This window comes from Xenopus laevis, chromosome 7S, assembly GCF_017654675.1.
Source record: "Xenopus laevis strain J_2021 chromosome 7S, Xenopus_laevis_v10.1, whole genome shotgun sequence".
NCBI lineage: Eukaryota > Metazoa > Chordata > Amphibia > Anura > Pipidae > Xenopus > Xenopus laevis.
Window position 1 is genome coordinate 3,434,415 of NC_054384.1, and position 113,086 is coordinate 3,547,500.

Below are 113,086 nucleotides of genomic sequence, written 5' to 3' on the forward strand. Positions count from 1 at the left end.
TGCTTTAACAATGTCGCCCAGCTGTTCATAGGCTGGAAAGACACAAGAAGACTTCTTTTGCCTCTTGAAAATGTTATTGGTTTGCTAAAGGTGGGGTGTGCCTGAATCAGGCTCTCGACCTCTCATTGTGATCTAGGGGTATCCTGATCCTATTCATCTGCGGATAGGATCTGTCCCTCTTCCCAATGCCTCTTCCTGTTCATCAGGCAAAACAGGTGGGGAAAGGGGAGGTCGCTTTGTGACCGACTGCTGAGTGACCGGTCTGTGAGGCTCTGTAGATAGGTGCTGTAGGACGGTATCTAGAGTCTCTGGAATTCTGGCTAGGTTTTGTAGACCCGCTAGAGATAGAGCGCACACCATTCAGAATCCAAGCTCGTTTGATTAGCTGTAGCTGTCGCAGAGCTGGCTGGTAGGGCTGTGTGGGATTGTAATTGTGCAGTGACTGCTGCAGTCTTACAGGCTTCACATATTGGCTCAGCCAAAACACTAGCAAATTTAGGTCTGCAAGTAGCCCATGCCAAATACTAAATTGCATTGGTGGTACATGCAGTTGCCTGCTTGGGAAGGGACTGGTCATCTGCCCTGCCCGTCATGGCTATACTATGTAGTGCAACCCAGTAAGTAAGATATTGGGGAATATTAGGAGAGTCCAGAGGAGTGAACCACTTCTCCCTTAGAGTGCAATCTGTGGAGACAGAGGGAAGTAGTGAAAAATCCCACAGTAGGTCCCATAGAGAGAGGGAAGTGTTAATCCCCTAGAGAAAGAGTAAGGGAAGTGTAACTACCTATTCACCAAGGTAGGAAGGAATGGTACCTTGTTCTTCTCTGTGAGAGACAGTGAGGCTGGAAACGCTCAGTACTGGAGAGAGAGATGCGGATCCAAAATGGCTGCCAGAGAGGTTTCCCGGGCTTTGGTATGGTACCTTAGTAAGATGGCGCCCGTGAGGCGCGTGTGCAGCGACTCGTGCACAATGAAATAGACGCATCGCCAGATGGTGGCGCGAAAGATCGCTGGGAATGGCACTGAGTTACCAATGCGGGGACTACTTTTAGTGCTGTTGTCCCATTATGATCTACATATATAAAAGCATTGTTAGAATTCTGTTCCATGGAAAATATGACTTAATATTGATTCATGAGAAAATGTATATTGTAACCTTAACATAAATATCAAATAAAAAGCATGAAACAGGAGGGTGATTTAGACAAACTGTGTGTTGACAGTGTCTTTATATCTACTGATGACCAGCTAAAGGTCTACTGGTAGATCCCATCTACCTTTTGGACATCCCTGGCCTAGGGAAATCTTTGTCAGAGAATAGCAGTGAAAGTGAAACTTAAATGCCTAGGAAATCTGTGTGAGAGAATAGCAGTGAAAGTGAAACTAAATGCCTAGGAAAATCTGTGTGAGAGAATAGCAGTGAAAGTGAAAGTAAATGGCTTTCTGCAGAGCTGACAGGCAGCATGTAATGGGGGGAGGGAGGAGGGAATTGACTTACCTCCTTGTGCCAGCCAGGAATGCTCAATAAAAGATATACCCTCCGTCGTGGCTACTGGTGCAGCCTCCGGAGAGCGGGAACCAATGCCCAGGGTAGTGTGGGGGGGGAGCTCCCCAGCCTGCAGCCTCCGTAGAGCGGGAAGGCTATAGAGCATCTTCAGATCAGAAGTCCTTGGCTGGAGGGGTTCTGGAAGAGAAACACTGACCCCTAGTAGTGGCATGATACTGAATAAATCTGTACCATTGCTCCCAGCCACGAAGTGTCCATCCTCCTTCTGAGGACACTAAAAGAAAACTGAGGATTGAGGAGGTAGGCGGGGATGAAGCCCAGAGCAGGAGGAGGAGGAGCCACTTTAACCTTTTAGTGTCCTTTCTCCAAGCAACAGGATCTTCATCCCCATGGTGCCTGTGTCCCCCAATCTAGGCAAGAGAAATATATATATATATATCAGTATTTATATGTTATATTTATTCATTGGTCTTGTACAAACGATGTAGAATTGTAAATACAACTTGATGTCACTTTACATCTATTAATCACATCATGTAACGCTGAGAGACAAAAAAACATTCTAAACCAACTAGAATGGAAATCTGTGTATTTCTATATCTCCCAGTGACATTTCTATTTGCTGTTACCGATGTCCTTCTATCGACCATGTTCTGAATCTCTGGCCAGGAGCCCCTCGTTGCTTCATGTTTCTCTTTTTCGCTAAACAAGTATCAACGTGTAGTTTCCTTTGTGGGTCGGGGCCTTGTGTGTTTTTCCAACGCACAGTTATGTATCTACGACTTTGTCTAATAGTGATCACTTGAGACTTCTTATATGGAGAGCTTTCCCCTATGTTTAGCAATGGCAGTTCTGGAGTTGGCTGTATATTTAGTGCAGCTGAGATGGTTGTGAATACCTTGCGCCAATAGTGACTGGGACATCCCCACATGATGTGCCTAAAGGAGCCGTCGCTGCATTGCACTGGGTGCAGCTTAATGGATATTGTGGATTCATTCTGTTCAGCCGCTCTGTGGATAATATACCTCTGAATTACTTTGTGATCAGCATTTGGTGAAACAAAACGGGGCGACTCCGGGAGGGATTCTGCCAGTTCTGCAGTGAGAGTGAGGAAAGCATTTTGGCAGGTTTTAAGCAAGAAGTTTACACTGAGTTTATTGTGCTTACAGAATCTCAATATCTGGTATAGATTAGAAATGAGATGTTGGTTGTCTTATAGCAGCTCCAGTCCTCCAGTTAAACCTGCTCATACAGTAGCCAAGAAGATTCTGGGATTCCAAACTCCTGGTTTAAGTTTATGGTCTGTTAGTATGTGGTTGATTACTTTAATGCCCTTATTAGACCATGGCCCGGTGGACTCTTTACTTTGGAAATCCCTAAGCGATCGTTTGCCCCAAATAGAGGTATCAGGGTATTTAGCCTGGGAGAGGCATAGTTTGTGCTCGCATTCAAAAATTCCTTTATCCAAAGATAACTGTCCCAAGGCTTTTCTCAGTAAAAAATATTTTTCTTTATTTAAATTAGCATTAAAAATTCAGATACAAACTCAAATGCTAATTTAAATAAAGAAAAATATTTTTTACTGAGAAAAGCCTTGGGACAGTTATCTTTGGATAAAGGAATTTTTGAATGCGATTGCCTGAGAACTGGGGCGAGTCCCTTGGGCTGAATTAGATAGAGATCAGATGTGGACTCCCAATTGATGTATAACATAGTTTGTGCTCGCAACCACATTTTTTGACCTAAAAGTATCAGGGGATGCTCAGAGTTAGTATTTCTACCCTTCCGAGTCTTCAGCATCCTTTGTAGAATTGGCATCTCTGCTTCCCCAAATACCTCCAAAAGAGCTGTGGAGAAACAACGAGGGTCTGTACTGATCCATGGTTTTATTTGGGCTATATGTGTGGCCAAAAAGTAGAGCTGAAAGTCCGGCAAGGCTGCCGATCTCTTTAGAATTCCAAGCCTTAGCCTGGGTCTACCTTCCCCCCATATAAAGGGTCCCATTAGTTTGTCCAGTGACTGAAAAAAGCTTGAAGGAATAGCCACGGGAGAGTGCGATAACATATACAAGATTTTTGGGAGTATGGTCATTTTAATCAGACTGATTCTGCATTGTGGGTTAAGGGGAAGAGAAGGCCACTGTTTGAATTTGGATTCTACCATCCCCAATACCGGAAAAACATTCAGATCTCAATAAGACGATGTTGGCAGCGACACCTCCACCCCCAGATATTTGAATTTCACAGACCACTGCCAGCCCTTGAGTATTGAGACAATTGGCATCAGAGACCCCAATTCTAACAGGTAAGTAAAGTGCGGCCCCTCCATCTCCTGCAGTGAAAAAGCCGAGCCATGTGTTTGTATAAGTACTTTATTTTCCATACAATAAGCAGCAACAAGTCCTGTGTTGGCCTAAATACGTTGCCATACAGCACAACCGGGTGTTCCTTTAACCTGACAGAGTAACGCAGCTTTTTATGAGGAGAGAAAAGAGAGAGAAATTCCTTCTACTACAAATTGCTTTATTTAAATACGACATTTCAGTAGAGACTAGGGGAGAAAAAAAAAAAAAAGTCGGTATTGAGGCAGTCATAGCAAAATGTCACCGTTAACATGCAGCTCCCTTCCCCCCAGCTATGGTTGAACATCCAACTCCCAGCAGCCAGTGTTAAAATGGTGGGATGATGGGAGTTGTAGTTCTACAGCTGCGGGCTGCACATTTTGCATGCATGGGGCAAAGCACAGTTTATCTGTAAAGGGTCAGTTATTACAAACTCATAAAAAAACCAAAATGTAAAACAGGCTTTGCGTTATGGGCAGCGATATGGAGGGTCTGCGTTCAGAATCAGGTTATGGTTATCAGACATCAGCCTTCAACCTGGTACATTTTATTATACAGGTATCATTCAAAGTCCATGCACCTGAAAGAGAAAACCCTTCATTCATTTTGATTGGTTGAGACTGTTGCCTTGCTAATGATGCTCTAGTGTTTCATTGGCGAGGGCAGTTGTGGGCCTGGTTCATCCATTATATTATCGGAAGGTTAGAATACAGTGCAGCAGGGCTGTCCAATCGGAAGCAGTGGCCTCTAACAGACCAAAATGGCCTCAGATATCCCAATATTCTCTTGGGTCACTTCAGAAAACAGTGATTTGGGTTTCAGGGAATGGGAGGGGTATGGGCTTCGTCATTAAACTTATTAACCAATAGGATTATCTGACCCATTGTAGGCCACAAAAAGAGCTGAGTGTATTTATTGGGTCCTGGTTAAGTCAAAGACACTACTAACCAATGACAGAGCCTAATGCCGCTGTCCAATGGCTTTTCGTATCCTACACATTTAGAGACAGGGTAAGGGCAGCACCAATCAGATAAAAGGATTGAGATAAATAGGAGCTGCAGTGCTCAGAATTGCTTTATTGAACAGAATATATGGAGTAGGGGGGACCATAGTAGAAAAATACTCCTGCAATGTGGTTTTAAAGGGCCACACGAGCCTCTACAAGTTCTCCAGGTCCAGGTCCCAGACACCTCTAGGTCCCCTGCGCTTGCTGAATAATGAGAATAAAGGGCAGATCTTACTGCTGCTTCCTCTAGAGAAGTCATATAAAATGCACCAGACAAGTTGAAGGCATGGGGTCAGTGACCCTCAGGTATAGAAGCAGAGAGAGATGCAGAGAATCACATTAGGGCACACACAATGTTGGGAATATTTGAATGGAAGAACAACGCTAACCCACAATACCAAGCCTAACCAATCAGATTAGAGCTACCTAACGCCGCACTGTTGTCCACCCATCCTCATCTTCTTCAAGTTTGGGGCGTCGAGGGGCGTCTTTTTCCTCCTTCTTTTCTGTGCGCCAAGAGGGTTTTTCCCTGTCTGCCGCAGCAACTCGTCGGGGGGTGCCGCGCTCTTCTTGCTGGCTGTCTTTTTGTTCGCCCTGTCGCCATTGGCTCGCTATAAAAGAAAATGGTCAATTAAGGCACAATATGCAAGGAGTGGAGCGCTACATTGGGTCGGATACACGCAAAGTGGTCGCGTTTTGGGCAAAGAGTCCCCGATTCCTTGGCCATGCGGGTATCCCGGCTGAATACCCAACAAAGGTGCCGCCTTCATCCCTCCCACGTGGTTCCTTCAGTTTTTTTTTGCAAATCTTTATCAATTAAAGTTTAAATTAAATGGAAGGATCTGTAGAACGACTTCTTTAGAGGGAACTGTAAGATTACACCACGTATTAATATAAAAAATTGTTGTATTTTTCAAGTCAAGACGTTGCCTCCATAAACAGTGGTAACTTAAACCCATTATATAAAATGCTAGTGCTAGTTAAATTCCTCTCATAAAACATAAAGTGCTATTGTGCTCTGCTGATAAGTGGCTGGTTGCTGAATTTGTAAATCAAGAAAAAATTGATTATATAAAACCTTAGTAAATAATTACATAGGTTTCCATAGGGGAATGAAAATGACTGCGCTTTACTTTAAGAGTCCAATTTCTATATAAAGGCAACATTGATTCACTGCACTTACGTTCATCTGTTTTAGGTGCTGCTCGTCTCACATCACTGGGTTCTTTTCTGTCTTCTGTGCTCTTGTCGCCCGGTGAGACCTTTCTCGGCGTTACGTTATCATCTCCCCCCCGTCGCCATGCAGATTCCTCTCTGGAAGCAATGCAGCAATTTAGTCAACGTTTCTACTTCTGGTGTTACATTTAAAGGGAATCCAAAGGACTGTGCTAGCCATTGGCCCTATCTGAAGTGAAAGTGGCACACAAACAGCGAGGGGAGGAGGGGAAGTGGTCCAGCACCTTATTACAAATGAAATAGTTGAAGTTTGGTTGGGCCTTGGCTAAAGACACAGAATGCACAGAACAATGCTACAGTTATATCGCATTCCAGAGCAATATTAGGAGCGCCCACCTGACTGGGCGCCTGTCTCGCTCAGAATCCTTTTCGCCATCTTCTCCTCTCTTAGACCAATCACGCTCTTCAGGCGGCTTAGAATCATGGGATGGGCCCCAGCTGTCTTCCCGGGCTTTTTCTCGCTCTCGCCAACCCCCTGAAGCAGAAGTGGGGGAAAAAAAAAAAAAAGGGTAAAGTCATTTACATTTGGTAATTTTCTTCCTAGAACTGCAAAAAAAAAAAAAATCAATAAACCTGGGCGACTTGTTACAACGGGTTTCCATGGTGTCTGGCCTCTGTCCTCTTCGGCTCCACGTCTTGGACCTCTGTCCTCTTCAGCTCCACGTCTTGGACCTCGGTCCTCTTCAGCTCCACGTCTTGGTCCTCGCTCCTCTTCGGCTCCACCCCGCCAAGATACACGTTCTTCATCCATGCCACGTCTTGGTCCACGATCATCCTCAAAACCACGACGAGGCGTTCGGTCCTCATCAAAGCCCCGTCGAGGACCACGGTCATCCTCAAAGCCCCTCCTTGGGCCACGGTCATCCTCAAAACCACGTCTGGGCCCTCTGTCATCCTCAAAACCACGTCTGGGCCCTCTATCATCATCAAAACCTCTCCTTGGCCCACGGTCATCATCAAAGCCACGTCTAGGACCCCTGTCTTCATCAAAGCCACGTCTAGGGCCCCTGTCTTCATCAAAGCCACGTCTAGGACCCCTGTCTTCATCAAAGCCACGTCTAGGACCCCTGTCTTCATCAAAGTCACGTCTAGGGCCCCTGTCTTCATCAAAGCCTCTCCTTGGGCCCCTGTCTTCATCAAAGCCTCTCCTTGGACCTCTGTCCTCATCCAAGCCACGGCGTGGCCCTCGGTCCTCATCCAAGCCACGGCGTGGCCCTCGGTCCTCATCCAAGCCACGGCGTGGCCCTCGGTCCTCATCCAAGCCACGGCGTGGCCCTCGGTCCTCATCCAAGCCACGGCGTGGCCCTCGGTCCTCATCCAAACCACGGCGTGGCCCTCGGTCCTCATCCAAGCCACGGCGTGGCCCTTGGTCATCTTCAAATCCTCTCCTAGGGCCTGGCTCATCATTAAAACCACGTCTGGGTCCTCCATCTTCTTCAACACTACGTTTTGGACCACGATCATCTGTACCACGCCAAGAAGCTGCCCGTTCTTCATCACCATCACCCCGTGCCACCTGTTCTTCATCCTTTCTCAAAACGGAATCTTCATCTCCTTCACGGTCTTCATCTTTCACTGGCTTTGAATCCTGTCCACCGCTACGCCAATCCCTAAAATTAAATGGAAGAGTGTGAGGTCTTCACAAACGCATTAGTCAAGTTAGTGTTTTATCTTAATTGCCCAGATATCTGGCATAACCTTTCACACCTCTTACTTATAACGAATGCCATATTACTGTGAATAGTCACATATTACTACCTTTCAGGAGGAGCTTGCTTGCGTTCATCTGGGTCTGCACCTCTTCTCCATCCACTTTCCTCTCTATCTCCCCAGCGAGAAGGAGTATCCTGCTGCAAGACAAAATGTGCAACAAGACATGGGGAAGGCAGCAAAGACATAGCAGAAGACAATTTTGTTGAGCTTCAAATACAATACAGGATAAACCTTTAAATTAACTTAGTATGATGTACTTTTTATTTGTGGTTTGAGTTTTGATTGGTATTCAGCAGTTTTCAAGTTTGCAATACCAGCCATCTGGTTGCTAAGGTCCAAATTACCCTAGCAACCATGCCAGAGACTGGAATATGAATAGGAGAGGCCTGAATAGAAAGATGAGTAACAAAAAGTAGCAATATCAATAAATGTGTAGCCTTACAGAGCATGTTATTTAGATGGGGTCTGTGACCCAATTTGAAAGCTGGAGAGTCCCAGAAGGCGGCAAATTTAAAAACTTTAAATATAGAAAAAACAAAGGCCAATTAAAGAGTCAATTGAGAAGCCTTTCTATAACAGGACTAGGGTGTCGTTGGGCCCTGATGAAGGTTTGTGGAAGACTGGAATTCAGCAGCATACAGTTTTTACATGCAGAGAATAACCCTAGGAACAAATACTTGGGGCAAGGTTCTGTCCTTTCATTTGGCTTTTGACACTTTTCGGATCTCCATTCTACCCCCAACCCAACTCTGAACCTTTAGTGGAGACCTCACCTTCCTGAAAGAATCATCGGGGCCCCGCCTCTCCTCATCTCGCTTCTTTTCCCGCTCTTCTATTTCGAGCTCTCGCAGGCGCTTCTTGCGTTCTTGTTCTTCCAGCTTCTTCAGCCGCTCTTGGTATTCTCTCTGTTCAGCTTCACGCTTCTCATTCTCTATTTTCTCTCGGTCTTCGCGCTCTGCAACAGAGATAAAAAGGACCTTAATTCCAGTGAACAGATTCGTGGACCTGGAATATAAAACAACTGAAGCTGTTCAGGAGAGGAACATGCAAGAAGATTAGAGAAGAATGTTTCCAAGTCAAACACAGACTAAATAATTAGCCTTAACTGTTCTCCTTGGAGTTAATATAGCACCGGAATGGAACCCACTGCCAAATAGAGTGGCAGCAAGTTACGAACAGTGCACACCAAACATATTCTACCTTTGTGCAAATAGTGGCCTGGGCTCCTCGCAGACACCAGATCCTATTTTGCATTGACACCCCCCCAATATATTACAGGGCAATTCTTCCCTCTTGAAAGGAAGACAAAATCCAGCCCAAGGAGGCATTTTCATTTGCTCATTTAACTCCGAGCAACCCATCACTTACCCTGTTTAAGTTGCTCCTCTATCAGTCTCTGCTCCTCCTCCTCCTTATCTCTGTAATAAGAGATTCTTCTTTCTTCTTTGCGCTGTCTCTTTCTCTCCTCCAGACGCACTCTCTTTTCCTCTGCTAATCGCTCCTGAAACTGCTTCAGTTTTGCCTGCACATGGGTAAAGTCAGTTTTAGGCTTCCTAAAATCGATATTCTGCAGAAAGCTGAGGGACTTCAAGTACCACAATAGTGGATAATCAGTCCTGTAGCATCAGTTTCAAACCTCATTTCTGCCTGATGACTTCAAACAGTTCCTAAGCTTGCCCAGAGCACACCGAGCGCAAGCAGTGACATGGACAAGGATTGCAAGCTCACATGTAAAAATGCAATCGCCTATATCCTTTATAAGGCTGCAGGACCTTTCTTGAAGTACAGTAAGTTCAGTATATAAAACACAGGTATAAGTTCTCCCAAACAAGGAACTAAAACATACACAGGCTGCAATAAATGATCTAACCAGCAGATGGTGTGCACCTGTGTTCAAATGTTGTTGGCCTGTGCCGTGTTCCTGCATGAGGAGAAATACTTACATCGTACACTGACTGACGGGAGGCTTTGAGATTAGAAACAAACGAGTCTCTGTCCTCCAGCATCCTCGACATCCTGTTCTTGTGTTCTACTGCCTTCTCTCGCTCCACCAGTAAGGTGCTGATCTGTAAGCACACGTGGTTTAAAGAACAAGTTCTACGGGACTCATTAGTAACGCCAACACAAGGAATGTACTACTGAGATCTGTACATATTCCTTCTGAAAATGTGGGAAAAGGAACAAATTCTTTATGAACGTACATCCTAAACTACACAGTAGCCTGTAGGCACTGATCTGTATCCTAGCCAGAATATCCTAGTCCAGAATTTCCCTCTGGCAAATCTGGTGCTTATGGGCCAAGACCACCCCTATTGTCACTTTGGGAATGGCAACATTTTTTTAACATTGCACTTTAACTCATGGAGAGCTGCAAGGTAGCAGGTGCAAAATAAACCAGCTTCTGTTTTGTGACAAAGCGGATAGATACAAGTGACCTGATTATTTGGTTAACCAGTCATTTTTCTCTTAACATTCTTGGCTGATAAAGAGACAAAGTTACTCACAATAAAAGAATTTTGAGTTGTAGCCACAGCCTCAAGGCTAAAGCTCATTCTTAAGATGTTCCCCAAAAAGAATATCAGCCCAACAGGCGTGGGACTGTGTTGTCCTTAGTGGGATTTCTGTAGCACTGGAATGGAACCAAATGCCAACAAGTAATGGCAACTGATTACGAACAGTGCAAGGAATGTGACTTATACAGCGGACTTACCCTTTCCTCCTCTTGCAGCTCCCACAGCTCCATGTCACTGATCCTCTGCTCATCATAGGCTTTCTTTAGCAGTGGGATTTCCTCCAAGCGTTTTGCTCTTTCGAAGTAGTCGATCTACAACAGAAATAGAAGAGTCCAACATGAGTGCTTTTAATTGGACAGCAGGGGTCTCATGGCTTACGTCTTATGCTGGGTGCTAACATAGAAGGGGTGGAAGAGCCTGGGTGCTAGGAAACTTTTGCAAGACTTTTGTGAGCTTTAACCTTCACAACAGATCTATGTCATTTGAACCTTGAGATGCTCTTTTTACCCATGGACACATTATTGGTCACAATAAAAGTAGGAATATTGACCGCCAATATATCTGCTGGAAGAGCATCAGCTCAGCAAACTGCTAACCCAAAATTCTAACATCCATATTTTGAGTGTAGACATATCCACATGCGCGAAGATAAAATGGAACCCACCTTCTTCTCCTGATTCTTCAGACGGTCTTGGAGCTCTCTCTTTTCCTTCTCCAACTGCTCCACCTGTTTAGCCATAATGAAGTCTGGATCCAGTTCTTCAAGATTCTGTAAATAAATAAGGAGAGAAGAGTATTTTAGAGGGGGGAGAATGGAAGGTTCCTACAGCAATAACAGGGATATATTGAATAGTGATGGGGCCCCAGACTTTATGAATACCCATTAATGCAACAGGATTATCAGACAATATGACCCTTCAGCACCAGGGGAGATGACTTCAATAACGGACATGCTGCCTGATATATCATGTTACAGCCCAATTATACTAATTCTCCCTAATAAGCCTACCTACAACTGGTGCTCTGTATGGAGTGAGACTCCCTAACAAAGCAAATGCAGAGGGTGTCCCACATGTGCTTACTTCTATGTCAATGTCCTTAAAAGCTTTGGCTCCAAACTCAGTCTTCTTGATCTGCTCCAGCCGCTCCCGCACAGTTTTCTTCTTGATTTGTTCATGCTCCTGTAAAATGCGCTCCTTCTCCCTCTCCTTAGCCTCCTGCCGCAGCCTTTCCTCCTCTGCTTTGCGTACTTTCTGGAGCTCTGCTTCCCTCTGCTCATGCTCTTCCTTTTCTCTCTGGATGTTCAGGTTCTCAAGGCGTTCCTTGCGTTCTTCTATAGTCTGGCGACGGGTCAGTATACGCTGGTGTTCCTTTCGGGAATTCTTCTGGTAGGCAGAGATCGCTATCTGGTGCTGTTCCTCCTTCTCTTGCTAAAAGAGAACATTCAGGGTGTATATTAAGTGGGGCTCTTCAGTTTAGAATATAACATTTATACTTCCATTTGTACAGATAGGCATCAGCAGCAGATTAGCCGTGTAAGAAGGAGACTGGCAGTGGTAACAAATCCGTTACACTGCTAATTAGCCTTCCATTTGATTTAGCACATAAGAAATAACATGTCTCAACACAATACTGGGAGCATGTCAATGAAATGTGCAGCTTTTACAATTACAGGAATAAATCTATGCAGCACTCAAGCTGGTGTTTTAAGATTCACATTCAAGCCTGTCTCAGCCCCAAATACTCACCAGCACATGAGCCGGTTTAATGGTGGCTACAGCCTTGGAGAGGACAGTGGACATTGCAGTAAGCTGGTTCCGTATATGCTCAGAGGGCATGTTTTGCAGGAAAGGTCCAACAGGTGCATCCTCCCGTGTGGAATAATTCAAATCAGACCCAAAGCTTAGAGTACGAGAAGTGTGATCTATACGGACCTAGAAACAAAAGAAAATCACTGAATCTGTATGGCACAATGAATGGCATGTACAGTGCCCGCACTACAAGGTAAATTATACTGCTCAAATACAGCTTTAGCAATCACAAGCTTGATATTGTCTTGTCACTGAAGTGTAAAACCTACTGAATAAGATGCACCAAGCCTTTAAATACATAGCGTCCTACACAAGGAAACAGTAAAGAGCTACACAATGGCCAACGTTTCAGAGGAAAAGCCAAAGCGTATGTATGAAGGGGACTGGCAGCAGTAACGATCTGCATGTAGTTACACTGCTAATTAGCCTTCATTTTACTTTAGCACATAAGAAATAACTTCACTCTGCACAATACAGGGAGCAAGTCAATGAAATGTGCGGGTAAATATAAATGTACAGGACACAGCCTCTCCCTATACAATAAAACCACCATGCTACTACAGCAGAATTCTGCACTGAAATCCGTTTTTTCAAAAGAGCAAACAGATTTTTCTACATTTAAATCTGACATGGGGCTAGACATATTGTCAGTTTCCCAGCAGCCCCCAGTCATGTGACTTGTGCTCTGATAAACTTCAGTCACTATTTACTGCAAGTTGGAGTGATATCACCCCCTCCCTTTCCCCCCAGCAGCCTAACAACAGAACAATGGGAAGGTAACCAGATAGCAGCTCCCTAACACAAGATAACAGCTGCCTGGTAGATCTAAGAACAGCACTCAATAGTAAAATCCAGGTCCCACTAAGACACATTCAGTTACATTGAGTAGGAGAAACAACAGCCTGCCAGAAAGCAGTTCCATCCTAAAGTGCTGGCTCTTTCTGAAATCACATGACCAGGCAAAATGAGCTGAGATGCACCTACACACCAATATTACAACTAAATACACTTGCTGCTTCAGGAATGACATTTTATATTGTACAGTGAATTATTTGCAGTGTAAACAGTGTCATTTAGAAATAAAAACGACATCATAAATATCACGACAGAATCCCTTGTAAGTGGTCACTTTCCAAGCTGTAAGAATTTTACCCACACCCACTGCCTAAGTGCCCAATGAGCTTCCCAAGGAATTTTAGAAATGGCTTCAGGTGATGTATTTTTTCTAACCTCATTTACTAGGTTGCTTCACTTATTACTGTTGTAAGAATTAGTAATCTGTAGCTCCCCAGGTCATGTTGAATTCATATTCCAGACATCCTTTGGAATGTACCTGCCACGGATCACTTACTTGCAAGTTGCAGTGCCTTGCAGCATCGACAATGGCACGCTCCAGCAAAAAGGCATCGACAAAGGGCAAAAGGGAGGAGAGCCTGGAGAACTCAATGGTCTGATAGATCTGTGCAACCTAAAGGTAAATAAGAACCGTAAACTTGTCTGCAGAACAGAATATATGTGCACATTGCAGTGTCGTGTATTTAATGCACAGCATCTATTATTATATAATGTTGTGCTTAAATGAGAACTAGACCCTGAATATGGCTAAAAATTCAGCTTGTCAATAGCAGCAATGATCCAGGACTTCAAACTTGTCACAGGGGGTCACCATCTTGGAAAGTGTCTGTGACACTCACATGCTCAGTGGGCTCTGATTGGCTGTTGAGAAGCTAAGCTTAGGGCTCGTCACTAATTATCCAGCAGAAAATGAGCTTCCCTGGCTGTAATATAAGCTGATGCTACAGGTTTGCTGATTATTCAATTCTGATGCTAATTGCACTGGTTTCTGTGCTGCCATGTAGTAATTATGTGTATTAATTACTAATCAGCCTTATATTGTGACATTTCTATTCTATGTGTACTGTATATTGTGAGTGGCTCCCTAAGCTCAGTAAGTGACAGCAGAACAGAGCATGTGAATCAGCAGAAAAGAAGATGGGGAGCTACTGGGGCATCTTTGGAGACACAGATCTTTACTGCTAAAGGGCTGTGGTTGCCTTGGGCTGGTACAGAAGCACAAAACATCATGTACAACATTTCTAGCTACTTCTTTAGTTAAGCTTTAGTTCTCCTTTAAATGCAGCAAAGAACAAGCATATAAAGGGTTACCTGCTGCAGAAGGCGCAGAACGGTGTTGCTCTGTAGCTGAGGAACATACTGCTGCAGCTCGGGCTCTTTCTCGGCTTGTTCTTTTATCCAGTCCAACACCTTTAAACAAGATCAATCATTTAACAGACAGGAAATGTTAGCTGCCAATTACTACAGACTAAATTCCTGGGATCAAAAGTACAGATTGTAAATATTAAAGGAGAGGTAAAAATCTGACTTTTAACAAAAAAAATCGGACTCCCATGTTCACTCAAAGGGATTTGCATCCTAGGAAACGAGCGCTTGTTAAAATATGGTTCCAAATGTGATATGGAATGTCCACCACTAGGGGGTGCTTGTGCAGGCCCAACTGTCGTGATAAACAGAGCTCAGCAAATGCCTCTGAAATAGATCTAACTGCACAGGGGACGGGGTTCAGCACCACTGGGTCCCTTTTGTCCCAAGATTTTCTGTAAGTACTAAAGCAATTACGCTAAACAGAAATGTTCTCTCTGCTGCTGATGTTTATGTCAGACCAGGATGATATTTCGGGAAAAGGCCTCCCCACCTTGGTGACGCGGGTGCAGAGTTTGAGCGGGTGGAAATCCACTTCCAACCAGTTGTACAACTCCTTCACCTCAGGAACAACGTGTTGCAGGGCATTAAACCGCACCTGAAAAAGGGAAAGCGAACACAAGTGAGACGTATGTTAAAAGAACATAATTGACTTAAGTGTTCCCTGTAGCTTTTCACTTTGAGTTCTTGGATTGATGGAAACGGATACTATTATAGAGTCCCAAGGGCTGAAACTTGCCATATCTTTAATAAGTCCAACACGGTTGGGGGGTGATTGTAGTCCCAGCAATGTAGCCAAGCGTCGCTGTTTTTCTACAATGATGCCATCCATATCCAGGAGACGGGCGATGTCTGTGCGCTCTGGAGTTATGGGGATGGAGAGTGTAGCAAGCAAAACCCTCGTAGACATCCTATTGATGAAGAAAAATCACAATAAGCAGCAAGTCAGCAGCAACAGCCAGTTCCCCTTATGATAAGGACCACCGTGTAAGTGATCAAACTGGGTAACCTGCCCTAATGAACAGGTAGCCACATATACCGGCAACTTGAGTGTCTGAAGGCGACTGACAGCAATGACCACAAAAATGTCAAGCTGCTAATTTTCCTTCTGTTTTCCTATAGCACATAATAAATATCTCTACTCCCACCACAAAGGGAACAGAGACATTGAAAAAGTGCCCTATGGAACGCTGCCCTGACAAGCACAAAGAGCCTCCCAACTGCCGTTCCTCTTCATTTAGTTATGCGCTCAGTGTCCGACTGGGCCGACGGGACACCATGAAAAAACCCGGTGGGCCCCGCTGAACCTGCTTCCTCCCTCCCTGGCCCCCAGCGCAACAGAAAGAAAAGGAAGGAAGGTAGCCACGGGGCCAGAGGGGGGCTGGGTTGCGGCTTCAGTCCGACGCTGTATGCTCTGCACTATATACACCTGCTACATATTCACCCATTTATCACTCATGTGTTTCCACCCACTCAAAAACTGGCAGTTAAAGTTTGAACTTGATGGACTTGTGTCTTTTTTTCAACCTAACTTACTATGTTACTCCCAGCCATACCCCTGAGGATAAACTATGGCAAACACAGTTTAACAATATAACAGAAGTCACTTCCACTCTAGGCCATCTAATCAGGTGGCTTCAGCTACATTGCTTCAAGAGCCAGAACAAGCAGTGCAGAGAATATAAACAGCGAGAAACACACTGTTGACTTTATTGAAAATAACGCTTAAATCCATGAAAATTGTTAAATGAATATTGGGAAAAAGATTAGAACTACATCTTATTTTATAATGTCAGAACAGTTTTTGGAAGGAGTTCACTTTCCTCAAACATTGAGATTTAGTTTTTTATTAACACATGGGAAATAGTCATGTTTCCATGAACTCTGATAGCAAGAGTCTGTATATATCAATGGGCAACAGTCTTGCAAGCATGAATGAATGAATGAATGAATGAAGGGAAAACTTGCAAACTCATGCAGGAGGCTAATCGGAGAGCACCATCTGCCGCCAAAAAGGGAGGTACAACTCAGGGAAGGGCAGGTCGGTATAAAGGAGAGCTAAACTCAAAGAAATTCCAGCATATATTTATGTATGTATGTAGAATTTGTGTATATCTAAATGCAGAAAAACGTGAAATGCAAGAACATAAAACTGGAAAGTACAATTATTACCTTTATTCAGTAATCACTAGGGGGATATATATATATATATATTCGTCCATTATAACATATCTAGGCGTTTCGATCTACAGGAGATTATCATCAGGATATAGATATATATATGAATGGTGTTTAGCTTCCATTATAGCATTACTAATTAGAGTACAGTTACCCACCTCTGCATTTCCTCTGGGGACAGATTCTTTCTCATTTCCCGGGAGAGGTGATACAGTCTGTGTAAGGTGGAGGCGTGAAACAGTGCGTTTCCAGATTTCCAGAACACCGTTGAGACTTTATTGTAATAATTTGCCATCAGCTGGGGCTTCGGTGGCTTCTTAGATAAGGCGAAAAGGCCGTGTATATCCTCAACAGCTTTGAAGGCTTCCTAAATACGATTGTTAAGCAGAGTTATTTATTTGGTATAAAAAAAAAAGGGGGAAAAAAAAAGCAAGGGGCTCATGGAAATGAGAAATTAAAACTTGGTTTGAAAAGTTTATTATGCCTCTCGTGTTCAACAAAAGGTACATTCAAGGTCAAATAATTTAGCATGTTGCAGGCAGTTGCATTTTATGTGACTCCGCTCCTTGGTAGAAGTAGTTTAGACTCATCAGATTTGCTGGGGTCACAGAGGAACCCTTAAGTAGAGAGAACTGCAAAAAGGACACGGTAAGGATAAATGTATAATAAAAATAAAAGGCAACAGAGAATGGATAGAGCCCTTTAAGTAACCCAAGAAATGTACACAAAGAATTCAAATGGGGGAGGCCTTGCTTAATGATTTAAACAAGGGTTAACTGTACCCCCACATAAAACATGTATTCTGGGAATCGATAAGCGAATCTCCAAGTCCGTACCTGCCAGAGCTCCATGCTAATGGCACTGTCCAGCTGAACCAGCCTGGTTTCTAAGTGCATCGACTGGCTCTCGGGATTGTTCAGGTTAATGGCAGTGCTCTGATTATGGTGCCGCTGGATCTGACTCAAATGCATCCGGAGGTTGTCGCACAGCTTGCGGAACTCTGCTTTCCGGGTGTAGAGCAGGCAGAACTTGAAGGCTGCAGAGAAAAGCTTTAACAATAAGGGGGTTGTTTACAAAAATCCGATTTTTTAAGTAAAAAAAAGTCAGACCAAACTAGAATCCATCATTTGACCTTATTTATCATTGAAAAAAACTTGATAAAATCGGTTCACGGAAAAAAAAAACCAAATTTTTCCGGTTTTATGCCTGAAATTTTTGTGAAATTGCTCGAAACCCCAGCGCAGACCATGATATCTTTGAATTTGAAATGGGACCTTTGCCGTTGGCTTTCACAGGACCCCGACAGCTTGGAGATGGAGAATTTTTGGATCCGGACTTTTAACAGCCTCAAGGTCAAATAAATAAAAAAAAAACATTTTCACTAAAAATTCAGATTTTATAGTAAAAGAAACTTGAATTTTTGGAGTTTTTGGCACTCGGACTTAAATAAATAACCCCCTAGGTGTATTTTGCACATTCTAAAGTGGGGGATGGAGGTCCAAGAATGTAACGGTTCTGGTTACCTTGCTGAGCGATGTCATGATAAAGACGCTCGACTTTGGAGTTGTTTCTGAGCAGGTCCAAGCACTGTCTGTACGACTCCCAAAGGAACTTCACCCAAGGAGTCAGAAGCAGCCGATCCGTCCGGTCCTGGGTGTCCTCACCGCTAACAGCGCTCAGCAGAACACTAGAAGGAACACAATTACGGGCCACTCAATCAAACCGTTTTCAACGACTGCAATGATTTTATGCTGGGTATGAGATTCAAGGAAAAGTTCCAGTGATGACTTTTGTTCTACAGTCTAAAAAGATAATTTTAGGTAGATGGGCGTGTCCTGACTCCAAGTGGGAGGGATCATTGAGCTCCCCTATTCCTGAGTAATGGATTCAAAGGTTCAATTACCTTTCCGGAGTCTGAATATTATCAAGATCTTCAATGTCCAACACCATCTGCTGAGAAGACTCTTTGGCCGACTCCGTCCTCTCCTCGGCCAATTTCAAGTAAGCGCGGACAACATCTTCTAATGACTTGATGTTAACCTACGTTAAGGACAGAAAGGAGCTTTGGTTCAATTCACATATACAGGGTCCTGTTCATGGGCAGAAAGGCTGCATGGGTGGAATCCCTTACCTGCTGGCAAATGTTCTTGTACTGGTACAAGCCTTCCTTGGCCAGGTGACTCTTGCGCAGGTCCACGCACAGCTCCAGGTACTTGAGCATAATCGGCTCGTGAATTTTCTGCCATGTTCGGTGCTTTTTGCTCTTTATCACGTCGTATAAAACGTCGAGAGCTGGTTGCTTCTTACCAACCTCAAGGAATTCTGGGGTGGGGACAAAAAGACAAATTTCAAGTCTAAAAAAAAAACCTAAAAACTTGGATTGTCGAGTTTTCTGGATGACGACAGGCCAGAAGTTAAACACGGGGTGTGCCTTTGGGCTCTGCAAATGGAGCCTTAGGGTCAGGGCACAAAGGCAGATTAGTCGCCGGCTACAAATCTCCTTTTCTTTGGGGTCACTAATTTCCACCAAACTGCCTCCCCGCCGGCAAAAATGTAAATCACCGGCGGGATAGCACTCAGATCGATTTGTTTTCTGAAGTCATCCGAAGTTGAAAGCGGAAGTGCTCAGAGTGCCATCCCGCCGGCGATTTACATTCTAGCCGGCGGGAAGGCATTTAGGGGAGATTAGTCGCCAGAAGAATAGATTTGTCGCTGGGCGACTAATCTTCCTGAATCTGCCTGTGTGTCCTGACCCTTAGATATGTCTAATCGGAATCTAAATCTCACTGTCTGTTAGATATCGGCATTGCAAGGGCTGTGCTGCACTCTGTGAATTAAAGGTGCCAACTTAGGTCCAAACTCTTTATTAGGGACCCTCTGTGAGGGGTCTATGGGGAGTGAGTGAAAATTATAAGGGTAAGTAGCCCTTTCCAAAGGAAAGAAGACAAAAACAGGGCCCAATAGAGGGGGAAGTGCAATATATAAACACACAAGCTGAGCACAGAGAAATGAAAACCATGGGACTAGTGAATGTTACACAGTCAGCAACATATAAATGCCGGGGAATGAAGAGTCACAGGCAAAGCAGAACCTCTGGGGACAATGTTGTGGCTCCTGAATGAATTAACGACATTAAACGGGTTGTTCACCTTCAAACTATTTTTTCAGGTCTGATGATTTTAGTCAGTTCAGCAGAAATAGACTTTTTCCCCCTATTACTTTTTTCTATTTGTGACCATTTTTCTATTACTGAAGTGTAAAATTTTTATTTTCACCTTCTTAGGGTCTGGCCACACAGGCAGATTCGGGGAGATTAGTCGCCAGGCGACAAATCTCTTCTTCGCGGCGACTAATCTCCCCAATGTCTTCCCCCGGCTAAAATGTCACCTGGGGGCAGACACACAGAGCGATTCATTTTCCAAATTCGTCTGAAGTTTGTTCGTGAGGCAATTACAGGCGACTTTGGAAAATGAATTACTCTGTGTGCCTGCCCCCAGGCGATTTACATTTTAGCCGGTCAGAAGGCAGATTCGTTTTCTCAAGTCGCCCATAATTGCCTCATGAACAAACTTCGGGCGAATTTGGAAAACAAAGCGCTCCGTGTGCCTGCCCCCAGGTGACATTTTAGCTGGGTGTAGGCAGATCGGGGATTTTATTTGCCGCGAAGAAGAAGAGATTTGTCACCTCGCAACTAAACTCCCCAAATCTACCTGTGTGGCCAGACCCTAAAGCAGCTCTGGGAAGGGGGGGGGGGTCGCCGACTCTAATTGTTCTAAATTGAGTTGATCCATTTCTTATCTTTGTCCCTGCTGAGCAGAATCTCTGGGTTTCATTACAGGCAGCTGTTAGACTTGATACAATAGTTACTGATACTCCAGAGATGCTGCTGAGAAATGTATCAACTAAATGTATCAACTAAATGTATCAACTAAACGTATCAACTAAACGTAACAACTAAACGTAACAACTAAACGTAACAACTAAACGTAACAACTAAACGTAACAACTAAACGTAACAACTAAACGTAACAACTAAACGTAACAACTAAACGTATCAACTAAACGTATCAACTGAACGTATCAACTAAACGTAACAACTAAACGTAACAACTAAACGTGGCAAATTGTACCAGTTCAGATGCTCCTGGATCACTGATCTGCCAGACTGAGACACTAGAGACACAAACATTAAACTTACATTTTGGGAAACCGGTAACAAAATAAATAATGGAAAGTAATTGAAAAAAGTCTGTTTATGGGGAACAATCTGAAAGCAACTGAAAAAAGTGTTTGGAAGGTGAACAACTCCTTTAATAGCGTTATTTAAAATCATGATTAGACTTCCCTGCACAGTAGAGGTTCTGTTTGGACCAGACTGATTGGATCAGGAAATCTTTATGGATAGTCTAATATTACACTGTATCCAATGTACTAAAGTTCTCCAGTAATCGTCAGCTCACGAGCCTCACACAAGGGACGATTAAAGGTACAAGAGCATCACAGTCAGCAGGAAAACCAATTCAGTTGAGCTTTTTGAGTTTAAGACCCTCTTTTCGGATGAACATTTGACTGGGCCCTCCAATTAATCCTCAGAACATTAGGGGTATGGAAAGTATTTTTGAGAATAGTGAACCTATTCAGAGACACGCCAAATAGCAAACCCCCATGTTCCCTAAATCTGACCCCAAGGCTGAGGAGCACATTCATGTTTAAGTACCCCATGGGGTGGGACATAAAGTTCGGCAACATCTAGTCTGAATTAAAGAGACAGATACGGTGGGACAGGACGGGTGACACCCACAGGCTCCCTACAACAACCAACAGCGATTCCGGGTGTTATTAGTAGCAGGAAAGTAAAAATCCCTCAAAAACTACTTCCAAGAGAAACCCAAATACACTGATCTTATTAACTTGGGCAACATACTGGCCCAATCTCCCCGAGAGAAGCCGTAATATTTACAGTTCCAAAGTCCAATCATCTTACACCAGATGTCACTGTCTCAGTACTGATGTAACTCAGTGTGTGTGTGTATATATATATGTAATCGAACAACAATGTCCGCACTCAGGTATTAAAAAGGTTATTTATTTAAAAGAACAGACATTTTGGCTATTATTCCAGCCTTTATCAAAGTGAAAAACATTTACTGCTGTGTGTCTAATAAACACCAAACAGCTGTGAGTGTGCGTGTGTATATATATATATATGTATAAGTGTGTTTGTATATGTGTATGTGAGTGTGTGTATAAGCTGGGGATCATTTGGAATTGGTTGAAATTGATAAAGTATATTTTTTCAACCCAAATGAACAACGTAAGTGTGTGTTGTGGCTACAGGCTCAATGTATGAAGCCTAAAGGTGGATTTATTTGGGGTTAATAAACATTACGGATGCACCGAATACAATATTTTGGATTCAGCTGAACACACGAATCATTTGCAAAAGATTCAGCCCGAATACTGAAACCAAATTGGAATCCTAATTTGCATATGCAAATTAGGGGTGGGAAGGGCTACTTTTTTTTTTACTTCCTTGTTTTGTGAGAAAAAGTCACTCGATTTTCCCTGCTCCTAATTTGTATATGCAAATTAGGATTCGGCTTCAGTTTGGCCAGGCAGAAAGATTCAGCGAAATCCAGATCCTGCTGAAAAAGGCCGAATCCTGGATTCAGTGCATCCCTAGTAAACATTTCATGGATCATCCCACTTCATTTTCCTTTAGTGCCGGTTATTAAATATTATACTGGTCTCATATAAACTCACACCTTGCTCTACACATAGTAACACAAGTGTCACCTGCTAAATGAACGGACACAGTGGGGACACAGGGCTTGGAAATAAACAATTCCCAGATGCACAAGGACAAATAATCGCAATGGAAACTTTACATTATGAAATAAAAGGCCCATTTTGAAATGACTCTCTTGCAAAAGGCAAAGATGACAAAACAGCTCATTCGCCCTGATGATTTCATGACTTGTGTCCCCAGTGAATGTGTAACACTAGGAAACAGGAGTCTCACACAGTTGTTTTATAAATGTTATTGACAAGGGATTGGTGTTTTCTCTGAGAATTCCAATAAACAGACACTGGCTTTGTTGTAGGGAGAGACATAGAATACAAGTGTATAATAAGAATACAAGTCTATAATAACCTGGGGGAGGGGGGACAGTGATCACGTGACAGACTCAGCATTAAAGGACGTGACTTTTGGGATTGAGAAGTTAAATAAAGTGACAGGAGCAGGTAGTGGAGAGACCGACTGTACAACTATTCGCATATAGTGGAGGGCAGTGCAGGGGCAGTAGGACAGCCAATAGCAGGAGGAGGGAAGGAGGGCAGCCAATAGCAGGAGGGCCGCCAGTTCCACAGAGAAGGAGGGGGGACTGGGCTTTATTAGGGCGGATAGTGAAGAGGCCCGGGAGCCGCTGAGGGAATAAAGAGACCGCGGGAGAAGCGGAAGGTGAGGAAGAAGGCCCGAGGCCTGTCCATATGTCGGACAGTGACAACCCTATCGCCTCACACGCCGCATCCACAGACTCTTCCCGCCCCGAAACCGACATACTCCGAGCGCAGAGACACCGTGTCCTTCTACTCACCGTTGGCCCGTTTGAGGGCGTTCTCGGGGCGCTGGAAGTAGACCGGCATTGCGGCAGATAATGGCGGGCCCGGTTAGTGCAGCTGCAGCATGTCCGCCACGCCAGAGAAAGAGACTGAGGGGGAGGGAGACGCGACGCACTGCCACTTCCGGTGTGCGTACGTCCTACGTCACTCTCTGCGGACCGGACGGGCTTTCTTTGCCGGAAGGAGTTGCTCGTGTCTTTACTGAGACTTTTCATTTGTATCCCGCGCCCATTCCTTCAACCTCTGTCTACTGTGTCTGTCCCTAATGGCTCGTCCCTTCCCTCTCACACACTCAGCCCCAGACTCAGACTCTTCCCTCCTACTTTATAGTAGTACTTATCTGTTATCTACTGTGTATCCTGTGCTTGAATGGCTGCCCCCATGGCTACACAGCAGCTTGTTTATATAAACTATAGTAGTACTTATCTGTTATCTACTGTGTATCCTGTGCTTGAATGGCTGCCCCCATGGCTACACAGCAGCTTGTTTATATAAACTATAGTAGTACTTATCTGTTATCTACTGTGTGTCCTGTGCTTGAATGGCTTCCCCCATGGCTACACAGCAGCTTGTTTATATAAACTATAGTAGTACTTATCTGTTATCTACTGTGTATCCTGTACTTGAATGGCTGTCCCCATGGCTACACAGCAGCTTGTTTATATAAACTATAGTAGTACTTATCTGTTATCTACTGTGTATCCTGTGCTTGAATGGCTGCCCCCATGGCTACACAGCAGCTTGTTTAAATAAACTATAGTAGTACTTATCTGTTATCTACTGTGTATCCTGTGCTTGAATGGCTGCCCCCATGGCTACACAGCAGCTTGTTTATATAAACTATAGTAGTACTTATCTGTTATCTACTGTGTATCCTGTGCTTGAATGGCTGCCCCCATGGCTACACAGCAGCTTGTTTATATAAACTATAGTAGTACTTATCTGTTATCTACTGTGTATCCTGTGCTTGAATGGCTGCCCCCATGGCTACACAGAAACTTATTTATATAAACTATAGTAGTACTTATCTGTTATCTACTGTGTATCCTGTGCTTGAATGGCTGCCCCCATGGCTACACAGCAGCTTGTTTATATCAACTATAGTAGTACTTATCTGTTATCTACTGTGTATCCTGTGCTTGAATGGCTGCCCCCATGGCTACACAGCAGCTTGTTTATATAAACTATAGTAGTACTTATCTGTTATCTACTGTGTATCCTGTGCTTGAATGGCTGCCCCCATGGCTACACAGCAGCTTGTTTATATAAACTATAGTAGTACTTATCTGTTATCTACTGTGTATCCTGTGCTTGAATGGCTGCCCCCATGGTTACACAGCAGCTTGTTTATATAAACTATAGTAGTACTTATCTGTTATCTACTGTGTATCCTGTGCTTGAATGGCTGCCCCCATGGCTACACAGCAGCTTGTTTATATCAACTATAGTAGTACTTATCTGTTATCTACTGTGTATCCTGTGCTTGAATGGCTGCCCCCATGGCTACACAGCAGCTTGTTTATATCAACTATAATAGTACTTATCTGTTATCTACTGTGTATCCTGTGCTTGAATGGCTGCCTCCATGGCTACACAGTAGCTTGTTTATATAAACTATAGTAGTACTTATCTGTTATCTACTGTGTATCCTGTGCTTGAATGGCTGCCCCCATGGCTACACAGCAGCTTGTTTATATAAACTATAGTAGTACTTATCTGTTATCTACTGTGTATCCTGTGCTTGAATGGCTGCCCCATGTCTACACAGCAGCTTGTTTATATAAACTATAGTAGTGTTGACAACTTTTTCTGCTGAATTTAAATTGCTTTTTTTTATTATAACAATATAACAGACTGAGTGAAAACATCTTGTAAATGATTGTTCAAAGGGGAAGTAATGCCTGCCCAGCAAACTTAGTTTTAATACCTGTGCAAAGGCCTCCACCCCCACCTGTTCACCGACACCCCAACCTATCTGGCCCCCCATTGTGTCCCCTGAACTGCAAAGCTGCTCAGTAGAATTGGCCTGCGCCTGTAGTTGTGTCTGTTCTGGGCCCTGCAATAGTGACAGACAAGCAGACTTGATGCAGAAGTGAGATCATTGGCCGCGTAACGTCTGTTCCCTGCACGGGTTTTACAAGGAACACAGTATGGCTATTTAGTTACAGACATAATATAGGGGCGCAAGTAAATATTAATATGTTTATTAAGGCTGGGGCGGAGCATCTCTTCTTTGCTGCTGAAACCAAGAGGTTTTACCTCCCCTTTAACTAGAGAAAAATCCTAGTGGAAATATTTCCTAAGGAGCAGTGAGGAACTTAGAGATGAGAAATCTAATGTAGGTAATAGCGACTGCTTTATCAAATATAGCGTTTACTTTTGTGAATTGTCCCCCAAGCATACGGTTACCTTAAAGTATGTTCTAAATTCTAATTCTAAACAGTTTTTCAGTTCTTCTTCATTATTTGTTTTTTTTTATAGTATTTGAAAAACTTTCTTCTTCTGACTCTTTCCAGCTTTCAAATGGGGGGTCACTGACCCTATCTAAAAAACAAATGCTCTGTAAGGCTACAAATGTATTGTTATTTTATTACTCATCTTTCTATTCAGGCTTCTCCTATTCATATTCCAGTCTCTTATTCAAATTAGTGCATGGTTGCTAGGGGAATTTGGACCCTAGTTACCAGATTGGCGAGCTGCCGAATAAAATAACTCAAAAACCACAAGTAATAAAAAGTGAAAACCTCTCTCTGCAGCATACTAACAGTTAATTTAAAGGTGAACAACTCCTCCCTCCCACGCTGCTGCAACAAATGGTATAACCAGGGCCGCCATTAGAAATCACGGGCCCTGTACAACAACATTTTCAGGGTCCCCTGGGCCCCGTCCACAAGTTATAAAAAGCTATTGATGGTCAGGGCCCCCTTATAACTGTGGTGCCAGGGCCCCCTTAAAAGTAAAAAAAAAAAACTAAAACGATGGCCCCAGAGAATATTTTTTAAAAAAACAGGGGCCTATAGAGTATTAGTGTAACCGGCCCCTGTTCTTTAGTATTTGACCCCAATGTGAGGACCCTCTGTGGTATATAATACACATGAAAAAGCTGGAACCTCTACTAGAACTAAACTGAGCATGCCATCCCATTGGCCTACCAGTATTAGCACTATCACAATTCAGGGCTGGATTGGTCCCTATTATGACCCACCCACCTGGGATGCCATGTGATTGGCCCTTCTAGAAGCTGCCTTTGTGCTTGGCAGAAAGAACCAAACCCTCTTCTGCATTTATGACATGGGCTGTTCCCTTTCTGGCTTACACATGTGGCTACCCAGAATTCCACATTGTTAGTCTTTTTATACAAATGGAATATCACAGAGACTGTAACCATCACAGTTGTGACCCACTAAGCGCCAGCTGGCTGCCATTGAAACTGTCAGAAACCTGTAACAATAGATTTACAATAAAGGGGCTCATTCCCTAAAGGAGTTGTGTGTGTCCTGCCCTATTCCCATGTCTTCTCGTGTTACTCTTGGCACCCCAGGGTTATGTTGTGTTGCTCCCCCACTCTTTTCTACATTTCAATGTGGCTCACCAGGAAAAAAAGGTCGGGGACCCCTGGCCTACAGGAAGGCTGTTTCCACTTATAGACACTCAGACCCCCACGGATACATTTAAAACATTAAAACACTTTAATTCAACAGAATTCTTTCAAAAATTAAATTACTGAAAACCTCAATGGAGCAAAAACCTGGTAAACCGTCTTTTTTCTGCAGCTGTAATCTTTATCGTTTTTTTTTCTAACCGTCTTTTTATCTGGGAATGTAAAATCCAAAGCCGCACTGGTGACTTGTAGTGGGGGGGCAGAAATCACTGTCATTATTTCATATGGGGGCAATCTGACCTCCGACACCCCATAATAAACAATGAAACCTGGTTGTTCGCTTGCTATTAATCAGAGATGCTAAAAGGATGGCGATTCCCTATCCACAAGCCGATTGGGCTCAGACCTCAGCAAAGAAAATTCATTTTACAAATAGAGAAGTTCCAAATAAAGGGTTAAACTCGGCAAGCGGAGTCACAGCACCGATAAAATCCACTCGATGTCTCCGAGGGTCGGATCAATAGATATAGGAGGCTTCATATAAAATTACTTCTCACATTGCGATGGTTGGATTCCAGCGGCTCATCCTTCTGTGCAAAGGCCACTGGGTTTTTTCATTGTCTCAATCAATGTCTTTTGGCTACAGGTTGCCCTCCGGGCTCAAGGGACCTGCATAGAAGAACAAGTTGTGAAACGTATGAAACAAAGGGCATAATGGTCTAGTAACCCATAGTAACCTGGTGAGGCTCATGGGAAGCCTCGGCGCAGTTATTGAATGAAAAGATATACAACATCCAATCAGGACATTATCAGCGGTGATTGGATTGTATATAAGATTTCTATTTACAGTAGAGGAGCCCAGTTCCTGCGTGCGACTTACACACTGACCTTGTATGAAGAGGAGAGCAGGTTCACTAGTGGAGCGGCTGCTCAGGGGTCACATTCACACACGTGTAGATTTCTTTCAGGATTAGCAGAGCCGTGTCCTCGGACTCCCTGTAATAAAGCAAATCCCACATCAGAAATCCATAACACTGGGTGCCCAGCTGATAAAGGTGCCAACAAGCCGTCTTTTAAGGGAGACTGTACAGAAGGAGCTTCTGATACCTTCCCTTTAAATGGGCGGATGAACAAAGTCGCTAAAGTTAGTGGTGGGCGGCAGTTGGGTATAAAAGGTGGCGCTTGGTTCGTACCAGTAACACAGGTGACTCTGTAGAGCAAACAGATACTCATTAAAGCTCTCAATGGGCTTCTCTTGCAGAACGTAGTCGATCCGACGGCCTCCATTCAGCCTCCCGATTTTCACCGTCACCTCCTCCTCCCGGGAGCCTTCTGGACTCTCCATCTTTTCAGCTTGAAGAAAGAAAAACTACAATTCTAAAACAAATCTGTAACAAGTCACTCAGATTCTAAATGACACCTTTCTAAGATACATGTTCCCCTTCTCATATCTACAGTCGGATGAAATCTCAGAATAATAGCAGTCTGACATCACTAACCTGATCTATCACCATGTTTGGTAGAAATGACATTTCTATATAATATAATAATTTACTAGTAGGTGTAATAGAGGAATAAAAACCCACAGACCCAACAGTCGTTATGTCTGCGGATTCATTGACTCAAAATAATAGCTTGTTCCAAATAATAAACATAAAAGGGGCGCACTCCCATCGTGCAAAATGGTATCAGCACCTGGAATCATAGAACGTTATATTGTACTTACAATTTAAGCAGAAAATCATTGTTCATCGATAAAGTCTGTTAAATCTGCTTCCCAACACGTTTCGCCATGTCCCGACTTTTTCAAGGGTGACAGTGAGCTGTACAGTCGGACACCAGGAAACAGATTTAACCGACTTTATGGATATTGAAAGCAGTAAGGAGACAATTCGGGCCCTTATTTAAGAAGCAAATGTTTTCTGCTGCTGGTTATAGTAAATTTCTCTCACTCAAATGGCTCCACACATTGTTCAGAAGAACAGACGACTTTGATTCAAAAGTTGACTGGAAAGGGGAAAACATATAAAGAAGTGCAGAAAATCCGACGCTGCTCAGTTAAAATCAACTCAAATGTTTTCAAATGGCACCAAAACCTGAAAGCTGTGGAAGAAAACAGAAAACGCCCATTGGAATGGACAGAAGAATATCCAAAATGGCAAAGACTCCGCCAATGATCAGCTCTGGGAAGAGGAGTAAAGAAGGAGTAAAGTTACCTGTGATTCTGTTACAATTAGAAGTGACTGTGTGATGCAAAGTTATCAGCAAGAAGAGCTTACAATCTGCCAAAGAACACATTGACTGGACCAAAAAGTTGTGCGTTTTTCTTCAAAAATAATAACCAAAAATATAGTTAAAAGTTTATTCATGCTGGATTTCGAATAAAAACAAATATATATTAAAAAAAATAATAATATATAGCTAAAAGTTCAAAACATTTATTAGGACACACAGGTGAAGGCCTGAGTTAGTGCCCCAATAGGCACAAAATGTGTCAGGATTTCACCTGTGTGTCCTAATAAATGTTTTGAACTTTTAACTATATATTATTATTTTTTTAATATATATTTGTTTTTATTCGAAATCCACCATGAATAAACTTTTAACTATATTTTTTGTTATTATTTTTGAAGAAAAACGCACAACTTTTTGGTTTTGTGACATGTTTATGCCCCCATGGACTACTAGGGTGAGATGTGAGTGTATTTCTTCTCATTAACTTCATTGCCCTTAATATTGGACATTTACTCAGTGGTGCTGCTAGGGGTCATTTGCATCAATCTTGTCATTTTGTTTTATACAGTGACTGGTCTAAAGAGAAATGGCTCAACATTTTGTGGACTTATGAAACAAATTGTTCTTTTTGGGTGTAGGGGCCACAGACGGTTTGTCAGACGCCCCCCAAACACAGAATTGAAGCCCCAGTAGAGAGTGAAGCACAAGCATCATGATATGGGGGTGTTTCTCATACTCTGGTGTTGGGACTATTTATCCCTTTATACCAGGGATCATGGATCAGTTTCAATCCAAATACTTGTCATGTTGCCTTATGTCCAAGAGCAAATGCCCTTGTAATGGGGGGACAACGAGCCCAAACACACCAGTAACTGAGCGACATCTCGGTTCCACCCCAACAACATTGACGTTATGGCCCCCCAATCCAATAGAGAAGTGACATGGGGTGTGAGGCAAAAGCAAGAAATGCATTAGGAATTGTGGAAGAGGTTGTTGGGAGTTGGTGGAGTCCAAACAACACAGATGTGCAGCACAAACACTGTTACACAACTCAATATTAGTTCCCTCATTCAACACAAACATCTTTCACTTGATCCAGTCACTGAGTTGGGAAAGAACAATGAGGGGCCGTTGCCTAATATTCCCTTTTCTTTACTTTCTCTAAAGGAATAACTAATTGAATAACATGTTTTGATTAGGAATAGAATGTGCAGTGTTCCCAACGCATTTGCCTGGATGGAAATAAAACGTATTATAAGGATTCTTATCCTGCTATTATTCTGAGCACAACTGTATATGGAGAAACCAATGAGTATATAGTTATACGTTTTTTGGAAATATATAGGATGAAACTGGTAGGACAGAAAGAAAAGAAACGGCTGCTTCTCACCTTCCACCTGCTGCTGTTTCTCCTCTTCCTCAATCTGCTCCGCGACTCTCTTTAGCTCTAACTGCAGTTGTGCCGAGGACGTGTGGGCGCGGGCAAAGTCGTTCAGGGTCTGCCAGGCGCTGCGTAGGGAACTGATGAAGCCGTGTTTCAGGTCAGAGCCCATGCGGGTCAGACTCTCCTTCAGTTCTAAGGAGACAGGACAAGGACGGGATGAGACGGGGCAGCCAGATGATAGGGATAATCACACTGCCAGTGTTAAAGTGTTATTATGTTTATCACATACAGACTGTAATTTCTGTTCTGTAGTTTGTTGGGGGTGGGATTCCTGATAACCAGTGAGGACGCAACTCCCCCAAAGCCCAGCACCCCAACATACTGTACATCTAAGTGCACACATACAGATATTATCAGATCACTCTTACATACCCAGATGCAATCTCTTTCTGCCTTTGTGGTGAGGAATCAGCACTGGTTTCAGGTCAATGTCAGGAATGATCATAGGTTCTAATCTGTAGGCCACAGGGTCCAGCTGGAAGGAAGAGACTGAACCGTTAGGTATTTGCAGTCCTATAACTAACTGCCACATATGTGACCTTGGAGTAAATGAAAAGGACACAGTACAACAATTCTAGAACAGTGGGAGCAAAGGGTTCAATTTCGTGAACCACGTGGAGCTTACCGGGTGGTAGATATTGAAGAAGCCTTTGCACGTAGGCAGCCTGTAGGTTTCCTCAATCTTCTCCAAGCCCCGTACAGTCAGGAACATGCCAATGGGAGAACCCAGGGCAAAGAAATTGACTGGCTCAAAGTCCAATGAGTTGTACTTCACACAGACCTAACGACAGGACAGATTTGCTCAGTACTGCAGCCAATATAGAAAATAACACAGAGGCCACATTGCGGCTCTCTCAGTCAGACAATCATTACCTGTCCTGTGCCAGTTTCAAAGTATTCATAATCCACAGGCAAAGAGGAGACGGACACCCCAACAGGCAACTTTCTCTTGTTGGACTCCAGGGCGGCGCAATCTTCAGAGAGGGGAGGTTTTGCAGTGGCCTCTTGTTGGGCAGCAGCCAATTCTTCTTTGGCTTTGATTTGTGCAGCCTTCTCTTCTTCTGCTGCTTTTCTCTTTGTCTAGTAAAGAAGAGGAGACCTTCAACATGTGACATCAAACTGGTTAAACATCTCCAAATTTCACCCACAGTGGTGTGCCTATAAACTAGGGGGTAACCGAGGTTACTGGCCAGTACTTCTGTAATAAGTTCTAACGGGAAACCTTTATTACTCAGAAATGTATCCAGAAATGTTATTAAAACCAAAAAAACGACTGAGCCGTGTTTTAACGTTGTACAGAGAGTGGGTTGGCTTCAAACACTAACCTGTCCTATTGGATAAAACACACGTGTACATATGTTCTATGTTTCTGTTATTTACAGGCACAAACAGGAAGGTAAAATGTGCAGCCATTAACAATGGGAATAGTATAATGGCAGAGTAAAAGTCACCACTAGTGGGTGCCAGATCAGGGACTATTAATGGATGAACTGAACAAGCCGCTCTGGTGAGTGGAGAAATGTTACCAAGTTTAGAATTATCACTAGACATTGTATATCATGAGATGGATAAAAACGTTCATAGATATACGGGATTATGACTGTTTTGGCTATAGAACAAGACTTTCCACCTTGAGGTCTACAATGAGGGAGGCCTCCAAAGAGATGTGGTCCTTCAGGATATTTCTGATCCACAGATTCTTTGTAGGACTGTTTTCCTACAATCTCCTGGCTCACTGATGTGATACACAAGATAATCAGCCTCATTACAGGTAAGCTGTGCACAGACCACCACTAGGGTTCATTGTACTACCTTGTACATTAAATATTTATTCCAAGTAGTAGAGCAAAGGAATCAAGTCTCTACTGACCTCGGTAACTGCTTTTACCTGAACAAACTTGGCAATCTTCTTCCTAGGACCCAGAGGGATTCCCATCTCTTTCAGGTCATCCACCGTACACATGAGCTGAAAAATAAGACTAATCTTATACAGTAGTCTCCATATCATATCCATATTTACAGGAAAGGTAAGTAGAAACATAAGTACCCTCGGTTATTGGGGGATACTAGGGAGGTAATGGTCCCATTGGGAAGGAACAGCCCCCATTGGGATGCAATGAGTATGGAGGCAGGACCCTCAATGTGAAGGATAAGGAAGGAAGGCTCTCAGTGGGAATGGAATCAAGTGGAGGCAGGACCTTCAGTGTGAAGGATAAGGAAGGCTCTCAGTGGGTATGGAATCAAGTGGAGAGAGGAGCCTCAATGTGAAGGATAAGGAAGGAAGACTCTCAGTGGGAATGGAATCAAGTGGAGGAAGGACCTTCAGTGTGAAGGATAAGGAAGGCTCTCAGTGGGAATGGAATCAAGTGGAGGCAGGATCCTCAGTGGCCAGGACTGGATTGGGAGGTAGGACCCTCAGCAGGAAAAAGACAAACATACCAGGGACTCCATGTCAATCTGTTCTTTCTCAAACACACTGCTGTATTCTGCCAGGCTGAGCGATTCAAGGGCTTCCCGCAGGCTCGGCAATGGTTTCTGCTGCTCCGAATCACTGGGCTCCTCCACGGCTTGTAGTGGGACCGGGGCCCCTGCTCCGCTGACCTAAAGAGAAAGAAAGAAGCGTGAGATTTAGTAAGTAGGAAGCAGCAATTAAACACAGGACTGAGTGCAAGGAATTGTGAGAACAAAGCACTTGGGACTGGAACCTTTATATTGTCAGTTTAACATATTTGGTAAAAACAAGAGAAAACACTTTCAGCTGGATACCTTAACTCGCAGATATGGTTAAAGTCACTGCCCCGGTGGAGCTTACTTCATATGGGGGCGTGGCCATACAGTGGAGTGGAGGAATGCTGAATAACATCAGGAATATTATATATTAATATTATATTAGTATAACAGCAACAACTCACTGTTTTCTCATCCGTTGCTTTACTTTTTAAAGGTCCGTTGGCTTTAGAGGGCTGTACTGGCACAAGAGGGGCAGCGGTTGGATCAGTCTGGTTAGAAAGAATGTCGAACAGAACCAATGACCCTGCGGAGAGACATGGAGCAACATTCAGTGATACAACATAATCTGCTACAGAACAAGCCCCAATCTGCCCCTTCATGCAAACTCCAGTATCTGATAATAAGGGGAGACCGTTCCTTGCCAATCCCGTCAGAATCCTAATAACTGTCTGTGCTTTATCTCCACTAGGGGAGCTGTTGTCTTATTTTAAAGCTAAAGCCAACAAAGCAAATATAAAGGTTTGGTCTATTGCAGACAGCAGAACTGACACTTAGGGGTGCCAGTGGCTAAAGAGAAATAATGATTAAAGGCAAATGTCTCTTTAATTAATATTGAATTCTGGCTGCCGCTCCCTTGTGCCAAGATCTATATATTAGGGTATTTGTATCAGTGCAATACCAATGTCAATGAATGGCGGATATTTCCATTTAGTGCATCCATTGCTGTCTCCATTCACTTCCCATCATGCTCAGCGACACCCACACACTGCATTGACATTACCTAGGCTGTGACCAGCCACAGACACTCCGCCAGTGAAATGTGGATTGCGACTCATGAACAGAGCAAAGAGGCGGTTCATCTCCATATTGACTTTGTCCACGATGGTCTGGCAGTAGGTGGGGCTGTTATAGAAGAGAATATCCAGTAGGGTCTCATTGGTAAAGTGACGCAGGCGGCCAATGCTGGGCAAGGTGATCGTCTTTATCCGCCTGCCACAAAAAAGGGGAGTTCTTACATTACACCCCAAAGAATTTATTTTCTATCAAGATAAGACGGGTCTGGACTAATGATCTGGGAAAGGTGTATTGTGGGGGGGAAAAAAGCAGTACACTGACCTATCCACACCTGTAGCATCTCCATGGAGAGAGCTGTGCCAATGGACTGGCAGGAACTCCACCCGACCCACTCTGCCCTCTTCCAGGGACTTTCTGTAGTGAGTCTGCAGCAGTTTGAGGGACACAGTCCTGAAGTCATCCACTGATGGGAAAAGGGAGAGATGGTTTAGTAACCTTGTTCTCATTAGTGGTGTGTGGGTTGTGAAATGTCGACCAGCACCGACCCAAACCTGGCCCTTCAGCAACTCCACCTGACCTGAACTCGACCCTTCAGCAACTCCACCCGGCCTCAACCTGACCCTTCAGCAACACAACCCGACACGACCCCAGCCCTTCAGCAACTACACCTGACCCGAACCTGGCCCTTCAGCAACTCTACCCCAACCAAACCCGGCCCTTCAGCAACTCCACCCGAACCCGGATCTTCAGCAACTCCACCCAGCCCTTTAGCAACTCCACCTGATCCAAACTTGGCCCTTCAGCAACTCCACTCGGCCTCAACCTGGCCCTTCAACAACTCCACCCAGCCTCAACCTGGCCCTTCAGTAACTCCACTTGACCCAAACCCCCCCTTCAGCAACTCCACCCAACCCGAGCCCGGCCCTTCAGCAACTCCACTCAACCCTGACGGGCCCTTCAGCACCTCCCCCTGACCCTAACCTGGTTTGTTTTCCTGTTGATAGACCTGCCCCGCTCTGACATCAGAGAAGGGGTGGTGCATGGAGGTGCAAGCGACTGGAGCAGTGGGACTTGTTTGCTTCAGGTCAGCCCTCACATCACTAATCCTCAGAGCCAGGGCTATAGAGAGAAATATCCACTCACCGCACTCCACGATGCTCCTGAAGCGCAAGTCACACACTGGCCCAATGCCGTGAACCATAAAGACCAGATGATCTGCCTGCGGCACTTCACCTGCAAGAACAAGGGATCTGTGATGCAAAGTGAAACCACTCACTGAGGAAATGGATTCTCACATAAGGCCGAGTTCTTTTCTGGGGCAGAACACCAAATGGCGGAGACTTACCATGAGGAATTTCATCCAGTTCAGCATCAATGCCTCGCTTTACGACTCGAGGTCTTGACTGCCCGTCTTGCGGGGACCCCCATTCATCTGGGATCAGAGATTGCTGGAACTGGACAATCACCTGCAAAGTAATGATGGAGCTCCTGTATGAATGTCAATGATGATCCGGGTGCAGGGTGCAGAGCCAGTACTTACTTTGGGGTTGTGCATAACAATTGTTTCCCCTCCGGGAAATTCCAGTCTCCGATGCCACTGGTTGGTGGTCACCGCTTTCTTGTATTCTGCCTGCAAGCAATCAGATTGGACTTGTTGGACAGGGTGGGGATTAACTGGGCAGTAAGTGGCAGCTGCTTCTTTTATATAGACAGGCAGGGTGGCAGTTAGCTGGGCACTAAGTGGCAGTTTTTGGTTTGGTATAGTGGGTCACACTCAGTTTTGTAGTTAATAGATGCTGTTGAGCTACAGAGCTTTGGGACCATAACAGTTTGTACATTGGTCCTGCAGTCTATAGAAGGCTCATACCTCTCCCCCAGACCAGCAGGATTAACAGAACCAATATTTAGAAGGGTTTGTTAAAATCAATTAAAGTGACTCACCTCCAGGAGCTCGCTGAAATCCTCACTGTAAGGAACAAACTTGCTGTCTGAGTCTCCTTTGTAAAACCAAGAGCAGCGCCGGACTTCTGACTCCTCCTCCTCCCAAAATACCGCCTTCCTCTCCCGATTGTACAGATAGACATCATAGCGCCCCCCATCTGTGTTCACCACCACACTCTCGGGGTCCGGCTGCACTGCAGAACACATGGTACCCAAAGTAAAGGAGAGTTCCAGAACTATAGAAATCGAGCAACTTTCTCCAACCCAAAACTTTAATGACTAATAAAAACATGGTCTGACCGATGAACGGACCCGAGTAGAACAGCAAAAGCCTTACCAGAGTTATAGACGTCCTCTAATGTAAGGGAATCGCGAGTGCTGAATGGCAGCCAGACCTCCTTGCCCTCCACTTGCTTGCAGTAAAACCAGTGAGGCTGAACGGGCTCGTACAGGTTCGGCAGGTAGGGTGGGGGTACTGGTACTGATGGTCCTGCAGGTCTGACATTCGGAAAGGTCTGTGATGGAGGAGGGGGAGGGACGTTGGGTGCAGATCTAGGGGGCTGGAGAGAGAGAAAGTAAGTGAAGTTCATATAAACCAATGTTTATAAATGTACATTAAGCCAAAGCTACAGATATACCGTGTGGTGCAATTATAGGGGAGCAGACCCTGCAACTGTGGGGGGGGGGGGAGAGTGGGCCTGGAAAGGTTCTGCAATGCTTTAGGGCCCACAGGGGTTGTGACTCACAATGAATGTATGTCCCTTCCCTATAGCCAACACGGCATATAAACATTTACACAAAGAGCCAATTATCCCAGAGAGCTGGGAATGAATATTCCATTGACACATCACATGGGCCCTGAGCACAGGTTACACCACATTGTATGTACTGAGCTCCACTTACTCACTCCTCTTGCCAAATGCTGACATTCTATGAAAAGTCAACTTTTTGGACAGGGCCCTTCACCTCTTATATCGGTTATTTATTGCTTTGTATCCGATTCTGTATGTTCATGTACAGTCATATGAAAAAGTTTGGGAACCCCTCTGAGCCTGCATAATAATTGACTCCACTTTCAACAAAAAAGATAACAGTGGTATTATGTCTTTCATTTCCCAGGAACATCGGAGCACTGGGGAGTTTTCTGAACCAAGATTTTCAGTGAAGCAGTATTCAGTTGTATGAAATTAAATCAAATATGAAAAACTGGCTGTGCAAAAATTTGGGTACCTTTTCATTTTGCTAATTTGAATGAATGTAACTGCTTAAGGGCTCTTACACATGAGCGTTCAGACCTGCGCTCCCCTGCGTTCCGTTTTTTGGCGTTCAGCCGCAGGGGAGCACAGGAATAGACGCAAGTCATTATTTGAAATGGGGCTGTACTCACTCAGGCGCGTGTAGGCGCCGAACGCAGGAAAAATGCAGCATGTTGCGTCTGAACCTGCGTTCGGCGCCTACACGCGCCTGAGTGAGTACAGCCCCATTTCAAATAATGACTTACGTCTATTCCTGCGCTCCCCTGCGGCTGAACGCCAAAAAACGGAACGCAGGGGAGCGCAGGTCGGAACGCTCATGTGTAAGAGCCCCAATAGTGATTACTGGCAACACCAAATTGGCTGGATTAGCTCGTTAAGCCTTGAACTTCATAGGCAGGTGTGTCCAATCATGAGAAAAGGTATTTAAGGTGACCAATTGCAAGTTGTGCTTCTGTTTGACTCTCCTCTGAAGAGTGACAGCATGGGATCCTCAAAGCAACTCTCAAAAGATCTGAAAACAAAGATTGTTCAGTATCAGGGTTTAGGGGAAGGCTACAAAAAGCATCTCAGAGGTTTATTAAACTGTCAGTTCCAACTGTAAGGAATGGAATGAGGAAATGGAAGGCCACAGGCACAGTTGCTGTAAAACCCAGGTCTGGCAGGCCAAGAAAAATCCAGGAGCGACATATGCGGAGGATTGTGAGAATGTTACAGACAAGCCAAAGATCACCTCCAAAGACCTGTTACATTTGCAAAAGGAGCTCAACCAAGTATTGGTGGAATATCTCTGTTGGGGTGCCCAAATTTATGCATCTGTCTAATTTTGTTATCTGTTAATCCAATAAACTTTGTCACTGCTGAAATACTACTGTTTCCATAAGGCAAGTTATATATTGAAAGGAAGTTGCTACTGTGAAAGCTCAGCCAATGATAAACAAAACGCAGAATACAGTGGTGCTTAATAAATACGTTGTTAATAATAAAAATAGTAATAATAATAATGACGACACATGGCAGCCCTGTGCCCCCCCCCCTATCATTGCGGAATTAATTAATTGAGTTCATGCTGCTGTTTTGGGTAGAGAGGTTCTGCAGGCAGCAGTTATGTCAATGAATTAGACATTGGCACAAACTGATGACTTTTCTCCATTAGACAACGATTGTGTTGGCGTCTTGATCCAGTCCTCATCCGACATGACTATAGGCCCCTCTGTTGGCCCAGCCTGTGGGTGGCTAAATCAGGCCCAGATGTGTTTGTCCTTTATTATTAAAGATTTAGACTGAGACAGATCAGCAGTGACAGCCCGAGCCTTCAGCAAGTCAAAGTTCTATGCTGGAATCACCATCTGGAAAGCAAAAGATCATCAAAAATGATCTTATCCTTCTGACTGGAGGAGCAAGAAGCAAATGCTTTCAAATGGCACCAAAATCTGAAAGCTGTGGAAAAAAACAGAAAACACCCATTGGAATGGACAGAAGAATATCCAAAATGGCAAAGACTCGGCCAATGATCAGCTCTGGGAAGAGGAGTAAAGAAGGAGTAAAGTTACCTGTGATACTGTTACAATTAGAAGTGACTATCGGCAGGAGGCCCCCTTGTTCAAAAAAAGACGTGTGCTGAAGAGCTTACGATTTTCCAAAGAACAGTAAAGAGAAATGGCACAATATTTTGTGGACTGATGAAACAAGATTGTTCTTTTTGGGTGTAGGGGCCACAGACAGTTTGTCAGACGCCCCCCAAACACAGAACTGAAGCCCCAGTAGAGAGTGAAGCACAAGTATCATGATATGGGGGTGTTTCTCATACTCTGGTGTTGGGCCTATTTATCCCTTTATACCAGGGATCATGGATCCGTTTCACTCCAAATACTTGTCATCTTGCCTTATGTCCAAGAGCAAATGCCCTTGTAATGGGGGGACACCAACCCAAACACACCAGTAACTGAGCGACATCTTGGTTCCACCCCAACAACATTGACGTTATGTTCCCCCCAATCCAATAGAGAAGTGACATGGGGTGTGAGGCAAAAGCAAGAAATGCATTAGGAATTGTGGAAGAGGTTGTTGGGAGTTGCTGGAGTCCAAACAACACAGATGTGCAGCACAAACACTGTTACACAACTCAATATTAGTTCCCTCATTCAACACAAACATCTTTCACTTGATCCAGTCACTGAGTTGGGAAAGAACAATGAGGGGCCGTTGCCTAATATTCCCTTTTCTAACACTTATTTCAGCCATTTTTCTTCATTAATGATTAGGAATAGAATGTGCAGTGTTCCCAATGAATTTGCCTGGATGGAATTAAACGTATTCTAAGGATTTGGAGCTTTATACACTTTTTTAAACGCACTGCTATTATTCTGAACACAACTGTACCAGTGATGAGCTCACTTATGTCATAGTCTGTTTAGATTAAAGGAGAAATAAACCCTTAATAAAAAAAACAACTACCCCCCTACCCTACATAGACCCCCTCCCCCCAGCCTAGCTGTTATCCCGGGCAAATGCCCCTAAGTCTTTACTTACCCCTCGGCACAGATTTAGGCATCAGAGTTCACGGCCGCCATCTTCTTCTTTTCGGAAATCTTTGGAATGAGACCGGTGTGGCGGTGAATACACAGTTGGAACAATTTCGCCACAACTGCGAATGCGCCGAAGCTCTCGAAAATTGCCGAATCTCCAGTCTCATTCCGAAGATTACCAAAGCGGCGGAAGATGGCGCCTGTGAACTCTGATGCCTCAATCTGCACCGAGGGGTAAGTAAAACGCTAGGGGAATTTGCCCGGGGCAACACTTAGGCTGGGGGAGAAGGGTCTATGTATAGTAGGGGGGTAGGGGTTTTTTAACTTTAGAGTTTAGTTCTCCTTTAAGATTACTAGATCAGGTCTAATAAATCCATGTTGCAGGGCTGTAATTGGAATCAATATGGCAGTTCTAGCTGGAACGTTCTGGTAACCCTATTTAGGTGCCCTCTGCATCAAAGTTGTCCAAAATAAGAAAAATGCTGGATACGTTGATGACTGCCCTGGGGATGACCTGCACCCTAAATGCCATCACAATGAGCTCCACTAATGATTAATAAACACAAAGGCAATGGCAGCACCCAAGTCCTTACCGGTGGAGGTTGAGGTGGGAATGGAGAATTTTGGATAGAGAGGCCCAATCGTTGCTCCTGCTGAAATTGTGAAGGAGCCAAATAAGGATTAACCCGACTGCTTTGAATATTTTGACGGTAGGGGTTGTATCCCGCCTGGGAGGAGCTAGTGGGCGGAGCAGCGTAGGCGCCAGGAGGAGGTCCTTGCTGTGACGTTGCTAGAAACCCACCAGTAGTAACCTGGGATACCGGAGCATTGCTTGTGACCGGGGGTTTCGCAGTCTTCGGTGGGATCAGATTTTGTCCAAACTCATGTGTGAATGTCGGCAGCACAGAGGAGGGAGGATTGAAGGAAACTGAAGAACCAGATGGCGATGCTGCTGCGGTTAAAGATGGCTGCACAATAGCGGCAAATGGATCGTGGCTACTGCCCGACCCCTGGGAAAAATAACGAAATGTTTGGGGTGGATTTGTAGCAGCGGACGTCTGTCCTAGAAAACTGTCATCTTCTCCCACCTCCGAGACATCATCTGAAACCACAGAACAACATCATGTGACACTGCTCCAACTTGTAACCAGTACGTTTATATACGACATGGAGTATATATCGTACTATAGGCTATATACCTCTATCCCACAGTGCCTATATAGGTCACACTCCTTCCATGTTTACTATACACCCATCTCTCCCTACTATACCTGCTATCCCACAGTCACACTCCCTTCCAGAGACTATATCCACTGTTACTATAGGCCACCATCTCTCCCTACTATACCGCTGCTATCCCACAGTCAGCACTCCCTTCCCAGCAGACTATAGTCCCACTGTATACTATACGGCACACATACTCTCCCCTACTATACCTGCTTATCCCACTAGGTCACACTCCCTTCCCAGAGCTATTTATCCACTGTTACTATAGGCACTCATCGTCCTCCCTACTTCCATACCTGCCCTATCCACAGTCACACTCCCTTCCCAGAGGACTATTATCCAACTGTTACTATAGACACCAGTTCCTCCCCTGACCCTATACCTGGGCGTATCCCCACATGTCACACTCCCTTCCAGAGGACTATTTATGCCACTGTTACTATAGACACTCATCTCTCTCGCTCTACTATACCTTCCTATCCCACATGGCACACTCCTCCCAGAGATCTATCTATCCCCACTGTTAGCTATAGACACCATCTCATCCCTACTAATACCTGCCTATCCCACAGTACACCTCCCTTTCCCAGAGACTATTATCCCCACTTGTTACTATAGTACTCCTCTCTCCTACTATACCTGCTATCCCACAGTCACACTCCCTTCCAGAGACTATTATCCACTGTTACATATAGACACCATCTCTCCCTACTATACCTGCTATCCCACAGTCACACTCCCTTCCCAGAGACTATTATCCACTGTTACTATAGCACCATCTCTCCCTACTATACCTGCTATCCCACAGTCATACTCCCTTCCAGAGACTATTATCCACTGTTACTATAGACACATCTCTCCCTACTATACCTGCTATCCCACAGTCACACTCCCTTCCCAGAGACTATTATCCACTGTTACTATAGACACATCTCTCCCTACTATTACTGCTATCCCACAGTCACACTCCCTTCCCAGAGACTATTATCCACTGTTACTTATAGACACATCTCTCCCTACTATACCTGCTATCCCACAGTCACACTCCCTTCCAGAGACTATTTATCCACTGTTACTATAGACACATCTCTCCCTAATACCTGCTATCCACAGTCACACTCCCTTCCCAGAGACTATTATCCCACTGTTACTATAGACACATCTCTCCCCCTACTATACCTGCTATCCCACAGTCACACTCCCTTCCCAGAGACTATTATCCACTGTTTACTATAGACACATCTCTCCCTACTATACCTGCTATCCCACAGTCACACTCCCTTCCAGAGACTATTATCCACTGTTACTATAGGCACCATCTCTCCCTACTATACCTGCTATCCCACAGTCACACTCCCTTCCCAGAGACTATATCCCACTGTTACTATAGAACACATCTCTCCCTAACTATACCTGCTATCCCACAGTCACACTCCCTTCCCAGAGACTATTATCCACTGTTACTATAGACACATCTCTCCCTACTATACCTGCTATCCCACAGTCACACTCCCTTCCCAGAGACTATTATCCACTGTTACTATAGGCACATCTCTCCCTACTATACCTGCTATGCCACAGTCATACTCCCTTCCCAGAGACTATTATCCCACTGTTACTATAGACACATCTCTCCCTACTATACCTGCTATCCCACAGTCACACTCCCTTCCCAGAGACTATTATCCCACTGTTACTATAGACACATCTCTCCCTACTATACCTGCTATCCCACAGTCACACTCCCTTCCCAGAGACTATTATTACATGTATGATCAGAATGAAATACAAGTGACAAGTAATATGGTGTCAGAAAAGAAGGGAATAAAATAAAGAAGAAATAACATCAGATCTGTACTATAAGTGAAGGTGAGCAGAGACTATTCTCAGCTTATGATACAACAGGATCACGGAAGTAATTGTAAAAAACAAACACTTTATTAGCAGAAAACAAGGATGTGAGTTAATTAAAGTGGAAGAGGAGTCGCAGTTGCCAGAGAGAAATGGTCTATAGAAGGGATTATGTTTAGGGGAGTCACATGCAGATACAACACACTGAACTCATTTAAATACATCATTTCCAGTGCAATAAACTGCCTATTCCATAACGGCCTCCATGATGAATATTCTTTGGGCACATTTGGTTCAGTACAGAAAGTCACATGTGGCCCCTCCCAGAGAACACTGGGGGTTCTCTAATAAATAAATAGTTTCATTGGTCAGAACACAGTGGTGACTGCGGCACAGACAGACCAGAGGAACAAGAGCTTGAGTAGAGAACACAGGGAAACACTAGCACAATTAATAAGACTTGTGCTGAATTGCCTTCTACCAAACAGGATGCAGTGCAGGAAATGCAGGGGTTTGTTTATACAGATACTTATTCTTATTGGGTCTGTTCTTATTATGCTCTTTGGAACATTACAGGCAGCTGTTAGAATTGATACAATAGTTATTGATACTCCAGAGATGCTGCTGAGAAATGTAACAACTAAATGTTGTAAAATTGTAACAGTTCAGAATCTGCACCTGAATTACTGAGCGTCAGACTCAAACACCAGAGACAGGGACATTCAACTTTAAACTTCGATTTTGGAAAAACTGTAAAAAATAAATAATGGAAAGTGATTGAAAAAAGTCTTTATTTCTGGGGAACAATCTGAAAACAAATGAACGGAAAAAGTGTTTGGAAGGTGAACAACCTGTTTAGGGCAAAGACACACGGTCAGATTGGGAAAGATTAGTCGCCCGCGAAAAACTTTGTTCAACTTCGGAAAGCGAAGAGCTCTGAGTGCCATCTTGCTGGCAATTTACATTGTAGCCTGTGGGAGGCAGTTGGGGAGATTAGTCGCCCTGAAGAAGATGAGATTTGTCACCAGGCGACTAATCTCCCCAACTGCCTCCCTTGCTTTTCCGCCGGCTAGATGGCACTCGGATCGCTTCATTTTCCAAAGTTGCCTCACAAGGAAACTTCGGGCGACTTTGGAAAACAAAGCGCTCTGAGTGCCACCCCTGCGATTTACATTCTAGCCGCCCAGAGGCAGTTTAGGGAGATTAGTCGCCCAAAGAAGAGGAGATTTGTCTAATCTCCCCGTGCACCCTGATCCTTACAGGGTCGACGACCCCCCCCCCCCCCAGAGCTGCTTCAGAAGGTGAAAAATTAAACTTTACACTTCAATATTAGATGAACGGTCACAAATGGAAAGTGGTTGAGAAAAAGTCATTATTCCTGGTGATCTGTCTGAAACCAACTGAACAAAATGTTTGAAGGTGAACGACCCCTTTAAAATGAAGAGGGAACTGGGGAGCCAATAGGATAGGCAATATAACATGGGGGAGGGGCAGATGGGCGGGGCATACATACATACAGGGGCGGGGCATATATAGATATACATACACACAGGGGCGGGGCTGATACTAACAGGGGGCGGGGCATGAGACTCAGCAGAGCTAATGTGAGTGCAGGTAAATAAGTTCTCTGAGGAAATAGCGGGACGCGTCACTCACCAGTCGTTAGAGCAGGGCCGTGTTGTTGTTGTTGTTGTTGCTGCTGCTGCTGACTGACAGGCATAAAGGGAAGAGAGAAACTGATTTCAGAGGCGGAGAAGAGAAGGTTGTTACCGGGCTGCCCGGACTGAGCCCCGTTCGGTACCTTCCCCGCCATGTCCTTTCCACAAACAACTTCCACGTCTCCACCCGGGACTCCACAAACCGGACCCGTCACCAAATCACTACGTCCAATCAGTGTCTGCAAGCGGCGCGCATCAGCCAATGAGAGCTCGCCGAGCACAGGCGGTCCCAACCAGTGGCTGAAGACCAGTGTTCATACACATGACGTCTCACAGCAGCCACGTCACTCAATAGAGCGTTTACCAACCAAAATATGGCTGCCAGTCGCTTCGCGCACGCCAGCCAAAACATGGGTCCGCTCTCCGCCAACCAGCGCGCGTTTGCGTAATGACGTATTATCACTGAGTGGTTTGCACGAGTCTTTCGGTATATTTACATTGAGCGGAGTAGGAGACTGGGTTTGGCGCTCCGCTGGCTGTCGCGCGTGTGTGGGAGAGTCTGGCCCCCGGGCCAACAGCGAAATCAAATGTCACGTGTTCTGCTTGAGACTTGAGCGCATGTGGGGCGTGGCCTGAATGTCACAGGGCGGCTCCTCCTTCCAGTGAACTTGTATTATGTTCTAGACTGGCTAATTCTCAGCAACTCTTCTATTGGTCTAATTTGTTTTTTTTTTTATATAGTTTCTGCATTATTTGCCTTTTTTTTCTTCTGACCCTTTCCAGCTTTCAAATGGGGGTCACCGACCCCATCTAAATAACAAAGGCTCCATCTCCGGGTCAGCCTGTCATTCCCATGTGACTCTCCATAGAGATGAATAAAGCTCATAATCCAACAACTACACACAGTCCTCTGCACTCAGCCCATTATCAATATATATATATATATATATATGTCAGAGGCATTTTGTGAATACTGCTACTGAATAATGACTTACCCTTTAAACAGAACAGGGATTGTTGGTCCATATATTGCAGTTTCCTGTACTTCACATGACAGTGGGTACTAATGGGTTAACCCCTGGTCACGTGACACACAGGAAATAGAATAAATTTGAATCCCAGCCCCAGCAATTCATCCTTATTTTCCTGCGCGTGAACTGATCCCAATACCAGAGGGTCTCAGGCTTCTGAAATCTATCCTGCGAGGGTCTTATCCAGACCATGGAAAATTCAGCTTCTTGGGAGGAACCTGCATTACGTGAATCTCATTGTCTGGTAATTTCAGAAAAAGAACAACTAAAGGTGGCCATACACGGGCCGATAAAAGCTTATTGGCCTGTGTATGGGGCCCCCCGACGGGCTTCACCGATTGAGATGGCCAGATCTCGATTGGATGGGACAAAAAATCCCGCCAGATCGCGGCCGCATCTATTCGTTCATGTGGTCCTGCGATCCGACCACCCATTGGTATTCGTAAGTATCCGATCGTTGGGCCCTAGTGCCCACAATCGGATCAGCCCGATATTGGGCATATCGGGGAGAGATCCGCTCGTTTGGCGACATCGCCAAACGAGCGGATCTCTCAGTGTATGGGCACCTTTAAATGAAGATACAACTGTATTGTTTCAGCTTATTGGACTTCCTTGCAGTCTGCAGGGTCATTTGCATATAGGATCTGGCTGCAGTATGAAAGATAAGTCGCATCACGTTAGAAAACAAAAATGACGTCTATTCCTGATTCCCTTCAGTTTATTGGATTTAGCTGCGCGGTGCAGGGTAATTTACATCTTGTTAGACAAGCCCCTAACTAAAGAGCAGGTCTCTATTGCTTCTATTGTATTGGATTTGCCTGCAGCGTGTAAGATAATTTGCATCAACTTCAGAAAACCCCTAACTGAGGAATAGGTCCATGTTACCTGATTAACTTCCAGCTGATTTAGCTTAATAGATTTACAGAGGGAGAGAGCTCTCTTGTTACAGCAAAATAAGGATGAATTGGTGGGGCTGGGATTCAAATTTATTCTATTTCCTGTGTGTCACGTGACCAGGGGTTAACCCATTAGTACCCACTGCCATGTGAAGTACAGGAAATGAAAATCTCGGTAAGAAGGATTTGATTTTCCTTTATCTTCTGATTTCAGATTTGCATGTAATTGCTTGGGAAGGGCTTTTTGGCTACGTTTAGTTCTTCTCAACCTAATCAGGTTCTGTTTCCCATTGTAGCAACGCAGGACTGGCCAGAAGTGATCCAGATCTGCCCTCTTGTGGCAAGTATTACGCACTGCATGGCTATCAGATCAAGAATATACTGTATAAATATCAGTAATATTGAAGTGTCTCACAAATGACACTTGTTCATTTATATTACACAAGGAAATGTGTGCTCCCAAAATTTGCTCATAGCCTGAGATTAGATGGACTGCTCCAGCTTTTTCTTTTCCCCTCTGGCGCTCTCCCTTCCCTCTGGCGCTCTCCCCTCTGGCGATCTCCCTTCCCTCCGGCGCGCTCTCCCCTCCGGCTTTTTCCTCACCCCTCCGGCTCTTTCCTCTCCCCTCCCTCTCCACCCCCCTCCGCTACTCTCCCCTCTGGCTTTTTCTCTTCCCTCTGGCGATCTCCCTTCCCTCCAGCTTTTTCATCTCCCTTCCCTCCGGTGCTCTCCCCTCCAGCTTTTTCCTCTCCCCTCTGGCGATCTCCCTTCCCTCCGGCGCGCTCTCCCCTCCGGCTCTTTCCTCACCCCTCCGGCTCTTTCCTCTCCCCTCCCTCTCCACTACTCTCCCCTCTGGCTTTTTTTCTTCCCTCTGGCGATCTCCCTCCCCCACCGGCTCGTTCCCCTCTGGCTTTTTCCCCTCCCTCTCCCCTCCGGCGCTTTGCGCATGTGTGAGCACACTGCATTTGGGATGGGAGGATGCGAGCACAGAGGGGAGCGTGGTAGACATGGTCCTGCACTGTCCAGGCATAAAAAGCTGTACAGGTAAGGGACCTGTTATCCAGAATGCTTGGCACCTGGGGTATTCTGGATAATGGATCTTTCTGTTATTTGGATCTTCATGTGTTAAGTCTACTAGAAAATCATGTAAACATTAAATAAACCCAATAGGCTGGTTTTGCTTCCAATAAGGATTAATTATATCTTAGTTGGGATCAAGTACAAGCTACTGTTTTATTATTACACAGAAAACTGAAAAATATTTGGATAAAATGGTGACAGCCTTTCTGTAATTTGGAGCTTTCTTGATAACAGGTTTCCGGATAACAGATCCAGGGTTGAACTGGAGCAAATTAGGAGTGGGAGGGAAATTGCATGACTTTTTGTCAACAAAACCAGGAAGTAAAAAATGTTTTCCCCACCCCTAATTTGCATATGCAATCAGGATTTGAATTTGGTTCGGCTGGGCAGAAGGATTCTGCCAATCTGTCGAATCCTGTAATGAATCCTGGATACGGTGCATATGCAAATTAGGATTCGGTTCGATATTCAGCCGAATCTTTCGCAAAGGATTTATTGTCCTATAGTACAGCCCTGCAGTAGAAGTTGTGCTATATCAATACAAATATACCTACAAATACCCGTAGTGTAGGGTTAATGCCATACATGGCAGAAAAAATGCCAAGACTGCCTGTTACTGCACATTAAGGCACGTGTAGCCACTAATTACCAAGGAACAGTAACACCAACAACATTTTTTTTTTTTTAGAAAATAATGTGCTATTGCCATGTACTGATAAAATGGGTCTGTTTGCTTAAAAAACACTATTCTTTTTTTTTTATATAAAAAAGCTGCTGTGTAGCCATGGGGGCAGCCATTCAAGCACAGGATACACAGTAGATAACAGATAAGTACTACTATAGTTTATATAAACAAGCTGATGTGTAGCCATGGGGGCAGCCATTCAAGCACAGGATACACAGTAGATAACAGATAAGTACTACTATAGTTTATATAAACAAGCTGCTGTGTAGCCATGGGGGCAGCCATTTAAGCACAAGATACACAGTAGATAAGTACTACTATAGTTTATATAAACAAGCTGCTGTGTAGCCATGGGGGCAGCCATTCAAGCACAGGATACACAGTAGATAACAGATAAGTACTACTATAGTTTATATAAACAAGCTGCTGTGTAGCCATGGGGGCAGCCATTCAAGCACAGGATACTCAGTAGATAACAGATAAGTACTACTATAGTTTATATAAACAAGCTGCTGTGTAGCCATGGGGGCAGCCATTCAGAGGATTCCAGTGACATAGCTGATAAAATAAAAGTACTGGCCTACTCCCCAGCTGTGTCTTATGATGCACAAATAATATATGAGGGTACGGTATTCCTTTAAGGCTCTGAAGTATTTAAAGCATGAGGCTTGTGTGTGTGACGCAGACTTTCTAAATCCACAGTGTGAGATTCCGGGAAGCAGTGAGAGTCTCATCAGTGAGGGAAGGATCATTGGGCTGTGAGTCTGTGGAAATGCCAAAAAGCCGTCAGCTTGATCAGCAAACCGATCTCCTTTGTTCTCCCCTAAAATCAATATATTTGCTGCTGCCTTGGCCACTGTCTATACAGCTTTTATCCTGACCGAGCAGATATCAGGTTACCTGCAACTTCCAGCACATGTTTGTTGCCCAGCAGAGGGCAAGGCAGACGGGGAGTCTCAATTATACAATTGGAGAGGCATTTTCAGGAGATTTGTCACCCACAGTTGCTCATAAATAGTTGTGGGCAACTAATCTCCCTGTCTGCCACTGCCCTCCATGGCTGCACAGATCCTATCTGATCCCCATTGTAAGCAGCAGTCCTGTCCTGCTTTATGGCAGCTGAGATTCTAGCTATCTGTATAACAGAACATTCTGTCCCAGTGGCTGCACAGATCCTATCTGATCCCCATTGTAAGCAACAGTCCTGTCCTGCTTTATGGCAGCTGAGATTCTAGCTATCTGTATAACAGAACATTCTGTCCCAGTGGCTGCACAGATCCTATCTGATCCCCATTGTAAGCAGCAGTCCTGTCCTGCTTTATGGCAGCTGAGATTCTAGCTATCTGTATAACAGAACATTCTGTCCCAGTGGCTGCACAGATCCTATCTGATCCCCATTGTAAGCAGCAGTCCTGTCGTGCTTTATGGCAGCTGAGATTCTAGCTATCTGTATAACAGAACATTCTGTCCCAGTGGCTGCACAGATCCTATCTGATCCCCATTGTAAGCAGCAGTCCTGTCCTGCTTTATGGCAGCTGAGATTCTAGCTATCTGTATAACAGAACATTCTGTCCCAGTGGCTGCACAGATCCTATCTGATCCCCATTGTAAGCAGCAGTCCTGTCGTGCTTTATGGCAGCTGAGATTCTAGCTATCTGTATAACAGAACATTCTGTCCCAGTGGCTGCACAGATCCTATCTGATCCCCATTGTAAGCAGCAGTCCTGCCCTGCTTTATGGCAGCTGAGATTCTAGCTATCTGTATAACAGAACATTCTGTCCCAGTGGCTGCACAGATCCTATCTGATCCCCATTGTAAGCAGCAGTCCTGTCCTGCTTTATGGGAGCTGAGATTCTAGCTATCTGTATAACAGAACATTCTGTCCCAGTGGCTGCACAGATCCTATCTGATCCCCATTGTAAGCAACAGTCCTGTCCTGCTTTATGGCAGCTGAGATTCTAGCTATCTGTATAACAGAACATTCTGTCCCAGTGGCTGCACAGATCTTATCTGATCCCCATTGTAAGCAGCAGTCCTGTCCTGCTTTATGATTTCTCATTCTGTCACAGTGGTCAGAGATCTTTGGACTTGTTTTTGACGGCAGAACAAGGTTTAAAATGCACTTTTTTTTGCAGTTTGTACCTGCTTCTAGCACACTGAGAAACAAGTGTTTGGGCTCCTAGAATGTATGGCAGCTCCAACACACAATAACAAATACAGAGATAAATACATTTGTGTTTCCAGTATCAATGAGTAGCAGTCAGTCCTGCAAGGAGTAAATCTAATGCATTATATCCATGCGACTGCTCCCAAGAAGCCACTTTGCCAGTATAAAGGTTGAGTATTTGGGAAATGCCTGAGCTGCAGGGACTGTGCCGCCCCCACCCCGGCCTCCCATTTTGGCTCCAACAGGGCACTAAAAATAGAAGTGAATATTCACCATTATCCTGTTACATTGGTGTCTCTGGTTACAGACAGGGACAAAGCTCTCCCGTCATCCCAAGGGCACCCAGGAATAATACTGCAGCCCCAATTCCGCCTGCAGTGATAGAAACACTTACTGTCAGTGCTGTTGCTAAACCATATTGGGACCCACTGTCAAATCCTTTTAGGGCCCCCTAAAAGGATTTTAGACATTTTTTTTTCATAAAACTATCCCAGATCGGTTCCATATTCTGCTCCCCCCAAAAGCCAGGGATATCCTGAAAATATCCTTAGAAACGGTGATGTCATCAGTTATAAACGGTGACTAGTGATGTCATCAGTTATAAACGGTGACTAGTGATGTCATCAGTTATAAACGGTGACTAGTGATGTCATCAGTTATAAACGGTGACTAGTGATGTCATCAGTTATAAACAGTGAGTAGTGATTTTTGTCACATGACTCACTAAAACTAGTCTATTATAATAAATAAAGTGCCCCCTGTTGGAAAATATAAGGATATTAGAAGTCATAGAGGAGTTCCATGACCTGTATAACTCGGCCTTCAGTCTCATGTTTTTATATGGTCATGAAACTTCTCGGTGACTTATAATATCCTTATATTTTACAATAGGGGGCACTTTATTTATTATAATAGACTAGTTTTAGTGAGTCATGTGACAAAAATCACTACTCACTGTTTATAACTGATGACATCACTAGTCACCGTTTATAACTGATGACATCACTAGTCACTGTTACTTTATTCACTATATATATATATATATATCAGCATTGACACTATATTATCATAACTACATGCCTTTAGAACACTATAAAGTGAGACCTTTTCTTCAGAGATCTATTTCTATAGAAGTTGAGGCTGAAAAAAGACACATCTATTCATTTCACTGCAAGCTGTATAATACAATGGTTCATTCTCTCGCCTGTATATAGTAACACACTGGGGGTTATTTATAAACAGTGGCCAAATTTGCACCTGGCCAGACCTTTGGCAACTTACAGCTGTCTGGAAAAAAAAGCTAATCACTGATTGGTTGCTATGGGTTACTGCCCAGGGCAAATTTGGCCACTGTTTATAAATAAGGCCAGTAAGTTAGGCTGAAAAAGACACATCCATCATGTTTAACCTTTTAACTCTATTTTAACCGCCTAACTGCCAGTTGATCCAGAGGTAGGCAAGAAAAAAAATTCTCTGAAGCCTCTCCAATTTGCCTCAGAGGGGGAAAAATTCCTTCCTGACTCCAAGATGTAATGGGACCAGTCCCTGGATCAACTTGTACTATGAGCTATCTCCCATATCCCTGTATTCCCTCACTTGCTAAACACCATCCAACCCCTTCTTGTACCTATCTAATGTATCAGCCTGTACCCCTGATTCACTTCCCAGCTCTCCCTGTAACACCCCTTTCCCTCCTCTAATCTCATTGGCTCCCTCCTGTCTGCTGGGAGGAGCTACTGGTGAATAAAGCATCCGACCCTTCCTTGTACCTATCTAATGTATCAGCCTGTACCACTGATTCACTTCCCAGCTCTCCCTGTCACACCCCTTTCCCTCCTCTAATCTCATTGGCTCCCTCCTGTCTGCTGGGAGGAGCTACTGGTGAATAAAGCATCCGACCCTTCCTTGTACCTATCTAATGTATCAGCCTGTACCCCTGATTCACTTCCCAGCTCTCCCTGTAACACCCCTTTCCCTCCTCTAATCTCATTGGCTCCCTCCTGTCTGCTGGGAGGAGCTACTGGTGAATAAAGCATCCGACCCTTCCTTGTACCTATCTAATGTATCAGCCTGTACCCCTGATTCACTTCCCAGCTCTCCCTGTAACACCCCTTTCCCTCCTCTAATCTCATTGGCTCCCTCCTTTCTGATGGGAGGAGCTACTGGTGAATAAAGCATCCAACCCTTCTTTGTACGTATCTAATGTATCAGCCTGTACCACTGATTCACTTCCCAGCTCTCCCTGTAACACCCCTTTCCCTCCTCTAATCTCATTGGCTCCCTCCTGTCTGCTGGGAGGAGCTACTGGTGAATAAAGCATCCGACCCTTCCTTGTACCTATCTAATGTATCAGCCTGTACAACTGATTCAGGGAGACAATTCCACATCTTCACAGCTCTCACTGTAACAAACCCCTTCCCAATATTTAGCTGGAACCTCTTTTCTTCTAATCAGAATGGGTGACCTTCGGTACATTCCCCCCATATCATTCCCTTAAGGGTCCCCTTATACTTGCAGTTACCGATCAGTTACGAGCGAACTCTTTGCATCGCTCAAACGGGAACCCCCGTAGCAGCGCTGCTGAAAATGCATTGGGAAATAAGGTTGCAGGTTTCAAGGGGTTTCCATTACAATGAGTTTCCTATACACACAACCGAAGGAAATGCCAGCAGCCCCATAAATACCCATATATTACATAGAAATAGAATGCGTGACCTTGGGAGGGACACAGACAGGGATACGACTGCTTCTGATAAACACAAAGCTGACGGCTCCTTGCTGAGCCCTGGGGTTTAGCCGCACACATTATTGCACCCTATTTGCAGGGGCTACATTAGGGATCCCACAACTCCCAGAACCCTAAGGCGCAGCGTCTGATCTAAAGGCAACTGAAGAATGGCAAACAGAATACTTTCCAAAGTGCCAGAGAGTAAAGTTGGCCATAGACCTGCAGATTTCAGCCTTGTATCTGATGAACAATGTACTTTAGGGACTTACATGTGAGCGGCTCTGCAGTCACCTTCGTGTTGGCTTCCCACCCACTGGATTCCGCTCCAGACAAAATCTACAATGTCGAATGAAATGGTGAATAGGCGGGAGCCTCAACAACCACAGTAGTGATGTGTGTGTTAGGGTTTCCCTGACCCACAGCCGTCCCTAACCCGCTAAGACCCGCGTCCGCCCGCCCGCACCTGCTTCCGGGGGTCCTTTTATAGACCCGTCCTGCCGAAGACGTCACAATGATGTCACAAAAGGGGCGGGGCGAGCAGACGCGAGACTATAACACGGGAAGTCGGATGCCGGTATTTGAAGGTGGCGGGCGAGGAGAGCAGGAAAAGAGCTCAACCCGCACCCGCCCGCGAAGAGCACTGCGAGGTTGACCCGAACCCACCTGGGTATCGGGTCGGCCCGCACATCACTAAACCACGGGTGGAACTCAGTAAAAAAATCTGTATTGCCAAGTATCTTTAAAAAAATGAACAGGTATTTTCCTAGAGGCCTTTAACTAAACCATGACATGTCTCATCACCTGACGCATTTCATGCCTCACTATGGCACTTCATAAGGTGGAGTCACAGCTCTCTGCCTTATATAGTGGGTATAATTAAAAGCATTTATCAATTAAAATTCTAGTTGATCACAGGCTGTTATTTACCATTTTAATTAGAGGGAATTATATATATATATATATATATATATATATATATATATATATATATATATATATATATATATTAAAGCACTGCGTATCTTGACAGCGCTATATAAATAAATGATGATGATATATTGTCTTTCAAATGCGGATTTAACCTCTAGGGGTATTTTCCTTATTGAAATGTATCTACACGTATTCAATTTAGAGGAAACAGGAAACCTCCCAATCACTGTTTAACCCTTGTGGATGGCGGGTTTTCAGTGTGAATATCCAATATCCCTCTCTCTGATCGATTATTCTCTGCAAATCCCCTCCTCTCTAATTTGATCTGACGAACGTTCGGATGTCACAATCATCCGACCTGCCACTAACAATTCAGATGAAATAAAGTAATGAAAAAACAATGTTCTGGCCAATGTGACAACAATTGTAGGAAAGTTATATCTGACAAATAGAAGTGACAGTCACCCATTGATATAGTCAGATATAGGCAATAAATGCAGATAAATTATCATTGGCCGACAAATCTTCTAACCTGTCCCATCAACTAAACTAAACTGATCACCATGGTACGAAAAATGTTGGGACGATCCACACACGGTCCAACGATCTTTATCTTTGCGTCTATGGCCAGTTTAAGACACGGACAGGTATGGGACCTGTTATCCAGAATGCTTGGGACATGGGGCTTTCCAGATAATGGATCTTTCCGTAATGAGGACCTTAAGTCTACTAGAAAATCATATAAACATGAAATAAAGCCAATAGGCTGGTTTTGCCTCCAATAAGGATTAATTATATCTTAGTTGGGATTAAGTACAAGCGACTGTTTTATTGTTACACAGAAAAAGAAAATCAGTTTTAAAAATTCGGATTGTTTGGATAAAATGAAATCTATGGGAGCTTTCCGTAACTTGGATCTTTCTGGATAGTGGGTTTCCGGATAACTGATCCTATACCTGTACTACCTGTGTGCAGAGAATAGTATCAGTAACCATAATGCGCTGTGCAAATCCGAGACGCAAATTGCCCCGTTTATTAACAAAAAACAATCGCTAAGCACAGAATATCGACAATACCTACATTTTATTTCCCAGTCGAATGAAAAAGCGCCACTCGGAAACTGTGGTTCAATTTTGTTTTATTTTAAAATAAACTGTTAAAGTCGTATTCACACATATAAATATTCCTATATCACGCTTTACAGGGTCACTAAAGTGCCCGCTTGTGATTACTAGTAACGCTTGAAACTCCGGATTCTGTACGGTTTCTCCACTTGCCCATAATAACACCAATTCTAAGGGCTGATTTACAGACATGTACGCAGTGCGGTTGCTAACAGCAACCAATCAGGTCTTGGCTTTCATTTTTTTTCCAGCTTGAGTTCCAGCCCACTTGAGTTTTGGATTTGGGTCTGTAAGGAGATTGTATTTCTAGGGAGATATGGGCAGAGCAAAGCTGCCCCCTCAGTACTGCTCTTAAGATACATCAGGCATTTCAGTGTCTACCTATGGCCTCCGCTTTAATAAAGGCAATTTAAGCAGGGCTGGACTGAGAATTACAATAGGCCTTGGCATTTCAGGTACACAGAGGCCCAAACAGCCCCAACCAGCCCACTAAATACTGACTTTCAATGGGACCTTATAGCAGCCCCTCTGGCATTTGCCAGAACCCACAGATTGCCAGTCCGGGCCTGAATTTAAGGACCCATATCTGGCAGTTGCGGTACTGATATTTGTCAGCTTGATTACAACTGAGAAAAGAGAAAACCCCTTGGGTACTTTGCAGTGGTATAGTATCTATTCTTGCTTACCCTTGGCCAACAATCTCAGAAGGTGAGATGGGTGCTCCATACCCAAATCAGCACCCCTTAAGGCCTAGGCACCCTAAAAGTAAATCCAAAGCTGCACCAACCCTTTGGAGTTGGGGACAAGAGAGAAATATAGCAATAGTCACACATTCTATCTCTTTTGCCCAACCTGTGACTCTATAGCTGTTACAACAAACAAGTATTCTGCTAATACAACGTATTCAGTTTCAGTCAATGTAAAATATACCCTATATGGAAAATTTACTACCTTCTCTTTAGTGCCCCTTGGCCAGAGCAGTATAGTGGGGGATTCAATCTGCTTTATATGGAAAATGTCACAAGTTAAGAATACAGCAGTTTTTTACCCTTTAGCTCCCTAGTTTCCACGTGCAATATTAGCCGTTAATCAGAATTAGCAGTAGTGAAAGCACCGTCCTAGCAGTAGTGAAAAGTGTTAAAGGAGAACTAATGCTTAATAAAATTAGGCTGCTTTAATAGGCCAAGGCTACTGCAGCCCTTTAAGAGTAAAGATCTGTTCTTCCAAAGATATTCCAATTAGCTCCCCATACTAAGCTTAGCTTCTCAACAGCAGCCCAGAGTCTACTGAGCACGTGCAGTGCCAATGACACACAAAATATGGCCGAACAGGATCCAAGATGGGGAGCTGCTGGGGCCAATGAAGGCCTGGATTGTTAAAGGGATGCTGAACCCCTGGGCTGGTACAGTATATAAAATACAGCATTTATAGTGTTTTTAGGCTTTAGTTCTTCTTTAAAATGTCAAACATCAAAGATGATAAATGTGTTCTAAAACGCTATACATGAAATACCAAACGTGTCTCTATTAAGCTGTAAATCTCCCACCAGACACCCAGGCAGTAGTAGTTTGGCATATGATCTCAGTTCAAAGTCTATTCAAGCATTGAGTATGTCGTTGCTTATCCACAGCGGTGCTCGTGCTTCTTATAGTGTGAGAAAAAGCAAGAGCTTTTCGAAATGCTGAAAACGCATGCAGCTAAACTCAATTCCTACCCACTTCATCAAGTTCGTGAATTTTATTTCTCCCCAAAAGCAGGTGGCTAGTGTCCCACCAAACTTGAGGTTGTGCACGCAGGTTCCGTTTGCGAGTTTTCCGTTGTTCCACTACTTCTGTACACTGTGTTATCAACATCCATGGAATCTTGTGAGTCCAAAGCCTGGGTACACTGGGAGTTTTTGGATGTTTTCTCTTCCAGTGTTTCCAGAATTTTCTGGACTTTTCTGACACCATCCCTTCTTGCCTGGCGCACGTCTACTCGGCCTTCGGGATCTACAGAATCCAGAGCCAGCAGCACTTTTGTGAGATCTTCCTCTAGTATCAAATAAGTCTTTTCATTTTTCCTGCCCTGAAAACCATTAACGGCTTGCTCCATGGCCTTTACTCGCTCCAAGATCCGCTCTATCTGAAGGACACCGGGGTGCTTGTGTTGGGGTTCTGGCACTTCTGATGCCTTCTCACCAACTGGTTCTTGTGGGACAGCTGTAAATTCTGGAGGGGGCATTGGAACATGGGTGGTAAAGACAGGTGTTACTTTTGGAGGGGTCATTGGAACAGGGGTGGGAAGTTTCTCCTCTTCTCTTGTCTGTGGAGGGGACTTACACGCTCTCTCCTGTAGGAGTACTTGTATAGGGATTTGCCCTTGAAGCTGTTCCCTGGTTGGGGAAGTTGGTTTGTTCTCTGATGGAGGCTTTGGTGGAGACTCCCGGGGTTGAGGTATCTGATGGACCTGAATTTATAATACATAAAGTAACAGCATGTCAGTATTTGTTTAAGATTGGACTTCATATAAAATAACTGCTAGAATAATAATCTGGTTTATTATCCTAGAGATTTAGTCAACCCACAGATAACCATTTGTATATTTCTAATGCCACTCAAGTTCAACATCTGGTTTGATACAGGTCTCCGTCTACTTCCCTATGTTCTTTATTATTAAATATATTTAACCACCACAACTAGAAAGGAGCAAAACACCACAACATTTTTCAAGTTATGGACACCATACATACAATCTTTACCACAACACCTCACAGTACACACATTTAGATGATACAACATGGTATGATCCAGCATTACTGACACAACTGCCATTGGTCATGGAGTTGTCCCAACACCACAGAGACCAGCCACAAGAACAGACAACCAAGCCACGAACCCCCCAGGAGCCACCGAACTAACGGGTTATTAACCTCCTATCTACAAACTCCTCAATAGGGTCCTCTCTGCCGTTTGTCATTCAAGCTGATAGTTTATATTGTAATTTAGTTAATATTGTTATTATGACATAAGAAACTAGATACATAATGTAAACGTAACAATTGAATTTGAATGTCTAGTCATGACAGCACAAATGTTATGTACCGTATAAACTCTACCTCGGCTTATACTCGGGTCAAGCGCAAAAACGGTCGCCGGCGTCTAAGAATAGTCGCCGGCGTCCGAGAATAGTCTCCAAGAATATTCGCCGGCACCTCCAATGGGAACAGAAACCCTCCATTTTTTGATTGAAACTTACCAGAAGCTGCTGCATTTCTCACCCTCAGCTTATACTCGAGTCAATTAGCTTTCCCAGTTTTTGGAGGTAAAATTAGGTACCTTGGCTTATACTTGGGACGGCTTATACTCGAGTATATACGGTACAATTCTTTGAATAAAAACAAGTTTTAAAAAAAATATATATTTAACCACCAACAAACCCTGAGACAGGCCTAAATAATTAATATAGCAATGGTTGCAGGGTTGCAGTTGAAAGGACATATTCTGGGATGTACCTGAGGCTTCTCCATGGCATGCTGCACTATGATAGGTGAACCTTCTCTACTTGATGTTGGCTTTGTGGTGGCTCTGGTGGACTGGACCGGTGGTGGCCTTGAGTCCCTCTCATCTTGAATTTTGTGAAACACCGGATAGTGCGGCTGGTAATCACCCGTTCCTTGTGGGTAATGGGTCTTGGGCTTCTGCTGGAAACCGTGTGATGGAAGCCGTGGTGATGCATTGCCCCCCTGGTGGATCACAGGGATAGAAATATAGCCACGTGGCAGTGAGTAGCCAGTGCTCTGTCTACCAGGAGACTGAGAGAGGACACTCTGCCTGCTGGGGGACTGAGAGAGGTGAGACTCTGCAATGGATGGAGGAGGCTGCAAAGAGAATACAGTGCATTATGATATAAAGCAGCATAGTAAACATAGTAAATATAAAGTGTTGATTGTCAACTACATGATCCCACTGGGTTCATTAAGCCCCTCATTAAAGCTGTAACAACTCTGTATAGCCCAGCAAACCTTGCCTGCTCTTCTGCCTAACCGTACTGCTACCAGCGACAAATGTTACTTCTCCAGAACTCTAAGCTTCTGTGCATTTCTTCTTCAACCTACTAATTCTTTGGGTAGAGAATATAGCGCCCGCTCAATGCAGCTCTCAGGAGAGTATGAATGACTTGCCAAGCAATAAATCAAAGGAGCGCCGGAGGTAGAAAGCCCTGTGCTGAGGCAGGAATCCACCCCCGGGTCACGGGTTAAGAAACTGCTTACAGTTCAAAAAGGAGTATTTACTTTAAGTGTGATTTTGGCTGGGATATCTGTATTTATTGTAACTATATAAAAACATATGTAATGTGCAAGGGATGAAAACATAATTGTGTCTCTTTATAGTTCCCTGGTGAGGCCTCATCTGGAGTATGGGGGCAGTTTTGGACTCCAGTCCTTAAGAGGGATATAAATGAGCTGGAGAGAGTGCAGAGACTAAGTGCAACTAAACTGGTTAGAGGGAGTTAAGACAACAACAAGGTTGGGGTTGTTTTCTCTGGAAAAAAGGTGCTTGTGAGGGGACATGATTAGACTTTACAAGTACATTAGAGGACATTATAGGCCGGTAGTGGGAGATCTATTTTTCCATAAAATGCATCATCGGACCAGAGGCCTCCCCTTCAGACTAGAGGAAAAGAACTTTCAGTAGAATCAGAGTAGGGGGTTCTTCATGGTGAGGACAGTGAGGTTGGGGAATGCACTGCCCGATGTTGTGATGCTGATTCAGTTAATGACTATAAGAGGGACTTGGATGATTTCTTGGATGAGCAGAATATCCAAGGCTATTGTGATAATAAAATCTACAACTAAGATAGATATTGGTATATATAGTTTTAGCGGGTGTGTGTAGATACTGTATGTGCACTGGGTTACATTTGGAGGGGTTGAATTTGATGGACTTTGGTCATTTTGAAGAAAAAATATGTAAATATATATATATATAATGGCACCATCTTTACTTTGATCTCTGATGGCCACTTGAGCTGGGAGCATGTTCCAAAGACTACTATACAGGGCATGACCCAGCACCTCAAGGGGCTTTGAGGAGACCATAAAATATGATTTTGCCCTGCATCAAAGTACCCCAGGCTGGTTCTTACTTTTCTTCTTCTTCTTGAACACTTCCTACTTAAAGGGCTCTTATCAAACCAAAATTGCTTTCCCCATCAGTTGGTGCACACAATATTTCTTATCAAAAAAAGCCCCTAGCAAGTGCTATGCCAGGGAGAAGGATTCTGGTTTGGGAGCCATGACGGGGGACACAAGCATGTGCATAAAGAGAAGTGTCCCAGCTCATTTATTCTATATATAAGTACTTTTTCCTGCTGCCAACAACACACTCCTGCTGTGAGGCCCAAACTCATTTTCTGGTCCAGAGCTGGGCATACGCTGTAAAATAAGCAACTTTACTAAAAAAAAATGTTTTTCAAAAGAAGCTGTTCAGCTACAAAACTTGGTAGCCTAAAACTGAGCTACCCAGACATATGAGACAATATTCGGGCATTACCGAAGGTCCTTGAGGGGATCCGCTCTGTGAAGGTGACGCCATTCCTTGCCTGTCGGCCTGCGGTGTTTCCGTTGAGCTCCATGCGGGGGACTGAGGCCTATTAAAATTCCTCAGGGGAGACTGGGGTCGGTTTTGCGTAGATATAGGATCACAGCGCACTCGTTGCATTCCCGGCTGATGGAGCGCATAGAAGGGGTGCTGCTGTCTGTTTTCCACACCTTCATGCATGATGGGGATAGGGATATAACCAGGCCGGAGCTGAGGGTAATAAACATTTCCTTCTCTCAAAGGAAGGGGCTTTTGACTCTCTTGCGAGGGGCCATTGGCCAACGTTTGTCCGACCTGCGCACAAAGAAATACATTGTTACAGGGAGAAAGCACAAGTGTAACCATTCATTTTAGGGATGTAACAAATCCACTATTTTGGATTTGGCCGAAACCCCGAATCTTTTGCGACAAGATTCGGCTGAATACCGAATACCACTCCTTCAATGACTGACATTCTATCTCTTCTAAACCAACTTAGTTGGCAAGAAGCAATAAGGATAAAATCAGCAGAACCTTAAAAGATCATTTACTGAAATGTGCTCAATATTCTGGGATCAAATTGACACAAGCTCCACCATCACATACTTTGGACTTTAATTAATCCATAAAGGTTCAATGAAAATGTCTTTGTATTCTTTGTTTTTATCCATTTTATTACAAGTGAACTATTTTAGCATTTTGTAATATTCGCTGAGTGTTACTTTAAGGTTAGGTAGTTTAGTAGTTTGGTTGTGTGATTGGTGTAACCCATGTGTCTTAATCTCTTGAACTATCAAGATGGCTCCATCTACTGTTTTATAACTGAACGAGCTTCACTGTTCAGCCTTCATCTTTTGTCAAAGTTTCTGCTTGTTTAACTTGGAAAAACAATAAAAATCATTTAAAACAAAAAAAAAAAAGGCACGTGATTTCCCTCCCCGGCCCTAATTTACATATGCAAATTAGGATTTGGTTCGGCCGAATCCTGCTGAAAAAGTCCGAATCCCGAATTGAATCCTGGATTCAGTGTACACCTAGGGGCAAATTTACTTATGGTCGAATATCGAGGGTTAATTAACCCTCGATATTCAACTGCCGAATTGAAATCCTTCGACTTCGAATATCGAAGTCGAAGGATTTACCGAAATTAAAACGATTAAATCCTTCGAATTGTTTGATTCGAAGGATTTTAATCCATCGATCAGACGATTTTTTTTCGACCTAAAAAAGCTAGCAAAGCCTATGGGGGACTTCCCCATAGGCTAACATTGACTTTGGTAGGTTTTAGGTGGCGAACTAGGGGGTCGAAGTTTTTTTTTAAAGAGACAGTACTTCGACTTTTGAATGGTCAAATAGTCGAACGATTTTTAGTTCGATTCGAAGTCGAAGGTCGAAGTAGCCCATTCGATGATCGAAGTAGCCAAAAAAAACATTCGAAATTCGACTCGAGCTAAGTAAATGGGCGCCCTCGTTTACAATATAATGTCGTCATATACAGTACCCTCTTAATACCTATAAGAAGTCTGGTTTCCATACAAGTCTAATATACAGTGCCCTCTGAATCCCTATGTGAGTTCTGGTTTCCTTACAAGTTGAATATATTTTCTAAATCCCTATATAAATCTAGGATCTGGTGCATCACTGATATACTCTCTACATTTCTATACAAATGCTGATTTGATGATGTATGGCTAATATAGTCTCTACCAAAATGACTCCTGGATTCCATGTATGGCTAATATACACTCTCCCTATATCAACACTGTATTTTATGTATCCCTGTTACTCTCTGAATCCTTATGTGAATTCCAAATTCCATGCATGCCTAATATACTCTGTAACTGAGCATACCATTCCTGGATTCAGTGCAACCCATATATATATACAGTATATAGTGAATAAAGTACCCCCTCTTGTAAATTATAAGGATATTATAAGTTACCGAGGAGTTTCATGACCATATAGGACGAGTGTTTTTATACAGGTCATGGAACTCCGAGGTAACTTCTAATATCCTTATATTTTGCAACTGGGGGTAATTTATTTATTATAATACACACGTTTCAGTGAGTCGTGATAGAAATGACATCAGAACTCACTGTTTATAACTGATGACATCAGAACTCACCGTTTATAACGGATGACATCAGAACTCACCGTTTATAAGGATATAATTTACAGGATATTCATGGCTTTTGTGTATTATATATATATATAACGACTGTACACACACACACACACAACAGCTGAAGCAGTGAGAGGAGGATGACAAGTACAAATAGTCTCGCAGTGAGACAGCTGAGTGAGACAGACGAGAGGCCAAGCAGCCAAACGTGAGAGCCAAAGCGGCACCACAGGGTCCCATGAGCAGCTTTCTATCTCTCTGCAGCTTTACGGGAGCTGGAGATTTTCCTCCGTACAACTGGCAGGTACAAAAGGTCACCCTATAACGTCAGCCTGTAATGCTGAGCCCCACGGATCGACATGCCTTAAAGGGGAACTCCAACCAAACGCTATTTTGTTTAAAGAAAATCTCATACTTAACAACCTCCCAATATACTTTCATTATGAATTTTACTGGTTCTAAATATGTTATTAAGAGGCACATTTATCAACGGTCGAATTTCAAACTTGCGTGAGTTTCAAAACTCCCATAAAGTCGAAATTCGACCAATCAAAATGTATTAATAAAATCGAATTTTCTTAGCTTGGACGAATTGAATCGAACCAAAAACTCAAATCGAATTTGATTCTTATTACAAAAACTCGAATTAAAAAAAAACTTGATTTGGGAAGGCTGCAAACATCACCAAATTGATATCTGGACGCCTCCCATTTTATTTTTTGTGTTTTTTGATTTATTTAGCTTTTTATTCAGCAGCTCTCCAGTTTGCAATTTCTCCAATCTTGTTGCTAGGGTCCAAATTCCCCTAGCAACCACGCACTGATTTGAAAAAGAGACTGGAATATGAATAGGAGAGGCCTGAATAGAAAGATGAATAATAAAAAGTAGCAATAACAATAGTATTGTAGCCTTACAGAGAATTTGTTTTTAGATGGGGTCAGTGATCCCTATTTGAAAACTGGAAAGAATCAGAAGAAAATGGCAAATCATTCAAAAACTATGAAAAATAAATAATGAAGACCAACTGAAAAGTTGCCTAGAATTGACCATTCTATAACATACTAAAAATGTACATAAAGGTGAACCACCCCTTTAAGAGACTGTTAGAGAGATTGGGGACAGTGGGATAGAATGTGGAAGGGAATTCCAGAGAAGAGCTGCGGCCCTAGAGATGCCTTGAGTGAGTAAAGAGGTAATGAGTGAGAAGTAGAAGAAGAGATCGTTCGTGCTTAACGAGTGGCTTGCTGAGTGTTTGGAGACAGAGATACAGGGTGAGAGAGAGATAAAGGGCGAGACAGAGATACAGGGTGAGACAGAGATACAGGGTGAGACAGAGATACAGGGTGAGACAGAGATACAGGGTGAGACAGAGATACAGGGTGAGGCAGATACAGGGTGAGACAGCGATACAGGGTGAGACAGAGAGACAGGGTGAGACAGAGATAAATAGTGGGACAGAAATACAGGGTGAGGCAGAGATACAGGGTGAGGCAGAGATACAGGGTGGGACAGAGATACAGGGTGAGGCAGAGATACAGGGTGAGGCAGAGATACAGGGTGAGACAGATACAGGGTGAGACAGAGATACAGGGTGAGGCAGATACAGGGTGAGACAGATACAGGGTGAGACAGAGATACAGGGTGAGGCAGATACAGGGTGAGACAGATACAGGGTGAGACAGAGATACAGGGTGAGGCAGATACAGGGTGAGGCAGATACAGGGTGAGACAGATACAGGGTGAGACAGAGATACAGGGTGAGACAGAGATACAGGGTGAGACAGAGATACAGGGTGAGACAGATACAGGGTGAGACAGATACAGGGTGAGACAGAGATACAGGGTGAGACAGAGATACAGGGTGAGACAGATACAGGGTGAGACAGATACAGGGTGAGACAGAGATACAGGGTGAGACAGATACAGGGTGAGACAGAGATACAGGGTGAGGCAGATACAGGGCGAGACCGATACAGGGCGAGGCAGAGATACAGGGTGAGGCAGATACAGGGTGAGGCAGATACAGGGTGAGACAGAGATACAGGGTGAGGCAGATACAGGGTGAGGCAGAGATACAGGGTGAGACAGAGATACAGGGTGAGACAGAGATAAATAGTGGGACAGAAATACAGGGTGAGGCAGAGATACAGGGTGAGGCAGAGATACAGGGTGGGACAGAGATACAGGGTGAGGCAGAGATACAGGGTGAGGCAGAGATACAGGGTGAGGCAGAGATACAGGGTGAGACAGATACAGGGTGAGACAGATACAGGGTGAGACAGAGATACAGGGTGAGACAGATACAGGGTGAGACAGAGATACAGGGTGAGGCAGATACAGGGTGAGGCAGAGATACAGGGTGAGACAGAGATACAGGGTGAGGCAGATACAGGGTGAGGCAGAGATACAGGGTGAGACAGAGATACAGGGTGAGGCAGATACAGGGTGAGGCAGAGATACAGGGTGAGACAGAGATACAGGGTGAGACAGATACAGGGTGAGGCAGAGATACAGGGTGAGGCAGATACAGGGTGAGACAGAGATACAGGGTGAGGCAGATACAGGGTGAGGCAGAGATACAGGGTGAGGCAGATACAGGGTGAGACAGATACAGGGTGAGGCAGAGATACAGGGTGAGGCAGATACAGGGTGAGACAGAGATACAGGGTGAGGCAGATACAGGGTGAGGCAGAGATACAGGGTGAGACAGAGATACAGGGTGAGACAGATACAGGGTGAGGCAGAGATACAGGGTGAGGCAGATACAGGGTGAGGCAGAGATACAGGGTGAGGCAGATACAGGGTGAGGCAGAGATACAGGGTGAGGCAGATACAGGGTGAGACAGATACAGGGTGAGGCAGAGATACAGGGTGAGACAGAGATACAGGGTGAGGCAGATACAGGGTGAGGCAGAGATACAGGGTGAGACAGATACAGGGTGAGGCAGAGATACAGGGTGAGGCAGATACAGGGTGAGGCAGATACAGGGTGAGACAGGCAGATGTTGATTGGGCGGGGCTAAAAATCCCATTGGATCGCGGATCGCATCTGTTGTTGATGTGGTCCCGTGATCCGACCACCTGTATACTTCTCATTATGATCCGATCATTGGGCCATAGGGTCCACGATTGGTTCAGCCTGATATTGCCCACCTCAAATGCATATCGGGGAGAGATCCACTTGTTTGGCGACATTTCTCTGTGTATGGCCACCTTTATGGTGCAAATGGGGCAGTACTTTAATACTAGGGTTGCCACCTGGCCAGTATTTTAATGGCCTGGCCCGTAAAAATGATCCATGATGCCAATGCTATTAATAGGGAAAAACTGCAAGAATATTGGAAGGCTGGTATTTTATTCCAGAAAGGTGGCAACCCTATTTACTACTGGTGTGTGTGGCTACAGCCTTGTGGAAAGACTTGCAGAAGTGTGTCATTAGTTTTACACGCCTGGTCCATTTAATCTTTCTGCCAAGGGCTTTACCCAAACAACTATTGTGTTTCAACAAAAGCCCCAGCCACACGTGTGACCTCTCCTACCTCCCCAGCACAACATCATTAGCGGGACATGGGGTGTAACTATAGAGGAAGCAGACCCTGCGGCTGCAGAGGGGCCCAGGAGCTATAGGGGCCCCATGTGACTCTAATTCATATACAATTTCAATAAATATTGGTAAAATGGGTCAACCTCTAGACATTTTTGGGGCCTGAAATATAATTTGCTGTGGGGCCCAGTAATATCTGGTTACACCACTGAGGGGGACATACACATATACACACACACACACATATATACACACAAGTGACGCATATACACACACACACACATACACAAACACATATATATACACACACACACATATACACACACACACACACATATACACACAGACTCACAACACATTTAACTCTCTGAGCAGCTAAAGTATCTCCCCCTAAGTGCTGCCCTCGACTCCCCTTGTCTCCTCCTTGACCCTCTACCAGGGTGGTCGGTGGAAAGGAAATGGGTGAGAATGTGGGGTCACTAAATTTGGCTTCAGCAAATTGTTACATGGAAGAGAATTCCAAAAATTCTGCCAAGTAAAGTCCAGATATTCTTAGCCCTGGTGGGCCAGACCCACTCAATAAACATTGTATGTAAGTGTGAGTGCACTTGTGCTAATCCTGAGCTCTTCTGAGAGTATTGAGGCTGCAAAGCGAAATACTTGTTCGTCTGTGAAGCCTGTAGGCCGGATTATAGAAAGTAAAAGGCAAATATACCCTGTATAAACTCCTTGTATCACTGAAACGCTCCTAGAACATCTTCTAGATTTAGAAACGACTTATACCAGCCGGCTTGTTGAGTAACAAGGTAAAAGCAATGAGTAAAGGCAAAGCAAACCCATATAGTAAATCTCATATAAAGAATGAAGCAGTGGCACCGACCATATCATTAGTGAGAGGTACTGGCGCGTGGGACGAGGACTCCGGCTGAGCTCACTGAGGTTCAAACCCCCCCCCCCCAGGACCAGATATAAATCACAGAGCTCTGCACGTGTCCCAGGAACAGACTGCGGCCATAATCCACTTTAAAATAAACATTACGAGAGCTCTGGATGCTTTTGGGATTGGCTCAGGGTGCAGAGCTGCAGAGTGGAAGGAACTAGAAACCTTATTACAGCCACATGGGGGGGGCACTGAACAGAGTGTACCCTAATCCTCTAGGGACACGCAAGAGTTAAAAAGCGGATACCAACAATAACCCCCCTGGCAATGAGTGTTTGTTTTAACCGTGTGACAACCATTTGTCTAAAACACAAGATTTTGTAGTCATTTGGGGGAATCTCTAATAAGATGGCAGCACCCTAGTGTTTCTCCTTTAATAAGTGTTATTGTGTTGGCTGTACAGGTAAAGCTCCACTTATTTGTGAGCGAATCTAATGTGCCCACCTGAGTACGAGGCCAAACCAAGCGCATCCAAGTGATGGGCCTACAATCAGTGCCAGGGCAGTCCTGTGCCAACTTGATGGCCAAACCTGCTGGATAGATGGATGATTTTCAGCCTGATATGGGCCTGGCAGGCAGACATGAGCGTCCCATATATGAGCTGATAAACTGTCAATTTAAGCCGCCATAGATGCAAAGATACAGTCGTCGGAAAAGAAGAATCATCTGATTTGTGGATCACGTGTGCAGCGCCCCAACATTCTTTGTACCACCGCAATCAGTCATTTAGTCAATTACACACGGCCCGTTATTTCCTGCGCATGAGTAGACCGTAGACGCAGTCAATTGTTTTGAAGGGACTGTACTCATGTACACAGACGCATGGAAGCGGCAAATGCAGGTTGGGACGCAGCATGTTGCATTTCACCAGCGTTCGGCGCATACATGCAGCACAGCCATTAGAAATCACGCGGCTCCGTACAACAAAATTTTCAGGTACTTCAATTTCGGCTGTTTTTGTGACTTCGGGTCTTTTCGTCGCTTCAGGACTTCAATTTCGGCTGTTTCTGTGACTTCGTCGCTTCAGGACTTCAATTTTGGATGTTTTTGTGACTTTGGGTCATTTTATCACTTTAGGACTTCAATTTTGTCTGTTTTCTTGACTTCGGGCCTTTTGTCGCTTCAGGACTTCAATTTCGGATGTTTTCATGACTCTGGGTATTTTCGCTGCTTCAGAGCTTCAATTTCGGCTATTTTCGTGACTTTGGTTTATTTTGCCGCTTCAGGACTTCAATTTCGGCTGTTTTCGTGACTTTGGGTCTTTTCGCCGCTTCAGGACTTCAATTTCGGCTGTTTTCGTGACTTTGGGTCTTTTCGCCGCTTCAGGACTTCAACCTCGGCTGTTTTCGTGACTTCAGGTTATTTCGCCGCTTCAGGACTTCAATTTCGGCTGTTTTCGTGACTTCGGGCCTTTTGCCGCTTCAGGACTTCGACTTTGGCTATTTTCGCGGCTTCAGCTATTTTCCACATTTCAGCAGCACAGCTTCGGCCCTATCAAGGGGGGCCCAGCTCTTTCGAAAAGTTCAGCACTGCTGGGCCCCCCTTAAGGCCTGGGCCCGGTACACTTGTACCCCCTGTGCCCCCCTAATGGCGGCCCTACATACATGCGTCTGTGTGAGTACAGCCCCCTTGACAAAAACTAAGTGTGTCTACTCCTGCGCTCCCCTGCGGCTGAACGGAAGAAAGCGCAACGCGGGGGAGCGCAGGTAAAACCACCCGTGTGTAACGGCCCTTAGACTGTTGCCTGTTAATTCATGATAAATAAATTCATTGTCTGATTTGTTCTTTTTTCCTACTTATGTTAATCTGAATGCTAATGGTAGATCGTTAAGACTGAAACGAGCGTTCGATGCACAAGGAGTAAAATCTATGTATCTATGACCAGCATTAGTCTGGAGTGGCCAATCAGCAACCTGTGTATGTTTGCTTAAACTCCAACCCCGTGGCAAAGCAAATTCATTTTAGACCCTGGCACAGAGGATCAGTTTTACTCACACATACTGTATATAGTGGAACACTGAGTTGCTCAAGGACCCACCGGACCCTCGGTATTTTGGCCCTCCCAGAAACTGAGCGTTGGCTATGGGTTCCAGCCCAGGTACTTAGTAATGGCAAAAAGCCCCATGTTCCCAATAAATCATGGAAAAATTGCAACTAAGGTGCAACAACAGAGGGGAATCTATCATGGACTGATTCCTTATTGTCCTACAGAACCGTGTTCCCAACTGCTGAGTCACTTTGGATTCTTACTCATCCCTCAATTTGCCCATTAAGTATCAGGTTCCTTCTGATGCAACTGGGCTTCATTTAAAACTGTCCATTTAGCTGAGAACTTTCTATTGGAGGCCGAGCTGTCAATCACTCTTCTTTCATAAAATGAACCTACTACAGAGCACTAAAGGGTCAATCGCTGTCACAGAGGTTCTGCAGCAGCTGTGGGCTTTCCCGTACATTGCCAGAAGGTTAAGGCTTTTCAATTCTAGACATTCCTGTTTTCAGGGACACGGAATTCTAATGTATCTCCCCATCTCTGTACCCAGGTTTAGTTTATAATCCCTACTTTTACTATAGGCACCATCTCTCCCTACTATACCTGCTATCCCACAGTCACACTCCCTTCCCAGAGACTATTATCCTCTGTTACTATAGACACATCTCTCCCTACTATACCTGCTATCCCACAGTCACACTCCCTTCCCAGAGACTATTATCCCACTGTTACTATAGACACATCTCTCCCTACTATACCTGCTATCCCACAGTCACACTCCCTTCCCAGAGACTATTATCCCACTGTTACTATAGACACCATCTCCCTACTATACCTGCTATCCCACAGTCACACTCCCTTCCAGAGACTATTATCCACTGTTACTATAGACACCATCTCTCCCTACTATACCTGCTATCCCACAGTCCACATCCCTTCCCAGAGACTATTATCCACTGTTACTATAGGCACCATCTCTCCCTACTATAACCTGCTATCCCACAGTCACACTCCCTTCCAGAGACTATTATCCACTGTTACTATAGGCACCATCTCTCCTACTATACCTGCTATCCCACAGTCACACTCCCTTTCCCAGAGACCTATTATCCACTGTTACTATAGGCACCTCTCTCCCTACTATACCTGCTATCCCCACAGTCACTCCCCTTCCCAGAGACTATTATCCACTGTTACTATAGACACATCTCTCCCTACTAACCTGCTATCCCACAGTCACACTCCCTTCCCAGAGACTATTATCCCACTGTTACTATAGACACCATCTCTCCCTACTATACCTGCTATCCCACAGTCACACTCCCTTCCCAGAGGACTATTATCCACTGTACTATAGGCACCATCTCTCCCTACTATACCTGCTATCCCACAGTCACACTCCCTTCCCAGAGACTATTATCCACTGTTATATAGACACCATCTCTCCCTACTATACTGCTATCCCACAGTCACACTCCTCTTCCCAGAGACTATTATCCACTGTTACTATAGACACCATCTCTCCCTACTATACCTGGCTATCCAAGTCACACTCCCTTCCCAGAGACTATTATCCACTGTTACTATAGACACCATCTCTCCCTACTATACCTGCTATCCCACAGTCACACTCCCTTCCCAGAGACTATTATCCACTGTTACTATAGGCACCATCTCTCCCTACTATACCTGCTATCCCACAGTCACACTCCCTTCCCAGAGACTATATCCACTGTTACTATAGGCACCATCTCTCCCTACTATACCTGCTATCCCACAGTCACACTCCCTTCCCAGAGACTATTATCCACTGTTACTATAGACACCATCTCTCCCTACTTATACTGCTATCCCACAGTCACACTCCCTTCCCAGAGACTATTATCCCACTGTTACTATAGACACCATCTCTCCCTACTATACCTGCTATCCCACAGTCACACTCCCTTCCCAGAGACTATTATCCACTGTTACTATAGGCACCATCTCTCCCTACTATACCTGCTATCCACCAGTCACACTCCCTTCCCAGAGACTATTATCACCACTGTTACTTTAGACACCATCTCTCCCTACTATACCTGCTATCCCACAGTCACACTCCCTTCCCAGAGACTATTATCCCACTGTTACTATAGACACCATCTCTCCCTACTATACCTGCTATCCCACAGTCACACTCCCTTCCCAGAGACTATTATCCACTGTTACTATAGACACCATCTCTCCCTACTATACCTGCTATCCCACAGTCACACTCCCTTCCCAGAGACTATTATCCACTGTTACTATAGGACACATCTCTCCCTACTATACCTGCTATCCACAGTCACACTCCCTTCCCAGAGACTATTATCCACTGTTACTATAGACACATCTCTCCCTACTATACCTGCTATCCCACAGTCACACTCCCTTCCCAGAGACTATTATCCACTGTTACTATAGCACCATCTCTCCCTACTATACCTGCTATCCCACAGTCACACTCCTTCCCAGAGACTATTATCCACTGTTACTATAGCACATCTCTCCCTACTTATACCTGCTATCCCACAGTCACACTCCCTTCCCAGAGACTATTATCCACTGTTACTATAGAGCACCATCTCTCCCTACTATACCTGCTATCCCACAGTCACACTCCCTTCCCAGAGACTATTATCCACTGTTACTATAGGCACCATCTCTCCCTACTATACCTGCTATCCCACAGTCACACTCCCTTCCCAGAGACTATTATCCACTGTTACTATAGGACCATCTCTCCTACTATACCTGCTATCCCACAGTCACACTCCTTCCAGAGATATTATCCACTGTTACTATAGACACATCTCTCCTACTATACCTGCTATCCCACAGTCACACTCCCTTCCCAGAGACTATTATCCACTGTTACTATAGACACATCTCTCCTACTATACCTGCTATCCCACAGTCACACTCCTTCCCAGAGACTATTATCCACTGTTACTATAGCACATCTCTCCCTACTATACCTGCTATCCCACAGTCACACTCCCTTCCCAGAGACTATTATCCACTGTTACTATAGACACATCTCTCCCTACTATACCTGCTATCCCACAGTCACACTCCCTTCCCAGGAGACTATTATCCACTGTTACTATAGGACCATCTCTCCCTACTATACCTGCTATCCCACAGTCACACTCCCTTCCCAGAGACTATTATCCACTGTTACTATAGGCACATCTCTCCCTACTATACCTGCTATCCCACAGTCACACTCCCTTCCCAGAGACTATTATCCACTGTTACTATAGCACATCTCTCCTACTATACCTGCTATCCAAGTCCACTCCCTTCCCAGAGACTATTATCCACTGTTACTTAAGGCACCATCTCTCCTACTATACCTGCTATCCCACAGTCACACTCCCTTCCCAAGATATTATCCACTGTTACTATAGACACATCTCTCCCTACTTACCTGCTATCCACAGTCACATCTTCCAGAGACTATTATCACTTTACTATAGGACCATCTCTCCCTACTATACCTGTTTATCCCACAGTCACACTCCCTTCCCAAGACTATTATCCACTGTTATATAGACCATCTCTCCTACTATACCTGCTATCCCACACACACTCCCTTCCAGAGACTATTATCCATGTTACTATAGGCACCATCTCTCCCTACTATACCTGCTATCCCACAGTCACACTCCCTTCCCAGAGACTATTATCCACTGTTACTATAGGCACCATCTCTCCCTACTATACCTGCTATCCCACAGTCACACTCCCTTCCCAGAGACTATTATCCACTGTTACTATAGGCACCATCTCTCCCTACTATACCTGCTATCCCACAGTCACACTCCCTTCCCAGAGACTATTATCCACTGTTACTATAGGCACCATCTTCCCTACTATACCTGCTATCCCACAGTCACACTCCCTTCCCAGAGACTATTATCCACTGTTACTATAGACACCATCTCTCCCTACTATACCTGCTATCCCACAGTCACACTCCCTTCCCAGAGACTATTATCCACTGTTACTATAGACACATCTCTCCCTACTATACCCTGCTATCCCACAGTCACACTCCCTTCCCAGAGACTATTATCCCACTGTTACTATAGACACATCTCTCCCTACTATACCTGCTATCCCACAGTCACACTCCCTTCCCAGAGACTATTATCCACTGTTACTATAGACACATCTCTCCCTACTATACCTGCTATCCCACAGTCACACTCCCTTCCCAGAGACTATTATCCACTGTTACTATAGGCACCATCTCTCCCTACTATACCTGCTATCCCACAGTCACACTCCCTTCCCAGAGACTATTATCCACTGTTACTATAGGACACATCTCTCCCTACTATACCTGCTATCCCACAGTCACACTCCCTTCCCAGAGACTATTATCCACTGTTACTATAGGCACCATCTCTCCCTACTATACCTGCTATCCCACAGTCACACTCCCTTCCCAGAGACTATTATCCACTGTTACTATAGACACATCTCTCCCTACTATACCTGCTATCCCACAGTCACACTCCCTTCCCAGAGACTATTATCCCACTGTTACTATAGACACCATCTCTCCCTACTATACCTGCTATCCCACAGTCACACTCCCTTCCCAGAGACTATTATCCACTGTTACTATAGACACCATCTCTCTCCTACTATACCTGCTATCCCACAGTCACACTCCCTTCCCAGAGACTATTATCCACTGTTACTATAGGCACCATCTCTCCCTACTATACCTGCTATCCCACAGTCACACTCCCTTCCCAGAGACTATTATCCACTGTTACTATAGACACCATCTCTCCCTACTATACCTGCTATCCCACAGTCACACAGTGTATTACTATAGTTGTACATCACATATGGAAGTGCAGTGGGAGCTGAAGTAGAAGTCTCAGAAACAACAGGAGTGTGAGTGTAACAGTAGAAGTGGTGATAGTTGTAGTTCAGTAGTTGTTGAGCATATAATTGTATATAAAATAAAGTGAGGGTCCCAAGTCGCTAATAAAACACGTGCTCTTACCTTGCCTGTGTCCTGCAGTCTGGGGTCAGTCCAAGTAGTGACCCGGTTATTATGATCCACAAAGAAGGAGCAGCCGGTGTGCGGGTCCAACTTCATCTCCCAGCCGGGTGGGAGGGGCTGGTTGTTATGAGACATGAGTGAGCCTTGAGTAGTGTTCGTGCTGCTCCGGGACACGGGGCTATAGGCCATACTCACGACTCTCTCCGCTACTTATTGGACTTAGTGACGCCAGGGAATGGGCTGGAAGTGTCTGGAAAGGACTGCGGGTTCTCTCAGACTGACAGGGACACTCGGCGCAGTGCGAGGGAGGGGCGGGGCTAGATTGGAGGAAGGAGGAGCAAAGAGAGAGTGACAGGGGTAGCCATACCAGTTAGAGAATGCGGGGTGTGGTAATAGGAAAGGTGGGCGGGGCGCTGTGTGAGAAGGAAGCCACTGAAAGGAGAGGAGGGCGGAGCATGATGTTGGAAAGGCGGTGTAGTATTAAAAGTGCTTGGAAACATAAGTGGGAGGAGCGGCTGTCAAAAGAAAACGGTCTGGTCTATGTGAAGAAGGAGATCCCGGCATGGGGCGGAGCCGTGTGATTAGATGGGAGGAGTTTGGTGACTGGAAGGAACTGCTGCTGCTGCTGGAAAGTTCTCGGGAGAGCTGGAGACTGCTTGTCACTTCCCTCACTCATGTGATATTATAGAGATAGAGAGACAGTGATATATATATAGAGAGATATATATATATAGATAGAGATATAGAGATATATATAGAGATATATATAGAGATAGAGCCAGGGAGGTGTCAGACAGTGGCCAGTGCCAGTCTCCTATAGATCAGCTGACCTGCCAGTACAAGAGGAGGGGCTACATGTGACTCACTGCATCTGCCTCTATTAGCCACACCAACAAGATCTGTAACCTTGTATTGCCCCGCCCACAGCTGCAACTCCCTGCACCCCCTGCTGCAACTCCCTGCACCCTGTGCTGCAACAGCTGCAACTCCCTGTGCTGCAACAGCTGCCAAATGACTGTGGCTTGGATTTTCTTACTTCATTATTAACAGAGTCAGTTTGTTTGGTCGTTCCCCAGCCCCCAATCCTGCCCCACTCACACCCTTACCCCCAGCACTTCCCTTACATGGGGGCCACACGGCTTGTCTACAGACACTGCTCTCCAACAACCACATTCCAGTGGAATAAACAGGACATGTTCCCCTTTAATTTAATTGTTAGTATGTCCGAGACAATTTGCAATTGGTTTTCATTTTTTATGATTTGTGGTTTTAGACTTATTTAGCTTTTTATTCAGCAGCTCTCCAGTTTGCAATTTCAGCCATCTGGTTGCTAGGGTCCGAATTCCCCTAGCAACTATGCACTGATTTGAATAAGAGACTGGAATATAAATAGGAGAGGCCTAAATAGAAAGATTAGGTATAAAAAGTAGCAATACCAATAAATGTGTAGCCTTACAGAGCATTTGTTTTTAGATGGGTCAGATACAAAGAACACAGTCAGTGCTTTATTCATAAGTGGTGAATAAATAAAGTGGATTTGAATGTAACTCTATACCCAGGACTGCTAATCCTTTTAAAGGAGAACTAAAGCCTAACTAAAGAAGTAGGTAGAAATGTTGTACATGATGTTTTGTGCTTCTGTACCAGCCCAAGGCAACCACAGCCCTTTAGCAGTAAAGATCTGTGTCTCCAAAGATGCCCCAGTAGCTCCCCATCTTCTTTTCTGCTGATTCACTGATTCACATGCTCTGTGCTGCTGTCACTTACTGAGCTTAGGGACCCACTCACAATATACAGTACACATAGAATAGAAATGTCACAATATAAGGCTGATTAGTAATTAATACACATAATTACTACATGGCAGCACAGAAACCAGTGCAATTAGCATCAGAATTGAATACTCAGCCCATAGCCCTGGTCAAACACACACACAGACAGTCCTAAGCAAAGAACTGAAAGAAGTGAAAGAAGAATAATGAGTCGCATCTGAAGCTCAGAACATTGTTCGCCTCACACTTTCCCACTCAATCAGTCATTCCCTCCCTCTCCCTGTGTTACGCAGTAGTATTACCCAGAAGGCTAAGCGTACGTAGTCATTTACATTATCGGGTGCGCGCCCGTACGCTGTCGTGGTAACTCGTGCACGCGCCCGCAGCCTCTCTCAGCGCCGAGAGGGGGAAGTAGGAGAAGGGGCTGGTTGTGTATACGGCGCTTGCGCAATGAGCGGCTTCTCTCTGACTGGCTACTGGCCGCTGCCGCCATTTTGCTTTGAGCCGGACGGAGTTCGTCAAGATTTGCTGTTCGCTCCAGTGCTGAGGCCCAGCCCGCCGCCTCCTCCGTGTCCTCTCACGCACTTTCCACTGGAGAACCCCGGGAGCCCTACAGATATGGAGGATGACGGACAGCCCCGGACTCTGTGAGTATCTCCGGCTTTCTGAGGCCTTCGGGCTCCTATTGGCACTGCCATTATTTCTCTCTTGTATATTATTTTACCTCAGGAATCCTTGTGTTGCTGCGTTATAGGCCCTGCTGAGGTGTAATGTATAGTCTCTCCCTTTATTCTTCTCCTGGGAAGGGCCCCTGTATTGCAGCTGTTATAAACTACAAGTCCCAGCATCCCCCGGGGCCTAATGTTATGTATTTCCGCTCCCTGTCACATGGGATAGACTCCTTGTATTACAGTGGCTGCATCTTTTGTCTTTACACATAAGGGACTTGGACCCTACTGCCCCTCCAGCTGTTCAACTGCAACTCTCTCCCCTTCCCCTACATTAGCCAGTATAAGGTTGGACACTGCTGCTTTATTAACCCTACCCCCATCCTCATAGGGGCCTTTAAGTTGAGAAGTATAGCCTGACATTCAAATACCCCCAACTAAACAGTGACTGTCTGTGCTCTGGTCTGTGGTCTTACAGCAGCCCCTCTGCCCCCTCATTCCTCTGATTGGCTACCAGGGAACTTAAAAAGAGCCAGTCACAAGCCTGGACCCACAAAATGGTAAAGCCGGAGTCAGATTGTAAAAGGATTACAGAAGCTTACATTTTATTTTCCACGGCCTGAAAACGCACTATGGCAATTCACACAGGGCGCTTGCAAGCTGAAATCCGCCACAGGACGCCAGTATTGGCGTTTTTTTTAGCAGGAACGCCAATACTTCAAGAAACTACCAAATCATTAGACTCTGGGATCTGCACTTTTGAAACCGCACTTTGCGTAAATACCCAGCGTATTTTAAATATGGCGTCCAAATTCTCAATGAGAAGTGCATGTTGGGAAAAGAATCCTACGTGCTGAAAAACGCATGTTGATGGTCACATGTGGTTTCAGTGGCGTAATTACGCCTGGTTGTTCCTTTTTAACGTAAAAACCGCCGCAAAAACGCCACGTCTGGCCTTACAACGATTGTATCAAGTCTAACAGCTGCCTGTAATGAAACCCAGAGATTCTGCTCAGCAGGGACAAAGATAAGAAATGGATCAACTAAATGGATCAATTTAGAACAGTTTACAGGGTCGTCCGAAGGTAAAAAAAAAAAAGACACTTTACACTTCAATATTAGAAAAACACATAGTATAAAGAAAGTCGTTGGAAAAAGTCATTATTTCTGGTGATCTGTCTGAAAACAACTAGTTGTTTGAAGGTGAACCATCCCTTTAAAATGAACAGTCTTTCTTGGCAACATGTTTTCCAGGAAAGATTGTAATTGTATCATCTATGGGCACATTTAATGGCAGATCACCCAGGGCAGCCCCTCATAGTGTCCAATGTGTAAGGCCTGAGAATCACTCGTGTCTGTGCTTGTCGGACTATTGCCTTGAAACATCAGTAGTCTGGGTTACTTTTGTCTCACAAACACAAGTCTTTGTAAGATTTCCAATGTAGTCTAAAGGGGCTGTTTTGGGCATATGTCTGTGTGAGTATATTCTAATTATAGTGGCTGCTGTATTTCTGATGCTGATTCTGCGCTTTGCCTGATTCGATGACCCCGTATAACCTGTTGGATCAGTGTTTTGCAACAAGATTCCCCCATATTTACTTTTTTAGCTCAAACAAACATTCTTATGTTTAATAAGTATTGGCTCTGTTTCCTCATTTCTTTCTCCTGAGTTTGAAGCTGCCATACCTTCTTCCTATGATTCCCCCTCATATGCATGATTATATATAGAAAGAGTGCAAGCTTTTTTGGCGATTATAAATAGTATCAGTCAGCGGTTAATATAATTTCCAGCAAAATCATAGTAATCTTCGGGAGAGTGACTTCATACCAAGTTCATTGTTCAGCAGACGTTTCTGTTTATGAAACAAGGGAATATATGGACCTTCAGAAATTCTGATATGCATTTATCAATATCTACAAATTACACATAAATACATTTTTAAACATTCCTTTAACATGTTTAGCTCCTTATTTAAAATCTACAATATATGATATAGGGTAATGCAGTTTACACCTGATCAGTAGACGCCTCTACCAAAGTCTAGAACGTACTCCTTCCTCATACAAAGCAAAAGATATGTGAAACAACAACTTGAACCACATTTATTTTAAGGGAACAGTGTTGGTAATTCTTGGGTGCAAATGGATTTAAGATCCCTAGTGATCAAGGCTTTAATTTGGGATTATGTTTTTTTTTTTTTTTTTTGCATCCTTTCAAATTGTGTTGCCTGATAACTCTCATATCTTTTGTCCTGAAAGATGCTCGGGAATTCAGTAAAGATAAAGTCACACGGGTTGGGGGGTAAGCGTGGCTATGATTTCCCTCGAGAAGGCCAGATCGGGACTACAGGCATCTCTGCTTGCATTATATCACAATCATTTTGGTTGGCTGCTCATGAAGGAATGCTCATATTTATACATATTCTCCTTCCCTTTGAGGCTTTGCATTTCTGAAAATACCACAGACCTCCAGTTTTGTTTACATGATACACAGATACATGTATATGATCCGATATCACCGGTTATCTAGAATGTTTCCAATTACAGAAAGGCAATCTCCAATAGACTCCATTTTATACAGATATGTTTAAAAATGATTTCCCTTTTCTCTGTAATAAAAACCGTAGCTTGAACGAATATTTAATTCTTATTGGAGGCAAAACCAGCCTATTTGGTTTACTTAATGTTTACAAGATATTCTAGTAGACTTAAGGTATCAAGATCCAAATTATGGTAAGATCACTTATCCGGAAAACACCAGGTCCCGAGCATTCTGGATAACGGGTCCTATACCTGTAATAGTTTTCCCCTTAAACAAGTCTCTGTTTAATATCATCATTTATTTATATAGCGCCGACAAGATACGCAGTATATATATATATATATATATATATATATATATATATATATATATATATATATATATATATATATATATATATATATATATATATATATATATATATATATATATAAAAAACAATTAAACACACTGGCAGTCTTAACATATCTAAAGGATTCTAAGTTTATCCCCTCCCCTAGTTAACGATGGGAAGAAGTGACACGTTGCAGACCTTGGACCTGGGATCTCCTCCAATGTCAATGTTTGCAGTTAAATATCTGGAGGTAGTTCATTCACTTATGCCACCTTGCATTCATCCCAGTGTTTACTGACGAAAAATTGAATAGCAACTGTTTAAATGTCAACTTAGTGAAGAGTGTCCTGTGGACATTTGGCCCTTTCATATCTAGATGAATGTATGGCTTGCCAGGATTACAGGGAGTCCTCAGGTTACATACACCCAATTTACATACCTCTCATACTTACAAACAGAGGCTATTACAGTAACATACTATGGTTTGCTTGGCCTTTATTAGCATTTATCTTTATTATACCAAGTGCCCCTCTTGCATGTGTTGTCTACTGCAGAGCACAAAAGGTAAAAATAAATACTATGTTAAGACAAACATTTAATATATAAATGTATATGTTTCAATTTCACATTCAAATTCAACTTAAGAACAAACCTACAGATCTTGTATGTAACCGGGGACTGCCTGTATATTACTACAGTAATAAACACTATCTTCTCCCTATATCTTTGATTGTATGCCTAAATAGGGGGCGGCTGCCAGTGTTATATAGCTTATATTTGAGATAGGAAAGCAACTCCTATTGGTACAAACTATAAAGCATCAGACAAAATTACTTTGCTACATTGTATCACATTTGCTTAATTGATATGGGGATTTGGGTGTTCAGTGACCTTGAAACAAAAATAATTTGCTTAATTATACCATTAATTAAGGAAATTTTACTTCTTCCCTTTGCAGATATGTAGGCAACCTCTCTAGAGATGTAACAGAAGTTCTGATTCTTCAGTTGTTCAGTCAGATCGGCCCCTGTAAAAGCTGTAAAATGATAACTGAGGTGAGTGTTTCTTCAGTAACTGTCTGTAAACAGATCTTTTTATGTTCAATATGTGGAGCATTCATTTCCGCCCATTTCCAAAAGTATTTACAGATATTTGAGATGGGTTATTGTCACCCCTCTATTTATAATAAGCGTGCTGTGCTGGGCCACCTCCTGAAGGTGTTTCAGAAAAGTTCTACATTGTTTCCCTGGAAGGCTTAATTCAGCTATCCTGTGCAGTTGGTAAAACCCTGCCTTTAAAAGTCATCTTATATCGTGCAAGACAAATTTTCGTACAATATTCAGTGCGTGTATGGTGGAAGACGAGCCACCCAATATCGGAAGAAGACTTGAATATCAGTCGGCTCGTCGATCAGGCTGGCTGGAATATTTTAGTCAGGCACCTTTGAAGGCACCTGAAAATCGGCCATTGTTAGTGCTGAATCGTCAGAGACAGGTAGAATTCTGTTGTTTCTATATGTATATCTGACCATTCAGCTCTACACGTGTGTATTGAAACAAGCCATCCTTCTTGGAAACATCTTTTTCAGGAAAGATTGTAATTGTAACCTCTATGGCCATCTTTACTCTTAGGCACTGAGCCGATTTTGGGTTCAGAGACACGAGTTTCGCGCGGGGTCCCGAGACACGGACATGAGTTTTATGTGGGTTCCGAGACACAAGTTTCATATGGGTCAGATATGCCAGTTGCGGCTACTTGAGGTAGCTTTGGCCGAAGCCAGCTTTGGGATAACAGAAAAATTGATGCAACATTCCAGATTCAGTTTGTGGGACAGCACCTGCAAAAAAAAAAAACTAAAAATATCACGTTATACAGTCCATAGTTAATTTTATGCAATGTAATGTCTAACAATTTAATTATCTTTTGAACCCCTTTCCAATCTGTGTTTCCATCCTTGCATAATTCTAAATTGTCTTTCAAAGCTATTCATTTTTGTTGCTTCGTAGTGCTCCCTATTCCCTCCCAAGACCCTCCTGTTGAATGTGGGCGCCATGTACCTGCATTTTGTTGGTTAAGCATATAAGAATTAGATCAGAATAATTCACTAGAAAAACAGATTCAATACATTAACTAGATAACACTTAGAGACTATTATTGCCTATCCCCTTCTTTAGTTTTTAGTTGCGTTTTGATGTTGCTGAATACATTGTGTGTGCAAATTGTAACTGTTGGATTTTCTTTCAGCAAACTGATGGCAGAAGGGTCGGAGCGTCTGTTAGCTTCCCCGTGTTGCCCAACGCTAACAATGATCCTTATTGCTTTGTGGAATTTTATGAACACAGAGATGCAGCTGCTGCATTAGCAGCCATGAATGGACGAAAAATACTTGGAAAAGTAAGAGAATAAGTTAGATCATAAATAAATTAGAGCATACATTTACAGGTAATAGGTTTTAAATTATTTTTTAGTTGATCTGGTGTTGAGGTTTCTTTTTAACTGTCCACGTTAAGTGAATAATGCTTGAATATTTTGAAATTCAAATCAGTCTGCCCTAGGGGAGCAGTTCAAAGGAGAACTAAACCCTAAAAATGGCATATTTTATATAGTGAACTTATTGCACGAGGCTAAAGTTTCAGCTTGTCAATAGCAGCAATGATCCAGGACTTCAAACTTGTCACAGGGGGTCACCATCTTGGAAAGTGTCTGTGACACTCACATGCTCAGTGGGCTCTGATTGGCTGTTGAGAAGCTAGGCTTAGGGCTCGTCACTAATTATCCAGCAGAAAATCAGCTTCCCTGGCTGTAATATAAGCTGATGCTACAGGTTTGCTGATTATTAAATTCTGATGCTAATTGCACTGGTTTCTGTGCTGCCATGTAGTAATTATCTGTATTAATTACTAATCAGCCTTATATTGTGACATTTATATTCTGTCTGTACTTTTTGAGTTGATCCCTAAGCCCAGTAACTGACAGCAGAAAAAAATATAAGGAGCCACTGGGACATTTTTGGTGTAACAGATCTTTACTGCTAAAGGGCTGGGGTTGCCTTGTAATGTAAAAAGATTAACCAGTAAAATATCTGCCTCTTTTAATTCAGTGTTTGATATATTGCATTGATATGTATTTATGGCATGTGTGAGCAAAGAGCCTCATAAAGGCCTTCAGTTCCAAAACAGTTTTTCATGGGATTAGTCTGTTGCACATATTGAGTCATAGATTTCCTTTGGATTCTCATTTACATGTTCTTTTTCACCACAGGAAGTAAAAGTAAATTGGGCTACAACACCAAGTAGCCAGAAAAAAGATACTTCCAGTAAGTATATTACAAATGTTACAAAACTGAAGCATGTTTATTGAAGATTATAGCGTTGTATAAAGCACATGAACTTCTTTTATAAACAGGCTTTACTTGAAATGTTTCAAAAGTGATGTGGAGGAAAATCAATTTCTCTGTATGATGGTACTATTAATCCCTTTTTGTTTCAGGCCCCTCCAGCAGAAAAGGGGTTAAAAGAATCTCTTGGCGATAGCATTTAGAAGTCCATGTCCTGTTTAGGCTGCTACTCCTTGGTATTCTCTCTATCATTTATCTAAATTAAAATTTCAGTGTAAAGTTCCTCAGAAAATGGTCTAAGAAAATACTTTGTACAGGTTTATCTTTTATATATTCACTTAGTGTATCCTAAAAAAAAATAGAAGATGTTGATTAAATTAATTTTAAATGGTCTTCCTGGATCAGTAGTTAATACAATCTGACCCGTATATTTGTTTGGAGCATATAATATACTAGAAAATGACTAAAATAAAAAGCATTCCTACAACTTAACCTATCACATCACTTGCATAATCTGAATCATTGTCTTTTTTTACAGACCATTTCCATGTTTTTGTTGGCGATCTAAGTCCAGAAATTACCACAGAAGACATTAAATCTGCATTTGCTCCATTTGGTAAAATATCGTAAGTATCCATTTTTCTGAACTGTGGGACATTGCAGACTCTGTACCCTGCTGTTACCTTGCATTGTTTTTACAGTTTGATGTGACATTTTAAAATTGTCTATGTAGCTTTATTTAAAACATTGAAATGTGTGGATTTTCAGATTTTTCTGGAGTGTAAAGATGTTTATCCTGTTCCCCCTTAAGATTCCCATCATCTGTTATAGTGTTGGTATTTTAAGTTTGCCTTGAAGTTTTCTAGTCCAGGGGTCCCCAACACCGGGCTGTGCTGAACCGGGGCTCCTTTTGTCCTGACTGCAGTCTAATAGCTGCAAAAACTACTTCCAAAATACTGTTTGGACAGAGTTTTTTTTGGTCTGCCTGAAAATGCACCTACACATCAGCCCACCCCCACACTGGAAAAATTGTTTTCTTTAAACCGATTCATAGCACAAAAAAGGTTGGGGGCTGCTGTTCTAGTGGGACATACATTGGTTAGTTTACTAATTCAAGGCTGGGAATTTCCTTGTCTTTGACTGTGTACAAAACAGGGCTTTGTACATATTAGGCTCTACTTTACTAAGAGCCTAATATATAGCAATAAGCAGCCTAGATCCCAATGAGCAGTTCATACATAAAAGGTAATGACCAAATGCCTTTGTGTACGTAACAATCTTTCGTGATTTGGCCTGGCTCTACATTAATATTCTTTGTGGTGGGGGGGATTACAGCAGTAGCTGCAAGTTAAAGATTTTCCAAATGAAATTCAAGGCTTAAGCCAAATGATTGCATATGTACCTTCTACATTTTGCAGCTGTTAATGGCCAATCTATAAAAACACTGTTGAATCTTGGATGCCACACAGCCAAGCTGTAGGTTAATTTTAGGGATTGCTGGGGTTTGCTTTTCTAGCCCTTTTAAAACTTCCAAATTATGCCTGTTTTTATGGCATATTTTCCAGAAATCCCCTAACTTCTGAAATGCCTTTTCCCATAGTGTCCCTGATAAACAACAAAAAAAAAATCATTCATGCCCGACTCTCCTTCTCTGCTCTGTACTTGATGTTGACATAAACAATCCTATTGGATACAATGTAAGAATGGTGCTTACGGAAAGAACCCCCCTCCTAAGCTCTTCAACTTTCTGGATCATAATACCTATAACCATATTTCAAGATTAAAGGGATTGTTCACCTTTGAGTTAACTTTTAGTATGACGTAGAGAGTGATATTCTGAGACAATTCGCAATTGGTCCTTATTTGTGGTTCGAGTTATTTAGCTTTTTATTCAGCAGCTCTCCAGTTTCAGCCGCCCGGGTCCACATTACCCAGGTAATCATGCATTGATTTGAATAAGAGACTGGAATATGAACAAGAGAGGCCTAAATAGAAAGATAAATAATAAAAAGTAGCAATAACAATATATATGTAGCCTTGTAGAACATTTGTTTTTAAATGTGCTCAGTGACTCCCATTTGAAATCTGGAAAGAGTCTGAAGAATAAGGTTATATAAGAATTTATATTTATAAGAATAATATATATTATATTTTTAAGAATAAAAAAAACTATAAAAAATAAATAATGAAAACCATTTAAAAGGTTGCTTAGAATTGGCCATTCTATAACATACTAAAAGTTAACTTGAAGGTGTTTAAGACTGTCATTTTTTTTTATCACCTTAAAAATATGTATTAGAGCTTATGTGCTTAGAGTTTCTGCTTTTATACACCAGTAGATGTCACAATGCTGCCTCCTTTGTTATAAATTGATTTAAATTAAATGAGAAGGGAAATAATTTACATGAAGGAAGAAACCCTATCTTTACCTCCCTTTGTAGAGATCAATCCACACATTACACACATTAATCTTGGTCCCTAGCTCCACTGTCTTGTATAGAATGGCATATGTTTTTATTATCTGCTAGACTTTTATACAATATCAATTTTCAAAGAATTGTTTCTTGTGTACCATTATTAGCTAGTGCCTGAAAGTTGATATCTGTAGTAACTGCTTTATTTGTGATATCTTGTGTCTTCGAGGAAATGGTAAGTCATTCTGAAAGATATATTATGGGCTGCTCTTTGACTTGTTGTTATTAATACCTGAACACCTGCAGTTTCTCTTAGGTCCACGTCACCATTAAAAATAATAGCATTCTGATTATTTTGCAGAATGGCTCATAAGAATGGCCAGGATCTTGAAGGCTAACTGCAAGGGGCTGTGCACACTGGACTCAGTTGTAGTTTTTTTTTCTCATTTCTATTTATTCTTATATTTGATCTATTTATATTAGTATTTACATTTTAACCTTCTATATTCAGTGCAGTTCTATATTTCCAATCATTTAACTTAACTCACTAAAAAAATACATTTCTGTGTAAGTTTTGTTGTTTTTTTTTCGTACTGGTGTGCTTAGTACTGTTATTTAGTTTTATTCTCCTTTCTTAAATTTCTGAAAATGTCAATTTTTCAAAATTTACAGCTGCCCAAACTCCAAAATGGTGGTAAAGAATTGACCAAGAAAATTAAAGAAATCTGTTAACAGGCCATGTATGCCTTTTAATTCCTATTTTTTCCTCTTTTTCAATTTTTATATTTCATATATTCTGTATCACTAGACAGGAGGAGGCATTAATAGAGAATGCATGGCGAGACAGGATTGTTAGTGTAAGATGGACTATAGACTGTTGGTAGTCTCTAGGATAGTCCAGTATTTTCATTTATAAACATTTTGAAGTTGTATTCGGTAGCATTTAAAAGAAAAAAAAACTTTACCTTGAATATGGTAGGTTGCATGTTTATTCCATGTAAATATTAGAGTTCTATGCTGTAGATGTAATATTTTCCTGTTGATTTTATCTGTTTTGTAAGCCAAGACTTGGTCTAGGAAGTCGGCAGGCCTGCTAGCTTAGTTTTAGGGCTAAATGACAGATAAAAGGAAACTAAGGAAAAGAGAATTCACAAGTGTGTGTGGTTCCTTTTTAGTATTTTTTTTATTCTTAAAGTAAGATTTTTGCTGTGGTCTTTACCAGTCTTTGCTTTCTCCACAGTGACGCTCGAGTTGTGAAGGACATGGCGACCAGCAAATCCAAAGGCTATGGATTTGTGTCATTCTACAACAAATTGGTAAGTCGGAAAGCTGTGCTAATAGCGCATGTAAAGTTTGATAAAATTCAAACAACGCATAGAAAACAGTGTGTGCTTTCAAACTGCTGACAATCTTCTGTGAGTTTCCAGAGGTGGAGCAGGCTGTGCACTTATTACATAATAATAATAATAATCCCTGATTTATTCGAGCTAATTTTGGAATGTCCATTTTGAGTTAACTTTTAGTATAGTGCTGGGTACACAAATCATATGTGGTGTGCTTTGGGAGCTCCCTCTACAGATCATTTTAAGGAGATTAGTAATTAAAGGGATTCTGTCATGATTTTTATGTTGCAGTTTTTATTTCTAAATGACACTGTTACACTGCAAATAATTCACTCTACAACTTAAAATGTAATTCCTGAACCAACAAATGTATTTTTTTAGACCTAATATTGGTGTGTAGGTGCCATCTCCGTTTGTTTTACCTGGTCATGTGCTTTCTGAAAGTCAGCGCTGCACTATGGAACTACTTTCTGGAAGGCTGTTGTTCCTCCTACTCAATGTAACTGAAGAAGTCACAGTGGGACATGGATTTTTACTATTGAGTGTTGTTCTTAGATCTACCAGGGAGCGGTTACCTTGTGTTAAGGAGCTGTTATCTGGTTAACTTCCCATTGTTCTGTGTTAAGGTGGTCATACATGGAGAGATCCGGTCGTTTGGCGACGTCGCCAAACGAGCGGATCTCTCACAGATTGAATCCTAACGGTGGCTTTACTGGCGGTCGGATCGCGGGACCGCATCAACGAACAGATGCAGCCGCGATCGGACAGGATTTTGACTTTCGGCCAGATCTCGATCTGGGAAGCCAGTCGGGGGGCCTCAATACTCATTACTTCTTTCTATTCAGTTGTCTTCCATTTATTAATAGCATATATTTATAAAACTCCACATATTCTGCAGTGTTGCGCATTTAATGGGTGTATATATGAAACCTGCAGGGAGAACATGCAAAAACCGCCAATAACTAAAACAAGAGGTAAAGACAGCCCTGCCCAAGAGAACTTAAAATCTAAAAATCTTCATCTCATTCAAACCACTCACTGCCTAGTTGCTAAGGATGCACAGAATCCACTTTTTGGTTATTTCGCTGGAATGTTTAAGGAAGGTGACCCTCCCCCTAATTTACATATGCAAATTTTGGGGAAATATGTGCACAGAAACCGTAAAAGATTTAGACATTTTTTAAATTGTGACCTAAGCCCCATGTGGATAACACATCCCCTGAGCGAGACTTTCTATAGCGTGCTAAGATTTCCACAGGTAAAACCTATTGCTCATGGTGATCTGGCTTAACTTTGGGAAACCATGATGGGTGGCAATTTCCTGCAGTTAAACCAGATCATCACGAGTAGTAGGTTTTTACTTTCGGTGATCTTGAGAGCAGATTTATTTATAGATATTATTTTTGGTCAAAACTTTAAAAAAAATAATCCAAACTCGAATCTGAGATTTAGCATACCTGGACCCTGGGAACAATTCGAATTTGACTATACGCCACCTTAAACTTGATGAGTTCTTGTAGAAGTCAATGTCAGAGGTCCAGTGACCCATTTGAAGATTTTTTCGGTGAAAAAACTCGATTCGAGTTGAGTCGAATTCGATTAGAGTTTTCAGTTTGGTAATATCCGTTTTTTCTTAAAAACTGTACTATTCGAATTTTGAGTTCATTCGAATTAAAAAAAAAAAAAACCTCTAAAATTCGAGCTTTGATAAATCTGCCCCTTAATGATCTAGAAAGTCAAATTCGGGAGATCTGTTGCCCCCCTAGTAGCAAATGGCTATAACAGGCTATAGCAAAGGTTATAATGCGTTGCAGTTGTATGTGAATGTCTAAACAAATTTATATTCACCTGCCGGTCTAGAAGCTGTCCTTTTAATCTACGTTGATGCTGTGCTCATGACTTGCCTAACCATTCATTATCTCTACTTGCATACTGTTTCCATTGTCTCCAAAACTGTAATATTACCTTCCCAAAAAGCTAAAGGTCTATCTTCTGCATTTATCTAGGATGCCGAGAATGCCATTGTACATATGGGAGGTCAGTGGTTAGGAGGAAGACAAATCCGAACTAATTGGGCAACACGCAAACCTCCTGCACCCAAAAGCACACAAGAAAGTATGTTCATTATTAGAAATATTTGACATGACTTGCAATAACAGCAATTTATAGACCCCCGTATAGTATTTTAAATAATCTGTCCTAATAGTTTGTTCTGTTTGCAGATAACACAAAACAATTACGGTTTGATGATGTTGTGAATCAGTCCAGTGCTAAAAATTGCACTGTTTACTGTGGAGGAATCGGGTCAGGTTTAACAGGTAAACCCACTTCGTTTTACCATTATACATCTGAAAATGTTTAAGGTAGCAGTATGCAGACACAAAATGGACTAAAATGTGCTTTGGCCATATCACCTGTGGAACCACAATCTTTTTGTGGGGATATTTAGCCCAAAACTTTCAGTGGGTATTTTCAGTGGGAATGTCGGGCATAGTGGCGCATATGTATAAATCTATACCTACCGTTTTGGGCACATCCTAAATTTAATGTAAAGAGATGGTTGTTAAAACATTTGATCCTTTAATGTGAAGTAGTAATGTAGAGTTAAGCTTGCTTGAGCTAGCATCGGTGGGCTTATCTTTATCAATTTTCTTCAACAGAGCAACTCATGCGTCAAACATTTGGTGTATTTGGACAGATTTTGGAAATCCGTGTGTTTCCAGAGAAGGGTTACTCTTTTATTAGGTAAGTAGACTTTGCACAGAAGTGTCTGGATAAAGAAGGGATTTAACCTAGTCTAATACTGCATTAATCTGGCTATACATTTGTGTTTGCTAGCTGGTTGATCCCAGCCTATATCTATTTGCCCTGCAAATGGATAATTACTCTGCTTGGGGGACCCAGGGAACCATGGATATAGTTGTTGTTACTAGGAGGCAGGACACAACAATAAGGAGCCGGCAGGGTCCGTTTTGCGCCACACTTTTTCTCGCGCTCCTATCTCGTACACTGGTGACATAAGTGTGCCTCGAACAACACAACGGAACTGCATTGCCGGAACTTCTCAATCCCTGCAATACCTATCACAGAGTTCAGACTTGCAGGAAGAAAAATTCCCCCAAATTGTCTTTTGAAGCGGGGGACTGATTATTTCTGTCAGCACTAGACACTCTGAATATACAATAACCCGGAGGCCAGCTCGGACTCCTCTAAAGTCCTGTTTAAGAGAAACTGTAAATCTTCACCCACTTTTCCAGCAAATTCCCAATTGGAACAAATAGTCCAACAGGAATGGGACAAGCCTGAAAGTCGGTTCCAACCAAATCGCAGATTCCTTAAGCTCTACCCATTTTCTCCAGAGCTTACTGAGAAATGGTTAGTCCCACCCTCAGTGGACGGTTCGGCCAGTATAGAGCCTCAACAAGTATATTGGCCTGAGAAAATTCAAAATGGAATCCCTAAATTCCATTATAGCAGCAATGGGTCTGGGCCAATTCCTAGCCTCTCTCGACATCAAGGTCGCGTACTTGCACATCCCAATCTTCCCACCACATCAAAAATGCCTGCGCTTTGCAGTACAAAACAGTCATTATCAGTTCAAGGCTCCTCCCTTCGGCCTGACGTCAGCCCCAAGGGTCTTTGATCTCTTCCATGGCAGTTGTCATGATCTTGGCAGACAGGCAGGAGTCTCCGTAACCCAGTATCTCAACGACCTATTGATCAAAGCGACCTCACTCACGGAAACACAATGACCAAGCTACAAGAGCTCGGATGGACCATCAATCTGGAAAAGTCCTCCGTGACACCCAATCAGTCCATGGTATTCCTAGGACTGCTGTTCAACACACAAACCCAGAGAGTGCCCCTGACACAAGAAAAAATGAGTCCCCTCAAGGCACTAGTCTGTTCCTTACTAGCAGAAGCGTGCCACTCAATCAGATTTTGCATGAAAGTCCTGGGAGTCATGGTCTCGACCATAGAGGCAGTCCCATTCTCTCAAATTCACATGTGGGAACTTCAACAGAACATTCTGGAAGCAGAAATCTGTCTCATAAGAGATACATCTCTCACACAGAACACAAGTATCCCCATCCTGGTGGATACAGACTCTGAATATCTCAGGGGGCAACCCTCTCGGAGAACCCCAGTGGAGACCGATGACAACAGATGCGAGCCTATCAGAATGGGGAGCAGTGCTGGAGGGACGCTCTGTACAGGGTCTGTGGACTCTATTACCCATAAACCTTCTGGAGATATCTGCCTAGGACTGCTACATTGGCAAACAGACCTGTCTGGACTTCCGGTAAAGATTCAATCCGACAACACTACAGCGGTGGCCTACATAAGCCACCAAGGCAGCACAAGAAGCAGAGCATCGCTCCAAGAGGTTAACCGCATATTCCAGTGGGTGGAACTACACAGCACAAGAATGTCCGCGATGTTCATTCTGGGACCCCTAAACTGGGAAGCAGACTTCCTAAGCCGGCAAAGCTTGGACCCAGGAGAGTGGGCTCTAAAAGAAGTTAATTCAGGAAAAAACAGTAAGGTGGTGCTGCCAGAAGTGGATCTCATGTCGACTCGTCACAACCGAAAGGTCCCGATCTTCGCGCGCTGCCGGAACCCTGTGGCCGCGGATGCTCTCACTGCCCCATGGGATTTTTGACTGGCATACAAATTCCCACCTCTACCACTGATACCCAGAACCATCAAAAATCGAATGACCCTCATTCCTATAGCCCCAAATTGGCCTCGACGCTCCTTGTTCTTGGGTCTCCTCAACCTGTCCATAGAGAATCCATGGATTCTCCTGTCCATTACAGATCTCCTCCATCCAGGTCCAATACGGCATCCCAATCCTCAGACTCAACTTGACTGCGTGGCTCTTGAGACCTGCATACTAAAACTAAGGGGTTATCAGACGCGTTAATTGCGGGCAGTACTTAAGCCTACAACAGCCAGAGCAAACAACAGAGTGTTGGACACACAAACAATGGTGTCTAAAGCAAAATTTGAAGTTCTTTCAATACCTGATCTGCTGGAATTTCTCCAAGAGGGTCTGACCCTAGGTCTCTCACTAGAATCTCTTTAGTATTGTCTATTTCAATAGATACCTGATACCGGACGGCAAGACTTTTCTTTAAGGGGTAGCTCCCCGGGTTAAGAACACCAGAGGCAACATGGGATCTTACCCTAGTCCTAAAAGTGCTCCAACGCACACCCTTCAAACCAATGGCATTGGTACCACTACAGTGGGTCACATGGAAGACGGTCTTTCTAATAGCAATTGCCTCAGCTAGGCTGAACAGTCAGAAGACCCTCTTCAAAACACTCCCTTAGAACTGGGCCAGGGGCCTGCAGCAGAGCCGCCCCTCCTCTCTGGGCAACCTTCACCCAAGCAAGCAAATGACATTTCTAGGCCTCGACTTCAACACAGTGATGCAGACACTAAGTCTCCCCCGAGACAGACAAATCAGGAGTCAAGTTCAATGCCTACTAATGAACCAAACCACGAGTGCACAAAGCAATGCAAGTGTCTGCCATAGAGGCAGTTCCATTCGCTCAGATACACCTCCGCCCACTTCAAGCCAATATCCTATCCTCTTGTAAAGGGGGACCACTAGCTTGACCACTTCGATTGTCATGCATGACAAAGAAAACACTCCAATGGTAGCTGATCTCAAACAACTTAGCCATAGGACAGTCGTGGGCAATTCTGGAGTGGAATGTGATAGCCACGGATGCCAGCCTCCAGGGCTGGGGGGTTACATGGGGCAACCGATCGGCACAGGGTCAATGGTCTCTCGAGGAGTCCAAACTACCAATAAATGTCCTCGAACTCAGGGCAGGGAAACTAGCTCTCTGTCACTGGACAGAAGGTCTTCAAGAAAAATCTGTTCACATCCAAAACGTCACGACAGTGGCGTACGTAAACTGTCAAGGAGGAACGAGGAGTCAAAGGGCCCTTTCGGAGGCCAGTCAGATTCTTCACTGGGCAGAACTCAACTCAGTAAAGTTATCGGCCATACATATTCGGGGGATCTCCAACACAAAGGCAGACTTCCTAAGCCGGAATCAGCTGGACCCAGGGGAGTGGGAACTACATCCAGACGAATTCGAGTGACTCTTCAGAAGCTGGGGACAGCCAAGCATAGACTTGATGGCGTCCAGACACAATCGGAAGGCCATGACCTTCTTCGCTCACTGGTGGCGGGGGTAGATGCCATGACACAACACTGGCAGTTCGACCTGGCGTACGTGTTCCCACCTCTTCCCTTGCTTCCACAAATACTCAAAAAGATCAAGCAGTCTCCAACAACCGTTATAGTAGTAGCACCTTTTTGACCTTTTTGGGAACCTGGTTTTCTCGATCTTCATGAGCTGTCAGTAGCATGTGCGATTCGGTTAGACTTCAGATCAGACCTACTACATCAAGGACCTATAGTGCATCACAACGGCTGTTGAGACATCCATCTGGCGGAGTAGAGGTTTAGCGGAAGAGGTCATCTCAACAATGCTGAAGGCACGCAAAGCATCGTCATCTAAGTCCTACCACAGAGTGTGGCGCTCTTACTCCAACTGGTGCGGGGAAACAGACTCCTTCACTGAATTCAATTTGCCACGAATACTGTCCTTTCTACAGCATGGATTAGAACTGGGTCTGAAACTCCGCTCCCTTAAGGTCCAGGTGTCTGCATTATCATTACTGTTTCAACACAAGTTAGCTAATGAGGATATTATACACACCTTTTCACAGGGAGTTGCTCATGTTGCCCCTCCGTTTCGTCCCCCAGTGGAGGGTTGGGATCTGAACTTGGTGCTGGAAGCCCTACACGATCCACCATTCGAGCCACTGGGCTCAATATCAGACACCTGGGTTAGCTGGAAATGGTGTTCCTCATAACAATCTCATCTACCAGAAGAGTGTCAGAACTCAGTGCCTTGTTGTGTGAGCCTCCTTACCTAATGTTCCACAAGGATAAAGCTATAGTTCGCACAGTGCCATCTTTCCTTCCCAAGGTAGTTTCTACATTCCATGTTAATCAAGACATTGTAGTTCCCTCCTTATGTCCGGACCCAAAGAACGACAAAGAACGAAGATTACACAAACTCAATGTCGTGAGAGTTCGGTGGTACATTGATCGATCCAAGTCATTCAGAACTTCACAGTCTCTGTTTGTTCTCCCTTCTGGACCCCGCAGGGGTCAAGCAGCATCTAAAACATCAATGTCTTGTGGGTGGGGTTAAGCCTGACCCGTCATGCCCACTTAATTACTATTCAAGTGTCCTGCCTCCTGGAGGATGGAGCTTAACCCCATCATTCCCTGTGTCCCCTTTTCGACTACAGAGAAACATTTAATGGTGAGTACAAAAATCCTGTTTTCCTTTACATGTGATATAGTTCGTTAAATATTTTGTTCAACTAAAATCTCCTTCGTTCCTTCTTTGGGACAAACTGATCTAGGCTCTGCCTGCTGGTGGCTATAGCCAGAGGAGGAGCAGCTAGTTTTTCCTTATTGTGTCCTGCCTCCTAGTGGCAACAGCTGTACCCATGGTTCCTTGTGTCCCTCAAGCGACCAGAGAGATTTTAGGGAGAGTACACAAAATCTAATTTTTGTTGATTGCCTTGTTTGAAAATGCCGTGTCCTGATGCAACATGTTGTAGCGCATTTTGCAGATGTTAAAGAACTGCAGCTGCTCTCCAGTTCCTGCTGTATCATCCTCTCCATTGGATTAAAGGAACAGTAACTCCAACAAATTAAACAGTTTAAATGTAATGAATATATAATGTAGTATTAGCCTGCACTGGTAAAACTGGTGTGTTTGCTTTAGAAACACTACTATAGTTCTTAAAAACAAGCTGCTGTGTAGCAATGGCAGACATTGACTATATGCCACAGGTTAAATAGTGGATAACAGATAACCCCATTATGTTCTACAGAGCTTATCTACTAACTGCTGTGTAGCATGAGTCCTTTCTCCTTTGAATGGCTGCCCCCATGGCTACACAGCAGTTTGTTTATATAAACTATAGTAGTACTTATCTGTTATCTACTTTGTATCCTGTGCTTGAATGGCTGCCCCCATGGCTACACAGCAGCTTGTTTATATAAACTATAGTAGTACTTATCTGTTATCTACTGTGTATCCTGTGCTTGAATGGCTGCCCCCATGGCTACACAGCAGCTTGTTTATATAAACTATAGTAGTATGTATCTGTTATCTACTGTGTATCCTGTGCTTGAATGGCTGCCCCCATGGCTACACAGCAGCTTGTTTATATAAACTATAGTAGTATGTATCTGTTATCTACTGTGTATCCTGTGCTTGAATGGCTGCCCCCATGGCTACACAGCAGCTTGTTTATATAAACTATAGTAGTACTTATCTGTTATCTACTTTGTATCCTGTGCTTGAATGGCTGTCCCCATGGCTACACAGCAGCTTGTTTATATAAACTATAGTAGTACTTATCTGTTATCTACTGTGTATCCTGTGCTTGAATGGCTGCCCCCATGGCTACTCGGCAGCTTGTTTATATAAACTATAGTAGTACCAGTGCAGGGCAATGCTGCGTTATATTTTTATTACTTTACTAAAACACTTCAATTTTTTGACTGATCCTTTAAGTGCATTTTCTATCCATGTTGTTGCACAAGAGCATTTAGTTAAGAATCAGCTTTGTAAGCTTTCGTGGACAGTCATCTGTTGTGACATCCCCAAAATCAACCTCCGACCACAGCTGAACCAGCAGGAAGTTCCTTTTTAAATGTCAGCCTGCAAGCTAGCCCACACACACACGTGTTTTTTTGCAAACTTTAAATTAAAGGGCTTGTGTGTTGCATGACTAGGTATATTTTCAGAGATCCCTTATTGCTGTCAAAAAGGAAGTGATCCTCCCCTCAAACATCTTGTTTGCTGTTCTGTGGTTGTGCTACATCACTAATGTTTAGGGTGTTCTTCACTGTGATTAGCTTATACAGAGCCAAAGACAGTTTTAGTCTCACTATTTAGTGTACCATTATTACCATAGAGAAGTGAGATGTCGATTTTAAGTAAATGCTGGTACTCATTTCAACCATTGTAGCTCTTGGCAGTTACTTATGGTCAAATGCTCAATTTTACTTTACTTGGATCCCCTTAATGGTACTGTTTCTGGAGATGTCCCCATCATCTTTGTTTAATGTAATTAAAAGCAGTCAACCACACTCCAATCTGAACTCTCAAGTTGATTGTGTCCAATTCAGCTGTTATTGGTTGTGTAACACCTCTTACCCTCTGCATATTTTATCTTTTTAGGTTTTCAACTCACGATAGTGCTGCACATGCAATAGTGTCTGTAAATGGAACCACCATAGAAGGGCACGTTGTAAAATGTTACTGGGGCAAAGAGACCCCCGACATGACTAAAAACTTTCAGCAGGTGAGAATCCAATGTTCTCGATCAACAAGGTTAAATTAAGAATACAGATGTGTCCAGGATTTTATTATTCCAGCTGTCACTCACTGTTTAACTTCTGCAGTATGGCTTGTTCCCGTCCTGTGTACCCCTCTCGTTTCCTTGTAGAATAATTAAATGCCTGGGCTTTATATGTTTTTCTCCCTTACTTTTTCAGCAGGATTATCACTTTGCCCCAAATAGCCTACGGTACTCTTTCCACTGCTGTACACAACTCGTTGTAACAAAATAATGGGGGTAAATAGAATGTTCAAAATAAACGTTTCTAGTATAGTTAGTTAGCCAAAAATGTCATGTATAAAGGCTGGAGTGACTGGATGTGTAACATAACAGCCAGAACACTACTTCCTGCTTTTCAGCTCTCTAACTCGGAGTTAGTCAGTGACTATAAGGAGAGCCACATGGGACATAACTGTTCAGTTAGTTTGTAATTGATCCTCCGCATTCAGCTCAGATTCAACGGCAACAGTTATGACCCACGTGCCCCCCCCCCTCCTGTCTGTGATTGGTTACTGCCTGATAACCAATCAGTGGAAAGCAAGAGAGCTGAAAAGCAGGAAGTAGTGTTCTGGCTATTATGTTACACATCCACTCACTCCAGCCTTTATACATTACATTTTTGGCTAACTAACTATATTAGATACATTTTTTATTTTGCACAGTCTATCTATTTACCCAGTTTTTATTTATACACTGAGCAATTCCTTTAAATTCAGCTGAGTAAAGTCAGAATGGTCGCGCGGGGGAGTCCAACATAATACAGTATAAAATATCACTTCTTGTCTTTCATTTTGGTTTTTTGGCAACTATCAACTGTCTCTATCTATATCTATCTATCTCTCTTTATATCTATCTATTACTTTCATTATCAGTCTATCCATCTGTCTCTCTATAAACTATTATAATACACAAAAGCCATAAATATCCTGTAAATAATATTCTTATAAATGGCTCTTAGTGATGTCATCAGTTATAAACGGCGCGTAGTGATGTCATTTTTGTCACATAATTCACTAAAGCCTGTGTATTCTAAGAAATAAAGTAGCCCTTGTTGTAAAATATAAAGATATTAGAAATCACATTTTACACTGAACAATTGCTGTAAGGTTTACAATGACCTTTACTCTTTACTCTCCACCTTTGTAACGCAGTCTTATTACAAGAGTCCACTTCCAGTCATTCAAATAACCCTTCCATAACCTGCTTCCTATCTTATTACTAAAGTCACATTGATGCATAGGCACTATGTTATTAGATACAGTTCTGTGTTTATCTTGAATTATTGAGTATTTACACGGCATCCCTTTATTTTTTTTCAGGTGGATTACAGTCAGTGGGGGCAGTGGGGCCAAATGTATGGGAGTCCCCAGCAATATGGACAGTATGTGACAAATGGCTGGCAGGTGCCCTCCTATGGCGTATATGGGCAAGCATGGAATCAGCAAAGCTTTGGAGTGGAGTAAGTATTGCTGCCACTGAATTCTATAATCCATTCATAAATTGCCTTTATTTGTTCATTCAGAATTAACCACTTTTTAATATATTTTTTTGTAGTCAATCTCCATCAACGGCTTGGGTTGGTGGCTTCAGTGCCCAGCCGCCGCCTCAGGGTCAGGCCCCACCAGTAATACCCAATCCACCAGGGTACAGCATGGCCAGTTACCAAACACAGTGAAACAGGACTATGTTACACTGCTCATTGGCTGATTCAACATGACTAGTTTAAAAAAAAAAAAATTTCAATTAAAAAGACACACTTTGGCCTAATGTTGGTATGAATGGATTGCGCAGGACGAAAGAAGAAATCCATCAAAGCAAACGTTTATAATATTTATTTGAAGCTGAAACTGTTCTAAAGGTCCCCATAGATGCAAAGATTTTTCTTTGGTAAACGACCGATTTTAGTGCAATCCCACCAATCCGTCAAATTATCGTGAATCGTATTGTACATTTTACGACTTTTCGTCCGTCATCGGTCAGAATATTGATCGGCCAGGTTAGAAAATTTTCATCGGTCACAGTAAAAATCTATATGTTTGCAGGGTCAAGCAAGCGGCTCCCCTGGCTTCAACCAGACAACATCGCTTGAAATGGTCTTTTTAGTTGATGGACAAATCGTACAATTAAATGATAGTTTCAAGATAATCTTGGTCTCACGATAACGAAAAGATCTTTTAAAAATCTTTACATCTATGGCCAGCTTAAGACCGTTCAGTTTTGGTGAAGGACAACCATCTGCCTTTTAACGGAAACATTTCCTTCCCCATTTTTGTTGAGGACTGATAAGGATAAATTGTTTACTTTTTCCTCGTTAGTCGTCAACGTGAAGACCCAGCACAAACGAGCAGACGTGGTAAAGGGACAGGGCTTGTTACCATTTTTGAAGGTGTTCCTGATTAATGTGGATCTCCTCTCCATTTAGCCGTTTCCTTACATACGTTCTAGGAAGAGATGAGTCGGACTTCATAGGTTTCAACAAAAACAAAAAACACACATGCTGAAATTAAATATGGTAGGTACATTTGTCTCTCACATTGTTCTGGTGGCAGGTCCCTTATAGCAAATAAGGGAATAAGTGCAGCTCACCAAAATTATTCCACGGCTTATCCTGTGTTAGATATCCCGAATTAATGTATCAGTAATGCGAATTGTTTGTTACACTTGACAAAGAGTATAGCCCGAAACATGTTGTGTAACTCTGCTTCCCAATAAAGAATATTGCAGTCAAGTTTGCTGCCCTGGATTTGCTCCACAACAATTCGCATTACTGATGCAGGTCCCTTATAGGGCAGGCTATTGGCTTCCCAAAAGGTGGGGTATGTATGGCCCATTAATGAATTGGGTGTTAATGTTCATGCATCGCCCGTTCATTTTCAGTGGAGAGCACCATGCTGAGCCACTAATCCTCAAGCACAAGAGCTCGCTCACATAGGGGCAGGTTTAAAAAAAGATGCGTGCAACATGGTAGATTGCTTGCTGCCGATATCTTCTCTAGAGGAGAAAAACATACATATATATATATCTTACCACAAATGGTAATCTGATCTTCTCTTTGCTCTCTCATTAGAATTTGAATGGAGAATGTGAACTGTAAATGCACAAAGTCTGAACAAAGTTAAAAATACACTCAAGTCTTCTGTGTTTGTCACGCTCCCACAGATACGTATTCCAATACAGGGGTTCAGTTTACATATGGAGGAGCTGCCCATATAAAAGCAAAGAGCCCGGCTTCTCAATCTCGTCCCTTATAATACTCAAGTGCATATTTGTCCGAAAGCTTCCAAATCTTGTCAAGCATAAAAGTCTCAGTCTGAGCTGTATTCATGCTCGCGATAGAGCGCTTTACTTTTTTTTTAATAATAATAATTTGTGTTTTTAAACTGCAGTGCTACTGGGTCATGCCGGTGTCATGCTTTCAATGGCACAAAACAAGGGAGCAGGGCCTAGAGTTTGATCGCAGTGGTGCAAATAGGAGTGAATAGCGAGCGTCCCGCAGTTCATTTTGGAACAAGCGACGCGTTATTACGAAAACGTCCCATGAAGCCTATTTTGTATATAGATATAGTTACAGTCGGTGTGCGTTTCACCAGCATGCGCCGTGTTTTGCGGTCTTCATATATTAACTTCACCGACGAGGTGGTTGAGATCTATGTACACGACTGATCTGTTCCAAAGTTTAACCCCTTCATTTTAAAGGGGGTCCGTTTTACAAAAAAAGCCTTAATTTCAGCGATCTGAACATTTTCAATGCATTGTGCTTATTTTCATGTTTCCCTATCCATTCACCAAATGTTTTGGTATGTAAATACCTTGTTTTCAGGTTGTATAGTATATTGATTTGACTCAAAAAGAGAAATCTTCTTGTGCGTTTTCCTTTCGCCCTTCCCCTCTTCCCTTGAATTTGTTTTTTTTTTTTTTTTTTTTTTTTTTTGTTAACCCAATTGTTAATAAATCTTTTAAAGGAAATTTGATTGTGCCATTTTAACTGGTTATATTGTTTGGTGAAACAAAATACAACCAACTTACTTTATCATCTGAACGAGTTGTTTATTGGCTGGGTTTGCGCGCCATGAGTAGGGGAGAAATACAAAGAAATTGGTGCGGGCATGATGGCTGCTCTTAGGGTTGCAATGAAAAGCATGGTCCCGGAGAAGGACTGGGTCGAAAATTCAAGACAAAATTTTCCGACCCTTTCTGGGACTTTAAATGATAGGTTAAGACTCACGAGTGAAGGTGCCCTTTAACCCTATTAAAAAGAATTCACCAAAACCAATACTTTTTTGAGTTTAGATTTGGCCAAATCCTTCTCATGATGGGGGTGTGGTAGTCTTCTTCTGACAGGTTTCCAAAACTGCCCATTAAATATGACTGACTAACCCAGATATCACTCAGGAGGGCCCCACATAAGATGTTGGTATGGAAGCAAGTTGTATGAAACAAATAATCATATGATTTTCGGATCATGTGTGAGAGTGTCCCGACAATTTTGTCCCATCGAAATCCGTTGCTCAGCCAATCAGACAAGTAAATTCATGGCCAGAACATCATCTGATTTATTTTAATTCTACTTACTTTAATCACAATGGTTCATAGTAGATCGTTAAACAGAAATGAATAAGACTTCATCGCGCAAGGAATAAAATCTGCAAGTCCAGATTGAGGAACATGGAGTCCATGCTCATCCTCTGTAGGTGTCTAGCCTACATGTTCTCAAGGGTCCTCCAGAAACTGATATATAGAAATCCATCCTGCCCCTCTGGTTTCTAGCCTTCATTGTCCTGAGGGTCCTCCTCAAATCTGATGTATATAGAGTCCATAATGAACCTGTGACTTATCATGAGTTTCTAGTTTTCATTATTCCACAGATATGTTCAGCTTGAGGAATATGGAGTCCATGCTGATCATCTGTAGATGTCCAGCCTATATGTTCTCCAGAGACAGATATATACATGCTGCTCCTCTGGTTTCTAGCCTTCATTGTCCTGAGGGTCCTCCTCAAAACTGATGTATATAGAGTCCATAATGAACATGATGATTTCTTATATGTTTCTGGTCTTCATCATTCCACAGATATGTTCAGCTTGAGGAATATGGAGTCCATGCTGATCGTCTGTACATGTCTAACCTCTATGTTCTCAAGGGTCCTCCAGAGACTGATATATAGGGATCCATGCTGCCCCTCTGGTTTCTAGCCTTCATTGTCCTGAGGTCCACCTCAAAACTGATGTATATAGAGTCCATAATGAACATGATGACTTCTGATAGAGTTTCTTCTTCATTAATCCACAGATTCTCTAAACTGTGTAATATAGAGTTCATGCTGACCCCTGTGGACAAAATAGCTAAGGTTTTGTAGGTGTCTAAACGTTATTATCCTTAAGATCCCCCAGAAACTAAGGAATATGGATTCCATGCTTCTTGTGCATTAAATAAATGAACTTCTGAAGATTTCCAGCTCTTATGATCTCAAGGATCCCCCTGAAAATGAGAAATAAGTGCACTTCTTGACTGGCCCTTAGCTGCTATGAGATCAGAGAAGAAGGCTGAGCATGGGGTTCACCTGGAGCTCAGTGAGCGAAGCTTGTGTCGCACATCTGCTGTTTGAATTCAGAAATAGCTTTGGTTTTTGTGACTTTCTCCGGTGATCGATTCTGACTGATCCTGGTTCTTCAAACAAAAAGGTATGAAGCGGTGTATGCACATTATTAATCTGTAATAAGTATACACTGAGCTGAGGGACTTCTAATAGGAGGCCGGTGGTTCGGACTTATCCAATAGTCTTGGCTCCCTTTGTCTTTTAATCTCAGTTGAATTTAGTACATTCTGCCGCTCTACCTGTTGCCAAATCCATACAGTGTTGGACATCAGGCTACCAGCAAAACTCCTGGTGGGCCCAGGTCTCAGTGGTCCTCTTGCTTCTAACCATTTGGCCTATTTCATGGTCATTCCCTAGTGGGAAAAGAAAAGGATTAGTTATTTATAAATACAGTATAGGGAGTAGAGATAAGACTAGCAGAATAAAGAGGTGAAGTGAGGAGAGGAGGAATAATAGTTTGGAACGTGGGTCCACAGTCTAAGGGGCAGATTTACCTAGGGTCGAATATCGAGGGTTAATTAACCTTCGATATTCGACTGCCCAATTGAAATCCTTCGAATATCGAAGTCAAAGGATTTAGCGATATTGCTACGATTCGAAAGATTTTAATCCATCGATCGAAGGATATTCCTATTCTTAGGACCTTCCCCATAGGCTAACATTGGCCTCGGTAGGTTTTAGGTGGCAAAGTAGGGGGTAGAAGAATTTTTTAAAGAGACAGTACTTCGAGTATCAAATGGTCGAATAGTTCAACGATTTTTAGTTCGAAATCGTAGTCGATGGTCGAAGTAGCCATATTCGACCATTTGAAATTTGAATTATTTTTTCTTCTATTCCTTCACTCGAGCTAAGTAAATGGGCCCCTAAGGTTTTCGGGTTGGTCCCTGGCCTCTCAGTCCGACACGGTGTCCATAAGAGACGAACTAGTACTCCCTGCAGCCCATGTCCCACTGGATTATTGTTGGGTGCTGGGAATTCCTCAATGTTCTGTCAGACTTTCCTTGCACAAAGCCGTGTCTGAATTCCCAGGGAAATGAGTCACTGGCCTGTGCTGAGACTTGTCGGGTCCTGTCCCATCACGGCTGCTGAATGTTACACATGTACCGCGGGGGGGCCCTTACTAACCAATATTCCAACAATAGGAGTCTTGCCAGGGGGCTCCTGGGATTCTTTCTTCTGCTGAGATCTCATTCTGCAACACAGGGACGGTATTGGTGCAACATTCCTCCCTCCCTCGCCACAAACACTACTTATTGTGATGATACTTTCCCTTTAATTCCTCCTCCTGGCCCCCATATAAATATCTACTGACTTTCCCCCTCTCTATCTGAGCCCCCGTTATACACCTTCTCGGGCCCCAGGGTGAAAGTGTCTGGAGAAGCTGAATGTTCAGTGTCTATGGGAAAATGACACACAATAAGGGTAAGGGCCCACCTGTAGATTCGGGGAGATTTAGTCGCCCATCAACTAATCCCTCTTCTTTGGGGCGACTAATCTCCCCGAACTGCTTCCACGTGTCTTCAGTCTGCTTTAATGAAAAAACGCCTGCGTCAATGCACTCGTGGCGCTTCGATTTCCTCAAGAGTAAACTTTGGGCGACTTCGGAAATGGAAGCACAGCAAGTGCATTGGCGCAAGCGTTTTTTTTCATTAAAGCAGATGGAAGACACAGGAAGCAGTTCGGGGAGATTAGTCGCCCCAAAGAAGAGGGATTAGTCGACGGGCGACTAAATCTCCCCGAATCTCCAGGTGTGACGTTACCCTTAGGCCACAGGGGTACAATGGTTCTCATTACAGAAACACCCAAGTCAGGATTCGGTTCAGGATTCAACCTTTTTCAGCAGGATTTGAATTTGGCTGAATCCTTCTGCCCGGCCAAACCGAATCTATATTCTAATTTGCATATGCAAATTAGGGGCATGGACACGCCTGGATTAGGAGTCAAAATAGTCCCTGTCATTCCAAGTACACAGAGGCCCAAACAGCCCCCCACCAGCCCACTATATGGTGACTCTCTATGGAACTATACAGCAGCCCCTCTGGCATTTGCCACAACCCACAGATTGCCAGTCCAGTCCTGGGCAGGGAGGGAAATCACATTTTTGTCACAAAACAAGGAAGTAAAAATGTTTTCCTTTTCCCACCCCTAATTTGCATATGCAGATTAGGGTTCGGTATTTGCCTGAATCTTTAGCGAAGGATTTGGGGGTTCAGCCGGATTGGATTCGGTGCATCCCTGGTGTATATGTATGTACATAGAAACATTGGGGTAACAGTCACTGCTTTTAAAATTAGTCGTAAATGAAGGTCCTATTGTCGGTCTGATTCTGCACTGCTGGTTGTGACTGTGTGAAGAAAGTAGGAGAGGCGAGTGATCTGTACGTGTCAGTTGTGGCCGCTGGTGGATAATTCAGGGAGGTGTCAGTGCGGGGAGGTTGGAGGAGACGAATAGAAATATAAAGTAACGAGTGTCAGTAACACAAGACGCAAAGTCGGCGCCACCCCCGGGGCAGAGGAAAAGCCGGAGGAGAAGAAGAAGAAGGAGGAGGAGGAGCCCCGCCCGGCAGAGTGAGAGTCGGCGCCCCCGCAGGAGATGTTCACCCGGGCGGTCAGTAGACTGGGGAGGAAGAGACCCCCGTCAGGTAGGAATTGTCTGTGAGTGACGGACCCTGAGGGTCTATTCCTCCCCCTGTTATTGCGCCTCGTCTGCGCCTGGAACTTTCTCTTCTCTCTCTGTCTGATCTCTCTGCGCCTTGTCGCTAACTTCTCTGTCTGATCTCTCTGCGCCTTGTCGCTAACTTCTCTGTCTGATCTCTCTGCGCCTTGTCGCTAACTTCTCTGTCTGATGTCTCCTCTCTTCGCCTGTCTCCTAATAATTCCACTTGTACCAACCAGCGCTAATATTCTGCCCAATATTCTGCCCAATAGACTTTCCCCAATCAATTCTCCCCCACTGACCCCCCAGCACTGCATTGTCCTCTATGCACCCCCAGTCCCCCCCCCAAAATTATATCCTGAGTGTGTGATCCTCTACTGCCCAGTGTGCCCCCCAATAGATTTTTATTTTCTTCCCACTCCAACCCCCTATGTGTCACCCCAACATTCCCTTGTCCCAACATGTGCCCCCCCCAGCACTACATTGTCTCTGGGAGCCAGTGGTTAATAATATGTTATATTGGGGACCCCCAGTCTATATGTGAGGCACTGGCACCCAGGTTGATGTCAGACATTATTACATGACATTATTAAATTACATTATTACATGGTGCATTATTATTAAATGATTACATGACATTATTACATTATTACATGATTACAATATTACATGACATTATTACATGAGTTATAGTTCCAGTGGGGGGGGGGGGGTGAAGGTGCAGCAGTTGTTATTTAGGGAGGGGAAGTAGTGAAAGAGGAAGACTTGATCAATTTGCACTTTATCTCCTGTTACTTCTTGTTTCATCTTTGCACTAAATCCATTTCCAGCAGTAACTTGTCGGCCGACATCATGTGATCACAGAGGCAATTTGGGAGGGCTGATTATTTTCTTTGTGTCCCCCCCGCAGTCACCCAGTGGGCGTCATGGTAACGGCCCAGGTAGGGACACAAATGCCCCCGGGTGGGTGGGAGAAGGGGAAGGTGTCGCTTGGGGGCATCACAAATCTCTATACAACGACGTGATTGGGCCCCACTTTGTGCTCAGCAGACTGAGAGCTTTGGAATCTGTACTTGTGCCCCCCCCCAGCTCAGGACTGACACTAATGCAGCATTCAAGCCCCCATCCTAAAAATTCACCAGCCCCCCCCCAGCACTGCTGTCTGTCCATAACGTGCCCCCAACTGATTGTGTCGTGAACCCCAGTTACATCCAGTTATTCCATTGGGCCACAGGGTTACACCATTGCCCCCCACAATTGTCATTTTAGCCCAAACTGATGAAGAGTCTGATTTAGAGATAATGTGAGGGGCACATGGGATAAGCACAGGCAACACTCGTCTCAATGTGCCCAGCTGGGACCCACCGATGTTTACTAATTACACCCATTTCCAGTAGTTAGGGTAAAGTGCAAGCTTCTAGGGCTCAACTGCTTGATACAAACCTGCCGTGATATGTATTTCACAGCCATTTGTACTAAAGTAATGACACTATGTCTGTGAAGGTTCATCCCACCATGGTATAGTGCACAGCAGCTTGTTTATATAAACTATAGTAGTACTTATCTGTTATCTACTGTGTATCCTGTGCTTGAATGGCTGCCCCCATGGCTACACAGCAGCTTGTTTATATAAACTATAGTAGTACTTATCTGTTATCTACTGTGTATCCTGTGCTTGAATGGCTGCCCCCATGGCTACACAGCAGCTTGTTTATATAAACTATAGTAGTACTTATCTGTTATCTACTGTGTATCCTGTGCTTGAATGGCTGCCCCCATGGCTACACAGCAGCTTGTTTATATAAACTATAGTAGTACTTATCTGTTATCTACTGTGTATCCTGTGCTTGAATGGCTGCCCCCATGGCTACACAGCAGTTTGTTTATATAAACTATAGTAGTACTTATCTGTTATTTACTGTGTATCCTGTGCTTGAATGGCTGCCCCATGGCTACACAGCAGCTTGTTTATATAAACTATAGTAGTACTTATCTGTTATCTACTGTGTATCCTGTGCTTGAATGGCTGCCCCATGGCTACACAGCAGCTTGTTTATATAAACTATAGTAGTACTTATATGTTATCTACTGTGTATCCTGTGCTTGAATGGCTGCCCCATGGCTACACAGCAGCTTGTTTATATAAACTATAGTAGTACTTATCTGTTATCTACGAGCCTGTGGGCCTATGAGTGAGTGCCCACTTCAAGTTAATAACGCATTAGGCTTGTATATGTCCTAATAAAGACTTTTTTAATTTATAAAACACTTAGGCTACTGCTGGATGGTCTCTTCCTAATTTTCTACACATTGCAAAAATGATTGGCAAACCTTTGAATTGGGGGTTACGTTCTTTTGTCAAGAAACGGAGCTACACACCATCATCTATGTGGATAATTGTTGTTTAGTTTCTCGGACATTCAAGTCGGAGCTTTACTCACGCACTCACCATGTTACTCTTCTTATGCTTTGCTATTAGGTCCTTTGGATGAACTTGTTGCTGCCTCAGTGTGTTGGTGGGTTATCAGCAGACTGGGATGGGGTGTTTATTAAAGATACGGGGTGTAAGCTCTGTGGTGTAGGGTTCTGATAACCCCTAGTTTGTGATCTAGTGGATGGTGGGATTTTAGCAGGTTCTGGTCCAAGTGAGTTCCTATCGACTGTATTCCACCTTTCCACCCTCTCCACCCAAGTAGTCCAAAAAAGCCAGCGTGTTATCTTGTATACCTTCACATGTAAATTTGATGTTGTGGTCCACCTCCTCCTACACTTGGCTCAACTATTTTACGATTTGGATCCGCTTGCTTAGCGGAAGGTTCAGGGCAGTCCACCGGAACCTCCTCCTATTCTTGGTCAAGTATATTAAGGTTTGGATCCGCTCCCGTAGCTGAAGGCACAGGGTAGTCCACCTGAACCTCCTCCTATACTTGTTCAACTATATAATAATTTGGATCCGCTCCCTTAACGGAAGGTTCAGGGCAGTCCACCTGAACCTCCTCCTATACTTGGTCAATTATATTAAGGTTTGGATCCATTCCCTTAGCTGAAGGCACAGGGTAGTCCACCTGAACCTCCTCCTATACTTGGTCAACTGTATAACGGTTTGGATCTGCTCCCTTGGCTGAAGGTTCAGGGCAGTTGTGATCCACTGTGTTGATCAGCGAAAGTCTGTACCTCTTGTGTGTGTGTTTTAACCCAGGTGTCATCCACTTATCTGAACCAATGACTGGGCAGACTTCTGGACATGATGCTCTGTATTTCCAACAAAAGAGGCTAGAATGTTGGCTAGGTCAGCTAGAGTCGATTCAGGGAGTATAATTGTAGGTTAAAGAGAGTAGTTGTGACTGTGTATAAAGCTAAGATCTCTTGTGTCTCGGCCCAGCTGTTTGGACTTTTATAAATAAATATTGAGAAGAATGTAACTTCTATGGAATTCACAACATCACTAGCTGTGACTTTCCGTTCTCTTCCCCCATTTCCTCTGTCAGTGCTAATAGAACGAGGGACAATTATTTGCAGAAGAGGTATCCAACCCATGGACCTTAGGTGACCATTCATGGCCAGGAATTTGCTGCCAGGTCCGGTTTTCTTGACCATATTGACAGCACTCTGGGTATGGAACCAAAAAGTTACTTCTCCAGTTAATATCTAATAAATTCAGGGCAAAAAATCCTGATGACTGAGGAGCATGTCTGGTTGTAAATGTGGCCCATGTGGAAAACCTCCTGGCCCATTGTTTGAGTTCATTCCCTGTAAGGTCTTATAAAAATGCTCATAGGACAATAAAGTGTAATAATGTGAATTTCCCTCTATACAGAGATACATACTGGCGAATTGCCTCTCAGTGCCCAGGACAATGATCAGAAAGGAACTCGCAAATGGGCCACCTCCCTGGAGAGCCTATTGGACGATCCCAAAGGAGTGGCGGAATTTACAGTGAGTAAAGTTACTCTGAGATGAATATCAAGCTGGGGTATTAAATATACTAAACTGCCTCTCTTTGCAAAAAAGGAACATGTTCCCCAAATATCTTGTATAAGGCTCACCAGCAACCTCATTAGATATTTGTCATTGGTTTCTTAGTGAGGAACCAAGTACAACATAACATGAAAGCCCTTTATATCAGAGCTAGTATATTCATATTGCACTTGTTGGACACCCCCAGCACAATTTACATTACAGTAGTTCAGATGGGTGAGCCTGGCCAGCGATTCACAATATGGAAAAAGTGAGAAATTTGTCAATTTTGCAATGTTCTAGAGGGGGAAGCAGAAACTAGAGGATGTGGTTTTGGAAAAAGAGTCACTTAAACAATGGAAATGAGGAAGGGGTTGGATGTCAGAGTTGCAGAAAGCAACAGTTATTTCATTTTATTGTATTGGCTTTTGATCAGTTGGATTGTAGGCTCCACTTTCATCCCATCTGACATTGTCATGAGATAGATGGAAAGCTGACAATGAAGTGAGGTTGACGGGTCACTAGAGATATAGTCTCAGTGTCATCTGCCCAAAGATGATATTTTAAATTTGCCAAGGTTGTCTGCACAGAATGTAAAGGAAAGTACCTGGCACTCTATTCAGTCAGAAACACTCAACCAAGAAGGTCAGCCATCAGGGAGATGTTATTGAGAAACAAGCAGGTTTTAGGGGTTGATGGGGATTGATGTCTCTGCGATGTTGGAAGGCATCTCTGAAACCAAGGAAGGACTCTATTATGGAATTCTAAGTAATTGAGTGCCTTATAGAGAGTTTGATCAACAGCAGTCAATGCTACAGAGAGAGATCAAGGACAATTAGCAAGGGGATAAGCTAGGAGCAATGTAGCCATGAAGTGAGAAACTCTGAGTTAGTTACTAGTTGCCTGGCACTAGCACTGAACCAGCTCTGGGGAGTAGGACTCTCAAACCACAAAGCCTGGTGCACCCTGGAGTAGTGGGCGGCTTGAGACTACTGATGATGATGATGATGGCTACTGATGTAAATGTGGTGGAGAAGCAATGAAAAGGGTAAAGCTGGTGAATGTTAGGTAAGGGTTGGAATAGCAGTTATGACCTCATTATCTAAAAGTTGAAAAAGAATCAAGGGTGACTTATTGGTGTTTCAGGGACAAAGACCTGTATATGTGTCTGTTTATCTTTATTAACTTGAATGTTCTAATGAAGTTCTGTTCCAAACATCTTCTTTGTGCATAAGAGGAATTATGAGCAACTGCCAATCAGTCCACGAAGTCTCCTAGGTTGGAATATTTATTAATCCCCTTTGTTCTATGGCAAAACCTTTTTCTAGATAAGTGATCAGACTTGGATCAGTCTATGTCTTTAGCACAAACATGCCACAAACCCCCCCCCCCCAGTATGACGTGCGGGATCCGTTTTGGTTACACAGAGAGGACAAACCCAAGAGTTCCTGGATCTTCCCTGCACATTTTCACTGCTTTAATCATTGAGCAAATGATAAGAAGTATAAACAGTAAAGATGTGCCGGCCGGTGGGACTCGCCAGAACTGCACAGACAGTTCCAAAAATATTTATCTCTTCAGTGCGGAAAAGTCAAGTTTAGCTTCTTTGATGGACAATGGAGAAGCCGAAAGTTCCACATGTCCAAGTAAGGTTTAGTACTAATAAAACCTTGGAAAAAGTTTATTGCAAGATGGACCCCAGTGGCAACTACTTTGTGCTCTTAATAGAGTTAAATATAGCAGTTCCGATTGGGGCACCAGGGTGAAAAGTTGACGTGGTGACTTTTCTTTCCCTTTAAAATCGGAAAACAATATAAGCAAAGTGAAATGGCTAATTTTCCCAGTTGTGTTATGGTTTCTTGGTTCCATAGTCTATAAAAGAGGAGGAAACCCATTCATCTTCCACTTTGGGCTCTACTTTAGCAGGAGGGTGAAGTTTAAAGACCTACAGCAAAAGTGAAGTCAGGTTTACAGAGACCGTATAAGGTTTTACCAAGTAACATACTAGCCCCTGTTATAGTAAACTCTAGGAATATTAGGATGGGATAGGTGTGAAGTACAGTGTGGGTTTAGTAATCCCCAGGAAACACCCCCTATTGTAGGTCTCAAAGTGGAAAGGTGACCAACACAAAGAGGTGCCATCACTGTTGGCAAGATTCTACCTACCCAGCCATCTGCCTTCTACCTCAGCATTATTCCAGTATTGTTACTGAGACAGCAAATAAGAGCTACAGTTCAACCATATCATCCTTTCTTCCAACCCTTACGCAAGGGCTCAGTTGTCTAAGAAGCTCCCATGGTCTACTGGTGATGAAGCTGCTGTAGGAGTGAGGGGTTTCCCTTGAACTCCCTTCTATTGGATTATATAGGTGTTCATCCTGGAAGAGACCGGGATTATCTGGAAAAATTACATCCTTTGGTTAATATCAGAAGCAGCGACCTTCTCCAGACGATATGGATTTATCTATAAGAGAATGACTTTATCGGGATGAGATTACCGGTATTTGGATGGGATGGAGATAATCCAGAAAAGAAGTCATTCACTTTACTCCATCTCCAAGGTCTTCTTCAGGAGGATAGAAAGTTTAAAGTGGGCAGGAGCAGACAATATGGTGATTGGGCAGGAGCACACTACATGATAATTAATCAGGAGTACACCACACTGTATTGGATAGGAGGACTCCACACTGTGATTGTACAAAAGGTCCAAGATGGTGGCAGGATATTTAGGCCGAGTGGATGGGTAGACTGGAGTGACCACTAAAGCATTTGCCCACTGACAGTGAGTAGTGGTAGTGAGCCAGTCTACTTCTATATTTGGAGATAGCCAATGGCATTTGTATTTGAGAAGAGGTTCTATTTAGAAATAAACACGGATGCTGCTGGAAGCCGATTCCTGACACTACCAAAGTATAATAAATCTAATAAAGTAACAAAAATCATAAAACAGAGAATATACTCACAGTTCATCCCACTCCAAAGGTACAAATATGCAAAACAATCTCAAAAATGTTTTTACTCTAAAAATAAATCAAAAAGTAGTAAAATTTACAAATATATTTATTAGGACATTACAAGTGGACCATAACGCGTTTTGTGCCTGTTGGGGCACTTTATGTCACAACCCCTTTATAAAAGATGTATAGGGGTAGGTTTAGTAGCCTATGAGTAAGTGCCCCAATAGGCACTAAACGTGTTAGGCGTCCACTTGTAATGTCCTAATTAAAATATTTGTAAATCTTACTATGATTTAATCAATTTTTAGGAGGTTCTATTTTACAATATGTGGTTGAAGGTCTCTTGATATTTTGGACCCCCACGCCCAACAGCAGTTGCAGTTTCCATTGAATTCCAGTGTTAGTACTGTCTAAGGGTAAAAATATCCATTCTGCCCCTGCATTACAGTCCCTGGGTGCAGTTAGAGAATCGGAGGACATGTTTATATTCCTGTGCCAGAGGTTATGAATCAGCTGAGCCTTTCCCACTATAAACCTTTCCCTCTTAGACTCCGCCCTGTGAGTGGAGTCGTATATTTCACAGCTGAATTCTATATACAGAGCCACAAATAGAAATCTCTTGGATCTGCCTGAAAGCGACATTGAGAGATATACAGATGTGCTACTCTTGGCCCACAGCAGATATTTCCCTATATCTCTAACCTTTCTACAAGGGTGACCATCAGGCCTGGACTGAGATTGAAAATAGGCCCTGCATTTCAGGTACACAGAGGCCCAAACAGGCCACACAGCAGCCCAAACAGCCTTCCACCAGCCCAATATATATTGACTGTCTATGGCAACTTACAGCAGCCCCTCTCAGAACCCACAGATTGCCAGTCCGGGCCTGGTGACCATGATCAAAGATTAGAGGAGCTTCAGCTCAAGTCCAACAGCCACTGGTCTCATCTGAGAGAACATTTAAGATGGTTTTGTAAAACATGAGTTGAGATCTTTAAAAAAGTGGAGCTAATTATGGGCAGTGTCCCCTTAATCCCATGGAAACCTAAGGTAACGAGGTTTTGTTTGCTCTTTAGGATTTCCTGAAGAAGGAGTTCAGTGAGGAGAATGTGCTGTTTTGGTTGGCTTGTGAGGACTTCAAGAAAACGTGGGACAAGCATCAGGTACTCAGCTTATACCCCCTTCTGCGCCCCTTATTCCTCTTTATATTCTCAGCTGCACCAAGTGTTAATTGGAATATATCATAGAACAAATAGTTGAAGCTAAGCTGCTACTGACTGATACAGGTTGCCCATCTATGGAAATCTTCAGGATGGTATCTGTATCTATGGAAGTCTTCAGGATGGTTCTTTATGGAAGAGGCACAATAGTAACTAGATAAGCCATACTAAGGCTATTTCTCTCCCATTAGATGCTGAAGAAGGCACATGATATCTACACAACGTTCCTGTCAAGCAAAGCTTCTAGTCAGGTCAATGTGGAGGGTCAGTCGAAGATAAGTGAGAAGATGCTGGAAGAGCCGCACCCGCTGATGTTTCAGAAGCACCAGGATCAGGTGAGGTGGCCCGGCACAATGAAGAGTATGGTATATCTAGTAATTCTAGAGCAACTGGACTTGCTGAGTAATCATTGAAGACGTTTCACTACTCATCCGAGCAGCTTCTTCAGTTCAACTGGTTAATATTCCGAGGACGTTCCACACCAGTCAGTTGAACTGAAGAAGCTGCTCGGATGAGTAGTGAAACATCTTCAATGATTACTCAGCAAGTCCAGTTGTTTTAGAATT

The 113,086-nt window shown here is 43.4% G+C and overlaps 5 protein-coding genes and 4 non-coding genes across 12 annotated transcripts in view; 2 read left to right on the plus strand and 7 right to left on the minus strand.

Annotated features, from left to right (window-relative positions):
* Positions 1-3,865: 3,865 nt before the first annotated feature.
* Positions 3,866-23,218, minus strand: eif3a.S (eukaryotic translation initiation factor 3 subunit A S homeolog). Its single transcript, NM_001091816.1, is given in 22 exon segments — positions 3,866-5,466; positions 6,039-6,169; positions 6,428-6,572; positions 6,665-7,701; positions 7,850-7,941; positions 8,578-8,759; positions 9,173-9,326; positions 9,748-9,870; positions 10,515-10,628; positions 10,982-11,086; positions 11,400-11,747; positions 12,066-12,251; positions 13,480-13,596; positions 14,295-14,393; positions 14,842-14,946; positions 15,088-15,259; positions 16,685-16,893; positions 17,363-17,562; positions 18,050-18,213; positions 18,430-18,566; positions 18,658-18,848; positions 23,126-23,218. Coding segments are annotated over 22 exon segments (4,245 nt in total). The 5' UTR covers positions 23,175-23,218; the 3' UTR covers positions 3,866-5,281.
* Positions 8,868-8,988, minus strand: LOC121396655. The gene has a single exon (XR_005963102.1). It is a non-coding gene; the product is annotated as a small nucleolar RNA SNORA54 (small nucleolar RNA).
* Positions 10,363-10,487, minus strand: LOC121396656. Its single transcript, XR_005963103.1, has one exon. It is a non-coding gene; the product is annotated as a small nucleolar RNA SNORA54 (small nucleolar RNA).
* LOC121396713 lies at positions 11,849-11,976 on the minus strand. The gene has a single exon (XR_005963152.1). It is a non-coding gene; the product is annotated as a small nucleolar RNA SNORA19 (small nucleolar RNA).
* Positions 12,496-12,629, minus strand: LOC121396712. Its single transcript, XR_005963151.1, has one exon. It is a non-coding gene; the product is annotated as a small nucleolar RNA SNORA19 (small nucleolar RNA).
* A 3,598-nt stretch (positions 23,219-26,816) lies between the features above and the next one.
* On the minus strand, positions 26,817-44,621 carry sec23ip.S (SEC23 interacting protein S homeolog). The gene is given in 19 exon segments (NM_001097683.1): positions 26,817-27,420; positions 27,640-27,747; positions 27,945-28,104; positions 30,377-30,562; positions 30,803-30,905; positions 31,056-31,211; positions 31,304-31,510; positions 32,319-32,396; positions 32,870-33,031; positions 33,343-33,464; positions 33,942-34,150; positions 34,277-34,418; positions 35,099-35,188; positions 35,301-35,421; positions 35,496-35,585; positions 35,897-36,090; positions 36,234-36,456; positions 40,271-40,779; positions 44,412-44,621. Coding segments are annotated over 18 exon segments (2,991 nt in total). The 5' UTR covers positions 44,569-44,621; the 3' UTR covers positions 26,817-27,420; positions 27,640-27,665.
* A 10,436-nt stretch (positions 44,622-55,057) lies between these two features.
* On the minus strand, positions 55,058-74,686 carry bag3.S (BAG cochaperone 3 S homeolog). The gene is made up of 4 exons (XM_018227255.2): positions 74,269-74,686; positions 60,590-60,931; positions 58,549-58,914; positions 55,058-57,503 (listed from the first exon to the last, which is right to left on the minus strand). The coding sequence occupies exons 1-4, from the start codon at positions 74,455-74,457 to the stop codon at positions 56,817-56,819; spliced, it is 1,584 nt and encodes a 527-aa protein (XP_018082744.1). The 5' UTR covers positions 74,458-74,686; the 3' UTR covers positions 55,058-56,816.
* Positions 74,687-76,423: 1,737 nt separating this feature from the next.
* tial1.S (TIA1 cytotoxic granule-associated RNA binding protein-like 1 S homeolog) lies at positions 76,424-98,945 on the plus strand. 4 transcript variants are annotated; one of them, XM_018227256.2, is made up of 12 exons: positions 76,424-76,687; positions 80,543-80,639; positions 81,829-81,978; positions 82,846-82,900; positions 83,460-83,547; positions 86,576-86,651; positions 88,685-88,793; positions 88,901-88,996; positions 89,339-89,423; positions 95,976-96,099; positions 97,455-97,594; positions 97,690-98,945. In XM_018227256.2, exons 1-12 carry the CDS (start codon positions 76,491-76,493, stop codon positions 97,808-97,810), a joined length of 1,338 nt encoding a protein of 445 aa, XP_018082745.1. In that variant the 5' UTR covers positions 76,424-76,490; the 3' UTR covers positions 97,811-98,945. The 4 variants fall into 4 exon arrangements, with proteins under 4 accessions (XP_018082745.1, XP_041426748.1, XP_041426750.1 ...); XM_041570814.1 differs by lacking the exon at positions 76,424-76,687 and adding an exon at positions 79,778-79,834; XM_041570816.1 differs by lacking the exons at positions 76,424-76,687; positions 80,543-80,639; positions 81,829-81,978 and adding exons at positions 83,074-83,157; positions 86,008-86,075.
* Positions 98,946-104,204: 5,259 nt separating this feature from the next.
* rgs10.S (regulator of G-protein signaling 10 S homeolog) overlaps positions 104,205-113,086 on the plus strand; it is a 10,935-nt gene continuing 2,053 nt past the window's right edge. Inside the window, 4 exon segments of the mRNA NM_001092922.1 lie at positions 104,205-104,372; positions 108,204-108,322; positions 112,377-112,463; positions 112,712-112,855. Coding sequence (NP_001086391.1) covers positions 104,324-104,372; positions 108,204-108,322; positions 112,377-112,463; positions 112,712-112,855 — 399 coding nt within the window. The 5' untranslated portion in view covers positions 104,205-104,323.

Bases quoted from the DNA above. Each gene is read 5' to 3' on its own strand.
- bag3.S (XM_018227255.2), bottom strand. From the start codon at position 74,457: ATGGCCTATAGCCCCGTGTCCCGGAGCAGCACGAACACTACTCAAGGC. The intron at 60,932-74,268 runs GTAAGAGCACGT...CTTTGTGCGCAG, and splicing joins GACTGCAGGACACAGGCAAG to GTCGGACAAACGTTGGCCAA. The intron at 57,504-58,548 runs GTACATCCCAGA...TTATAAATTCAG, and splicing joins ATGCCATGGAGAAGCCTCAG to GTCCATCAGATACCTCAACC.
- tial1.S (XM_018227256.2), top strand. From the start codon at position 76,491: ATGAGCGGCTTCTCTCTGACTGGCTACTGGCCGCTGCCGCCATTTTGC. The intron at 86,652-88,684 runs GTAAGTCGGAAA...GCATTTATCTAG, and splicing joins TGTCATTCTACAACAAATTG to GATGCCGAGAATGCCATTGT. The intron at 88,997-89,338 runs GTAAACCCACTT...TTTCTTCAACAG, and splicing joins AATCGGGTCAGGTTTAACAG to AGCAACTCATGCGTCAAACA.